At 41.2% G+C, this 144,179-nt stretch overlaps 1 gene segment (V, D, J or C); it reads right to left on the bottom strand.

Moving 5' to 3' along the window:
* Positions 1-82,101: 82,101 nt before the first annotated feature.
* On the bottom strand, positions 82,102-83,000 carry LOC143739832 (T cell receptor alpha variable 41-like). The segment is given in 2 exon segments: positions 82,102-82,778; positions 82,893-83,000. Coding segments are annotated over 2 exon segments (399 nt in total).
* Between the last annotated feature and the right edge of the window lie 61,179 nt (positions 83,001-144,179).

Raw genomic sequence — 144,179 nt, forward strand, 5'->3', positions numbered from 1 at the left:
GAGGTGTTATGGAGGCCCAGGATGCTTCGATAGCGGCCTTAAGCTCATCCAGAGTGTTGGGTCTTGCGTCTCTCAACTTTCTCTTCACAATATCCCACAGGTTCTCTATGGGGTTCAGGTCAGGAGAGTTGGCAGGCCAATTGAGCACAGTAATACCATGGTCAGTAAACCATTTACCAGTGGTTTTGGCACTGTGAGCAGGTGCCAGGTCGTGCTGAAAAATGAAATCTTCATCTCCATAAAGCTTTTCAGCAGATGGAAGCATGAAGTGCTCCAAAATCTCCTGATAGCTAGCTGCATTGACCCTGCCCTTGATAAAACACAGTGGACCAACACCAGCAGCTGACATGGCACCCCAGACCAATACTGACTGTGGGTACTTGACACTGGACTTCAGGCATTTTGGCATTTCCTTCTCCCCAGTCTACCTCCAGACTCTGGTACCTTGATTTCCGAATGACATGCAAACTTTGCTTTCATACGAAAAAAGTACTTTGGACCACTGAGCAACAGTCCAGTGCTGCTTCTCTGTAGCCCAGGTCAGGTACTTCTGCCGCTGTTTCTGGTTCAAAAGTGGCTTGACCTGGGGAATGCGGCACCTGTAGCCCATTTCCTGCACACACCTGTGCACGGTGGCTCTGGATGTTTCTACTCCAGACTCAGTCCACTGCTTCCGCAGGTCCCCCAAGGTCTGAAATCGGTCCTTCTACACAATCTTCCTCAGGGTCCGGTCACCTCTTCTCGTTGTGCAGCGTTTTTTGCCACACTTTTTCCTTCCCACAGACTTCCCACTGAGGTGCCTTGATACAGCACTCTGGGAACAGCTTATTTGTTCAGAAATTTCTTTCTGTGTCTTACCCTCTTGCTTGAGGGTGTCAATGATGGCCTTCTGGACAGCAGTCAGGTCGGCAGTCTTACCCATGATTGCGGTTTTGAGTAATTAAACAGGCTGGAAGTTTTTTAAAGCCTCAGGAATCTTTTGCAGGTGTTTAGAGTAATTAGTTGATTCAGATGATTAGGTTAATAGCTCGTTTAGAGACCCTTTCCATGATATGCTAATTTTTTGAGATAGGAATTTTGGGTTTTCATGAGCTGTATGCCAAAATCATCAGTATTAAAACAATAAAAGACCTGAAATATTTCAGTTGGTGTGCAATGAATCTAAAATATTTGAAAGTTTAATTCTTATCATTACATTATGGAAAATAATGAACTTCATCACAATATGCTAATTTTCTGAGAAGGACCTGTATTATGTTTTGGTATGGTAATGTAAGGAACTCAGCTTTTTGGAAATATTAATAATCAATAATATCTTGTTATTATTAATTATAAATATTTGGGTCAGTTAATTGGATTAACTTGATGTGGCTGAATTAATATTACAATCAATTAATCAGTTCTTCCAACGAACTCTTTTGATTATTAATTTATTCTAAGAAAAGGGTATCTTCCATGGCCACCGAAGAATAATTATTTCTTCGCCTGTACTTGTACTTTGAGCCAGTAGCAAAAACCGTGATCGTAAAGTGACTTGTATTGCAAGCAAAACAGAACCAAATACATATTATGTACAAGTTTTATTAACTAAATATAGATATTTATATGAATATAAATAAACTAAACAACATACACACATGAATACATAAATAGGTTAGTGATAGGATGAAATTGGAAACCGGAAGAGGGTCTATGAGAAGAACCATCAGAATTTCATTTTCACATTTCATTGAATTGAATACTTGCATTTGTAATGGGAACAATTCTTGAAGTTGTTGAAAATTGAAGTCGTTGATGGTTCCGGCAGTGTCAAGTGGAAGTTGGTTGAGCGTTCTCTTTCTCCAGGACCGCATGGCTGGTTTGGGCAAGGCCTGGGACTCTGTTGAGGCCACGCCGAGCACCCAGGAGAAGTGAGGAAGTCGGAAGGATGGGTGATTGGAGTCGTTGTTGGTTGGAGTCTTTGTTCCAAAACTCTTGAGATTGTCCTTGGTTCTTTGTGAGAGAGTCATCTCTCTCCTGCCTGAGCCCATATCTGGTTGGAATCGAGGCCTGCTGGGCCCTGGGCTCCCCAGTATCACCAGAACAGTGTTGCGGCTGGATGAAAGAACTAAGAGAGGGCGGTCACTGTTGCCTGCCTCTGATATACCCTGAGAAAAGAACCAACCCCTAAGGTTTGAATGGACCTATGAGTAAGGTGACATGTCCGAGAGGGGAAGCGGCTCTTAGTTGATTTATGGTCTTTGTCCCCAGCATGCTTAGACTGTTCATTCAAGCTCAAATAGACATAACAAATTCACATTGCATTCTAAGAGAAGGTGATGTACATCAAAGTGTGTGTCATTAAATGAGGATTAATTTGCTAGGAAGCATGATACAGGTGAGGTTATATTGACCGTTGGGTGGTTGTTCAACCACATACACCCCAATCAAAGATACCATGTTGTTATACCTAATAGTACACGAGACAGTAAATCATCACAGTTTCTGTGAGGCATGTTCCTTCATAGATCAGAGTAACACCGCAAAGTTTATTTAATTAAAGATGGTCTCTCTCTCTTAAGCATGTGGCGCATGTGGCCACATTCCTTTGAGGTCGTAAAGTCTGTTATCAGTCTTAAAGTGTTCTGTAACCGGACACCCGGCTGACAAAGTAACTTCATTTGTGAGGTTAGTTTTGGGGGAGAGTTTCATAGACCTTTATATTCATTAAATATAGTGAATATGAATAATTAGTGTGTGTCTGATTGGTCCAGACCCTACAGTAAGCTCTTAGTGTTCTGTGACTGTGGGCTGCATTGCACAGTAGTACACAGCTGAATCTGTCCGAACAACATTTGAGATCTTTAGATCCGCTTGTTGAAGGTCTTGATCAAATTTGCCAGAAAATCGTGATATGGTTATGGGTAAGGCTGGACCTCCCTGTGTATAGCTGTAGACAATGAACTTTAGTTTTGATCTGGCATATTGTTTGTACCACTGCACATTTAGCACACTTCCAGAGAATCCTTTGTAACTACAGGATATAGTTACATTTCCACCTACAACAGTGCTCTTTATAGGTGATAGTGGGAAGATTGCAGTTGCCTCTGTCTCACCTAACAAAATAAATCAGCATGTTTAGGGAAGCAGCTTGACAGGATTCATTAAATAAAATTACTTTAAATAAGATTCCGTTTCAATTCAACAAGAATTATATTAATTTAGAGGAAGGCAAAATGTGTGTGCATGAGTTTATCTCACCCAGATGGATCCATAAAGAAATAAGAGTATAAATAAACATAATGGTTAATATATTGGATGCCAAAGTCAAGATGTCTGTTTTATCATATAATATGTGCACATGCAATTTTGTGAGATACATTCAGGGACACAAAACTACACCCAGGATGTTTCACTTCATTACATGATGTCTTAATCATCACAACATGTTTTTCTTTTGTAGTTTTTACTAATTACTTTTCACAGAAGAAGAAGAAGAATATTAGGGCACCTTCAGTAATTGTATCTGCTCATTAATATACATCTTTTATAGGATTATAGATATACAAAAGAGATCATATACAACAGAAGATTTAATTGGAGAAACACAGGTTTGTCTTTTGCTGTACTTGTTCTTACAAAGCTCCACCTAAAAATATTGTGGGGCCTTCAATTGATTCTTAGAAATAATAGATGATACAGATGATACAAATCTGAGGAATTGTTGGTCATGTCTTTATTGCAAACTATTTTTTTTTCTATACATTGCTTGAAGTGTAGCCTATTGTAACAAAGTTAAAGCCTCAGGGACGAAGGAGGCGGGAAACGGCAAACGATCAACGTAGCTTTAATCACAAAATAAATAAACCGCAAAATGAAGGTAAAGCAGCAGACCCTCATGAACAACTGCTGAAGAAACTACAATACCACAAAGTCCGAGACCTGGACATCTCTCATCCTTTACTGTCTTCACTCCTCCTTTTATCCTTCAGGAGCTCCTCTGTGGGACTTGAGACTGTTGTGACTCGTAAGTGTCGCTCATTACCGCTCGCGCCACCGGCCTCTCGCTCCATTCCCACGGCTCTCGGCCCCGCACTGCTCATCACACCTATTATACATTTTATATTTACAGTTCATTAAAAACAACCCATTAAAAAGAACAAGTAAAGGCATCCACATATACATTAATATGTTAAAAGGGCTTCTGTAAATTGAGAGGTGTGTAGATGCACTACCTGCTTAGTTTGTAAACGATAAATGTTATTGATATCATTTAAGCACTTATTTGATTTTTTTACTTTAATTGGGCAAACTCCAAATTATAATTGATTTTGTCGTATTTTGTCATGTAAGGTTTTGGGATCAAGAGAATATTTCATCTCCAAAAGAGAAAAGGCCTTAAATCTAAAGTACATATATTATGTTTTTGTGTAGACAAATGGAAGTTTCCTGTCACTGTGGTCACCAGTGCACAGTAGTAAACAGCTGAATATTCCCAAAGAATGTCTGACAACTTTAGATCCACTTGTTGGAGATCTTGGTCAAATTTGCCAGAAAATCGTGTTGGAAGGGTTGGACTCGCCATTCCCAAAGGTCCATGTGGATAGTTTCTGATAAAGAACTCAGGTTTTGACCCGGGATATTGTCTGTACCACTGTACATTTAGCACATTTCCAGTGAATCCATTGTAACTACAGGATATAGTTACATTTCCACCAACAACAGTGCTCTTTATAGGTGATAGTGGGTAGATTGCAGTTGCCTCTGTCTCACCTAACAAAATAAAATAGCTTGGTTATAGGCAAGCAGCTTGACAGGAGTCATTAAATAAAATTACATTTAATAAGATTCCGATTCAATTCAAAATTAATACTAATTTAGAGGAAGTCAAAATGTGTGTGCATGAGTTTATCTCACCCAGATGGATCCATAAAGTCATAAGTGTGTAAATAAACATAATGGTTGATGTATTGGATGCCAAAATCAAGATGTCTGTTTTATCATATAATATGTATGCACTTTTCTGAGATCCATTCAGAGACACAAACTCCACCCTCTGAGTCAGATGAATATTTCTAGTACAGCATTGTCTTGTCCTCATTTAAAGCTGCAGTAGGGAGTTTTGAGAAAATGTTGACTTAGCCTGAAAATTTGAACAAGCACAACTTATAGGTCCAACCCCCTTGATCTCTGCTACGCTACAGCCCTCCCTCCACAGCTCCTCCCCCACAGCGGAGCCTGCCGTGAACGCGCAGGCTAGTAAGGAGGACCACCGATGACGGCGGATTATAAACAGTTATGGAACATTCACTAATAGGGACGAAACATCAACAATATGTGACCCGTCACAGAAACCAGGGACACAAGTCGGCAGCACAACTTTCGAGCAAAATGAGAAAGAAGAGTTTTTTTTCAAAATTGGTGATTTTCAATTTTTTGGAGAATCTGTTAATTGAAATCACGAAGAAGCCTCTCCATGTTTGAGATAGCAGTATTGGTATATTTAAAAGCTTACATTTTGAGGTTGAAATCGGCTTGTTTTCGGAGATTCTAGCATGCAGTAGGGGCGTGGCGTGTCATTGTCTGTGTGTATTTCCATACTGAATAACCCGGCGCTTTTGCCCCCGCCCTCCAAGTCAACCACATGGCTACTTATTATGCTGTGCTCTGGCCAGCTCTCTCTGATATCAAAATTCAATGAAGATGGATGCCGCAAAGATTGTCGCAGACGAGATGAACCGTCTGGCAGTTACACCGAAAATGTTTTCGCCGCACTTCGTGGGCTCGGGAAACTGAACCGGAGGTATGGGCGCAGCGCGCTCGCCCTCAGTGCTTCAATACGGCGGCTCGGCTCGCTGACAGCGGTGGCTGGCTGTTTCATATGTGACGGAGAATCGAAATAGAGGATGCAGTTAAGACCTTTGCTGCTGCGATGAAGGCCTGCCGTGCGTGTTTCTGAAATGTAAGTTAAGCTTCATTTGCTCTTTAGTCGTTATTTAAGATGCTGAACCTGCTGATGATATAATGTGCTTGCGGACATTTCATTTGTGTGTGTATACGCACATAAGAAAGTGGTGTAAAGAGATTTGCAACAGTAATTTGAGGAGGTGAAATGTGATTATTTGGAAAATTGCAGAAATGACTGCTTAAAGAAAAATGCCAGCAGGCATTTGCCTCCTACATAAACTTTAATATTGTTGACATTTTGGGCACACGAGCGTTGCGTACTATTTGCGCTATATGTAGGCCTATGGCTTATTGGTCTTTGTTTGTTGTTGTTGGTTTTGCGTTATATGTATATGGCATATTGGTCTTTGTGTGTTGTTGCTGGTTTTGCGTTATACTGTATGTATATGGCATATTGGCCTTTGTGTGTTGTTGCTGGTTTTGCGTTATATGCAGGCTATATGGCATATTGGTCTTTGTGTGTTGTTGCTGGTTTTGCGTTATATGTATATGGCATATTGGTCTTTATGTGTTGTTGCTGGTTTCGCGTTATATGCAGGCTATATGGCATTATTGGTCTTTGTGTGTTGTTGCTGGTACGTTGCAAATAGAGGGGCAGCACAATTGTTTTTCGCCTAGTGCGGCAGAAGTGCACTCATTCGAAGTGTAAAAAAAGCTGTAAAGCACATGGAGGAGCTTTACAGGGGGTATGGCTTATCTAAATGAGATGTAAATGAGCCCTATTGTCACCCCCAGCAGCAGAGACAGGTGAGAACTGCACAATCTTTAGCTCGTTTTCTCCTCTTTGAGCTTTTTTAAGTGCCTACTTTAAAATGGCCACAACTTCTCCAAATATTATCAGATTTCCACATGTTACACATCGTTGGAAAGCTTGGATATTACACTCTCAGAATCTATGAATAACTCAAAATGCCCCAGAACCGACTTGTGTCCCTAGTTTCCGTGACTGGTCACATATGCTTTACATTGACTATGGCCTGCCCATACTTTGACTACAAACTTGGTCCTCAAATCATTATGTATTTTGCAATACATGTAACTTTATAAGGTTGCACTCTTTCTATAAGTTATAGTTACTAAGATAACGTTAAAGGATTAGTTCACTTTAAAAAAAAAACTTTTGCTGATAATTTACTCACCCCCAAGTCATCCAAGATGTCCATGTCTTTCTTTCTTCAGTCGAAAAGAAATTAAGTTTTTTGATGAAAACATTCCAGGCTTTTTCTCCATATAATGGACTTCAATAGGACACAAACGTTTCGAGGACCAAATGACAGTTTCAGCGCAGCTTCAAAGGGTTTTAAACAATACCAGACGATGAATAAGGGTCTTATCTAGTGAAACGATCGGTCATTTCAAAAATAAATAAAAAACTTTAAGTTTTATAAGCACAAATGCTCGCCTTGCTGTGTTCTGTGATGCACGTTCGTGATCCTGTTCGAACTCGTTCATCCAAATGAACAAATCTTTTTTCGAGTCATTTCGTTCGTTGAATGAACGAAATGACTCCGAAAAAGACTCGTTCAAAATGAACAAATCTTTTTTCGAGTCATTTCGTTCGTTGAATGAACGAAATGACTCGAAAAAAGATTCGTTCATTTGGATGAACGAGTTTGAACAGGAGAGTCACGAACGACGGTACGCGCTCGCGCTGTGCAAGAGAGGGGTGATCAGCGCGTACACGAGCATGATTGACACTGCTAAGACATTCCTCCTGGCTCTGATTGGTTGTTTCTGATGGGGAGCGGTGTATTTCTGCAAATGGCAGTAGGACCACAGGGAGGAGCCAGAGGAGCTTGATTTTTTTCACAGATTATCTGTCTCATATTCTACTTTCAGGACAAAATGACAGTTTTAACAAATATTTGTTTACAAAAGCTACCTACTGGAGCTTTAATATCTTTTAGACCAGTGTCTTTCACTTCAGTAATAGATGATAAAAAGCATCTGTATTGCCACATGATTGACAAGTAACAGTTTAATCACAAGAAATACATGATATATGAAAAATTTGCATATTGTGATAAAGTTCATTTCCCTTTCAAGGGAACTCGATCTGCGTCAAGCTGTGGGAACGCCCCTGCGTTGTGCGTCATGAAGCACGTATGGAATCAGTCCAATGGAGAGACGGAACGTCATAGGCGGGTGACGTCATCGACCAGGAAACTATAAAGCACCCCCAAAACACAAGCGCGACAGCTTCTATGCCTTCAGCAGGGGCGTGGTAGCGGGGGGAAAAAGGGTACCGAGTACCCAGGGCCCGAGGCAGGGGGGGGGGCCCTTAGAAGACGGCGAGCTTAAGTCAAAAGTCCGTCCAACCCCCCCCCCCCCCCCCCCCCCCCCCCTGTTGGACAAGTCGCCGCGCTCAAATCAAAAGTCCGTCTCCGTCTCCCCCCCCCCCCCCCCCCCCCCCGTTGGAGAAGTCGCCGCGCTCAGATAAAAAGTACGTGGCGGGGGGCCCAGCTAGATGGTTTGTACCCAGGGCCCAAAATTTGGTACTACACCCCTGGCCTTCAGTAAGCGCTATATGTGGATCTGTCTCAAGTGTTTTTGTCTGTCACTAAGCAGGAGTTTCACTATTTCAAAAAACTATATATATATGTTATATTGAGAGACAATGGCGACCGAACAACAATTTAAGAAGTGTGTTCCTCCCTGCTTGCGCTATTTAACGGGCGGGGATACACACAGCTTATGTGTTGTTTGTTTGGGAGTGCAGCATGCCCAGTCAGCTCTCGAGGGGGCTGATTGTGAGCATTGCGAGCGTTTGCCTCATAGAACGCTCCGCTCCCGCCGATCACTCTTTGAGGAGAGTGGTTCGGTTCGCGATCCCCGCGGATTGGGTCACGCTTATGCCGAGGCTGAGCGGCGACGTCATTCGTGGGGATCGCAGATGGATCTAACAGCGGGGCTTGAGACGGGCTCTGCCCTATCTCAGCCCTTACCTGTTAGATCCAGTGCCTCAGTCTCAGGTTCGGAAGCACGCTCTGCGGTTTCTTCCCCCCGAACTGAGGCCCCAGTACTGCAACTATCCAGTTCTGAGGATCTGGATGTTGTTAGTCTGGATGCGGGAGATGTCGATGATTCGCCATCTCGCTCTCCCGAAAGTGAGGAGCTTATGGAGGTGCTCACTCGTGCTGTTTCTAAGTTAAGCATCGAGTGGCCAGCTGTTAGGCAGGAGTCTAGAGAAAAATCTAAATTAGATGAAAGATTTTTGCCTTCCCGTTCTCAACCTCCGCGCCGGTGCTTGCCCTTCTTCCCTGATCTCCACACAGAGGTTTCGAGATCGTGGAAAAAGCCGGTCTCTTATCGTGTTTTTAGCCCTCAAACGTCCACTTATTCAAACATTGTGGGGGCAAAATCTCATGGTTATGGGGCGATGCCCAAAGCAGAAGAGGCGCTTGCTAGTCACCTTTCTGCTGAAGCTGCATCTTCTTTTAAAGCACCACTTTTACCCTCTAAGCCTCTTAGAAGTACATCAGCTTTAGTGGGTAAGGCGTATTCGGCGGCCGATCAAGCCTCGGCGTGCCTGCACACGATGTCCATCTTGCAGGCATACCAGGCTGACTTATTAAAGGATGTGAGTGACACTCAAGAGGTCAGCACTGACGTAGTTCGCGAACTGCGTCAGGCTGCAGATTTATCTCTGCGCGCCACCAAGGAGACGGCCAAGCTAATGGGCCGTACTATGGCAGCCCTGGTTGCCGCAGAGAGGCATCTATGGTTAAATCTATCTGGCATGAAAGAAAAAGACAAAGCTTTTCTTTTGGACGCTCCGCTCTCTCCTCATGGTCTTTTTGGTGATTCTGTCAATACTGTCATAGATAGATTTCAGGAAGAGAAGAAACAGTCGGCAGCGTTTCAGAAATTTATGCCTCTTAAAATTCATGTCCTCGGTACTGCTGGGCGGGAGCAGTCCAAGCCGTCAGTCAGCTCCTCACATAGGGCGCAACAGAAGCAGAGTGTCGTGTCTCGCGCTCCCCCTTCCAAACAGTGGGACCAGACGCGGCACCCTTAGCCAAAGTCTTCTGGCAAAACTGATCTGAGGACAGTTATTATGGCCAAGAAGGCTTCGGCAAAGAAGAAGTCCTGACGCCACTGGCGTCAGGATGCTGAGGGTGGTCCCTGCCGTGGGAGAGAGGTGTTCACCGCATTACACGGTGCCCGCTCTTCTTCGGTGCCCTCAGTGGCCCGTTCTGCCAACCCAGCCTTCATGCCAGGGCACAGACGGTCCCAGCGAGCGCTTTCCCGAGGGACGCTCGCCCCCTCTGAGGAGGGTCTCAGAGCAGTTAAGCCAGTCGTTCCCTGCCGGTGCGCCGTTACAGGGCGCTGTGTTTGCTGCTCAAGCTACACCAGAGGCCAGTCTCGAGAGACTGGTACCCTTAGTAGTATTTCTGGCAGAGTGGAAAAGCCTTCCAAAAATATCTCAGTGGGTTCTGCACACAGTAAAAAAGGGTTATGCTATCCAATTCAGGTGTCGTCCCACCAAAATTCAGAGGGGTTCTGCCCACAGTCGTGGGCCCCGAGCAGGATCTGGTAATGGAACAAGAGGTGAAAGCGCTCCTTCAAAAGGAGGCTATAGAACGGGTTCCTCCTCCCAGTTTGGAGTCAGGTTTTTACAGCCGATATTTCATCGTTCCAAAGAAGGATGGGGGGTTGCGTCCAATTTTAGATCTGCGCCTGTTGAATCGCTCGGTGGGGAAGCTAAAATTCAAGATGCTCACTATCAAGCAGATCGTGTCACAAATCAGATCCGAGGACTGGTTTGTCACGATAGATCTGAAGGACGCGTACTTCCATATTTCCATCCTTCCACAACACAGGAAGTTCCTGAGGTTCGCCTTCGGGGGCGAGGCGTACCAGTACAAGGTTCTTCCATTTGGCCTAGCTTTATCTCCCCGCACTTTCACGAAATGCATGGATGCAGCTTTAGTGCCCCTGAGGTTTCAGGGCATTCGTATCCTCAATTACATCGACGATTGGTTGATTTTAGCTCAGACAGAGCAGATGGCGGTTCGGCATCGAGATGTCGTTCTCGCTCATATAAGAAAGTTGGGGTTGAGGCTGAACGCAAAGAAAAGTGTATTATCTCCTTCTCAGAAGACCACTTTTCTGGGCGTCGTTTGGGATTCGGTCTCGATGCGGGCGCGACTTTCTCCGACCCGCATCGCTTCGATTCTTTCAGCTATGAAACAAGTAAAGCTAGGCCAGCTACGCACTGTAAAACAGTTTCAGAGACTGTTGGGTCTGATGGCAGCAGCGTCCAACGTTATACCTTGCGGCCTGTTGTCCATGAGACCACTGCAGTGGTGGCTCCGGACCAAGGGATTCTCCCCGAGGCGAAATCCCCTCCGCACGATCAAAGTCACGCGGCGCTGCCTTTGTGCTCTGGTCATGTGGAAAGAAACCTGGTTCCTATCCAAAGGGCCTGTGTTGGGGGCTCTTTGTCGTCGCGTAACGCTAACGACGGATGCTTCCCTTACAGGGTGGGGGGCGGTCATGAGTGGTCGTCCAGCCCAAGGTCTGTGGCAGGACCATCATCTATCATGGCATATAAATTGTCTAGAGATGTTGGCGGTGTTCCAAGCTTTGAAACACTTCCTAGCAGACCTCAGAGGTCATCATGTGCTAGTTCAGTCAGACAACATGTCGGTGGTCTCGTATATAAATCATCAGAGGGGCCTGCGGTCGCGTCCACTTTACAAGTTGGCCCGTCAGATCTTCCTGTGGTCCCAGGGGACGTTACGGTCTCTGAGAGCTATGTATCTTCCTGGTTATTTGAATGTGATAGCAGACTCCCTGTCGAGGCAGGGACCGAGGCCGGGGGAATGGAGGCTCCACCCCGAGGTGGTGGAGCTCCTTTGGTTGAGTTTCGGTCGCGCCGAGGTGGACCTATTCACTTCCAAGGAGACAACGCACTGTCATCTGTGGTTCTCCATCAGTCAGCCAGCCCCTCTGGTGTTGGACGCTCTGGTACAGCCGTGGCCGAGGTCACGTCTGTATGCTTTTCCCCCGGTTGCTCTGCTACCAGGAGTTCTGGAGAGGGTTCGCCGGGACGGGGTCAGCCTACTTCTAGTAGCCCCGTTCTGGCCGGCCCGAGTATGGTTCGCGGACCTAATATCTCTTCTGGACGGCTCTCCCTTGGAGATTCCGATCAGGAGGGATCTACTCTCTCAGGAGGGCGGTACGATATTTCACCCCCGCCCAGAGTTGTGGAAACTGTGGGCTTGGCCTCTGAGGGGGCCCAGCTCATAGAATCTGGTCTCTCAACTGAGGTTGTTGAGACCATCCTTCACTCCAGAGCTCCGTCCACGAGGAAGTTATATGCCCTGAAGTGGAAACTTTTTACTTCTTGGTGTGCAGAACACCGGCAGGACCCAGTTAACGGCCCAGTGGGTGCAGTGCTGGAGTTTCTGCAGGATCGTTTCTCTGCAGGGTTATCCCCCTCCACACTAAAGGTGTATGTGGCGGTACTAGCTGCTTACCATGTCCCTTTCAGTGGAGTTTCTCTTGGGAGACACCCACTTATAACTCGCTTCCTTCGTGGCACTTTGAGGCTGAGGCCTGCAGTTCGTATGAGGGTGCCGACTTGGGATTTGGCCATTGTACTAGAGGACCTTTCTTTGGCCCCCTTTGAACCTATTGAGGAAGTTTCTGAGAAATTTCTCACTTATAAAACTCTTTTTCTGCTTGCAATCTCCTCACTTAAGAGAATCGGAGATTTGCAGGCTCTGTCGGTTGCACCCTCGTGCCTGGAGTTTTCGCCTGGTATGGTTAAGGCTTTTCTATACCCTAGACCAGGTTATGTCCCTAAGGTCCCTACTAATGCTGTTAGACCTACAGTGCTGCAGGCTTTCTATCCTCCTCCTTTTGTGTCATCAGATCAGGAGAAACTTAACCTTCTCTGCCCGGTTAGGGCGTTAGACGCTTACGTCCACAGAGCTGCCCTGTGGAGGAAATCAGAACAGTTATTTGTGTGTTTTGGGCCACCCAGGAAAGGATGCCCGCGTCTAAACAGAGGATGAGCAAGTGGGTGGTTGAGGCCATCTCACTTGCTTATGAGTCGGCTGGTCAGCCTTCACCTTTGGCTGTACGAGCCCACTCTACTAGGAGTATGGCTGCTTCTAAGGCATTGTTGTCAGGAGTATCGCTAAGTGATGTTTGTGATGCGGCTGGGTGGTCCTCACCACATACATTTGTTAAGTTCTATGAATTGGACTTAAGTTCCACTCCTGGGGCGCAGGTGCTCTCGTCCTCTGTGCGCTAGTTCCCACATGACGGTCATTTGCTCCTATGGCGACGTGGGTATTGGCGTTCCCACAGCTTGTCGCAGCTCAAGTTCCCTTGAAAGGGAACGTCTCGGTTACGTATGTAACCCTAGTTCCCTGATAGGGAACGAGACGCTGCGTCGTTCTGCCATACTCCCAGCATGCCCGTTAGCGCTTCCTTCAGGCCTATCAGAAGCTGTCGCGCTTGTGTTTTGGGGGTGCTTTATAGTTTCCTGGTCGATGACGTCACCCGCCTATGACGTTCCGTCTCTCCATTGGACTGATTCCATACGTGCTTCATGATGCACAACGCAGGGGCGTTCCCACAGCTTGACGCAGCGTCTCGTTCCCTATCAGGGAACTAGGGTTACATACGTAACCGAGACGTTTTTTCCATAATGTAATGATAAAAATTAAACTTTCATATATTTTAGATTCACTGCACACCAACTGAAATATTTCAGGTCTTTTATTGTTTTAATACTGATGATTTTGGCATACAGCTCATGAAAACCCAAAATTCCTATCTCAAAAAATTAGCATATCATGAAAAGGGTCTCTAAACGAGCTATTAACCTAATCATCTGAATCAACTAATTAACTCTAAACACCTGCAAAAGATTCCTAAAGCTTTTAAAAACTCCCTGCCTGTTTCATTACTCAAAACCGCAATCATGGGTAAGACTGCCGACCTGACTGCTGTCCAGAAGGCCATCATTGACACCCTCAAGCAAGAGGGTAAGACACAGAAAGAAATTTCTGAACAAATAGGCTGTTCCCAGAGTGCTGTATCAAGGCACCTCAGTGGGAAGTCTGTGGGAAGGAAAAAGTGTGGCAAAAAACGCTGCACAACGAGAAGAGGTGACCGGACCCTGAGGAAGATTGTGGAGAAGGACCGATTCCAGACCTTGGGGGACCTGCGGAAGCAGTGGACTGAGTCTGGAGTAGAGACATCCAGAGCCACCGTGCACAGGCGTGTGCAGGAAATGGGCTACAGGTGCCGCATTCCCCAGGTCAAGCCACTTTTGAACCAGAAACAGCGGCAGAACCGCCTTACCTGGGCTACAGAGAAGCAGCACTGGACTATTGCTCAGTGGTCCAAAGTACTTTTTTCGGATGAAAGCAAATTTTGCATGTCATTCGGAAATCAAGGTGCCAGAGTCTGGAGGTAGACTGGGGAGAAGGAAATGCCAAAATGCCTGAAGTCAAGTGTCAAGTACCCACAGTCAGTGATGGTCTGGGGTGCCATGTCAGCTGCTGGTGTTGGTCCACTGTGTTTTATCAAGGGCAGGGTCAATGCAGCTAGCTATCAGGAGATTTTGGAGCACTTCATGCTTCCATCTGCTGAAAAGCTTTATGGAGATGAAGATTTCATTTTTCAGCACGACCTGGCACCTGCTCACAGTGCCAAAACCACTGGTAAATGGTTTACTGACCATGGTATTACTGTGCTCAATTGGCCTGCCAACTCTCCTGACCTGAACCCCATAGAGAACCTGTGGGATATTGTGAAGAGAAAGTTGAGAGACGCAAGACCCAACACTCTGGATGAGCTTAAGGCCACTATTGAAGCATCCTGGGCCTCCATAACACCTCTGCAGTGCCACAGGCTGATTGCCTCCATGCCACGCCGCATTGAAGCAGTCATTTCTGCAAAAGGATTCCCGACCAAGTATTGAGTGCATAACTGAACATAATTATTTGAAGGTTGACATTTTTTTTTGTATTAAAAACACTTCTTTTATTGGTCGGATGAAATATGCTAATTTTTTGGGTTTTCATGAGCTGTATGCCAAAATCACCAGTATTAAAACAATAAAAGACCTGAAATATATCAGTTGGTGTGCAATGAATCTAAAATATATGAAAGTTTAATTTTTATCATTACATTATGGAAAATAATGAACTTTATCACAATATGGTAATTTTTTGAGAAGGACCTGTACTGTGTATGTGTGCCACTGTCACTTTCAGAGCATTTAAATATGATATATTTTAGATTTATTTATACCTAAAACCTTACAAATTAAAAACCCCTTGACCTTCTGCTCAGCTTTCCAGTTATGTACATGTTGCGGTTGCAGGATTATGCAAATATATTTTAGAGCATCATGCAATAAAGACACAGATTTACTATTTAGTGTAGTTTTTTGTACAGTTTAATTTTGTACAGGGGTTTTGTGTTTCCTGTGACTGTGGGCTGCAGGGTACAATAGTAGGCTACATTGCAGAGTCCATAACTGAAGCAGAGGAGATCTTGAGATCCACACGATTTTTCTCCTCATTTAATTTAGCAGACACTCCAGGTATTGGAGGGTCAGCTGGCTGCTCAAGTTTGGCTTCACTAACCAGAAACAAAAACTCTAGTTTAGAGCTGCTGTATTGACGATACCACAGGAGACTCCAGTGATGGAGTCAGCAGTGCTTACATTTCAGATGAGGAGAGAGGTGCTATTCCTTCTCCACTTACTTCTCCTGAAACTGGCAGAGCATTGCCGTTTGTTACCCATTCAACACAAATTATTAATGTCTAATGATGACATTTTTGGAAGGTTTACTTAATAATGTCACATAGCTTACCTGAAAAAAGAAGAATGAACCAGACATTGCACAGAAACATCATGAATCCTCGCAAGTAGCCCAAACGTTATAACTAAGAGATTCTTGATTCTGGGCACTGTTTCCTTTTTGAACTGTTACACCAATTGAATGTTCAAATCTTCTGTAATCTGAGTGAACACTGCCATCTGCTGGACATTTTATGCTATTACTTTACTGATTACTGATTAGTTTGTATTAATTACAGTATCTATTTAAGGACAAGTAGTTTTTATATGTACATTTTATATGAGATACTGTTAATTTTATACCAGTTTATATCAGTGCTATAGATGATACATAAGCATCACTGCTGACAAGGCTACAGTGTGATATGAGACTTATGTATGGACATAATGCCACCTTGGGAGAGAACAATGTTATCAATTTGTTGGACATCTTAAATGTTTTTATTTCCCAAAGACACTTTGATAATGTAATGTACTGTATATGCGTGCCACTAACACTTTCAGAGCATTTAAATATGATATATTTTAAAGAAAGGCTTTCTACAAAAAAAAACCTAATAAGCGGTCAAAATCATGTCTGACCCATTCCAAATGTTTTCCGATATATTGGGCATCTTATGATCATTTTAAGTTCGCACAGGGCCTTGCACCCCACTTGGTGTGGAGGGGTGTGATTTTCAAATAATAATTGAATAATACCAGGCGATCTTCGAATATTATTTTTGCTTGAAATGCCCATCCCTAATCATTACCAAATGTATTGATTGTCAGTGTAACTGAATTTTATGCACAAAAATGACAGAGAATGAATCTGTATGTAAGATAAAACTCATAGATTGCAGGATTATACTTTTGGGAAAACTCACAAAATGAAAAGACAGTTTTAAAAAAAGAAAGCTCTCACTTTAAGTCATACAGCGCCATCTTCTGACAAAACTGTTGTCTGTACAATGTCAGCCATATGGGAGATGTGAACCTTTGACAATATGAATGTTATGACTTGTTTCAGCAAAAGAAGAAACTATTATGGTGATGATGCATTGACATTTGAGACCAGATGAAGTAAGTGTTTAGAGCTTCATCTTGAATTATGGGATGGCAGGTTTTTGTATGATGCTGTTAGATTTCCTGTCACTGTGGGCCTCAGGGCACAGTAATACATGGCAGAATCTGCCTGTACAGCAGAGGAGATCTTCAGATCCACTTGTTTAATATCTTGATGAACTTCAGCAGAAAATCTGTCTGGTCTATCTTCACTCATAACTCCTTGTGGGAAGATGTAAAGGAGGAACTCCGGTTTGAATCTGGGATATTGTCTGTACCATAGTAAATTCTGTACAGTAGACCCTGTATAGTCTTTGTAACTGCAGGACCGAGTAACAGTGTCACCAACAAGTTTATTTTCATCTCCTGACAAGGGTTTGATTGTATCTGCCTCTGTGTGGCCTATAAATGAAGAATACATGCATGGTTAGATAACAGTTACTAAACCGTAGAAAGTGGTAGTAAATAGTAATATTTATCTTACCAGTAAATGTCCACAAAAAACTGAGGAGAGTGAAAATAATCATGATAGCAGATATCTGAAGAAGAATCTGAAAGACTTGAGTATCATTCAGACTGGATGCCTTTGAATTCTGACAACCTCCTTCAGATGAAAATGCTTCTACATCATGATATTAAGCTCTACCTTCTGGCAAAATGATTTACTTCTGTAATGGAGTCTTTATGCTTAAACCAGTTCATGTTCAAAGTCTCTGGCAGCGTGTATTAAAGAAAAGGCCAAAGACTGTAATACTTTCTTAAACTTCAGCTGAAAACATTAAATTGTGGAGACATTTCTCTCTCAAATATGTTTTTGAATCACGCACGCAAAATAATGACACTTACCCCCCGGTTTCACAGACATGGCTTAAGCTAGTCCCAGACTTAAATTGAGCTGTTTTAACTGAAAGCAACTGACATTAAAATATATCAGTGCCATTGTTTTGTATCAAGATGCACCAGTAATGTTTTTTGTTTGTTTGTTTATGTTTATAAAAGCTACTTAAATGTCCTAATTGAACTAAGGCCTACTCCTGGCTTAATCTGAGTGGTCGTCATATCTTTTTTCACAGTGTTTAATGAACATTTTGAACAAATATTCCTTGTAGCACCACACTAAATTTGAGGTATTAAAAAAACAGCATGTATAATAAAAATACAAATGAATAAGGATTAGTTGATTGTGTTGAAAAACATGTTGAAAAAATACTTTTAGATTGATTTTGGCATGTCACACCACAGGAGAAAAAATGTGTTTTTGTGTTGCATGCTTTTCTGTCACTGTGGGCTGCAGGGCACAATAATACTGCGCAGAATCTGTGACTTTAGCAGGGCTGATTTCCAGTTCCATGAACTTTCTGTGTTTATTCAACTTCAGCAGAAAACCAGTGGGCTGATGGATCTGCTTTAACTGGATCTCCAGATTCAGTGATGGAGAGAAGGAGTTCTGGTTTGGATCTCTGATACTGACGATACCACAGTAGATTGTAAACAGCAATACTGTAGTTACAGGAGAGAGTAACACTGTTACCATCATGAGCTTCTTCTTCAGGATCATGAGATGTTATTACATCACCAAGAGAGTTTCCTGAAGGAAAAAAACATAATAAATTCACTATTGTGATCGGATAAATGTAATATTAACATGTTTAAATGAAAAGCGGTGGTGATAAATAAAATAAATGAATCTCACCTGCTAATACTGAACATATTACAAGTGCACAGAGCAGCATGATGGAATGAAATGACAAACTCAGATGTGCCTTTGTCAATTATAATCAGTTCAATCAATTTAATCTGCTTGATCTGCAAACAAACATGGGATAAAAGACAGATATTATGTTCTTTCTCTTTCTTTTGGTTTTTGTACAGTGATGATGTGTTTCCTGTCACTGTGGGCTCCAGAGCGCAGTAATACAGAGCTGAGTCTGATACAGTAGCAGAGGAGATCTCCAGATCCACACGTTTATCACTCATACTAATTTGTCCATCCATTCCAGGGATACGGGGATCTGCATATGTTACATGTTTCTTGGCTGACTCCATGACGAGGAGCACAAATTCAGGCTTGGATCCAGGATACTGTCGATACCAATGCAGACTGTATGCACTCCCATTATATTTACATGAGAGAGTGACCGGCTTCCCCTCAGTTACATGCACATTCTTCTGCAATGGTCTTATTGACTGTGCAAATGTATCTGCATTGAATAGAAAACATTCAGTTAGGAAGAATAACAAGATGAAGACATTCAGAAAATATAAATCAAATAGCAAATTAATACTATGAACTTGCATAAAATACAATTAATTACTATTCCAGTTTTAAACAAAGCTACTTACATTGCATTACTGAAAACACAAGCAGACAGCACAGGAGCATCATCTTGAACCACAAATGAAAACTGCAGACAGAATTGTGAGATTTTTGTGAGATCCTTCAAAGCTCCACCCATAACAATCAGTGAAAGCATTCAGAGACATAGCGCTATCTATATCAGATTCAGTTTGGTCTTGAAATAAGTTTGACACAAATACTATTTCATTAACTGAAGAAGGATATTAAAAAATTAGGCTAGAATTCTATAATAAAATGAGACTTTTCTGAAAATTCCAAGCTTTGCAAGTGTAAAATCTTCCTTTTTTGTTTGAAAGCAAAACAAGTATTTTTTTTACCTTTCTTTCAAACTTTCAAAAAAAGAGAAAGTAATATATAAAGTATTATACTGTTTTAGTCAAAGATCCAAAATCTTTATTTAAGCGTATCGCAACAGTGACGTTAAACCAATACTATTAGATTATATGGAAGGTTAACAACACATGATATTGTCTTCCATTTTAATTATATTTTAGTCTTACAGGACATTTAAAGTCTCCATAAAATCAAAACTGACATTTTTGTAGTTTTTTATTGAATATTGCAGTATTTATTATATAAGGTTCAACTGTGCACATTATTTTTATTTATTTATGTGTCCTCGTAATCTTTAATCACAATAACTTCGCCTCCTTGGTAAGACATCTTTTGCCATCTCACATGAGATCACAGCACTAGCAAACCACAAATATCCATCTAGTCAATTTCCAATGGACAAAATCAAATCTCGCCCCACATTTTTTCTTGTTAAAGTAGCTATATCACTCAGATATGCCTAACAACAGGGAAGAAAAGTTTTATGCTGACTTTAACATTACTCCTCATAGAGGTTTTTGTACAGTGTGGTTGCTCTTCCTGTCACTGTGGGCTCCAGGGCGCAGTAGTACAGCGCTGAATCTGTGACTGCAGCAGAAGAGATCTGCAGATCTACCTGCTTCTCCCCCTTATTCACACTGGCATCCAGTCTTTGGAAAGGGGGTTCTGCATGTGTTACACTGCCTGATTCATAAACAGCAAGCAGAAATTGAGGTCTGGATCCAGGATATTGTCGATACCACTGTAAACTACGTGCTTGGCTATCATATTTGCATGAGAGAATGACTGGCTCTCTTTCAGTGGCATGTTTTGTGGTCTGCAATGGTGTTATTGACTGGCCAAAGGATTCTGCAAATAGAGCATGCAAAATTGTCATCAGGAAAAAAAGAAACAAAATGTTCAGCCATTATCTATAATCTTAACAGTTTTGAATTATTGTATTTTTTTCTATGTATGTACATATATAAATAGTAATGTTTTTGTAAAAATACTAGAATTAAAATAAGATCAAATATAATATTAAAATATTATTAAATAATTAAAAAGTTACTTAATCCTACTCACCCTGAATGGCTAATAGTAGAAGTAGGTAAAAAAGCGATCTCATTTTTGCACCGCTGAAGAACAGACTGAAATCATAAGAGATGAATGTCAACTCAATCTCTTGAAGCTCCACCCACTTATCTCAGTGTGATTCTCATTACACAAAACATGTCATACATGGAGGAATGTGAAATACAGTTTGCCTAAATAGTATATGATTATATAGATAGATAGTTCATAGTGACAGAAATATTCTGTGTTGAACACAAGGTCAGCTGTTGTTAAGGAGACAATAATAAGACAATTCTTCAAAACTCAGAATCTCAAGATTAATCATTAGCTTTAAAGCAGTCGATTTGATCAGTGCCACTTTTAAATAGATTTTAGCTTTTCTATAGTAAAATTACAAATTCACACTCCTTGTATCATTTAACAAGTTTCACTGATAGCTTAGCAAGCATGAGATTGTCATGGCAACCAGATACATCGCACACAAATCGACTTGCACTCTATGTCTACTGTTGCAGGGCTTGCAATAAAACTCGTAATGCTGCAGCTTTCCTGTAGCTCAAACAGTAGAGTGTTGGCACTTGCAATGCCAATGTCATGGGTTTGATTCCCAGGGAAAGCAAGAATTGATAAGAATGTAAATGTGTACCCTGAAATGCAATGTAAGTCTCTTTGGATAAAAGCGTCTGCTAAATGCATAAATGTAATGCTTCAGCATACCAAGGCATTTTGGACCATTTCATTCTCCCAACTTTTTGGGAACAGTTTGGGGATGGCCCTTTCCTTTTCCAACATGACTACACACCAGTGCACAAAGCAAGGTCCATAAAGACATGGATGAGAGAGTTTGGTGTGCAGGAACTTGACTGGCCTACACAGATTCCTGACCTCAACCTGATAGAACACCTTTGGGATGAATTAGAGCAGAGACTGTCAGCCAGGCCTTCTCGTCCAACACCAGTTCCTGACCTCACAAATGCGCTTCTAGAAGAATGGTGTAAAGTGATGCAGAGCTGTAGACAGTCAAGTCACAGAGCGCCATAAACAAACAGCAGCCGCCTTAACAGTTCCTCCTGAACCAAAACAATGAGCTTATGCAGTTCACGCCATGTGAGGATTTATGTGTCTCTATGTCAACACTATCAATGCTGAAATTAATCTGCAGTAGTCAGTTTTCCCAAAATTATAATTGCAGGATTATACTTTTGGGAAAACTCACAAAATGAAAAGATAGTTTAAAAAAAGAAAGCTCTCACTTTAAGTCATACAGCGCCATCTTCTGACAAAACTGTTGTCTGTACAATGTCAGCCATATGGGAGATGTGAACCTTTGACAATATGAATGTTATGACTTGTTTCAGCAAAAGAAGAAACTATTATGGTGATGATGCATTGGCATTTGAGACCAGATGAAGTAAGTGTTTAGAGCTTCATCTTGAATTATGGGATGGCAGGTTTTTGTATGATGCTGTTAGATTTCCTGTCACTGTGGGCCTCAGGGCACAGTAATACATGGCAGAATCTGCCTGTACAGCAGAGGAGATCTTCAGATCCACTTGTTTATCTTGATGAACTTCAGCAGAAAATCTGTCTGGTCTATCTTCACTCATAACTCCACTTGGGAAGATGTAAAGGAGGAACTCCGGTTTGGATCTGGGATATTGTCTGTACCATTGTAAATTCTGTACAGTAGACCCTGTATAGTCTTTGTAACTGCAGGACAGAGTAACAGTGTCACCAACAAGTTTATTTTCATCCCCTGACAAGGGTTTTATTGCATCTGCCTCTGTGTGGCCTATAAATGAAGAATAAATGCATGATTAGATAACAGTTATTAAACCGTAGAAAGTGGTAGTAAATAGTAATATTTATCTTACCAGTAAATGTCCACAAAAACTGAGGAGAGTGAAAATAATCATGATAGCAGATATCTGAAGAAGAATCTGAAAGACTTGAGTATCATTCAGACTGGATGCCTTTGAATTCTGACAACCTCCTTCAGATGAAAATGCTTCTACATCATGATATTAAGCTCTGCCTTCTGGCAAAATGATTTACTCCTGTAATGGAGTCTTTATGCTTAAACCAGTTCATGTTCAAAGTCTCTGGCAGCGTGTATTAAAGAAAAGGCCAAAGACTGTAATACTTTCTTAAACTTCAGCTGAAAACATTAAACGGTGGAGACATTTCTCTCTCAAATATGTTTTTGAATCGCGCACGCAAAATAATGACACTTACCCCCCGGTTTCACAGACATGGCTTAAGCTAGTCCCAGACTTAAATTGAGCTGTTTTAACTGAAAGCAACTGACATATATTAAAATATATCAGTGCCATTGTTTTGTATCAAGATGCACCAGTAATGTTTTTTGTTTGTTTGTTTATGTTTATAAAAGCTACTTAAATGTCCTAATTGAACTAAGGCCTACTCCTGGCTTAATCTGAGTGGTCGTCATATCTTTTTTCACAGTGTTTAATGAACATTTTGAACAAATATTCCTTGTAGCACCACACTAAATTTGAGGTATTAAAAAAACAGCATGTATAATAAAAATACAAATGAATAAGGATTAGACCATGTTGAAAAAATACTTTTAGATTGATTTTGGCATGTCACACCACAGGAGAAAAAATGTGTTTTTGTGTTGCATGCTTTTCTGTCACTGTGGGCTGCAGGGCACAATAATACTGCGCATAATCTGTTACTTTAGCAGGGCTGATTTCCAGTTCCATGAACTTTCTGTGTTTATTCAACTTTAGCAGAAAACCAGTGGGCTGATGGATCTGCTTTAACTGATCTCCAGATTCAATAATGGAGAGAAGAAGTTCTGATTTGGATCTCTGATACTGACGATACCACAGCAGATTGTAAACAGCAACACTGTAGTTACAGGAGAGAGTAACACTGTTACCATCATGAGCTTCTTTTTCAGGATCATGAGATGTTATTACATCACCAAGAGAGTTTCCTGAAGGAAAAAAAACATACTAAATTCACTATTGTGATCGGATAAATGTAATATTAACATGTTTAAATGAAAAGCGGTTGTGATAAATAAAATAAATGAATCTCACCTGCTAATAAAAATTATAAAAAAAATTGTTATTGGAGCTTTCTTTAAAAAAGATTGCCTATTGCAAAATAAACGTTTGCCATCTTTCTTTTCATAGAAAAATAAATTTAAAATGTTGTGGATGAGGTTAAAAATTAAAAGAGACTAAATAAAATGGTGACCAGTTACAGCACAGAACATTTTCCTTGCATTTCTTTTAACTAAAAATTTACATTTTAAATTTCAACCTAAAATCTTGCCCACAAACTCATCATTGCAATGTATAAGAGGACTAATTTGATTGTATTTATGTTAAAATATCTTTGTTAAAATATTTTTAAATTATTTCTAAAGCTATTTTTAAATAATTTCTTGCTTATGAGAATTAAAGGCTACTTTTTTTGTCAATTCTAATCAGTTCAATCAATTTAATCTGCTTGATCTGCAAACAAACATCAGATAAAAGACAGATATTATGTTCTTTCTCTTTCTTTAGGTTTTTGTACAGTGATGATGTGTTTCCTGTCACTGTGGGCTCCAGAGCGCAGTAATACAGAGCTGAGTCTGATACAGTAGCAGAGGAGATCTCCAGATCCACACGTTTATCACTCATACTCATTTGTCCATCCATTCCAGGGATACGGGGATCTGCATATGTTACATGTTTCTTGGCTGACTCCATGACGAGGAGCACAAATTCAGGCTTGGATCCAGGATACTGTCGATACCAATGCAGACTGTTTGCACTCCCATTATATTTACATGAGAGAGTGACCGGCTTCCCCTCAGTTACATGCACATTCTTCTGCAATGGTCTTATTGACTGTGCAAATGTATCTGCATTGAATAGAAAACATTCAGTTAGGAAGAATAACAAGATGAAGACATTCAGAAAATATAAATCAAATAGCAAATTAATACTATGAACTTGCATAAAATACAATTAATTACTATTCCAGTTTTAAACAAAGCTACTTACATTGCATTACTGAAAACACAAGCACACAGCACAGGAGCATCATCTTGAACCACAAATGAAAACTGCAGACAGAATTGTGAGATTTTTGTGAGATCCTTCAAAGCTCCACCCATAACAATCAGTGAAAGCATTCAGAGACATAGCGCTATCTATATCAGATTCAGTTTGGTCTTGAAATAAGTTTGACACAAATACTATTTCATTAACTGAAGAAGGATATTAAAAAATTAGGCTAGAATTCTATAATAAAATGAGACTTTTCTGAAAATTCCAAGCTTTGCAAGTGTAAAATCTTCCTCTTTTATTGTTTGAAAGCAAAACACATTTTTTTTACCTTTCTTTCAAACTTTCAAAAAAAGATAAAGTAATATATAAAGTATTATACTGTTTTAGTCAAAGATCCAAAATCTTTATTTAAGCGTATCGCAACCGGGACGTTAAACCAATACTATTAGATTATATGGAAGGTTAACAACACATGATATTCTCTTCCATTTTAATTATATTATAGTCTTACAGGACATTTAAAGTCTCCATAAAATCAAAACTGACATTTTTGTGGTTTTTTATTGAATATTGCAGTATTTATTATATAAGGTTCAACTGTGCACATTATTTTTATTTATTTATGTGTCCTCGTAATCTTTAATCACAATAACTTCGCCTCCTTGGCAAGACATCTTTTGCCATCTCACATGAGATCACAGCACTAGCAAACCACAAATATCCATCTAGTCAATTTCCAATGGACAAAATCAAATCTCGCCCCACATTTTTTCTTGTTAAAGTAGCTATATCACTCAGATATGCCTAACAACAGGGAAGAAAAGTTTTATGCTGACTTTAACATTACTCCTCATAGAGGTTTTTGTACAGTGTGGTTGCTCTTCCTGTCACTGTGGGCTCCAGGGCGCAGTAGTACAGCGCTGAATCTGTGACTGCAGCAGAAGAGATCTGCAGATCTACCTGCTTCTCCCCCTTATTCACACTGGCATCCAGTCTTTGGAAAGGGGGTTCTGCATGTGTTACACTGCCTGATTCATAAACAGCAAGCAGAAATTGAGGTCTGGATCCAGGATATTGGCGATACCACTGTAAACTAAGTGCTTGGCTATCATATTTGCATGAGAGAATGACTGGCTCTCTTTCAGTGGCATGTTTTGTGGTCTGCAATGGTGTTATTGACTGGCCAAAGGATTCTGCAAATAGAGCATGAAAAATAGTCATCAGGAAAAAAAGAAACAAAATGTTCAGCCATTATCTATAGTCTGAACAGTTATGAATTATTGTATTTTTTTTGTTGCTATGTATGTGCATAAATAAATAGTAATGTTTTTGTAAATATACTAGAATTCAAATAAGATCAAATATAATATTAAAATATTATTAAATAATGAAAAAGTTAATGAATCCTACTCACCCTCAATGGCTAATAGTACAAGTAGGTAAAAAAGCGATCTCATTTTTGCACCGCTGAAGAACAGAATGAAATCATAAGAGATGAATGTCAACTCAATCTCTTGAAGCTCCACCCACTTATCTCAGTGTGATTCTCATTACACAAAACATGTCATACATGGAGGAATGTGAAATACAGTTTGCCTAAATAGTATATGATTATATAGATAGATAGTTCATAGTGACAGAAATATTCTGTGTTGAACACAAGGTCAGCTGTTGTTAAGGAGACAATAGTAAGACAATTCCTCAAAACTCAGAATCTCAAGATTAATCATTAGCTTTAAAGCAGTCGATTTGGTCAGTCACACTTTTAAATAAATTTGAGCTTTTCTATAGTAAACTTGTATCATTTAAGTAGTTTCACTGATTGCATAGCAAGCAGAGATTGTCATGGCAACCAGATACATCACACACGAATCGACTTGCACTATGTCTATTGTTGCAGGGCTTGCAATAAACATGTTGAAAACATGTGAAAACATACACTATAAACATGTTTATTAAAAGATCTCAAAATAGCCCCCCACCCCCACAAGCTACGCCCATGAAAAAACAAAATCAGAACCAAAAAATGTCCGCCCATTCATTGAATTCGGTCCGAATGCAAAGATGTCCTACCTGTCTGTCAACATACATTATATTGCCAAAAGAGAAGATTATGTACTGAGGAAAAGGGGTTTCTGTCACTGTGGGCTGCAGGGCACAATAATACTGTGCAGAATCTGTTACTTTAGCAGGGCTGATTTCAGTTCCATGAGCTTTCTGTGTTTGTCAACTTTAGCAGAAAACCAGTGGGCTGATGGATCTGCTTTAACTGGATCTCCAGATTCAATGATGGAGAGAAGAAGTTCTGGTTTGGATCTCTGATACTGACGATACCACAGTAGATTGTAAACAGCAACACTGTAGTTACAGGAGAGAGTAACACTGTTACCATCATGAGCTTCTTCTTCAGGATCATGAGATGTTATTACATCACCAATAGAGTTTCCTGAAGGAAAAAAACATACTAAATTTCACTATTGTGATCGGATTAATGTAATATTAACATGTTTAAATGAAAAGAGGTGGTGATAAATAAAATAAATGAATCTCACCTGCTAATACTGAAAATATTACAAGTGCACAGAGCAGCATGATGGAATGAAATGACAAACTCAGATGTGCCTTTTCTTCACTGTGATTTAAGTCTGGATGAGTCTTGAGCTCTTTGTGTACATGAGGACTACAGAAATGAGAAGAACACCCTCTTCTGGGTGAAAACAAACAAATTCAGGCCTTCATGAATCACCAAAGACTTGCACTCTATCTGTATTTTTAGCCTCTAAAAAGACTTCTGTCACTATACAGGTTCTCACATGCATCCATCTTAAAGCTGTTTGCAAGATTTATAGATTTTAAGTTGTAGGTTTGTAGAAAAGTGTAATAAAATAAAAATAAAATTGTAAAAAATTAGAAAACATTTATTTTAAGTTTTTGAAGCTGTCTTTCTAAACGAGACAAACTAAAATATGTGTTTGCACATGGAAATTACTGGCACACCTCATGTGTATGGAATTATATTTGTTTCTAAAAAAATGAATGTGACTTTATAAAACGTGCCGGGTTACGTATGTAACCCTAGTTCCCCGAAGGGACGGACGCTGCGTGAAATCGCAGTGGGCACGCCCTCCAGTTTGACGGGTCTGAAGCATGAATGAAATCAGTCAATGGAGAGATGGACCGGCATAGCGAGTGACGTCATCGACCAGGAAGCTATAAATATCCCCTGAGCACACAATACGCCAGCTTAAAGTTACTGAAGCAAGCGACCCAAGGGTATGCCGGGAGAATGGCAGGACACGCAGCGTCCGTCCCTACGGGGAACTAGGGTTACATACGTAACCCGGGACGTTCCCCTTCAGGGACTTCAGGGACTACCGCTGCGTGAAATCGCAGTGGGAACGCAAGACCCACATCCCCATACGACCAAATCCCCGTCGTGTGTCATTAGGAGACACAAACCGACGAGAGAACCTGAGCCCCGGGAGTGGAGCTAAGATCAAGGGAATAAAATCTAACGAAAGTGTGAGGTGAGGACCAGCCTGCCGCATCACAAACGTCCTGAAGAGAAACTCCTGAAAGAAGAGCTGTAGAGGCAGCCATACTCCTGGTGGAATGAGCCCTTACAGCCAAAGGTGAAGGCTGATGGGCCGAACCGTAAGCAAGCGAGACGGCCTCGACCACCCACTTGCTCATCCTTTGCTTAGATGCCGCACACCCTTTTTTTAGATGACCCAAAACAGACAAACAGTTGTTCCGATCTCCTCCACAGGGCAGCTCTGTGGACATAAGCATCTAAAGCCCTAACGGGGCACAGCAAATTAAGTATCTTCTGGTCTGACGTCAGAAAAGGCGGAGGACAGAAAGCCTGCAGAACTATAGGTCTAACAAAAGTAGTTGGCACCTTAGGAACATAACCTGGTTTCAGACAGAGAAAGGCCTTAACCATACCAGGAGCAAATTCCAGGCACGAGGGAGCCACCGAAAGTGCTTGAATATCTCCAATTCTTTTTAGACATGAGATAGCGAGAAGACGGATAGTCTTTAGTGTAAGAAACTCTTCCGAAACTTCCTTGATGGGCTCGAAAGGAGCTAGGGAGAGACCTTCTAAGACGATGGCCAGATCCCAAGCTGGTACCCTCGTGCGAACTGCAGGCCTCAGCCTCAAGGCGCCACAAAGGAAGCGAGATATAAGTGGGTGTCTCCCGAGAGAACCTCCGCTCGTAGTGGGATAACCCTGTGGAGAGACGGTCCTGCAGGAAATCCAGCACTGTACCAACCGGGCAGTTAACTGGGTCCTGCTGGCGCTCTCCACACCAAGAGGTGAAAAGTTTCCACCTCGCGGCATATAACTTCCTCGTGGCGGGAGCTCTGGATTGGAGGATGGTCTCAACGACCTCAGTCGAGAGACCAGAATGGGCCCCCTCAGAGGCCAAGCCCACAGCCTCCATAGTTCTGGGCGGGGGTGAAGGATTGACCCACTCGCCTGAGAAGAGTAGATCTCTACTGATCGGTATCTCCAGGGGAGAGCCGTCGAGGAGAGACACTAGGTCCGCAAACCATACCATACCATACTCAAACCGACTCAACCCCAAGTGTCTCTCTGTGGCCACCATGGCTGCCATAGACCGGCCGATAGATTTAGCGGTATCCTTGGTGGCCCGGAGAGTGAGATCAGCAGTCTGCCTGAGCTCATTAATCATATCAACAGAAATTTCACCCCCCTCACAAGCATCTTTAAGCAGGTCACCCTGATAAGCCTGCATAATGGCCATAGTGTGTAGACATGCAGCCGCCTGACCCGCCGCCGAGTAAGCCTTCCCCACTAACACAGAAGTATTTTTTAGTGGCTTAGAGGGCAGAGCCGGTGCTTTAAGTGAAGATGACGAAGCAGGAGAGAGATAGCTAGCGAGCGTCTCCTCTGCCTTCGGCATGGTCACGTACCCTGAAGCTTTTGCACCAAAAATGTTTCCATAAGCATTAGACTGGTTAGTATAAATTCTGCTTGAAACAGGTCTAACCCAGGTCTTTGAAACTTCAGAGTGAAGATCTGGGAAGAATGATAAGCACCGGCGTGAAGAAAATGAGCTCAGAAATGAGTGAGAAGCGTGTTGTTGATTGGACTGGTCTGTAGTCGACTTAACCCTCATAAGCAGACATTTCACTGTTCATCAAGCTCTCTCTTGCTCGATCTGTGGCTCTCATTATCACACTCTCAATCTATGCCCAAAATCTGTGTCTCCTCCACCCTCTAAGCCTGGCTTTCAAACTGTTGACTCTAATGTAACACCATTTGCTACTCCATTGTGCTATAATTTTAATGAAAATGTTTGCAAATTCTATAATTGTAAATATGTTCATGCTTGTAGTTACTGCGGGAACGGCCACCCAAAGTCTGTGTGCCCAATACGAACCCGCTTTATGAAAAAGGAGAAAAATAAATAAAACCATCAACCCCAGTCAATGTTCTGGGACTGGCACTGAGAAATCACCCTAACCGCTGCTTCGTCAATTATTTAATAACGGGACTTGTCCAAGGTTTTTTGCAGGATTGTTATGGTTGCCTAATCATTCTTCTTTCTGTAATAATTTGCTTACTGCGGTAAAATAACCTGAAATTGTCGATTTTTTGTTGGAAAAGGAAGTTCAAAAAGGATTCCTGATTTGGCCTTTTGATAAGTCTCCTTTCTCAATTTGTCGGATTAATCCAATAGGGATCGCTACTCGAAACTATTCAGGGAAGAAGCGCTTAATTTTTGACTTGTCTACCCCTCATAATGACGCTGCTCAAAGTATCAACAGTCTTATTCCTCTAGCTCCGTTTTCTCTGTTTTATGCAACTGTTGACGACACAATTAAATTATTTTAAAAACGGGTAGGGGTGCATGGCTCGCAAAGGGAGATATTTCAGACGCCTTTAAAGTTATGCATTTACATCCATCACAGTGGCATTTACTTGGCATTGAAAGGAGGAATTTTTTTCGGTCAGGCTTACTTTTGGCAGTAGTCCAAAATTATTTGATACACTATCAGATAGGCGCTATGTTGGATTCTCCTTAATAACTGCAAAATACCACACGTGCTCCATCTTTTAGATGATTTTCTGCTTTTTCGGCGGCAGTGGCTCAGTGGTTCATGTAGGTTGTCTACAAACCAGAAGGTTGGTGGTTCCATCAGACCAAGTGTCGAGCTGTCTATGAGCAAGACACCTAACCCCAGCTGCTCCTGATGAGCTGGATGGCGCCTTGCATGGCTGACACCTCTGTCGGTGTATGAATGGGTGAATGTGAGGCAAAATGTAAAGCGCTTTGGTGGCAGTTGGGTCTGTGAAAGCGCTATATAAATGCAGTCCATTTACTTTAGCCGATTTAGGTGTTCCCCTTTCTGAGGAAAAAACTTTAGACCCTCTTAAAGTTTTAGAGTTTTTAGGCATTCCATTAGATTCCAATATAATTCAAGCCTCGTTGCCCCTTGAGAAATTAAATCTTATTAGAGAAATCATGAGAAATGCTCACATGTCCATATTTTTTTCAAAAAGAGATTTGCTTTCTCTACTAGGCCATCTTAATTTCGCGATGCGTATAATTCCCCAAGGAAGGGGGATTTAATGGTCAGTGGTTTGCGAGTAAATGGCCAAAGGAGTTGCTATACGTGCCTGATAATAACATGTCCACCGCTCTGTTGGAATTATATCCCATAGTGATAGCTTGTATTCTGTGGGGCGAACAGTGGTCTAGAAAACAAATTCTTTTTTTTTTGCGACAATTCACTTTCTCGATTTGAATTTCAGAAATTCCACCTTCAGTGTCCATGTTCAGCATCAGCCAGCTTGGTCTGCCCTCCCTTCAGCCAAACCAAAATAGATTAGGCTTGACCCTTCAATCTTATTTACATTCAGCAGCCAAGTACATGCGCAGTGGTCTAGCAACATCAACATTAAAAATGTACGACACTGCTTGGTCTCATTTTAGTTCTTTCTGTGCCACCTTCTCTGTAGATGTACTTCCTGTCAATGTTTCATATGTTAGTGCTTTTATAGTCCACTGTTTTGAGTCCCGTAAAATGCACCCTTCATCCATCAAAAGTATGATCGCCAGCATCCAATTCCACCTGCGCTGCTCGGATCCATCCACCATCAGCTTGCTCGAAAATTCATCAATTCGTCTCCTGCTTAATGGACTTAAAAAAGAGAAACCTAAAGGCAATGATCATCGTCTCCCTCTCACACTTCCACTTTTGAAAAAATGTATATCACGTCTGAGAGAGGGATTGAAGGGGGTGGATTGGAATCCACTGCTGCTTCAATGTATATGTAATGAATGATTATAATTAAGGTATTAATCAATATTTTTCCTTCTAAATATAAAATGGGTAGAATGACTTCTCTGGAGATTTTACTTTGTTATAAAAGTTACCAGTGTGATTACTGAAATGTTCTTTTCATGTATTCTGTAATTGCAGTATTTGCTATCTGAATGCAGTTACAGTGCTTGCTTATTCAGCCCGGATTCCAGAAATAAAATAGGGACTTGTTTTGTGTTTGAGAAAGGTCTTCAACATGTTAAAACAGGGATCTCTTTTAAGAGACCATTTCTCAGTTAAAGTCTATATTTTCCATTTAGACTGAAGTATACTTCTCCTTGAGAGAAAGAACACACTATCTTAATGTTTTGAGAATACTCTCCTGTTTATAGTTAGAGCCTGACCAAATCCAACGTTGGAAAAGCTGTTTGTCGGTGTGTGTGTGTTAGTCTTCTTGGTTACAGGATAAGGAAACACTTGCATTAATGGAGATTGACTGAGTTGTTTTTCGGGACAGGCTGGCACCCAGCAACCAAAATCTGCGACCTGGAAGGTCATGACGTGCCTGACTTCAGGGTCCGAGTGTCAGCTGCACAATCGATGGAGATATGCTTCCGTCTATCTGTATATGTGTAGAAAATTACTATGTTTATCTATTCCTTAGCCAACCAGAATCATTCAACATGTAAGCAATGACATAGCTTAGACCTTGGAAATTGTATAACTGCTGTGATCTTTGTAACTGTAAGGGGGGCGGCCTACGAACTCCTGTGTGAGTATTGAAGCTGACTTCTGCTGATGAAACTGAAAACTATCTGAAGTAAATCTTTTCTTTAATTTATTATAATTCTGACTCTGGGTCTTCATTCTTCATATCTGGTTCTGGGACTTTAACTGTAAATCCCCTTACAGGATGCTTTGGGAATTATTCTGATATGATGTTAGAATCTGTTTTGCTTACGGCTTTCTATGGCTTTCTCAGAGGTGGCGAGTTTTCAACACGCACAGATTCCTTTAATGCGTCACATGACCTCACCATATCTGATGTTTCAATTTTTTCTCACCACTTCACCATATTTCTAAAGCACTCAAAAACTGATAGGAACAGGGAAGGATCTTTTGTTTATGTTTCTGAAACCAACTCTGCTTTTTGTCCTCTGTCTTCTATGTTGGCTTATCTGAGGATGCGTCCACAAGCTCGTCTGGAGGACCCATTATTTACAACGGAGGAGGGAAAGCCCATGTCCAGAGCCTAGTTTGCATCCCGTTTCCAACAGCTTTGTCAATACTGTGGGCTTTGCCCAGAGTGTTATTCGGCTCATTCATTGCGCATAGGGGCTGCTAAAACTGCAGCTTCTTCTAATCCCGTTTCTACCCTTAAAGCTATGGGAAGATGGTCTTCGGCAGCTTATGAGTGGTACCTCCGACCAGATACTCAAGCTATTCTTGAGGCTCAGAAAGCTATGAGTGATGCTTGTGATCTGTAGTTCAAACAAATATTTCTTAAGTAAATAATGGGCTTATTTAATTACAGCTTCTTTAGCTCTAGCTTCATTTCTCTTGCTAGCTTCACGTAGAATTGGCTTATTTCTTTTAACTAAATAAGATTGACTTCTTGAAACGGTCATTTCGATCCTCTACTGGCTCTTCGATTTAGCAGGAAGAGCCAGGGATGATTGCCTGGTATGGTCTGTTTGGGGGGGATTTTTGCTGCTTTCCCAGTTTTAAATGGGAGATTGTCCCCAGAAGCTGCTGCTGTTCCCTGCCTAGCTTTCATGGAGCTCATGAAAAGGATGAGTAATTCAGAACAGAGCCATACCGTCAAATGTAACTTTAACAATCTTGCAAATAAAAATTGGAAAATTTGACTAAAGATTGTTTATGGTATTATTGACTCAAGTGGAATACAACTTAAAGAATGGGTTGGATTTATTGAGATGTCAAACTGAACAGTAAAATCAGTAACATTACAAAGGAAAATGACTGGAATCTGGGTTTTGGTACAGTGTTTCTGGGCTTTCTGTCACTGTGGGCCTCAGAGCGCAGTAGTACAGAGCAGAGTCTGACACCTCAGCAGAAGAGATTGTAAGAGTCACTTGTTTTTTGTCTTTTGAGTCTTTAGCTGACAGACGAAGAGAAGACTCGGAAGACTCTGAATTTTCATTTACAAGTATCAGGAACTCCGGTCTAGATCCCACATATTTCCGATACCATTGCAGGTTATATACAAGACCACTGTAGTTACAGGACAGAGTCACATTGTCACCTCTGAAAATATGTTTTTCAGAAGACAATGGCTGTATTGTGTCAGCAAAGGAATTTCCTGTAATGGACAAAAGGCATCAGTATTTATTAAACCGATACTAAGCACTTGTGCACACCATAATAAAATAATGCTTAAAAAAATGATTCAATTTAATAAAAAAGAATAAATAAGAAATAACCTACCTATGAATAATGAGAGTGGTATCCAACAAAAATAAAACATGATGGTTTCTGATGAAGAGTGATTGTAAAGCTAACAAAGCAAGAATATTCCAACTGAACCAGCCTGTCACACATTCAAGTCTTTGTGAATTTGCTCCACCCTCTTGCTGAGACTTTTATTTTCTCTGATAGTAGAAGTACTCAGTAGAAGAGATATCCAGATCCACTTGTGTCATTTCTTTTTTGGGTCTCGCTGTGAGACGTAAAGTGGGTTCGGATGAAACAGCAGTCTCTGTATGAAAAATAAGGAACTCTGGTCTGGATTTTGGATATTGGCGATACCACTGGAAGCTGGGCCCAAGTCCACTATATTTGTAGGAGATAATAGCACTTTCTCCAACTGAAACATGCTTTACTAATGAGAGAGATTCTATTGTATATGCATCAGCACTCCCTGTAAAAGAAGAAGAGAGAAAAACTATTAAAGTAATTACTGTTCATCAGGACTGTTAAATACTTGATACAGATTATGTAACAAACTAAGTTACTGTTACATGTTTGGTCAGCTGCTGTTGACACTGATACAACAATCAGAATTAAAGTATTACTTACCCTTAAGCAGTGCACATAAAAAAAGAATACAGTAAACCTGGCCATTGTTTAGTAGATTGAATGCTTAAGTGTCACGCTCAACCTCCAGACTCCAGTCAATGAATGCTATATGTGTTACTCTCAACCTTGAGTCTTTCACATTTAACTAAAGCTGCTTTCTAACAACAGACTGCAGAGCTCCACCCTGTGGCAAAGAAGTGGGCGACAACAGACTTATTTTGTATTGAGACTATTCATACAGAAATTGTTTTGTATGGTGAAAGTTTTACTGTATAATAATGAATACAGCTATTTTCAGTGACTAATGTCAGAAGAAAGTAGCAGGTGGATTAGTTTAGTCATACATTACTACTGTGAAGCAGGTTCTCGGCTCAGAAGAGGGTCAACGAAAGAATGCTTCAAACGTTTCAGGTTCATTATACAGTAGGCTCCAAGAATAAATACATTTCTAGGCCACTAATAAAATAAACAAATTTGTGAAACTGACTGTATTAAATTAAACAAAAATGTAAAAGATGCATTTTCACTGTCTCAGACTTTTTCACATCACTATATTGATAATACATTATGCCTCTGTGTTTTTTTGTTCACTTATATTTATTTGATCATGATTAGTTGGTGTTGCTGTTGTTTGATTGAAAGACACTGGACAAATGTTCACAACTGAAATTTTTAATTTAATATTTAACATCACGTTTTTAATGCTCAGGCTTTCAAATACATCACAGGTTTTTGTACAGTGTTCTAGTGTTTCCTGTGACTGTGGGCTGCAGGGCACAGTAATACACAGCAGAGTCTGATACTTCAGCAGAGGAGATCATAAGATCAACACGTTTGTTTTCTTTTGAAGCTTTTGCTGACAGACGGAGTGAAGGATCAGGTGGATCTGAATATTCTGTGATGAGAAAGAGGTGGTCAGGTCGAGATCCAGGATACTGGCGATACCACTGGAGATTGTTTACATCAACGCTGTAGTTACAAGAAAGAATCACATTTTCACCTCTGAAAACATGCTTTTCAGAGGATAATGGTTGTATTGTGTTTGCAGAGGAATTTCCTGTAAAAGAAAAAAAGGGACATGCATCTTTATTCATTATAAACAGAAAACTAATTCTGGCATTAAAACATTTATCAATTGCTCCACTTAAATGCTGCTACACATACTACATTTTCATTTTCTAAATCTTTATCAAGCTTTTAAAAATGAAAACACCTACCTATAAATAAAAACGATATCCAACAAAGGAGAAACATGATGGATGGTCTACAATGAGGGAGTGATGGCAAATTCGAGTGACTCCGAGACAGCCTCTTCTTGCACATTAAACACTTTGTGAGAGAGCTCCACCCTCTGTCCCATGTGTCTTTCCTCTACCTGAAAAAAACACACATTTTGATTGCTAATTTATTAGATGTAAAGTTTATTAGAATACGTTTATTAATGGGTAATTGTTATTGTGTGTTTTTTAAAAAGCAACATGGACTTCCATTTATTACAAAGGGCATCTTGCACACTATGCTTATGGTAATACAGGGCATAAGCTTGTTCCTTTGTAAAGTTTAAAAGACACATTGTGCAGTTTGTCTAAATGGAAAAGAAAATATAGGTAAAAAAAAATGGAAGAAAACAAATCCTGCAAGTTTAAGAACACTGAAAGGTCAGTTTAATGCTGCTGTTGATCACAACAGATTGAGACAGTTTTGTGATATGAACTTGCAGTATCATATTTGAATCTTTTGAACGGTTGCGGAAGAGGTGTTGTTGTTCAGATATTTTCTGAAATGAGGATCGCACTCAGGTTTTTGTACAGTGTAGAAAGCTTTCCTGTTACTGTGGGCACCAAGGCACAGTAGTATATTGCAGCATCTGCTATTTCAGTTTTGGAGATCTCCAGATTTAGTTGTTTTTCATCCTTTTGAACTTTAGCAACATAATGGTCCTTCTGCTGTTGTCCCAAACCTTGAAAAGCTTGCAAGAGAAATTCAGGGGCTGTGTTGAGATTCTGTCTGTACCACTGAAAACTCTGTATATTACTTCCATCGTAGTTGCAGGAAAGAGTTGTCGTTCCTCCTTCTAAAGCATGCTTTTCAGTAGATAGGGGTGTAATTGCATCTGCAAAAACACTCTCTGGGAAAATATAAAAAACAGAGGAATAGTATTATTGGGGCACTTTCAGTATTTTAATTCTTCTTTTTACATTTTATATACTTTTATAGAGGTAAATATGTAAATATCAAATGTAAATACCTGTAAGAAGTGCCAAAATGGTGAGGTAAAACAAAAACATTATGACTGGTGGAGAATACTGAGATCTGGGGAAACACAGGCCTGCCCTCTGCTGTACCCATTCTCACCAAGCTCCACCCAATGGATTGTGGGACCTTCTAGGCTATTGATTCTTAGAAAGTATTCTGTATTATGTTTTTGTATGGTAAGCTCTTAGTGTTCTGTGACTGTGGGCTGCATTGCGCAGTAGTACACAGCTGAATCTGTCCAAACAACATTTGAGATCTTTAGATCCGCTTGTTGAAGGTCTTGATCAAATTTGCCAGAAAATCGTGATATGGTTATGGGTAAGGCTGGACCTCCCTGTTGATAGCTGTGGACAATGAACTTTAGTTTTGTTTGTTGTTTGTACCACTGTACATTTAGCACACTTCCAGTGAATCCTTTGAAACTACAGGATATAGTTACATTTCCACCTACAACAGTGCTCTTTATAGGTGATAGTGGGAAGATTGCAGTTGCGTCTGTCTCACCTAACAAAATAAAAAAGCATGTTTAGGCAAGCAGCTTGACAGGAGTCATTAAATAAAATTACATTTAATAAGATTCCGATTCAATTCAAAATTAATACTAATTTAGAGGAAGTCAAAATGTGTGTGCATGAGTTTATCTCACCCAGATGGATCCATAAAGTCATAAGTGTGTAAATAAACATAATGGTTGATGTATTGGATGCCAAAATCAAGATGTCTGTTTTATCATATAATAATTATGTGCACCTGAGTTTTTCTGAGATCCATTCAGAGACACAAAACTCCACCCTCTGAGTCAGATGAATTTATAGTACAGCATTGTCTTGTCCTCATTTAAAATCTTTTAGACCAAGGTCTGTCACTTCAGTAATAGATGAGAAAAAGCATCTGTATTGCCACCTGATTGACAAGTGACAGTTTAATCACAAGAAATACATGATAATGTAATATACTGTATATGTGTGCCACTGCCACTTTCAGAGCATATACATATGATATATTTTAGATATATTTATACCTAAAACCTTACATATTAAAAACCCCTTGACCTTCTGCTCAGCTTTCCAGTTATGTACATGTTGTGGTTGTGTTACACTTTTAGGAATGAGGCGATGTCACTTCCCCGTGCAACACATTTATTTATCTGCATAAAACACAAGAAAAAGCATTGTTCAAGCAAGGAGCACATTTCTCTGCACTTTCGCGCTTCATCTCGTGCTGGATACTACTTCTACACTCTTATCCTGTGATACCTTCACAAATTATCCTCAACAATCACATATCTGATGTCTAGGCTGATATGTCACACTAGACACATTACTCTTTATACAATACTCAATTCTAAAGAAATACATGTTCTATACACAAACACATTAACATAGATCTAAACATGTATTGTGCCCGCTATCAGATGACATAAAAGGAAAGGTCTGACAAATAACATCATTAAAGTACCACAAACTCTATAAACAAACATGTAAATAGCATTTGGAATTAGAATAGATATTCAGATATCAGTAATAGTTTAGTCTATATTCACATTACTCTAGCATTGATAACTGCACATATATTTCTAATACTCTTTCATATCACTTTCACTTGTCTTTAATCCGTTTTTTTACTCTTCCATGAAATATGCTAATAATGAACTGACTACATTATGAACTAGGTTTCAACCGTTTAACAGTTACCGTGTTATCACTATAAACTCTCAAAATGATTAATAACCTATTTTACCTCTAAACCTGACTGGGGTTCTTATTTAACAGTATTGACTTAGTTTTTTTCATATAATAGCTGACAAAGCAACGCTAAACGAGGGTAACGTATATGCGAGGACTAACAACAGTCACGTGTGCCTTGTTAACTCAAACTGCCTAGACTCGTCACTACACACATCTTAATCAACGTCCGTACACATTTATTCGGTTAATTATGTCTCGTCCCGCACTCACATGTCGAGTATATCTCTTTTTAAGCTTTGATTCCTTCGTTTTGCTCACGTTAAAAGTTACTAATTTTCCTGTTGAGTAGTTAACACTCTCGTCCGCCATTTCACGCATGACACTCTTAATCACGGTCAAAACTTCACTTTTCTTAACGTCTCAGGCACGAACTACGGCTCTATACGAACACAACACTGTTATGCATTTACCAGTATATAGGTTATTGTCAGCTTACCTGCATAAAACACAAGAAAAAGCATTGTTCAAGCAAGGAGCACATTTCTCTGCACTTTCGCGCTTCATCTCGTGCTGGATACTACTTCTACACTGCTAGCTAGTCAGCCACCCATGCGTTGTGCAACTCACGGGTGCCCCCTGCTGACGACTCCGAGTCTCACCCAATTGAACACAATGCAATAAAGTAATACAAGTAACTAACAATAACATTACCAGTTCGAAATTTAAAGGGGGGGTGCACTGATATCGGTCCCGTTTTATATTCTAAGGGCTACACTCTCCCCCACAAAACTAAATGTCTCCTGACATTTCCCGGAACAAGTGAACATTTCTTTAGAAAACCTCAGCCATCCAAGGCCTCCAGTAACCCTTAGTCTGTGCTACCTGACTCTCTGTTATCTTACGGTCTCGTTTTACCAAGGACGGTTGACCCAATGTGTCATAACTCAGTACCACAGGCTGACGTCTCAGTCTCTGGGGTCGCGGTCCTACCGCATGTCGCTCTCCTAGCGTCCGAACCAGCGGGTCGGCCTCTGATTCAACATTCTCAGACCTGTCAGAACTCACATCAGGTCTCTGAGATTGTAGTGGCACATCCTCTTCGCTATGTAGTGGCACATCCTCTTCGCTATGTAGTGGCACATCCTCTTCGCTATGTAGTGGCACATCCTCTTCGCTAGGTAGTGGCACATCCTCTTCGCTAGGTAGTGGCACATCCTCTTCGCTAGGTAGTGGCACATCCTCTTCGCTACGTAGTGGCACATCCTCTTCGCTACGTAGTGGCACATCCTCTTCGCTACGTAGTGGCACATCCTCTTCGCTATGTAGTGGGTGAAAGGGTTCTGCCAGAGGATTCAGTGAAGTGTGACTCTGCTGTCTCCCCCTGCCAGATCTCAGATTCCACTGGTAGGTACCACTGTCTTCGTCGTCAGAGGTTTCACTTGGCTCTGGTTGCTGCTGTCGTTGTGGCTTGGTTCTTTTCTTTGAGGAGCTCAGGGAGCCTTTCCATGGCTGACGAAGCCCTGCCGGTGTCTGATCAAGGGGTAGGAAATCACAGGGCAACAGCAGATTTCTGTGAACCACTCTGTCCCTTCCTTTACCATTTTCTGGACTGATCTCATAAACGGGACTCCCATCAGCTTTCCTCTCCTTCACCCTGTACACCTGACCTTCCCAGTAAGACTGAATTTTTCCAGGCCCCCCTCTGGGAGTGAGATTTCTGAGAAGGACTCTATCACCTGGCTGGAGGTCTCTTCCCTGCACTTTCCGGTCGTAGAGGACTTTTCCACGAACTGCTCCTTTGACCGCTGTTTTAGCCGCAATCTCGTATGCCTCTTGCATTCTTGTCTTCCAGTGACTCACGTAGTCATCATAGGTGTCGTGGGCCTCATCTTTTTCAAGACTAAAGAACAGATCAATGGGCAGGCGAGGAGAACGTCCAAAGGTAAGGAAATAAGGCGCGTAACCCGTTGCCTCGTTCTTTGTGCAGTTGTACGCGTGGACAACTTTCGCGAGGGACTCCTTCCAATCCTCCTTCTCCTCTTCCTCCAAGGTACGCAGCATGGACAACAGGGTGCGGTTAAACCTTTCCACCTGCCCGTTACCCTGGGGGTGATATGGTGTTGTGTGCGAGCCCTGGATGCCAGAGAGTTTTTTTAAGCTAGCCATCAGTCTGTTCTCAAACTCTTTGCCCATGTCGTGATGTAGTCTGCTTGGAAACCCAAACTTGAGTGCAAAATCATTGAAAATCTTGTCAGCTACTGTTTTGGACGATTTATTCTTTGTTGCGTAGGCCTGCGCAAACCTCGTAAAATGGTCCATGACCACTAGTATATACTCATAGCCATGCTTGCATTTCTCCAAATGCAAGAAGTCTATCGAGACGAGCTGGAAGGGATAAGTGGTCTGGATGGGCACTAGAGGTGCGCGGCTCTGCTTACTCGGCTTCTTCTTCTTGAGACATTCGCACACATTACTGACAAAATGTTCAACATCCTTGCTCATCTGTGGCCAGTAAAATCGTTCTCGTATCAGGTCAAGTGTCCTTTCGACCCCCAAGTGACCCATGTCCTGGTGCACTTCTTTAAAGACCAGCGGATGATAAGCTTTGGGGAGCAGCAGTTGTTCTCGACGGGAAGTTCTGCGGCGCAAGACACCATCTGGACCAACTTGAACCTTGAGCCATTGTTTTAGCAGTATGGCCACTGCGGGGTTCTCTGCTTTCACTTCAGATCTACTTGGCCTCTTGTTTTGTAACTTGTACCAGAGGACTCTGGCCAGGATTTCATCCTCTTCCTGCGCTTTACGGATTTGATCTGTGGTAAGAGGTTTGCTGGTCTCACGGTCTTTCACTAAGCTCAAAGCACTGACCTGGATCAACCCAACACCCCGGCAAGGGTTCGTCTTTTCTGCTGTGACTCTCTCCATAGATGCACTGATGACATCTTGACTGGCCTCAGCCGTACAGCTACACATGTAGTCCTCAATGTCCAACGGCATCCTTGATAAACCATCTGCATCGGAGTTGTTTTTGCCTGGGCGGTACCTGATTGTGAAGTTGTAATCGGCCAGCTCCGCCACCCATCTGTGTCCTGTTGCGTTCAGCTTTGCGGTGGTGAGTACATACGTTAGTGGGTTATTATCTGTATATACCACAAATGATGGGGCGTGATAAAGATAATCCCGAAAACGTTCGCAGATGGCCCACTTCAACGCTAAAAACTCCAGTTTTCCAGAGTGCAGATGGTATCTCTTCTCTGCTGGACTCAAGGTGCGGGAGCCATAGGCGATCACTCTCATCCTCCCCTGCTGTCTCTGGTATAACACCGCACCCAGACCAACTTGGGATGCGTCACAATGCAATACAAATTGTTGGGTGAAATCCGGATATCCGAGGACAGGGGGCTTTGTGAGTGCGTCTATCAGCTGAGTCAATGCTTCCTGATGGGAGCTGGTCCACTGTATAGGCATCTGTGATGGTAAATGACCCTGCTTTTTCTTTCCAGTTTTGTTGGACTTCTTCCTGATCGGCTCTAGAGTACAACTTTCGGGGTTTGGAATGGTGAGTAGGTTATAAAGTGGGTGGGCCACGCGGGAGAAATTGGGGATAAAGGGTCGGTAGTAGGAGAGGAACCCAAGAATCTGGCGCACATCACCCACAGTGGCAGGGGTCTTTTCCTTTAGCGCCTGCACTGGAGCCATCTCTTTAGGGTCCATTGTGTATCCCTCTCCTGTCACCAACTTGCCAAGAAACCTCACACTTGATTTAAACAGCTCACATTTCTTTGGGGTCAACTTCACACCATGTTCCTTGTAACGCTGGAGAACAAGACGGATGTGCTCCAAGTGCTCTTTAAAGCTCCTACTGTGTACCAGGTTGTCATCAAGGTAGGGGAGGCAAATTGTGTCTCTCAGATCCGCCAAACAGTGCTCCATACTCCTCTGAAACTCTGCGGGTGCCGAACTCAGGCCAAAGGGTATGCGCACCCATTCATACAGCCCCCAGGGTGTGATGAAAGCTGTGAGAGGGCGGCTCTCCTCATCCAGATAGCCCTGGTGGTACGCTTTACCCTGGTCTAAGACCGAGAACCACGAGCTCCCACCCAAAGCATCCAACATATCCTGAATCCTCGGTATCGGATGGCGGTCGGGGACTGACTTATGGTTGAGTTCTCTGAAGTCAACACAGAGACGAAGACTGCCGTCCTTCTTGCGGACACACACCACCGGCGATGAATAAGGGGATCGAGAATGTGTGATCCACCCTCTTCTCAATAGATCCTGCAAGTACTCCTTAACTTCATTGTGAAGAGGCTTTGGGACGGACATGTAGGTCTTCTGGACAGGGCTGGTATCTTGGAGGGTTATATGCATCTTGAGGGATGGTATACAACCCACATCATCACTGTCAAAGGAAAAGGCTTCACATTCCTCCCTCAACACTCTCCTTACCGCCTCCTGCTGCCCTTCTGGGAGATGACAGAGATCTACAGGGGGGTCCCATGACATTGGTCTTCCTGCTTGCTTGTTATCTGGCTGTGTTTTACTTACTTCGCTAGACTTTGTCTCTTTGTTGTCCATTACGGCTATCGTCTCCTTCTCCTTCGTTTGCACAGCTGATGTGTATACGGTCTTGATGGGCTCCAGGTAACCAATCACTCTGTGACGGTCAAGATAGATGGTGCGATCCGTAGTGTTGGTCACGGAGATGGGTATGTATGGCACTCTCTTTTCTGGGATCTGCACCAGTACATCATTGTATATCACGCCTTCTGGTGGAGGATTAAGCATGTCAGGTGAAAAGAACATCTGTTTGCCTTGAGCTCGTGAACTCACATGCGCTCTTATATAGACGGTGGTAACTTGTTTTGATGGTATGGGTACTCTTTTTCCGCCAGTACAAACTACTCCAGTCTCTGAATCAGCATTCTGCATCAACTTAACCACACGATGAGCAGTTTTCACTGTTATCGCAAAAGCTTTACTCACTTTGTGTGCCAACTGCTTCCTTTCACCTTCAGTGTTTTCCTCTTTTCTGTTGAGGATGGCCTCAATGACGTTGTAACCGATAATGGGGTCACTGGCAACGGCTGGGTCGCTTGACACCAGTACTGGCACTTGTAAATCATTTGTCTTGGTGTGGTCACTGCCTAGTCTGAAACTGACTTCAATCCAGCCGATATATGGAATGGGTGTGTCATTAGCAGCATAGACTGTCAGTGTCTCACCCCCCAATAACTCTGAGATGGGTTTGACAACCGTGTGGGGTAGGTGGTTCAGTCGCCAGAGGTCATTCACAATGCTGGATTGTGCTCCCGTGTCCCACAGGGCTCTAACTGGGCAATTGTCCATAACGCAATCCACAATGCATCGGCTACCCACAAGGCTTATCAACTGTGGCTGGTGTCGAGGCGGTATGTAGTTAATCACACTTACAGCTGATGATGCTCCGGCTACTCTTTTTTCACAGGCTGTTGTTGGTTGCATGACTGGGATGGGCGGTGGCTGCTCGTTTCGGGGCAATTGGCTTTGGACTACTGCTGGCCCCACCTCAATAGTCCCTGCCCGTTTCCCGACGTGGTTCTGCACCCGCGAGAGAAGTGGCCCTCCTGCCCACATTTGAAACAGTGCGAACAGTTCTCGCCTATTCCTTCCTCCTTGCACTTTTTGCAGCCTCTCCCTCCCTGCTTCAGTCCATGAGGTCGGGGACTTGCCTCCATTACAGCCCGAAACATCTGCTGCATTTCCTTACGAAGCTCTTCCATCATCTGCTGTGCGTTTATGCTGTCAGGCTTAGTCTCATGCCGCTTTACCGTTTTAATTGAGGCTGTTGAGTCGGACTCCATGTGTTTAGAGGGGCTCTGAACAGTTGTGGATTTCACCTGAGAGTCTGCTTGAAGCTCTTGTACTTTGAGAGTTTTACTAGCAGTGGATCTTTTTCGTTTCTCCTGTCTCTCACTTTCGACTTTGGCCGCCTCATCCACTTGCTGTATCAGTTCCTCATCGGTTATGCTCACATCGCTGAGGTGGGGAAGAATTTGGAACTTCACAGAATCGCTCAACAGTCCAGTTTCAATCGAGCGGAGGAACTTGCGCTGAATTACAGCTCTGCTGTACTGCTCATCGGTGTCTTCGTTCGTGGCTTTCCATAACAGTTTCTCTTTCAGCTCGATCGCCCGGAATACAAAGTTCAGGGCAGTCTCTTTGGGCTCTTGAGAGATGTTAAGAAGCTGGTGGTAAAGCTCTGTCGAACTGTCTACTCGATAGTGGCCCTTTAGGATGGTGAGGAGTGCACTGAGGGTCAGCCCACGCTTGATCTCTAACATGTCTCTCAACGGCAATCCTGGACTGACAGCCCTGATTACAGCCTCGACTACTTCAGTCTGTGTGTGCCCCTTCTGTACTCCCAGCTCGATCTGGCGGACTAAACTGAGATATGACAATTTGTCCCTCTGACCACTCTCTCCAATTTGCCCACAAATTTTAAACTCTCTTCGCATCGTTACCTCAGGCAATGGGCTAATGGGCTCTAGCCGGCTCTTGAATGGTGAATCGGTCTTTAAAAGAGAGGTGTGTGGTGAGAAATCCTTTTTTAGTTCTTCTTTTGGAGCTGGCTTCTCTGATGGGTACCCTTTCTCCGATTGACCACGCCCCTTACTGTGTTTTTCAATGAATGATAATAACTCAACACAGTACTGTTCGCCTTCATCGCCGTCTAGTTTCTCCTCCAGCCCATCCAATTGACACTCGGCCATCCTGATGAGTGCCCTCCGTGTCCTGCTGCGGGACTCTCCACTGTCCAGGCTATCACATTTCAGGTACCTGCAGACATCCACAAGAGACTCTTCCCCTAACTGCCACAGAGCTGCACTCACTTGATCACGCACGTTCTGACTGGCGTCCATCTTGTTTCAGGTTCGACTCGTTGGGAAGGAGGGGGTTAATGGTGTTGGTCACTATCGCCTCCTCCTGGCTGGCTCGCCAAAATATGTTACACTTTTAGGAATGAGGCGATGTCACTTCCTGGTGCAACACATTTATTTATCTGCATAAAACACAAGAAAAAGCATTGTTCAAGCAAGGAGCACATTTCTCTGCACTTTCGCGCTTCATCTCGTGCTGGATACTACTTCTACACTCTTATCCTGTGATACCTTCACAAATTATCCTCAACAATCACATATCTGATGTCTAGGCTGATATGTCACACTAGACACATTACTCTTTATACAATACTCAATTCTAAAGAAATACATGTTCTATACACAAACACATTAACATAGATCTAAACATGTATTGTGCCCGCTATCAGATGACATAAAAGGAAAGGTCTGACAAATAACATCATTAAAGTACCACAAACTCTATAAACAAACATGTAAATAGCATTTGGAATTAGAATAGATATTCAGATATCAGTAATAGTTTAGTCTATATTCACATTACTCTAGCATTGATAACTGCACATATATTTCTAATACTCTTTCATATCACTTTCACTTGTCTTTAATCCGTTTTTTTACTCTTCCATGAAATATGCTAATAATGAACTGACTACATTATGAACTAGGTTTCAACCGTTTAACAGTTACCGTGTTATCACTATAAACTCTCAAAATGATTAATAACCTATTTTACCTCTAAACCTGACTGGGGTTCTTATTTAACAGTATTGACTTAGTTTTTTTCATATAATAGCTGACAAAGCAACGCTAAACGAGGGTAACATGTATATGCGAGGACTAACAACAGTCACGTGTGCCTTGTTAACTCAAACTGCCTAGACTCGTCACTACACACATCTTAATCAACGTCCGTACACATTTATTCGGTTAATTATGTCTCGTCCCGCACTCACATGTCGAGTATATCTCTTTTTAAGCTTTGATTCCTCCGTTTTGCTCACGTTAAAAGTTACTAATTTTCCTGTTGAGTAGTTAACACTCTCGTCCGCCATTTCACGCATGACACTCTTAATCACGGTCAAAACTTCACTTTTCTTAACGTCTCAGGCACGAACTACGGCTCTATACGAACACAACACTGTTATGCATTTACCAGTATATAGGTTATTGTCAGCTTACCTGCATAAAACACAAGAAAAAGCATTGTTCAAGCAAGGAGCACATTTCTCTGCACTTTCGCGCTTCATCTCGTGCTGGATACTACTTCTACACTGCTAGCTAGTCAGCCACCCATGCGTTGTGCAACTCACGGGTGCCCCCTGCTGACGACTCCGAGTCTCACCCAATTGAACACAATGCAATAAAGTAATACAAGTAACTAACAATAACATTACCAGTTCGAAATTTAAAGGGGGGGTGCACTGATATCGGTCCCGTTTTATATTCTAAGGGCTACAGTTGCAGGATTATGCAAATATATTTTAGAGCATCATGCAATAAAGACACAGATTTACTATTTAGTGTAGTTTTTTGTACAGTTTAATTTTGTACAGGCGTTTTGTGTTTACTGTGACTGTGTGCTGCAGGGCACAATAGTACATTGCAGAGTCCATGACTGAAGCAGAGGAGATCTTGAGATCAACACGATTTTTCTCCTCATTTAATTTAGCAGACACTCCAGGTATTGGAGGGTCAGCTGGCTGCTCAAGTTTGGCTTCACTAACCAGAAGCAAAAACTCTGGTTTAGAGCTGCTGTATTGACGATACCACAGGAGAGAATCACTGCTGTAAGACCCATTGTATTTGCAGGCCAAAGTGATGGAGTCAGCAGTGCTTACAAGTTCAGATGAGGAGAGAGACGCTATTCCTTCTCCACTTACATCACCTGAAACAGGCAGAGCATTGCCGTTTATTACCCATTCAACACAAATTATCAATATCTAATGATGACTTATTTTTGGAAGGTTTACTTAAAAATGTCCCATAGCTTACCTCAAAAGAGAAGAATGAACCAGACATTGAATAGAAACATCATGGATCCTCACAAGTAGCCCAAACTTTATAACTAGATTTTGGCTGATTCTGGGCACTGTTTCCTTTTTGAACTGTTAGGCTACACCAATTGAATGTTCAAATCTTCTGTAATCTGAGTGAACACTGCCATCTGCTGGACATTTTATGCTATTAGTTTACTGATTACTGATTAGTTCCCTTTCAAGGGAACTCGAGCTGCGTTTGAGACGCGGTGGGAACGCTCTGCGTGATTACGTCGTGAAGCACGTGTAAAATCAGTCCAATGGAAGCCCGCTACGACATAGGTGACGTCATAGACCAGGAAACTATAAAGCAACCCTGAAATCAGACCGCGACAGCTTCTGCACCTTCAGCAAGCGCTCTCTGTATATCTGTCCTTGTCTATTTATTGTTGTCTGTCAAGCCCAATATATCTATCATTATTATGGCGAGCAAGCAAGATTATAGACGGTGTGTTGTTCCCTGCCCTCGTTATATAGGCTACGGGTGGGGACACACACATCAGCTTTGTGTTGCTTGTTTGGGAGTGGAGCATGCTCAGTCAGTCCTCGAGGGGGCTGATTGTGAGCATTGTATGAGTCTATCTATGAAGACGCTCCGCTCTCTCCGATCGTTCTTTGATATTAAGAAAAAGGCAGATGTTTGATTTTTCAATAAATAGGCAGCTCATAACTCTGTTGAATAAAGAGGAGCTTTTAAAAGGAGGCTTTTCTAATGCTGTTGCTAGTTAAATATTTTCTGGACAGCTGAACATTATGAGAGTGAAAATAAAAAGAGTTTATTAGATGAAATATATCTAAAAAAACAGGAAAACTCTGTATCTCAGCCTCCTCGTCGGGGACTACTGGTTTTTCCCTATCTCCACACTGAGGTGTCGAGGTCGTGGAATAAACCGGTTTCTATTTTATGTGTTTAATACCCAAACGTCTAACTAGAGTAATGTTATGGGTATTAAGTATCATGGTATGACAGTGCCTTGGATAATAGAGACGCTTGCAAGCTTTCTCTCTCCCGAGTCGGCGTCATCATTTTTAACCCCGACGTTACCCACCAGCGATCTTTAATAATAAATAAATTTTATTAGGCAGTACTGGTGGGTAGAGTATTTAAGGACATAGATGAATGTGAGGATGTCAGCATTGACTCTATTCGAGAATATATATATATATATATATATATATATATTAGGGGTGTAACGGTACACAAAAATCACGGTTCGGTACGTACCTCGGTTTTAAAGTCACGGTTCGGTTATTTTTCGGTACAGTAAGGGAAAGAAATGCAAACATTAAACTGCTGGTTGTTTAGTTTACTATAAACTTTATTTTAACAATTTGTTTACACTTTTTTAACAATTTGTTTAAACTTTTTTAAACACACTCTTTAATTAAATATAATAAATAAAATATATATAAAACAAAAAAAGAATAAGAAATAAAATATTGCTGCAGAATTCTCCACTAAATAAAATCCTCTCAAACTAATATCACATAATAAAATAAAATTAAAAAAATAAATAACTATGGATAACAGTGGAGCATTACCAATCCCAGCTTTTAGGCCTGCTCATATGAAAACAAAATATATATATAAATTTTACAAAGTGTAAAGTGCAGCATCAACAGTTTCAGTTTTTAGACCTGCTCAGATTCATTCAACTTTCATGTTTTTTGTCAAAAAAATTAGCTTGTCCACATTGTCTGCAGAAAGGGAAGATCTACTGGCAGTTACAATGTCTCCAGCTGTAGAAAATACCCTCTCGCTAGGGACTGAGGTAGCAGGTACAGCAAGGTAGTGTCTTGAGCCTCTGAGTGTCCTGTCACTGGAGATGAACTAACTGCTGTGGCCTCCTCACTCTGCAAAATAAAATGACAAAACTAACTTTAATAAATTACTACTATTGGCACTGTAGCAGCAAAGTATTTCAAATTATACAATGTCAATGAAGATATTTTACACACAAGCAAATTAACACAATACCTGTTCTTCCATGGTTACAATTTCTGTGATGAGGTTGTTGTAGATTCTGTCACGACAGGCATCATCCACATGAGGAAGGGCCTTGAACCTCGGATCAAGAGCTGTGCATTTGTGGAGGAAGTCATGACAAGCAGAGTATCTGTTCTTCAGGTTTTCTGTGATGGCAGCCTTGATTTCTCTCACAGTTGGACTGTCTTCCTCATTGGGTGCCATAGAGTTGAGGACTGTGGTTTTTAGGGGGAGGATCATTGATACTGAAGGTGTGGATTCAGTGCTCATCAGTGTTGTGATGGTTTTTAGTGGTTTAAGAACCTCAAGTACCTCCTCTGCCATTTTCACATCCTGGTCAGACAACGTGCTTATTTCTTTATTCTTCTTGAGGGCCTTTTCTGTCAGTGCAGAGTACACAGCTGCTTGCTGTTCAAGGTACCTCTCAAGCATATCATAACTGGAGTTCCAGCGGGTGGTGACATCATGAATAAGGGTGTGTTTTGGAATATTAAGCATTTCCTGTTTGCTCTCCAATATATGTGCTGCTGTTGGGCTACGGTGAAAAAAAGACACAACCCTTCTGACTCTACCTAGCACTCTGGACACCTGGTTGAGACCTGTTGCTTTCTGTGATGCTAAATTAATTGTGTGTGCAAAACATCCAATTTGAGAGCCCAGTCCAGCTTCACTGACTGCATTGACAATATTCCTTGCATTGTCTGTTGTGACAGGAATTGTAGTTCCTGGCCTCTCCAACTTCCACTCAAACACTGTCTCCTTAAGTCCCTCTGCCAGATTTGTGCTTGTGTGTTGTTCATAAATGGGGTTGGTTTGCAGAACATGGCTTACCATGTTCCACTCTGGAGTAATGTGATGGGCAGTCACTGTTAAGTAGCTCTCAGTAGCTCTAGATGTCCATCCATCAGTTGTGAGTGCTACAGCAGATGCCTTGGACAGCTCGTGGACAACAGCAGTTTTAACCTGTTCATAAAGGGCGGGTATAACTTTTTGGCTGAAATGTGGACGAGATGGAATTTCATACCTGGGCTCAGTCACCTTCATCATGTGCTTAAAACCAGTGTTCTCCACAACCGAGTATGGGCGTAGATCAGCTGAAAACACCAATTGCATTTGTTATTGCTTTGGCCCGATCGGAATTACCAGCAAAGGTCTGTTTAAATGCCAACGGGAGCTGCGTTTGAACTATGCTCGTTTTTTTCCTCGTAGTAGTGATGTTCACATTCGCGTGATGCCTTTTCAAGTGCGTTAACAAGTTTGATGTGTTTCCAGCTACATACCCGATCGTTACTGAGCAATGTCGGCACACTGCTTTCGTCTTATCGACTAGTCTTTGTCCGTCTACGTATTTCACTGGGAAACCGAAGTGTTCCCAGGCAGGAGACCTTAATGATATGGGTGGTTCTTCAAGCTCTGGCTTGTCTGCATTGGCCATGACGCTAGCGAGAGGCTGGGCTAAAGCGCGCCGTGTATGTACCGCAAGTGCAGAGCGGAGACATCCGACACTTAATATGTCCGTGTGGAAACTCAGATTTGACGGAAGTTCCGCATTGCATTCGGTGCGCATGCGCATCGAACCGAAAGTCCTGTACCGAAACGGTCCGGTACGAATACACGTACCGTTACACCAATAATATATATACATATATATGTTTATATGTATACGTTTTTCTGATATAAAAATAAAGAAAAAGAAAGATGAAAATGTCTGTTCTTCTGGACGCTCCGCTTTCAAGAAAACTATACCTTTCAGCGGCGTTCCAGAGGTTTCTTCCTCACCAATCTATGTTCCTGAAACTGGCATAGAGTTCAAAGAAGAAGACCTGATGCCGAGGCTATCAGGCTTCTAAGGGTGGTCCCCTCCGGGGTAGGGACGGTTTTGAGAAATCGTTTCTCCTCGGCGCCCTCTGGGGTGCGACTCTCTGAGGAGGGTCGCAGCGCTGCCAGTTCGGTTGTTCCCTGCCGGTTCGCCGTTCAGGGCACCGAGGTGTCAGCGTCCCCATACGATCCTCCGAGGAGGGTCGTAGAGCAGTCAGTTCGGTCTCCCTGCCGGTTCGCCGTTTCAGGGTGCCGAGGTGCCTGCTTTTTCCTAGGATCCTCCGAGGAGGGTCGTAGGAACTAAGCTAGTTAGAGGTAGGCAAGATCTGAGGACTGTCGTCATCTCTAATAAAGCTTAGACAAGAAGTCCTGTCGAAGGAAAAAAAAAAAAGAAAAAGAGGGACGGTTTTGAGAAATCGTTTCTCCTAACGGCACCCTCTGGGGTGCGACTCTCTGAGGAGGGTCGCAGCGCTGCCAGTTCGGTTGTTCCCTGCCGGTTCGCCGCTTCAGGGCGCCGAGGTGTCAGCGTCCCCGTGCAATCCTCTGAGGAGGGTTGTAGAATGGTCAGTTCGGTTGTTCCCTGCCGGTTCGCCGCTTCAGGGCACCGAAATGGTTGTTCAATCAAATCCAGTGGCCAGTCTCGAGAGACTGGTTCCCTTATTGGAATTTCTGGCAGCGTGGAAACTTCTGCCAAATATTTCTCTATGGGTCCTGCACATAATAGAAAAGGGTTACAGAATTCAGCTCGGTTCTCGTCCGCCCAGATTTCAAGGAGTCCTCCCCACGGTTGTGGACTCGCAGCAGGCTCTGGTAATGGAGCAAGAAGTACTGACACTTCTTCGAAAGGGAGCTATAGAAAGGGTTTCTCCTCCCAGCAGAGAGTCAGGGTTTTACAGCCGTTACTTCATTGTTCCAAAGAAGGATGGAGGGCTGCGTCCTATTCTAGACCTGCGCCAGTTAAACAGCAGGGTTCAGAAACTCAAGTTCAGAATGCTTACACTCAAACAGATTGTATCACAGATTCAGTCCGAGGACTGGTTTGTCACAATAGACTTGAAGGACGCGTACTTCCATGTATCTATCCATCCTCATCACAGGAGGTTCCTGAGGTTCGCTTTCGGGGGCGAAGCATACCAATATCGGGTTCTTCCATTTGGCCTAGGTTTATCTCCCCGCACTTTTACAAAATGCATGGATGCAGCTCTGGCTCCGTTGAGACTCCAGGGCATCCGCGTATTAAATTACATCGACGATTGGTTGATTTTAGCTCAGTCAGAGCAGGTGGCAGTTCAGCATCGAGATGCTGTTCTGTCCCACATAAAGAGTATGGGGTTGCGGCTAAACCCCAAAAAGAGTGTGCTCCTCCCTGCTCAGAGGACCACTTTTCTAGGTGTAATTTGGGATTCGACCACAATGCAGGCACGCCTGTCTCCTGCTCGTATTTCTGCGATTCTCACAGCCGCAAAGAATGTGAAACTAGGCCAGTCACTCACTGTGAAACCGTTTCAGAGACTGTTGGGTCTCATGGCAGCTGCGTCCAACGTTATTACTTTTGGCCTTCTGTACATGAGACCCCTGCAGTGGTGGCTCAGGACCAAGGGGTTTTCTCCGAGGGGAAATCCGTTCCGCAAGATCAAGGTCACGCGGCTATGCCTTCGTGCCTTGGCCTTGTGGAATAAACCTTGGTTCCTCGCCCAGGGCCCAGTGTTGGGGGCTCCTTGTTGACGCGTCACGCTTTCGACGGATGCTTCCCTCACGGGATGGGGGGCGGTCATGAGTGGCCGCTCGCCGCAAGGTCTGTGGCAGGACCATCAATGTTCCTGGCACATAAATTGTTTAGAGTTGATGGCGGTATTTCTAGCACTCAAATATTTCCTGCCAGACCTGAGAGGCCATCACGTGTTGGTCCGCACAGACAACACTTCGGTGGTCTCCTATATCAACCATCAGGGGGGTCTGAGGTCACGTCACCTTTGCAAATTGGCCCATCAGATCCTCCTATGGGCCCAGGGGAAGTTACTGTCGCTCAAGGCGGTATATATTCCGGGGCGTCAGAATGTGGGAGCAGATATTCTGTCGAGACAGGGGCTGAGGCCCGGGGAGTGGAGACTTCACCCAGAAGTGGTGGAGTTCCTGTGGGAAAAGTTCGGTAGTGCTCAGGTAGACCTTTTCGCATCATCAGATTCAACCCATTGTCCCATGTGGTTCTCTCTAACGCATCCAGCTCCTCTCGGTCTGGATGCTATGGTGCAGGTGTGGCCGAGGCTGCACCTGTACCTCTTTCCCCCGATATCTTTGCTTCCGGGGGTTCTGGAGAGGGTTCGCCGAGAAGGGGCTCGTCTGCTTCTAGTAGCCCCTTATTGGCCGACCCGAGTTTGGTTCTCGGACTTGGTGTCTCTTCTGGACGGCTCCCCCTTGGAGATCCCAATCAGGGTGGACCTCCTGTCTCAGGCCGGGGGCACGATATTTCACCCTCGGCCGGAGTTGTGGAAACTATGGGCCTGGCCTCTGAGGGGGCCAGGCTCAGGGAGACCGGTCTTTTGACCGATGTTGTAGAAACCATTCTTCAATCCAGAGCTCCTTCCACGAGAAGGCTGTATGCGCTAAAATGGAAACTTTTCACCACGTGGTGTGTTGAACGTCAGTTAGATCCTGTTAACTGCCCTGTTGGTTCAGTTCTTGATTTTCTGCAAGACCGTTTCTCGGCCAGGTTATCTCCTTCCACCCTAAAGGTTTACGTGGCGGCTATATCTGCCTACCACACCCCTCTGGGGGGTACTTCTATTGGGAGAAACCCTGTAATTACTCGCTTTCTCCGTGGTACATTGAGGTTGAGACCTGCACTGCACGCTAGAGCACCGGCTTGGGACTTGGCCATTGTACTCGAGGGTCTGGCTTTAGCTCCCTTCGAGCCCATCGAGGAGGTTTCTGAAAAGTTCCTCACTCTGAAGACTTTATTTCTCCTTGCTATCTCATCTATCAAGAGAATTGGTGATTTACATGCTTTGTCGGTTGCTCCTTCATGTCTGGAATTTGCACTTGGTATGGTGAAGGCATTTCTCTACCACAGGCCGGGTTATATTCCTAAGGTCCCACTGAATGTTGGGGGCCCAATAGTGCTGCAGGCCTTCTATCCTCCACCCTTTAATACCCCTTACCAGGAACAGCTTAACCTGTTATGTCCAGTCCGGGCTTTAGATGCCTACGTTCACAGAGCTGCCCTGTGGCGTAAATCTGAGCAACTATTTCTTTGTTTTGGGTCACTCAAGAGAGGATGCCCTGCATCTAAGCAGGTTATGAGTAAATGGATAGTCGAGGCTATTTCATTGGCTTATGAAGCGGCCGGACAGCCTTCACCTATGGCTGTGCGGGCCCATTCTACTCGGAGTATGGCGGTCTCTATTGCCTTAATTTCGGGAGTTTCCCTTCTTGACGTGTGTAATGCGGCAGGATGGTCCTCTCCGCATACATTTGTCAGGTTTTATGACCTTGACCTCTCCACTCCTGGGGCGAGGTTGCTTGCTTCTTAGTGTGCGCAGGACCTCACACAGAACGGGCATTTGTCACAATGGCGTAGTGGGTATAGGGTTCCCACCGCGTCTCAAACGCAACTCGAGTTCCCTTGAAAGGGAACGAGTTTCCTGATAGGGAACGAGACGCTGCGTTTGCCTGCCATACTTCCTGCATGCCCTGATCGACTTGCTTCAGGTTTTTCAGAAGCTGTCGCGGTCTGATTTCAGGGTTGCTTTATAGTTTCCTGGTCTATGACGTCACTGTAGCGACTGACCGAATCCTGTTTTCCTTTCACTACTGAACAAATATGAACACATATATGTTTAATTCACAAAACCTTGAATCATGTGAAATGGTGCCCCAATGTCTGCCAGCAGGTCATTGATTAACTCCATTTATGACGCATTGCGCAATCAAGAAACAGGTCCCCGTTGTTCTCGAAACCCTCACGTGGTGCACACCACGGATGGACAATATGCCCTAAGGATACACACACACACACCACACATACTCGCACACAAACGTCCTTTGTGTGCAACTTAGGATAGGAATGTCCTTAATGTATATAACACAGAATTGTATCTAACCTTCCTGTATGCATGCATATCTAATTAGTTTTGTCTTATTCTATAGATGTAATTGGAGACTGGTCTGTAACTTCAAATCTTAAGTGTATTTCTAAAGAAAGATTACCTAACAGTATCATCTTCTGTAACTCGCCCTCTTGCTAGGTCATAAAACTTTATGACCCCCAAAAGGAATTCCAAGGGAATCACAGCTCCCACTTGAATTCTGATAAAGAAAGAGGAATAGACTCTGCAATTATATATTTTCTATAAGTATAACCACTTAAGAAATGTATAAACATGAATTTGATCTTTCCTAGGTCATGGTAGCCGGTATTATGGCTTTATAGTCGTGTGAGTGAACATTAAATGTGTGTAATTCTGCATATGAATGTAACTTTATGTTTCTTCTACTCTTTCCGGCCATTCTTGGTACCTGTTTGACCGTCTTGTTTTGACTAAACCAGTCATACATAGGATATTACAGTAAAATGTATTGTTCTGTGTGTACAATCTTTCTGGCTAGAAATGACAAAATTTTATAGCATCATCAATTATCCTGACAAGACAAAGAAGAACTTTTCCCGCTCGAGATGCTCTAAGATGATTGGTTCACATACGCGAAGCAGGCGTGAACCCCTCCTCTCTATAAGAAACTGACACAGGAGTTTCTAAAGAAGAGAGCACTTTCCCTGTGAGAGGTGTCCGGTCCCATGGCTCCTTAGGGAGCATTACACCGCGTTTCTTTTCTTTTCCTTTCTTTACTAAGTTTTATTTTCATTCTTCGCCTCTCCCTCCCGAGGGAGATGAACTCTGAACTATTTCCTTGGTAACTTCACGTTCGGTGAACCTTTAAAACTTCCCGCGAGTCTGCTCGCCCCGGAAGACACGAGAGAACAAGCCTATAGCGCCGAAGGACAAACACGCATACGGCTCTGCGTTCTTCAGCTCACACAAAGAGAACCATATACGCAAGTATAGGTTATTGATTTGATTTGATTGATGTGACCTCTAAGGGTTATTGTCTGTGATTTTTGCCATGCTGCGATCACCCCGGTGATCTCTCTCATCCTGACCGTTAGTTTCACTTTCTCATCCTCTATCTCTCTCTCTCTCGCTCTCTCTCTCTCTCTCTCTATATATATATATATCTCACTCAATCTCTCTCTCTCTCACTCCCGTTGTTATTCGTTTGTCTCGTTAGTTTTACTGTTTATTGTACATACATGTATCCCGGGTTTAAATGTAGAATTCTGTATCCGTAGTTTCATTTTATTAAAACCATTATATTCTTGATTGCTAATTGTCTAAAGTTCTCATTTTTACAAAGTCAATGAAGTGTTCGACCCTTTTGCTACAAAGCTTTACAATTCGTTACTATTTCAGTAACCTAAATTTTATAATAACAAGAAGGTGATTTTTCATGGCCAGAAAATAGCTTTTTTTGGAATTATAAGAAAGAGATAATTTTTGTTGAAAATTGATAAGTTAATATTACGTCCGTTTGCTGGACAAACAGATTGTTCGATAACTAAATTAATTCCATTTAAGGTTATCTCATATAATCGATCTGTAATAAGACTATTGATATATTAATGACGAACCATAACCCATTATGGTGATCATTCATATATACAATCGATCTATTTTCAGCTTCGATAATTTAACTGTAATATGCAATATATTAATCATTCATGATTAATTATTAAATTCCCTATATATAATTTGAGCTAATTTAATGTAAGACTCATTGTCGCTACAGTTTGGTGGAGATCGCGAGGCATTTCAAACTTTGTTTTATGAGCAAATTCAGTTTCAATCTATGAGTATATTGTGTATTAATTTTTTTTATGCGCGCTCCAGTGAAAGTCGCGCAACGCGAACGCACTGAAGAACTGATCGGCACGAAGCCGATCTCAGTTAAGCAAATCGACTCTGTGAAATATGTCTAACATGTGAACACTGTTAATTGCTAAATTAAACTGCAGTTCATAATACCTGTCCCTGTAAAGACGAAGCAAACTCTTTGCAGCTGGTACATGTTAATATTATTTAAACGCCTGATTAAGACGAGAATCTCTTTCTCAGAGCAAGACGTAAATCTGATCGAGAGCGAGTTTCCTCTCTTCAGTGGTAAAAGGCCTTCCATAATGTCGTTATTGAATTCGTGGTTAACCCAGTGATATTCAACAAAAACGGTAAACTCCTGGTCAAAATTGGTTTAGCTACCCAATTAAAGATCTGATACATTTAAATATAAATCTAGTACATAAAAATGTTTATGTGAGTAACAACAGACGGAAATTCCTGTTGTTTCACATCTGCGTGTTTTCACAGCGAAAAAATCCTGTTTCACGCTCTTGTGCAGTACAGCACCGAAAGATCCACAGAGATCTGCTTGTTTATTTGTGATTTATTGCAGGAATTCAGCGCACGACGCGAGCTGAAAGCTCTTAGTTTGAATCACATTAAAGTCGGTTGTAATTCCGCTTGCTAAACACCAGAGGGGGGCCTTTAAGTGTTTAGGAGTCTCGAATTACGCCCCGCCTTCTGACTTCAGCCTGCATGAGCGCAATTACGCCATCTTGTGGCCGTTTCAGATAATGCTCTCTTTACTGCTGAATTCATTTCCCTGTGAATTAAGGGAATTCATTTCCCTGTCTAAATTCTCAAGAATTATTTGCATTTAGACCTTTGCTCGTGCGATTATTATTTTGTGTTAGACAAATTTTTCTGCTTTTGACTGGTACATTTGCTTTGAGTTTGGTTCAAGACAAGATTTGAATTAAAACTTAAACTAAATCCCAGCACAGCCAGAGAGAGCCCAAGTCGGCTCACTCAACTCTCCTTGTCTCTCTGTCCAATTCTGTTTGAATTGCCTATTTCTACTTTTCTCTTTTTATAGTTATTGACGACACTTTACTGTTGTTGTTAATTATTATAAAATTTTATCCTGATTTCTCAATCTCCTTTCACGCTTATTTTAATTTGGTTTTAAACCAGTTTAAATTTACATCGTGTTTGCCTGTCAGTCACTGATATCCATGTGGAGGGAACAGCGCCACCCTGTGGCCTTTCCCCCTAAGTCGGTATCACGTTTTTCCTCCTTTCACTCTGTTTTGAATTGTGCATCTATCTCATCTTCCCCTTTTTGATTATTTTATAGTTATTAATGATACTTTACGGTGTTATTAGCTATTATAGGATATCATTCTGATTTCCCTTTTAATTCTTTCCTGCTTGTTTTAAGTTTTAAATTTAAACAAGTTTTGAATTTTGAATTTGAATCAAGTGTTCTGTTTACCCAGGCAAAGCACAGAGAAGGAATACGCCCCCTCGTGGTGAAAACCCACTACTGCGGCCTGCTTCTTCTATCTACAGTGTTTCAATCCTGTCTCTTTATATTTTGATTTTAATTATTTTTCCTCTCTTTTGGGTTAGGTTATTTTGATAATTACCAACATTATCATAATTCCCTCTTTTTATTATTATTTAGTAAAACCTTTGACTCTTATTGCTACATAAATAATTACTCAATTTGGTTTAAACAAATAAGCCTTAATTCACTTTAAGCTTCCCTTGTTCATCCTTTTGTGTATCTATTGTAGTACTCCCTTGGTGATTTGAAGTCATCTCTGGTGGTGTTCCGGCCAGCAGGGTTGTCCGACCAGCGTTACCAACACCCTACTGTGCGTGAATCTCGGTTTCTTTTATCTCTGTCCGTCGTTGCGGCCCGCAGTGCTGACATCAGCAATTTGGCACTCCAAAGGTAGTTAACCAGTCCAGCCGACACAAAAAGGCAATTTCTGGGACCAGTACCTAAACCGGGGCCTAAAAAGAGGCCACTCCTCCGGGAGGGTTCTGGGGAACAGCCCAATTTTGTAGTGTTGTCTGGCGGTTGACATCTTGGCTTTGCCGAGTTGTGTTTAAAGTCACAAAGGCTGTTTGGGAGGGCGCAACGCGACACAGAGTAACGGAGGGCCGAGGACACCGCGGTTGAGTGTTTGGGAAGCGCCAGGGAGGTTGACCATGCCACTGGTTCTCACCGGAGTGGATTCAATTCACCGCAGGTAAACTAAATTTAATAAAAACCCATTCCACCTCCTATGAGCCACAAAATACTAGATATCTCCCGGATATTTTAAGTGTTTGGCCCATCTCTTCTCCAAGCCACACTTTCTTAGGTTGCTATCTCGACAACCCCACTCACCCGTAGGCCCTATCTTAAACCCTATCAGCGGTAGTCGGCTTAGGCCTCCTTATTCTCCCTAACACTTCCGGTGTTAGTATTTATTCCAGTTAATTTCAGACCTCTTCATTTTCATTGTTTCCTTTCACTCTGATCTCTTCTATCTCTGTGTTCTGTTGTGATTTGTTTCTTTCATTTCACTTAGAGACAGTAACCTGTGAGAGCCACCAAGGAAGCTAAATAATAGAATAGAGTGACAATTACGCAGCCGGTGTCATCACGTGACCCGCTAGGCTACTTCCTGTCAAATCTCTAGTTCGGGTCCTTCGTCGACCCAAATCAATTGGCTTTGCTAACTGTTTACATCAGTTAGCCCCAAAATTCTCATGAACGGCATAGCCCGTATGAGAATAGCTTGTTAAGCTTAGAAGGGACTTGCATTGGTCTCTTTGTTTGTGTATGTTGTGTTCCTCTCGCCCACAGTGAGCCAGTATGTTCCTGTCCTACAGTCATGGTCGAGAGCCATGACGACCCCCTTCCTGCCCAAGGACGCCAGTGACCTGCAGCATCTGAGCCAAACGCAGCTGGACACCGCGCTGGACAAGCTGATAGCCCTGGATCCAACCCTGAGCTACAACTACAAAGACTGGGCCAGATTAGTCGGAGGCATCGCACACAACCTCGTCCCCCATGCAAGGCTCAGCGAACGGAGTAACATCGACCTGGAGCAACAAGCAGCAGCGCTTCTGCTTCAAGCGGAGGAGGCACGGAAGGACCAGGCCCGAACCCAGAGTCGCCTTGATCAGCTCCTCCTCGAGACCCAGAACCAGCGCGAGAAAGAGGACGACACAGATCCAGAGCTACAGAAAGAAGTAGAAAGACTTCAATATGCCCTGCAAGATCTTCGCCTCGACACAGACTACCGAGAACAGTTGGAAAGAGAAGCCAGAGTGGAACTCGAGGCAAAACTCCAACAAAATGACGCCCTCCTAGAGAGAGCAGAGACTGAACTCAAAGAAAGTGGCATTAAAGCCAGTGCCTGCGAAAAACACTTGCAAGCGGCCCGAGCTAAAATCCATGAGCTTACTCAGCAGAGACACGATCTAAAAAAACGAACTTGACATCGTTCACAGAGAACTGAAACACTCTTATAGACTGCAGAATGACCGGGAAGGGGAAACGCACACCACAAAGTTTCCCCTAACCAGCCGGTCCGTACCTTTCAGCCACAAACTCAAAGCTGAAAGGGGGGTTAAAAGCCCATTGCTCAAGATGTCACCAGCCAGCTTCCAGACAACCCCTGCCGCTAACCACGGCATGGCCCCCAAAGAACTCACAAGCTGGCCAGAAACATCCCTACGTTCAATCCAGACCCTGCAGGAGGTGATGACATTCACTCTTATCTACAGGACATTGACTTTCACTTGCAAACTGACGCCAACTTGACAGCTTTGGACAATTTGTATCTGTTAAGAATCACATCCAGCGGTGATGTGCGCAGCTTCCTAGACCGTCAAACAAAGACTGTCAAAACTGACTACCAGCAGCTGCGACAAGCTTTGATCCGAGCATTCTCTGATCCAGAATCAGACCAAGCCATCGCCATGGACCTCAAGCAGACAAGACTTGAAACACCACAGACCTACTACGGCCGATTCCGACAAGCCTACTTCGGAGCACGGAACGAGCCAGGTATGGAAGAGGATTTCAACTGCAGAACTCTGTTTCTCCGAAATCTGCATCCCACAGTGAGTCATCACCTAGCCTGTTCACGGACCATGTCTGCCCAACAGCTACGAGACTTGGCCCACAAAGCTTATGTCAAGCAAAAGACTGTCCAAAAAGACTGTAAAAAAAACCCACACCATCTTCCCTGTCTCCGAACACTATTCAGAGCTGACTCTAGAGGGCGCCCCGCAACACCACAGACCTTTGTACAGAGAGTCAAGACAGTTCCAAGCCAGCAGAGGGCAGCACAACCACAATGGTGCTCATCCGAAGCACCAGGGCGGGCGCTCTGAAAGGTTCTGGGACCGGCAACACCCATCCAACAACCCAAGGGGTGGAGCCACCTGGGAAGCCAGCCGGCGACCCAGAAAAACCGATCCCCATTGTCCGGAAAGCCAGCATCGGAACCCCTCTCAACGTGCCACGGGTAAGCCCAAGTCTGAGCCCACACCAGATCAAAACAGTGCAGCCACGTCAGAGAGGGCAGAGATCCTGAAGGTGCTAAAAGAGCTTCTTTACAGAAAACTCGCAAGAAAGACAAACCACAAATCTTGTTTCTAAGCATAAGAACCGAAACCAACGCCCGGTCTGACTACCAACTGACTGAGCCAAGCACCCCGAACACTGCTCGTCAGCCAAAGACCACAGAGCTAACTGTCACATCACAAGGTGACAGCATCACCCAAGCTCCACAGCTGACAGCTGCACACCCTGAATGAGACAGCACACTTCCTCATATCAGGTACCACTATCCCAAGGTACCAGAAAATGCTGTTTTGGCTATCTGCACCCGCAGACAGCCACACAAAACCGGTCCTAACCACCCATTGATCGTCAGACCTGCCCCAATGACAACATTCCTGGGCAACCTGGTCGAAAAGGGGGTGGGCCGGTAACTCCTCCTGAACATCACGTTGGAAAAGGAAGTGAGCAGGGAACACACAGCATCACATCTTACGGTGATCTCATCTCACCTTTTCAAAAAGACTCAAATTTCAAGCTAAGAGACAAGTTCGAACTCTTACACCTCAAACTTGTGAACTGAACGTGCAATCCCACATCCAGAACGACATCCGGCTCAAACAGGTAGCTCCCATCCACCTGACAATTGATTCTATGAGTCTGATCCACCCAGTGCACACCTAAAAAATGAACACTTACCCACTTCTAATTGGCAAAGACGTGCTAGATCGCTTTGAACCGTTACTGGACTTGAAACAGCTCAAAGTCTGGGCTCAAGTACGAGAACTTGACCCCCTCCAGACACAGCCAGACGGTCGATCACAAAGGTCACGGGAACTCCAGCAAAACCAGACTTTCAAGTCACAGAGTTCACGGAAACTCCCACAGCCAGCCATGAAGACACAGACTCAACACCAACTGTAGGTTCGAATCCGCTACCATGCACCTTACAGCTCACCAAAGACTCTGATTCCTTCTGCCCCAAGGTCACAACTGACCTGCAGTTGAATGATGTAACCACTACTGACTTTGTACTTGCACTATGGGCAGACAACTCCGCCATCAGTGTCTCACTATTCAATGCTCTCATTAAGACACACCAGACCTTCCTTCTGCCAGCAAGCGCACCCATTTTCCTTTAAACACGTACCCATCAACCATGATGACGGCCAAAGGTGTCTTCGCTTTGAACCTGAACTGGAACCACCGGTGTCTGACCCATTACTTCCTGGTCCTTCCGGACCCGCCCCATGATTTCTACATTGAGGTAGACATCCTGACTCACCTCAAGGCTCATGTTGACATCATTAATGAGGTAGTGTGGGCCCCATTGACTTTACAGCCCCCTGTTGTTCCAACCAACACTGAGAACCTCCTGTCAGGTCAAACCATTCCTGAGGTTGGCACCCTAATCAATGAATAGGACACTGAATACCAGCTTACACCAAAGGGGTCGCCGTCCGGCTCAACATGCGTTGTGGTCAAACCCTAAAACCACACGCTGGGCTTCTTTCAACCTTCACCCGAATGTGTTGAACTTGGACTCACGCTGGAAGCCACACCCCTTACTGAAGTGTCATCGCGTGTAGTCTACATCCTTTTCAACAACTGTGTGGCGATGGACACCACCATTCCAAAAGTCTATCGGATGGGATGGCTAGTGAGCCACGACTTCCATGACTTTGAACTCACACTACCAATCATTGGGCCCATCCCATCTTCAATGATACCCGAAGGGAGCACAAACCACACAGTGTTCACAGCACCCTTCAAACTCATCTCCATCACTTCGGTCATGCCAATGGACAAAGACCAGGTATGCAGAACAGCACTGACAGAGGACCAATACCTTGTAGTATACAAAGTCTCCAGACAGCTTGCTTGTGAGACTGACGACACTGCTGCACCTCTGCCTGCCAACACGACAGACGACACACCAACAGAGGAGCCGTACCCAGGATTTGAGTCTCAAGTTCAGCAAATTCTAAAAGATGCTGACGCAATTAAAAATGATGCAGATCTACAAAGACTCAGACAAGTTCTTTACAAGTTCAAAGCATCCTTTGCCAAAGACTCTTTAGATTGTGGTCTCACTGAACCCCACACTGTGCGCATCCCAACGCACCCTAATGCTCCTCCCACTTTTGTCAGGCAGTCAGGCAAGATCCCCATCGCTTCACACGAACCGGTGCGAGAGATCATCGAATCCAGGCTTGAAAAAGGTGTCATCCGTCCATGCAACAGCACCCATTCTGCCCCCATCTGGCCCGTCCTCAAACCAAACGGCAAGTGGCGACCCACCATTGACTGCAGGAAACTGAATCAACAAGTGCCACTGTCCCGATGGCCCATGACCGAGCTGGAGCAAGAAATACCCAGAATCAGAAAAGCCACAATCTTCTCAACACTTGATGTGGCCTCTGGATTCTGGACCATACCTGTGCATCCAGAAGACCAGCACAAGCTAGCATTCACGTTCGGCAACAGACAATTCACTTTCACCAGGTACCCATTGGGCTATGCCAACGCACCTGCTGAGTTCAACATCTTCCTGAACAAGGCATGCCCAGATGCCAGAATGAGAGGTAACCTTATGTGCGTTGATGATGTTCTCATGAAAAGCACAACAGTGGCTGACCACCTGAAAGAGCTAGACTATGTTTTCAACCAATTATCCACTGCCGGTGCCAAGAACGCCCTCCACAAAGGACAGTGGTCGAACCAAAGTCAACTATGTGGCCCCACTCATCGGATCACAAGGCATCAAACCGCAGTCCAGCCGTATTCAAGCTGTTCAAAACATCAAGCCACCCACCAACATCTCAAGCTACAAGCTTTCTATGGGTGCGCAATTACTCACGGCAGTTCAGCGAAAGCTACTCAGACATTGCGAAACCTCTAACTGCCCTTCTGAAAACAGACTGCCCATTTGTATGGACAGAAGTTAAAGACAATGCCTTGAATGAGCTAAAACGACACTTATGCACAGCTCCATGTCTGGCTTACTCTGACCAACAAAAAGAGTTCTATCTAGAAGCTGGGTTCTCCAACCACTGTCTCAGTGCTGGCCTGTACCAAAGGCATGATCAAGACAAAGGAGTCGTTACATATGTCAGCAGGACACTTCTCCCACCAGAGACTAAATTCTCAGACTGTGAAAAAGCCCTGCTCTGCACTGTATGGGCCATCCAGAGATTCTCCAACTACATTGGAGCCAGTGCATCCGAGATGGCGTGGTCACCAATTCACGCATAGCCACATGGTTAATGGCCCTCCAGGGGCGCAATGTTGAGGCACTTTATGCTCAAAATCACAAGTGTGCGCTAGGCCACGGCCTGGCAGCCTGCCAAAACTGCTCTGCTAACACACCAGCTGCGACGGTGAATGTAGAAGAACCCCAACAACAACAACTGACCTGTCACAGGTACTTAAAAGAGAATGCGTGTCAAGGTATGCCCACACCCTACATCGATGGATATTCCTACCACCATGAGGGCACCCGTCAATCAGGTGCGGGCATGCTGTAGGTAAATGACATACCGTGCCCACCACAATACTTCAAATTGGGCCCGCAGTCATCACAATATGCTGAGGTAGCAGCCATCCTCATAACGCTGCACATCGCGTTGACGCATAACATCAAAGAACTCCTTATGGGCACAGACTTTAACTATGCCAGACTCAGTTTCCCATACCAACTTCCAGGCTGGAAACAAAATGGCTGTAAGACTTCAAACCACATGCCTGTCACACACCAACACCGGTTCCAGGCATGCGATGACATCACAAGAACAAACAACATGATTGTCTACTGGAAAAAGGTGAAAGGACACTCAAGGCAACCGGGCCTTGACAAAGACTTGAATGACCAAACCCATACCCTCACCAAGCCTGGCGCACTTAACGACTAGCTGTGGTCACTTCAAACCCACCCACCCACCCTGAAGTTTGAAGTGATTACACACAGCATAAGAACTTTACAACCTAAACTGTCTACCTCACTGCAGTTTACGCTAGCTCCGCTGTTTACAAACACAAACATAACGAACATGCAGGCTTCTCACACGATAAAGACTTTGCTTCACCACCTCTCAGACCCCTCCAACCAACCCTTGACTGCCGTCTACACTCACTGACAACCAGTTACTCAGAACACGACATGACACCTAGCACATGCTGCGTGCACAGAGCTACATTCTATGTGTGCACCGTCTGACACCACAACGCAAAGACGTGTAATGCAACGGCGCAAAGGGGGGATAAGGCCAATGTACGTCCATGACGCATCATGCGCTGCAAACCACAGCACCAGAGCCACTGACAATACACTGAAGCAAGCGACATGCCAGCAGCAAGATGTGGCAAAACATGGGCCAAGGCAAGCTAAACCTAGTTGCCACCCATGAAATAAAAAGACTGCCCAGTCCAACCAAAGACAACCCTCGCTGTTTTTTTTTCCTCCCCTTTCTTTCTCTCTCTCCCTGTTGTCTGTACCAGGTTGCTGCTGTGGTTTGCCATGCCGTGCTGTCAGCCATCCAGAGGACAGCTGCCACCGAGATAACGACTGAGACTCCTGATCACCGACTGCAGGACCTACACCCATCAAGCGCATGTTCGACTCATCCAGCCCCACAAGGCCTACAGAGCACACTACCCCAGCACCGTAGCCAAATACAGCTGGGCAAGTGCCCGATGGACAGAGGACTCCCTCTCTCACGCCAAGGCCAAGGTCGAACACATGTCCAACCAACTTGGGAAAATGACTGTTACACAATCAGGACTCTAAAGCACCAACTAACACTCAAAACGGTTCCTGGGAGCGTTGCTCGGAGCCGTAGCTGCCGCCAGAACTCTGTTCGACACTGGTATGCCAAGTGTCCAGACAGCAAACATAGCCACTGTGAAACAGCATGTGGTTGAAATCCAGACTGAACTTTCACAGCTAAAAGAGCAACTCACCACGCAGAGTGCATCTTTCCAAACCATCGGCAAGACATTGAGAAGAACATGGTCATTCTCAACATTCACAGCGTCCTGCTGAATCAGACCATGAACTGCATGAAACCGCTGTTTACTGTCTTCCAGAATGACTTTGCCCAAACTCAGCTGGTTACAGCCCTGATAACAGACATGCTTGGGAGGTTAACTCCTCAAATGACAGCCCAACCACGGGTAGAATCCCACCGTACTTGAAACCCTTAAGCCTTGTGTTAACTATGCTGGTTTCCGCCATCACCAGGCCAACTGATCCTCTACAAATACACCTGGCCTACTCTCTGGGTAGCGCCATCCTACTCTACGTCGATCACGAGCAGAGGGAAGTGGATGTGCTCTTGAACCAATCCATCAGCGAGTCAAACCAAGTCTACAGACTTAAAGACATTGCCAATGTCAGGTTTTTGAAAAGCAACACCCACAACAAGGCACACATTCCAGATGTGGTGGCCTACCACGACAGCTGCACCTGGCCCCAAACCTGCACATGTGTACCTCACCAAATTCATTCACTATCTCTGCCCTAGCAAACCCTTCCTCAGAGACAACACTTAAGGGACCTGCGGGTTGCAACCCCTGGTCAGCGACACACGCTGCCCAGCCAAAGCTAAGCCTCGAGCAAAAGTCACAGAGATGCAAGCAGAGATTGTAGGTGACAGGTGGCTCGTTAACACACCTGTGCGTACAGCTACTCTCACTTACGACCAGCATGACACAACCAGCCGTGTCAACATGCTCAACCACAGTACGTGGATTCAAGCCCCGAAAGGTGCCATATTCCACCTGAATGATCTGGCATTGTACCATCTTCCGAGCAAAGAGTACCAGACAGCACTGGAACTCCCATCCTTCAAGAACTACAACTTCACCTTAGATCCAGAACTGGAACTCTGTATCGAGGAAAGGGGGTCCCAATTCGTTGACATTTCTCCGGTCAACACAGCCATCCAAGCACTGTCTCGACTGCCCGTTCTGAACACTTCATCTGCGGTCCTAGGCTGGACCTCAGCCGACATTGTGCTGTGCATCTCTACAGGTAATCAGCCACACTCTGACACTATGCGTGGCATTCATTCTGTACAGAAGACTCCACCAGATGCGACACAGCCGAGCTCACGAAAGCCGTGCCTGAAGGTCTCAGACGGAATCCCCGGAAAGGGGGTGCCAAGTCAGAGACCACTCCAAACCTCATCGAGCTGAATCCTCAGCTTTAAAATCCACCTGCCATCCTACCGTCAGGTTCCACCTGCCATCCTAACATCAGGTTCCACCTGCAACCCTACTACCATGGTCCACCTGCTACATGACCATCAGGATTCACCTGCCAGTCGGCCATTGTGATGATTGTCGTCCGATGATGTTCACACAGGGACTTCATCCGACGAAAAGGGGGAATATGTAGCGACTGACCGAATCCTGTTTTCCTTTCACTACTGAACAAATATGAACACATATATGTTTAATTCACAAAACCTTGAATCATGTGAAATGGTGCCCCAATGTCTGCCAGCAGGTCATTGATTAACTCCATTTATGACGCATTGCGCAATCAAGAAACAGGTCCCCGTTGTTCTCGAAACCCTCACGTGGTGCACACCACGGATGGACAATATGCCCTAAGGATACACACACACACACACACCACACATACCCGCACACAAACGTCCTTTGTGTGCAACTTAGGATAGGAATGTCCTTAATGTATATAACACAGAATTGTATCTAACCTTCCTGTATGCATGCATATCTAATTAGTTTTGTCTTATTCTATAGATGTAATTAGAGACTGGTCTGTAACTTCAAATCTTAAGTGTATTTCTAAAGAAAGATTACCTAACAGTATCATCTTCTGTAACTCGCCCTCTTGCTAGGTCATAAAACTTTATGACCCCCAAAAGGAATTCCAAGGGAATCACAGCTCCCACTTGAATTCTGATAAAGAAAGAGGAATAGACTCTGCAATTATATATTTTCTATAAGTATAACCACTTAAGAAATGTATAAACATGAATTTGATCTTTCCTAGTTCATGGTAGCCGGTATTATGGCTTTATAGTCGTGTGAGTGAACATTAAATGTGTGTAATTCTGCATATGAATGTAACTTTATGTTTCTTCTACTCTTTCCGGCCATTCTTGGTACCTGTTTGACCGTCTTGTTTTGACTAAACCAGTCATACATAGGATATTACAATAAAATGTATTGTTCTGTGTGTACAATCTTTCTGGCTAGAAATGACAAAATTTTATAGCATCATCAATTATCCTGACAAGACAAAGAAGAACTTTTCCCACTCGAGATGCTCTAAAATGATTGGTTCACATACGCGAAGCAGGCGTGAACCCCTCCTCTCTATAAGAAACTGACACAGGAGTTTCTAAAGAAGAGAGCACTTTCCCTGTGAGAGGTGTCCGGTCCCATGGCTCCTTAGAATCAGAATCAGAATCAGAAAGAGCTTTATTGCCAAGTGTGCTTGCACACACAAGGAATTTGTTTTGGTACTGAGGCTTCCAGTGGACATATACAAATACAACATGAAACATAATACTACAAATTATAAGAATAAAAAATAAAAATGTAAATATATGAGAATAAAACTATCACAGTTGGGTTTAGTCAGAATAGACATTTTCAGATTTACAGATTATGAACCTATTTACAGTGTTTTGAATATTATAAATAAATAAATCTACATATAAGTATCACCTGAGTTGTGGGATATTGCACTAAACAGTGGGAGTATTGCACTTACAGGCATATGCCTTGGGAGGAGTGTTAACTGTTCAGGAGGGAAATGGCCTGTGGGAAGAAACTGTTCCTGTGCCGAGATGTTCTTGTGGCCAGTGATCTGAGTCTCCGTCTTGACGGTAACAGTTCAAACAGGTGGTGTCCAGGGTGAGTGGAGTCTGTGACGATTTTACCTGCTCTCGTCCTCACTCTGGAAGAGTACAGGTCTTGGAGGTTTGGCAGGGGGGCACCAATAATCCTCTCCGCAGTCCGGACTGTCCGTTGTAGTCTCCTGATGTCTGATTTGGTAGCTGAACCAAACCAGACAGTGATGGAAGCGCACAAGACAGACTCAATGACGGCTGAGTAGAACTGAATCAGCAGATCCTGTGGCAGGTTGAACTTCCTCAGCTGCCGAAGGAAGTACAGTCTCTGCTGGGCCTTTTTCACAGTGGAGTCAATGTGATTGTCCCACTTCAGGTCCTGAGAGATGATAGTGCCCAGGAACCTTAGGGAGCATTACACCGCGTTTCTTTTCTTTTCCTTTCTTTACTAAGTTTTATTTTCATTCTTCGCCTCTCCCTCCCGAGGGAGATGAACTCTGAACTATTTCCTTGGTAACTTCACGTTCGGTGAACCTTTAAAACTTCCCGCGAGTCTGCTCGCCCCAGAAGACACGAGAGAACAAGCCTATAGCGCCGAAGGACAAACACGCATACGACTCTGCGTTCTTCAGCTCACACAAAGAGAACAATATACGCAAGTATAGGTTATTGATTTGATTTGATTGATGTGATTTCTTGTTGCCTCTCTAAGGGTTATTGTCTGTGATTTTTGCCATGCTGCGATCACCCCGGTGATCTCTCTCATCCTGACCGTTAGTTTCACTTTCTCATCCTCTATCTCTCTCTCTCTCTCGCTCTCTCTCTCTCTCTCTATATATATATATATATCTCACTCAATCTCTCTCTCTCTCACTCCCGTTGTTATTCGTTTGTCACGTTAGTTTTACTGTTTATTGTACATACATGTATCCCGGGTTTAAATGTAGAATTCTGTATCCGTAGTTTCATTTTATTAAAACCATTATATTCTTGATTGCTAATTGTCTAAAGTTCTCATTTTTACAAAGTCAATGAAGTGTTCGACCCTTTTGCTACAAAGCTTTACAATTCGTTACTATTTCAGTAACCTAAATTTTATAATAACAAGAAGGTGATTTTTCATGGCCAGAAAATGGCTTTTTTTGGAATTATAAGAAAGAGATAATTTTTGTTGAAAATTGATAAGTTAATCTTACGGCCGTTTGCTGGACAAACAGATTGTTCGATAACTAAATTAATTCCATTTAAGGTTATCTCATATAATCGATCTGTAATAAGACTATTGATATATTAATGACGAACCATAACCCATTATGGTGATCATTCATATATACAATCGATCTATTTTCAGCTTCGATAATTTAACTGTAATATACAATATATTAATCATTCATGATTAATTATTAAATTCCCTATATATAATTTGAGCTAATTTAATGTAAGACTCATTGTCGCTACATCACCTATGTCGTAGCGGGCTTCCATTGGACTGATTTTACACGTGCTTCACGACGTAATCACGCAGAGCGTTCCCACCGCGTCTCAAACGCAGCGTCTCGTTCCCTATCAGGGAACCAGGGTTACATACGTAACCTCAGACGTTTGTATTAATTACAGTATCTATTTAAGGACAAGTAGTTTGCCTGATGTAAAAAGTATATTTTATATGAGATATTGTTAATTTTATACCAGTTTATATCAGTGCTATAGATTAAACATAAGCATCACTGCTGACAAGGATACAGTGTGATATGAGACTTATGTATGGACATAATGCCACCTTGGGAGAGAACAATGTATTCAATTTCCCAAAGACATTTTGATAATGTAATGTACTGTATATGCGTGCCACTACCACTTTCAGAGCATTTAAATATGATATACTTTAAAGAAAGGCTTTCTACAAAACAAAACTTAATAAGAGGTCAAAATCATGTCTGACCCATTCCAAATGTTTTCAGATATATTGGGCATCTTATGATCATTTTAAGTTTGCGCAGGGCCTTGCACCCCACTTGGTGTGGAGGGGTGTGATTTTCAAATAATAATTGAATAATACCAGGCGATCTTCGAATATTATTTTTGCTTGAAATGCCCATCCCTAATCATTACCAAATGTATTGATTGTCAGTGTAACTGAATTTTATGCACAAGAATGACAGAGAATGAATCTGTATGTAAGATAAAACTCATAGATTGCAGGATTATACTTTTGGGAAAACTCACAAAATGAAAAGACAGTTTTAAAAAAAGAAAGCTCTCACTTTAAGTCATACAGCGCCATCTTCTGACAAAACTGTTGTCTGTACAATGTCAGCCATATGGGAGATGTGAACCTTTGACAATATGAATGTTATGACTTGTTTCAGCAAAATAAGAAACTATTATGTTGATGATGCATTGGCATTTGAGACCAGATGAAGTAAGTGTTTAGAGCTTCATCTTGAATGATGGGATGGCAGGTTTTTGTATGATGCTGTTAGATTTCCTGTCACTGTGGGCCTCAGGGCACAGTAATACATGGCAGAATCTGCCTGTACAGCAGAGGAGATCTTCAGATCCACTTGTTTATCTTGATGAACTTCAGCAGAAAATCTGTCTGGTCTATCTTCACTCATAACTCCACTTGGGAAGATGTAAAGGAGGAACTCCGGTTTGGATCTGGGATAGTGTCTGTACCATGTAAACTCTCTACAGTAGATGTATAGTCTTTGTAACTGCAGGACAGAGTAACAGTGTCACCAACAAGTTTATTTTCATCCCCTGACAAGGGTTTTATTGTATCTGCCTCTGTGTGGCCTATAAATGAAGAATAAATGCATGATTAGATAACAGTTACTAAACCGTAGAAAGTGGTAAATACGTAATATTTATCGTACCAGTAAATGTCCACAAAAAACTGAGGAGGGTGAAAATAATCATGATAGCAGATATCTGAAGAAGAATCTGAAAGACTTGAGTATCATTCAGACTGGATGCCTTTGAATTCTGACAACCTCCTTCAGATGAAAATGCTTCTACATCATGATATTAAGCTCTGCCTTCTGGCAGAATGATTATGTAATGGAGTCTTTATGCTTAAACTAGTTCATGTTCAAAGTCTCTGGCAGCGTGTATTAAAGAAAAGTGTGTGGTGTATAGTGAAGCCAAAGACAAATTTCCACTTGTGGACAATAAAGGAACTAAACTAAACTAAACTAAACTAAACTAAAAAAGGCCAAAGACTGTAATACTTCCTTAAACTTCAGCTGAAAACATTAAAGGGTGGAGACATTTCTCTCTCAAATATGTTTTTGAATCGCACACGCAAAATAATGACACTTACCCCCGGTTTCACAGACATGGCTTAAGCTAGTCCCAGACTAAAATTGAGCTGTTTTAACCGAAAGCAACTGACATATATTAAAATATGTCAGTGTCATTGTTTTGTATCAAGATGCACCAGTAATGTCATTAATTTTTTTTTTTATGTTTATAAAAGCTACTTAAATGTCCTAATTGAATTAAGGTCTACTCCTGGCTTAATCTGAGTGGTCATCTTATCTTTTTTAACAGTGTTTAATGAACATTTTGAACAAATATTCCTTGTAGCACCACACTAAGTTTGAGGTAAAAACAGCATGTACATTATAATAAAAATACAAATGAATAAGGATTAGACCATGTTGAAAAAATACTTTTAGATTGATTTAGGCATTTCACACCACAGGAGAAAAAATTTGTTTCTGTGTTGCATGCTTTTCTGTCACTGTGGGCTGCAGGGCACAATAATACTGTGCAGAATCTGTTACTTTAGCAGGGCTGATTTCCAGTTCCATGAGCTTTCTGTGTTTGTCAACTTTAGCAGAAAACCAGTGGGCTGATGGATCTGCTTTAACTGGATCTCCAGATTCAGTGATGGAGAGAAGGAGTTCTGGTTTGGATCTCTGATACTGACGATACCACAGTAGATTGTAAACAGCAATACTGTAGTTACAGGAGAGAGTAACACTGTTACCATCATGAGCTTCTTCTTCAGGATCATGAGATGTTATTACATCACCAAGAGAGTTTCCTGAAGGAAAAAAAACATACTAAATTCACTATTGTGATCGGATAAATGTAATATTAACATGTTTAAATGAAAAGAGGTGGTGATAAATAAAATAAATGAATCTCACCTGCTGATACTGAACATATTACAAGTGCACAGAGCAGCATGATCGAATGAAATGACAAACTCAGATGTGCCTTTTCTTCACTGTGATTTAAGTCTGGAGCTCCACCCTGTGGCAAGATTTGATCTTCCATGATGAGTCTTGAGCTGTTTGAGGACTACAGAAATGAGAAGAACACCCTCTTCTGGGTGAAAACAAAAACATTCATGAATCACAGAGGACTTGCAGTATCAGTATTTGTACCCTCTAAAAAGACTACTGTCACACAATAAAGGTTCTTACATGCCTCAATCTTAAAGCTGTTCTCAAGATTGATAGATTTTTAGTTGTTAAAGGGTAAGATCAGCGTTTTACAAGTAAAGCCCTGTTTTAAGATCGTTTCTGATTAAATCGAACGGTTAAGATTAAAATTTGGACACAAAATTTGCTGTCCCGAGAAATTTAGGTTTTAAAGATCCCCCACCCCCCGGTTACGTATGTAACCCTCGTTCCCTGAGTAGGGAACGGAGACGTTACGTCGGATGACGACGAATGGGGTTTCGCTTAGAAAGCCTATCAACTTCGAGTATTACAAAACGAGCCAATGGCAAAGAAATGCCATGGGTCTGCGGAATTTGCATGACGTAACTCCGCCCCACCTCGTGGGTATAAAAGGAGGACGCCGGCAACAGGCAGATATGTTTCTTCGCTGAGGAGCCAAGACTGAGCCCAGGCGATCCCCGCGGTACAGCGGAAAGTGGCAGGCAGACGTAACGTCTCCGTTCCCTACTCAGGGAACGAGGGTTACATACGTAACCGAGACGTTCCCTTTCGTTGTCACTCCGAGTTACGTCGGATGACGACGAATGGGGTTACCAGTCTAATCACGCCACCTTCTCAGCTGTCTTCCAGTGCTCTGCGTAAATCTGAGATCCCTGTCGTGAGACTGGCACGGACGAAGGACTCCTATTTAGCACAGGAATACCAAGGTACACTGGGGAGCATATCCCAAAGTTTAGGGGAAATATGCAATTACTGCCAACCCAGAGGGGGGGACTTAGAGAATACACATATGACCCAAAGGAGACATATGGAGAACACTGGGGTGTCCAGCCGCAGGTGGAATATTTCAACCCCAGGGGTGGCAAGGTGGCTTGCCAAGGGAAAGACACATGCTCAAAGAGGCTTACAGTGGAAATACACATGTGGGGCACCTAGCCGACGCGCAGGCAATAGACACTGGCGTCGACGTCAGGAGTGCTGGAGGAGCTCAGGGCTTTCGGGGAAGCTCAACTGAGGAGAATATCGCACGTGTCCAGTCCGTGGAGTGGAATGGCGAGCAAGCGAAGACACCTGAGCGGGTCCGGTACTAGCTGGTTGAAGCGAGTACACGAGAGGACACTTGTCCACTATCCAGTGAGACAACCTTTGCTTTGAGAGAGCCTTTCCCTTCAGCTTCCCACCATAACAGACAAAGAGCTGGTCTGAGGTCCTGAAACACTGCGTTCTGTCTACATAGGCGCGGAGAGCGCGTACTGGACAGAGCAGTGCCAAGGCTGGGTCTGCCTCCTCCAGGGGCAGCGCTTGCAGGTTCACCACCTGGTCCCGGAAGGGAGTGGTAGGAACCTTGGGCACGTATCCAGGCCGGGGTCTCAGGATCACGTGAGAGTAAGCCGGCCCGAACTCCAGGCACGCTTCGTCAACGGAGAATGCGTGCAGGTCCCCTACCCTCCTGATGGAGGCCAGTGCAACCAGGAGCGCTGTCTTCATTGACAGGAACTTAAGCTCAACTGATTGTAGAGGCTCAAAGGGAGCACTCTGCAGGGCAGTTAGAACCACTGGGAGGTCCCAAGAGGGAACGAGAGGAGGGCGAGGAGGATTTAGTCTCTTCGCTCCTCTCAGGAACCTGACGATCAGGTCGTGCTTCCCCAACGACTTACCTTCAACAAAGTCATGCTGTGCGGCAATGGCGGCGACATAGACTTTTAGGGTGGAGGGAGACAGCCTTCGCTCCAACCCATCTTGTAGGAAGGAAAGCACGACACTGATCGAACATCTCCGGGGGTCTTCTCGGTGAGAAGAGAACCAGTTGACGAAGAGGTTCCACTTCAACGCATAGAGATATCTCGTGGAGGAAGCTCTAGCGGAAGTGATGGTAGCCACCACCGGTGGTGGTATGGTACTCAAACCTACCTCGTCCCATCCAGGAGCCACACATGGAGGTTCCAAAGATCGGGACGAGGGTGCCACAGGGTGCCCCGTCCCTAAGAAAGGAGGTCCTTCCTCAGAGGAATGGGCCAAGGGGGTGCTGTCGCGAGGAGTACAAGTTCGGAGAACCAGGTCCGGGTGGGCCAGTACGGCGCAACCAGAATGACCTGCTCCTCGTCCTCCCTGACCTTGCGCAGGGTCTGCGCAAGAAGGCTCACTGGGGGAAACGCATATTTGCGGCCCCGCGGCCAGCTGTGTGCCAGTGCATCCGTGCCGAGCGTGCCCTCGGTCAGGGAATAGAACAGGGCGCAATGGGTTGAGTCGTGAAAGGCAAACAGATCTATCTGAGCGTCCCCGAACTGGTCCCAAATCAGCTGAACCGACTGGGGATGGAGTCGCCAATCTCCCGGGAGGGGCTGAAGCCGTGAGAGCTCGTCGGCTGCACAGTTCAGGGCTTGGGGATATAAATGGCATGAAGCGACCTCAGATGCTTCTGACTCCAAATCGAAGCCCTAGCCCGAAGGGGAGAACCGCGTACTGATATGCCTGCCCCTCGAAAGCAAACCGTAGGAACGGTCTGTGTCGAGGAAGAATGGAGACATGAAAGTAGGCGTCCTTCAGGTCGATTGTTGCAAACCAATCCTGGGGCCGCACACATTCGAAAATGGGTTTGGCCGTGAGCATCTTGAACGGCAGCCTGTGAAGGGAGCGATTCAGAACGCGCAGGTCCAGGATTGGCCGTAACCCACCGGTTTTCTTCGGGACAATGAAGTACGGGCTGTAGAAGCCGGACCTCATTTCGGCTGGAGGGACAGTCTCGATCGCACCCTTCGCCAGCAGGGTGGCAACCTCCGCTCTCATGATAGGGGCATTGCCACCGACCATAGTGGAGCGGACTCCCCTGAAGCGGGGAGGAGACCGCGCGAACTGAATCGCGTAGCCGAGCTTGATCATTGGCGCGACCCAGCGGGACAGGTTGGGAAGCTCTAGCCAGGCTCCCAAGAACTGTACCAGCGGGGTCATACGAACCACAGACTTCCCACCGGTGGTGCAGCAAGGCGGAATGACTGGCCCAGACGTGGACGGCATAGCGGCCCGGTGTCGGGGCACAGTCATTGACCGCGCCCTGACAGAGGAGACCAGGGAAGGACGAAAGTTCCACGGGGGTCTGCTCTGCCAGGGGGCTGGCGACAGAGGAGGATGAGAGCGGCACGGTCGGGGGCGGCGCGCACTGTCATCCGGCTCTGGAACAGAGGAGGACGAGGGGTGCACGGCCCGGGGGCGGCGCACCGTGTCGTCCGAGAACTCTGTGTGCTCAGGGATGGAAATGTCACTTCTTTCTTTAACCACATTAGGGTGCTGCCCACCCGTGGGTGAGCAGCGGGGAGATGGTGCCCATCAGAATCAGACACAAGCCGACCGCAACCAGAAGTGCACGGGCGAGGCATCTTTAAAAAGACGTGCACGCGGCAAGCTCTTTTTGTGAGAGAAACTCAGTGCTGAAGCGCCTGCGGAGAACACACTCACTGGCAAACCACGCTCAGATAGGCAGGAAGTGTGCACTCGCCGGGAGATCGCCGTCACACCAACACTGGAGAGTTGCTCGTCTCGTAAGAAGCTGACAATTAGATAGCTTAGGGATTGAAGAATACACTTGGCTCCTCAGCGAAAACATATCTGCCTGTTGCCGGCGTCCTCCTTTTATACCCACGAGGTGGGGCGGAGTTACGTCATGCAAATTCCACAGACCCATGGCATTTGTTTGCCATTGGCTCGTTTTGTAATACTCGAAGTTGATAGGCTTTCTAAGCGAAACCCCATTCGTCGTCATCCAACGTAACTCGGAGTGACAACGAAAGGGAACAGGGCTTTACTTGTAAAACGCCGAACTTACCCTTTAAATAGTGTGAAAAATTTTATAAAAAAATTGTTATTGGAGCTTTCTTTAAAAAAGATTGCCCATTGCAAAATAAACTTTTGCCATCTTTCTAGAAAAATAAATTTAAAATGTTGTGGAAGATGTTACAAATGAAGAGAGACTAAATAAAATGGTGACCAGTTTCAGCACAGAATATTTTCCTTGCATTTGTTTTAACAAAAAATTTAAATTTTAAATTTCAACCTAAAATCTTGTCCACAAACTCATCATTGCAATGTATAAGAGCACTAATGTGATTGTATTTATGTTAAAATATTTTTGTTAAAATATTTTTACATTATTTCTAAAGCTATTTTTAAATAATTTCTTGCTTATGAGAAGTAAAGGCTACTTTTTTTGTCAATTCTAATCAGTTCAATCAATTTAATCTGCTTGATCTGCAAACAAAGATGAGATAAAAGACATTTATAATGTTCTTTCTCTTTCTTTAGGTTTTTGTACAGTGATGATGTGTTTCCTGTCACTGTGGGCTGCAGGGCGCAGTAATACAGAGCAGAGTCTGATACAGTAGCAGAGGAGATCTCCAGATCCACACGTTTATCACTCATACTCATTTGTCCATCCATTCCAGGGATACGGGGATCTGCATATGTTACATGTTCCTTGGCTGACTCCAGGACGAGGAGCACAAATTCAGGCTTGGATCCAGGATACTGTCGATACCAATGCAGACTGTATGCACTCCCATTATATTTACATGAGAGAGTGACTGTGCATCCCCTCAGTTACATGCACATTCTTCTGCAATGGTCTTATTGACTGTGCAAATGTATCTGCATAGAATAGAAAACATTCAGTTAGGAAGAATAACAAGATGAAGACGTTCAGAAAATATAAATCAAATAGCAAATTAATACTATGAACTTGCATAAAATAAAATTAATTACTATTCCAGTTTTAAACAAAGCTACTTACATTGCATTACTGAAAACACAAGCAGACAGCACAGGAGCATCATCTTGAACCACAAATGAAAACTGCAACAGAATTGTGAGATTTTTGTGAGATCCTTCAAAGCTCCACCCATAACAATCAGTGAAAGCATTCAGAGACATAGCGCTATCTATATCAGATTCAGTTTGGTCTTGAAATAAGTTTTACACAAATACTATTTCATTAACTGAAGAAGGATATTAAAAAATTAGGCTAGAATTCTATAATAAAATGAGACTTTTCTGAAAATTCCAAGCTTTGCAAGTGTAAAATCTTTCTCTTTTTTTGTTTGAAAGCAAAAAAAGATTTTTTTTTTACCTTTCCTTCAAACTTTAAAAAAAAGAGAAAGTAATATATAAAGTATTACACTGTTTAAGTCAAAGATCCTAAATCTTTATTTAAGCGTATCGCAACAGTGACGTTAAACCAATACTATTAGATTATATGGAAGGTTAACAACACATGATATTGTCTTCCATTTTAATTATATTATAGTCTTACAGGACATTTAAAGTCTCCATAAAATCAAAACTGACATTTTTGTGTTTTTTTTTTGTTGAATATTGCAGTATTTATTATAAATGGTTCAACTGTGCACATTATTTTTTTTAATTTATGTGTCCTCGTAATCTTTAATCACAATAACTTCGCCTCCTTGGCAAGACATCTTTTGCCATCTCTGATGAGGTGTTTTTCGACGTGAGTGCGGGACAACCTGTCACTCACATGAGATCACAGCAATACCAAACCACAAATATCCATCCAGTCAATTTCCAATGGACAAAATCAAATCTCGCCCTACATTTTTTCTTGTTAAAGTAGCTATATCACTCTGATATGCGTCACAACAGGGAAGAAAAGTTTTATGCTGACTTTAACATTACTCCTCATAGAGGTTTTTGTACAGTGTGGTTGCTCTTCCTGTCACTGTGGGCTCCAGGGCGCAGTAGTACAGCGCTGAATCTGTGACTGCAGCAGAAGAGATCTGCAGATCTACCTGCTTCTCCCCCTTATTCACACTGGCATCCAGTCTTTGGAAAGGGGGTTCTGCATGTGTTACACTGCCTGATTCATAAACAGCAAGCAGAAATTGAGGTCTGGATCCAGGATATTGTCGATACCACTGTAAACTAAGTGCTTGGCTATCATATTTGCATGAGAGAATGACTGGCTCTCTTTCAGTGGCATGTTTTGTGGTCTGCAATGGTGTTATTGACTGGCCAAAGGATTCTGCAAATAGAGCGTGAAAAATAGTCATCAGGAAAAAAAGAAACAAAATGTTCAGCCATTATCTATAATCTGAACAGTTTTGAATTATTTTATTTATTTTTTGATATGTATGTACATAAATAAATAGTATTGTTTTTGTAAATATACTAGAATTCAAATAAGATCAAATATAATATTAAAATATTATTAAATAATGAAAAAGTTACTTAATCCTACTCACCCTGTATGGCTAATAGTACAAGTAGGTAAAAAAGCGATCTCATTTTTGCACCGCTGAAGAACAGACTGAAATCATAAGAGATGAATGTCAACTCAATCTCTTGAAGCTCCACCCACTTATCTCAGTGTGATTATCATTACACAAAACATGTCATACATGGAGGAATGTGAAATACAGTTTGCCTAAATAGTAGATGATTATATAGATAGATAGTTCATAGTGACAGAAATATTCTGTGTTGAACACAAGGTCAGCTGTTGTTAAGGAGACAATAATAAGACAATTCTTCAAAACTCAGAATCTCAAGATTAATCATTAGCTTTAAAGCAGTCGATTTGGTCAGTCACACTTTTAAATAAATGTTAGCTTTTCTATAGTAAACTTGTATCATTTAAGTAGTTTCACTGATTCATTGATTAGTAGTTTTCGCAGAGATTGTCATGGCAACCAGATACATCACACATGAATCGACTTGCACTATGTCTATTGTTGCAGGGCTTGCAATAAACATATTGAAAACATGAGAAAACATACACTATAAACATGTTTATTAACAGATCTCAAAATAGCCCCCCACCCCCACAAGCTACACCCATGAAAAAACTAAATAGGACCAAAAAATGTCCGCCCATTCATTGAATTCGGTCCGAATGCAAAGATGTCCTACCTGTCTGTCAACATACATTATATTGCCAAAAGTCTTGGGACATTCCTCCAAATCATTGAATTCAGGTGTTCCAATCACTTCCACAGCCACAGTTGTATAAAATCAAAAATAGCTCAAACAGTAGAACGTTGGCACTTGCAATGCCAATGTCATGGGTTTGATTCCCAGGGAAAGCAAGAACTGATAAGAATGTAAATGTGTACCCTGAAATGCAATCTAAGTCTCTTTGGATAAAAGCGTCTGCTAAATGCATAAATGTAATGCTTCAGCATACCAAGGCATTTTGGACAATTTCATGCTCCCAACTTTTTGGGAACAGTTTGGGGATGGCCCGTTCCTGTTCCAGCATGACTACACACCAGTGCACAAAGCAAGGTCCATAAAGACATGGATGAGAGAGTTTGGTGTGCAGGAACTTGACTGGCCTACACAGATTCCTGACCTCAACCTGATAGAACACCTTTGGGATGAATTAGAGCAGAGACTGTCAGCCAGGCCTTCTCGTCCAACACCAGTTCCTGACCTCACAAATGCGCTTCTAGAAGAATGGTGTAAGTGATGCAGCGTTGTAGACAGTCAAGTCACAGAGCGCCATAAACAAACAGTAGCCGCCTCCTAGAGTTCCCAGTTCTTCCTGCACCAAAACAATGAGTTTATGCAGTTCACACCATGTCATAACCATAATTACAAGATGGCAACCACAGTGACATTCTATCCGAAGCGCATACTCGGATTTATCTGCCCTGTAAAGCGACTTTGAGTTCGAGAAAAGCGCTATACAAATTCAATTTATTATTATTATTATTATGTGTCTCTATGTCAACACTATCAATGTTGAAATTAATCTGCAGCAGTCAGGTGTTACAAGTAAGAGCTCTGTAAGTTGCTTACGTAATGTTATGTGCTTTGAGACATGAGGTAATTTAACGCCGTCTCTTGTGACACTTTGCTGAATCTGCTATGTGTTCATGTCTTTTGGAGACGTGGCTTTGGAGATGCTCTGAGGTGAGGGTTGGATCTCATGCTTTCAAAGCTAGTTTGCTATTGCTAGCCACTCCGAAAACTGCAGACCCTACCTTTGAAGTTACTAGATCAAAATGCTTGAATGGATAATCATCCAATAGTTCCTGGCAATTGAGCAGAGACAATGAACACAGATTCCAGCCTCTATATTCAATGTGTCTCATTTTTGTACAGTGCATGTATGTTTCCTGTCACTGTGGGCTGCAGGGCGCAGTAATACAGAGCAGAATCAGTTAATGCAGTGCCGGTGATCTCCAGATCCACACGATTGTTCTCGTTATTTAATCTAGCCAATATTCCTGGAATTGGAGGGTCAGCTGATTGCTTAAATTTAGCTTCATTAACCAGAAACAGGAAATCTGGCCTGGATCTCGGGTATTGACGATACCAATGGAGAGCATCTGTAGCAGCTGATCCAGTGTAATTGCAGGACAGGGTGATTGTTTTACCTTCCGAGACAAATTCATTAGGGGAGACTGGTGCTATTCCCTCACTAGAAGCATCCCCTAAGAGACAGAGAGGAAGAAAGATAGGAATAATGAATGGATATCAAGTAAAGTATACTTTGAATTGTTTTCCCTTTTCAGTTATGCTTATTTGATTGATTGCATTTATCTTACCTGTTAAGATTGAGATAAGCCATAGACAAAAAAGGGATATCATTTCTGACGAGGAACAAATGAGCCACTATGTTGAACTATCTCTGAAACCTCTGCATGCCTGAAGTAATTATCTTGTATCTCCTCCTCTCATGTGCCCTTTAAAGATTTGGTTCAAAATGGTTCATTTTATTTTCTTTTTTGGTTGAAGAGCGCCCACTTGTGGATAATTTCTGACATCACATCACAGTTTTCTATGATGCCAACTGTAGAAATTTCACATTGGCCTGTTTAAAAAACATTTCAGTAAGATATTTGTGAATATTTGAACTCTCATTTTGATACTTTTAAAGAACCAGAAAACTAGCTGACTCCAGTTAGTGCCACATATTACATCACATTACAGTGCATACTGTGTGGTGGTCATTGGTTTATTTTAAGCAAGTTTATTAAGTTTATTTATTGTTTTGTTTATTTGATATATTATTAATTGCACATAACAGTTCATATACTTATAAAAAAAATCGACTGCATGCAACTGTTAAATGCTTTAATCTCATTTAGTTAGCAAGCATTTATATTTTAGAGAAGGCAAACTATTGTATAATATATTTTGTATTATATAAGGAAATAATAAATAGTCCCTGTACTAAAACAATAATCTGTCTGTGGTGGAGTAGTGAGTTTGATGTGTAATTAAACTCGAGGTTATGTGGGGTGCAGACTGGATTGATTACATTCATAGAGCTTCCGAACAAATGGGTTTTTGGGGTGCGGACTGATGGGGCAGTGAACCCGAGGTTACCCCTTGAGTCAGTCCTAGATTTTGAAAAAACTGGGAGTTGTGAAGAATATGATACACTGGTGTTTTGCCAGATGAGAAGAGTATCATCTTTTTACACTTATAATTAATTTTATAACTATCATATATCTCTTTTAATTTATTTTATAACTGTTTTAATTTTCCTTACTTTCATTTTGTGATTATTTTCTTTTCTTTCTGTAAAGCAGGGCCATGGAGTTTAATTAGAAGAAGATATATTTTTTTGAAAGTGATTTAATTTCAACACCATTCATTTATTGCATATGGTGTGTGGTTGGAGGTTTTTGTACAGTGTTGTCATGTTTTCTGTCACTGTGGGCCTCAGAGCACAGTAATACAGAGCAGAGTCTGTCACTTCAGCAGAGGAGATCTCCAGATACACTTTCTTTTCTCCCATGCTCATGTTTCCATCCAGACTAGGAATTGGGGGATCTGCATATATTACATTCTTCTTGGATGACTCAACGACAAGGAGCAGAAATTCCAGACCTGATCCAGGATATTGTCGATACCAAAGTAAATTCTGTACACTGACATCATATTTGCATGAGAGAATGACTGGCTCCCCTTCAGTAACTTGTGTTCTGCCCTGCAGTGGTGTTATTGTCTGTGCAAAACATTCATCTGCAAAATGTTATGTAAAAATAATGATAATTGTCAAAATTCATGGAAAATTGGTGAATCACAAAATTAGACATATGACATTAACAGGTGCATTATAGTTATATAGCTCTAAATATATTTATATTTAAACTGGTCTCTTACTGTACATACCCTGTATTACTGTCAGCAGAAGCAGAAGCAGAGAGCACAGGAACATCATGACTACACTGTAAAACACAAATTATGCTTGTGATTGAGATATGACAATGTCTATGAAAGCTCCACCCACACATCTCATTATCTGATTTAAATGAAATTGGCCAGGGGAAATGAATGTCAGAGAAACTATGAGAAAAGAATGCATGATTTTATTTGGGTGTGATCACACTTTGTGAAACCAATGCTGAATATTTTGAAGTATACAGGTTTTTATTTTATTTTATTTCAACATTCAGTTGAACTCGTAGAGAGTTGAACAATGTACATTTAGCACTGTTGCAATAAAATAGACAAACAGAAAACTTGTTTTGGGTTTTCATTTATTTTGTTCTGAGATCAAAGTAAAACTTGAAGAGGATATTTATAGAGCTATTTTTTTCAAAGAAATTAGACACCATCACTGTTTTTTAACTGACATTTATAAATAATTTCCTTATTGTAGTAATAACTATATGCTTTAGATCCATACTATTATTAGCCGATTATTAGCTAATTCCTTTCTTAATTACTTTTAAACAGGTTAATGAAGAATTGTTAATCAACAAAAATTTGACAAAACAAATTTTTTACAGTAGTGATTCTTTTTCTTTAAAAAAAAATTTAAGTACATCAGGTTATCTCAAGTGCACCCCCCCCCCCCCCCCCCATTTTGAAATATAGTGGATTCAACGTATACATGTCTATTTTAGTTTCAGACACCTGCAGGTGTTACCAAAAACTCATCCTAATTTATCTGTAACCCAAATTAGGTTTGGTGATTCCTCTGCACTTCAAAGACAGCACTAGACAGAGATGGATATCAGTTCAAACTAGAACTGTGCTAAAAATAAGTTATTCTTGAACAAGAAGCAGCTGAGTGACAACCTAATAGGATTAGGAGGTGCAGCTTTAAAACATTTTACATTGTACAATAAAATCAATCAATAAAAAATAAATAAAAGCACAGCCATGCACAAATTCAACTGAATTGATTTAACAGTGGTTAGTGGATATATGAAAAACACAAACTTGTGTTATATAAAATAATGAGAGTTGTTTTCAGAGAAACACATGTTCATCTATTTTGTTTAAAAATATGGAGTACAGTGCTCCACTTGTTAAATAGATTTCTCTCTGTTTGAAGTTTTTGTACAGTGTTCTTGTGTTTCCTGTCACTGTGGGCTTCAGGGCGCAGTAATACACAGCAGAGTCTGATACTTCAGCAGAGGAGATCTCCAGATCCACACGTTTTGTATTTTTATTAATTCTTGGCGTTAAACGCTCTGGTATGTTTTCACTTATCAACCCACTTTCATAGATGTAGAGGAGGAACTTTGGTGTAGATCCGGGATTTTCAGTGTACCACTGGAGAGTATCAGGTACTCCGCTGTAGTTACATGTGAGTTTTACGCTTTCACCTTCTAAAACTTGTTTTTGTGAGTCATGAGACGTTATCATGTTTGCCAGGATGTTACCTGTGAGAACCAATAAAATAAAATGAAACAAAAAAGATGTAGAATTGCATAATAAAAATAATAACTATATTTATTCATTAAAATATCTGTTAAAAACAATTCTGATCAAAGCAATTATTATATAATTGAAGTAATTAATTCTGAGAAATGAATCAATACTCACCTATATGAAGAACCAAAATTAAAAAGACAGCGAAGCACATGTTGGTTGATGCTCTTACAAAGAGTTACAATGATGTGATTACATTCCACAACAGAAAACAAGCCATGCAAAGTCAAGTCAAACTAATCAGAGAGCTCCACCTCTTGACACAATGATGTAAACAAACAAGAATTGGGGTATGGAGGACCAAACCTGCAGAAATTAAAAATGAATAAATGAATAAATAAATATGCGAATAAATGTAAAAATAAATAAATAAATGACTATTTATACTTTTATTTCCCTATTTATGTATAATTATATTTTGTTTCCACATTTATTTTTTCATTTATTTATTTATGCATTTATTAATTTTCAATTTTATTTATTTTCACATTTATTTATGTATATATGTATTTATGTCTACATTTATTTATCTATACATTTATTTATTTATACTTTTATTTATTTATGCATTTATATATTTATACATTTATTTATTTATACATTTATTGCTCTAGTATGCTAATGAGGGGGGCGTGTTTTACCTAAGGCATAGCAATCGATCTCAGAGTGGCAGTACTGAAGCATTGAGGCCACAGTGACACCTTGTGGTGTGACCAAACAATACGCAAGAGGTTTGTGGACGTGACTTTACAGGTCACGCAGGAAATAAATGACTTAGAGATGGGCAATATGGCCAAAATCTTATAACACGGTTTATGTCCTTTAATATGCCCTAACTGTATATAGCTATATATGTTTACGATACATAGGCCTACTCTTTATTCCGGACAAGGCCGTAAAACATCAGCAGGTCGGGATTTCTAAAATATCTGGGCACACATGAACAGAATCCGTAGATAACAGACACGGAAGCGCATCAAATTATCCACTATTAACCAAATTTTATGACATGCATTGTAGATCCGTACACAGAAGCTAACTGCATTTTTAATGTAGCCTATCTTCCAAAAACAATGTTGACAGCAACAAACTTTTCCATAAAGAGGTGATATTTCCGCTATAAATTGATTTCCTGGAGCATTTTTTAAAAACCTTATTATAGGCTATATGCATCATCATGTAGCCTATAAGTCCTTAAGTTTAACTGATCAATTCAGTTAATAAGGCACTACTATAGGGCTGTCACCTATGGAAGCTTGTTTCCGCCACAGAATGAAAAATAAATAAATAAGTCAGAATTGCGTGATATAGCCTAAAGTCGCAATTGCGTGTTATAAAGTCAGAATTGTGAGATATAAAGTCAGAATTGTGAGATATAAAGTCAGAATTGCGTGATATAAAGTCGCAATTGCGTGTTATAAAGTCAGAATTGCGAGATATAAAGTCAGAATTGCGTGATATAAAGTCGCAATTGCGTGTTATAAAGTCAGAATTGTGAGATATAAACTATTCTGAGAGGAAAAAAGTTAGTCTTTTTTTCCCCATAGAATTGGACTTTATAACTCGCAATTGCGAGTTTATATCTTACAATTCTGAGAAAATATGTCAGAATTGCGAGATATAAACTCGCAATTATGTGTTATAAAGCCAGAATTGCGTGATATAAAGTCGGAATTGCGGGAAAAAAAGTCAGAATTCTTAGTTTTCTCTCTCGCAATTCTGACTTTATAACACGCAATTGCGACTTTATATCTCGCAATTCTGAGAAATAAAGTCAGAATTGCGAGATATAAACTCGCAATTGTGAGAAAAAAAGTCAGAATTGTGAGATAAAAAGTCGCAATTATTATTATTATTTATTTATTTAGTGGCGGAAACAAGCTTCCATAGTCACCAGTAAAATCAGTTTCAACAAAATCCATCTTCACACTGCAGATGTGGGACTGACGCTGACTCTGAATGGCATTAGATATTATTTACACAGACTGTTAATGCAGAGGAGCCATGGATGCATTTACACTGCAATTACAGTTGCGTAAATGTTATGAGATTCACTTTTTTAATATAATATTTTGAATATTAAAATATTTAATGATAGAATCGATGAAATTATACTTTTAAGTATGAAACTAAAACAGCCAGTATACTCAGTGGCGGTTCTAGACCATTTCAACTGGGGGGGCCAAGCTGGGGCCAGTTGTGCTGTTAGAGGGGCCAGTTGCATTTAGACCTTATTGTTGTCATATCATTTTCTGCACTGCAGGCATTAACAGGCAAAATACCATGTTTATAATCATTCAACAATGTATTTGCATTTCCATTATATTTTTACATTTGCATTACATATTCAGTATTAGTCACAGTAACTGTAATTGACATGATGTCATTCTTTCTCTCCATTTTGGTGAGAACTATAGAGCAAAAGCAATGGGGACCAAGAAGCGTATTAATTAATTTACTTGCTTGGTTACTATGTCTAACCATTTACAGGGCTCCTGCACACTTTTTAAAATCGAATTTAAGGCTTTTTAAAACCTGAAGAAATCAAAATTCATACCGTACATTAGGGGTGTGCGATATTGACAAAAATATATCTCAATATTTTCAATGTTTTGTTGATGATTAGATTAGATATTTTACTGATTGTGTTTTTGTGCTGGTGACATGGCTGGTTTAGGCCTGTTTTTGACAGCAGACTCACAAAGATATTCATATTTTTTAATATTCTATGCAGTGGTCAGTTAACAGCAGGGACCGAAATTCATTTTTTAATTAATTTAATTTGCCACCTTAAATTGATTTCCAGAGGCATTTTCACCTATATATGGACATTCTTTCTAAACTTATTTAGAGTTATGAATCACCTTTTATGTCAAATACTAACATTCAAATTATACAGTAATTATACTTATTTATACAATAATACTTAATTATACAATAATTATACAGTACCACTGTTACCAGTCAAATTAAATCATTTAATCAAAATCCATCTTTGCAGTCTAGAGGAGACACAGAAGTGGCATTAATATATTTAAACTCCATTCACAATTGCATAAAGCTATGAGATTTTTTTAAAATCAATATTTAAACATTAAATTATTTCTAATTTTAACGTTTTAATTAAAGGGTACTTTAAATATGAAACTAAAACCGCCAGTAGGCGGCGGCAAGTCACTGTCTTAATAAGTGAGTTGAAGGATTCATTCATTCAACGAATTCGTTCAAACGGCTGATTCATTCGGGAAAGAAGCAAGTGATTCCTTCAAAACGCGGATTTCAGTCAAGAAATCATCGCTGTTTGTTTTCCCTTTATTTCGCCGACTAGAATTTCAAAATGAAACCGTAGCAGAGTCTCAATGCAACAGACAGCGATATAAATATGATATAAATATAAGACATAAACTAATTTGGGGACATAGCCTACCTATGAACCGCACACAGCAGTGAAAGGACGAGAGACATATGCGATGTCAGCTCACAGTGCATCGTATACAGTTAAAACATTGATTACAATATCATAATAGACAATACACATCGCACACCCGATACGCACATAAAGAATGAACTTGCAACTGAACTGACATTTACCAGCTTTCTCCTTCTCTCCTCTCTCGCGTGCAGGAGACAGACGTTATTCTGCCGCGATTCCCGCGAATGTGACGCGAATTGTCACGTGAACAAGCAAATCCACAAAGATAGAATAATAAAAAAGTAATACGCATACAACGATAACAACGATAGCAAAAAAAAAAAACAGTTTTGTAAAAATTATTTCACACTCCACATTTAGGGGGGCCACAAGGGGGGGCCAAGATTGTTGTCACAGGGGCACGGGCCCCCCTGGCCCCCCCTCTAGAACCGCCACTGAGTATACTGTATATAGGCCTATGCCCCCGTCTTAACGAGTGAGTTAAATCATTAATTCAGACGATTCGTTCAAATAGGCTACTGATTCGTTCAGTGAGAAAACACCACGTGTTGCTTAGAGTCGCAGCGGTTCTGTGGAGTTTGGAACTTTTTTTCTTTTTCTGAAGAAACAGCAAAAAATAAAGAAAAAGTAGCCTATTTTTCAACACTCTTCCCGTGTGCTAGTGTATCATATTATGTTATATAATAAAATTATCACATACATAGGCTTTTTTACACCATTTTTTATTGGGGCATTTATTTATTAATTTTGTTGTTTGCGAGGTGGCGGAAGTTTTTTTTGAGAAATAAACCAATTTACATACAAAATAGGCATTGAACAAACAATAGGCTATTAACAAAATTGTAATTTTTTACAATTCTCAAATTACAATAAATAACAGCAATGAAGTCTCAAATCATATTTACAACCATGAAAGGCAAGGAAGAGAAAATAAATAAATGAATTAAAATATTATAATTGTAATGTTGTAATACTATAATGTTGTTCTTTCAATTATTTAAATTATAATATTTTTAATTCATTTATTTATTTTCTCTTTATTTACGTTTATTTTAACTCTTTATGGAAAAGTTTGTTGCTGTCAACATTGTTTTTGGAAGATAGGCTACATTAAAAATGCAGTTAGCTTCTGTGTACGGATCTACAATGCATGTCATAAAATTTGGTTAATAGTGGATCATTTTGACGCGCTTCCATGTCTGTTATCTATGGATTCTGTTCATGTGTGCCCAGACATTTTAGAAATCCCGACCTGCTGGTGTTTTACGGCCATGATTTCCTGCGTGACCTGTAAAGTCACGTCCACAAACCTCTTGCGTATTGTTTGGTCACACCACAAGGTGTCACTGTGGCCTCAATGCTTCAGTACTGCCACTCTGAGATCGATTGCTATGCCTTAGGTAAAACACCCCCCCCCCCCCTCATTAGCATACTAGAGCAATAAATGTATAAATAAATAAATGTATAAATAAATAAAAGTATAAATAAATAAATGTAGACATAAATACATATATACATAAATAAATGTGAAAATAAATAAAATTGAAAATAAATAAATGCATAAATAAATAAATGAAAAAATAAATAAATGTGGAAAAAATATAATTATACATAAATAAGGAAATAAAAGTATAAATAGTCATTTATTTATTTATTTTTACATGTATTCGCATATGTATTTGTTTATTTATTCATTTATTTATTCATTTATTAATTTTTAATTTCTGCAGGTTTGGTCCTCCATATTGGGGCAGGTCAATGTTAAAAAAGTAGAAAGGAAAAAAACAACAATGACAATGCACATGCATAAAATTAGTCTTCACCCATTCAGACGGATTTTTGAGAGCTATGCCCAAAAAACACATTTGTAAATATAAATCCTGCATTGAGGGCATACCGTAGATATTATTGTCCTTCATCAGATATTTTAAAAGGTGTGCTGAGCTGTGTGAAATTAAAATCTCTGCTTATGTATCTGAATATCATTGTCAGATGTATTACTTAGCTGTGCACAAGGAGAGAAATAAACAGTGAAACAATTAGTTTTAAGTAGGAGTGTAACAATATATCGTGTCAAAATGTATCGCAATACAAAAATGCAACAATATGTATCATGGATAATGACAACATGTATCATGGATAGTGACACTATGTATCGTGCATAGTTCACCCAAAATAAAAATTACTTTGTGATAAAAAAAATCTAAATGTAGTGTCAGTACTGTATAATGTTGAATATAATATAAAATAATGCAAAGGGGGAATATTTGTGGGTCCTGAGAATATGAAATGTCTATTTTACCAGTAAAAAGTGGCCTACATTATTTTAAATATATCTAATCAGTGACAGTGCAAAAGCACATTTGTCTAAAATAATGTATTTTCAGCTTCAGAATCATGAATATTTTTTATTTTGGTGTCACTATTATCCGGTGCATTGGGATTACAAGCATCAAGTCCAATCCTATTCATTTACACCCAAAATGTAATATAAAATTTAGCATTTTAATCAACAGGGTGTAATTATTACATTTGAAATATTTTGTTTAGCTTTTATTATATGTCTTGGAGTATCACAAAAATATCGTATAGTGAGTTCAGTATTGTGATATGTATCAAATCGTGACATGAGGGTATTGTTGCATCCCTAGTTTAAAGTCAATACATTTTGACAACTCTTAAAAAATACACAAACAATAGTCTTTGTTAATGATTCTCTATACATCATTTTAATCTAATACAATACTGCCAATTAATTCACTACGGTCTGCCTAATTTCACCACTACATATCAATAGATAAAAAGAAATGGTAACACTTTACATAAGCTCTCATTAGTTAACATTAGTTAATGCATTAACTAATATTAATATAAAAAAGAAAGAAAAAAATAACAGAAATTAGCAATACATTTGTTAATTTATTATTATTTTTAACGTAAATACAAATGTTCATTGTTAGTTCATGTCAGCTCAGGTCAATTAAATAATATTAACAGATTCAACTTTTGATTTTAATAATGTATTGGTAAATGCTGAAACATTAACTAAGATTAATAAATGCTTTAGAAGTACTTTATAGTTTGTTAAAAAAATGTAGTTAACTAAAGTTAACAAATGGACCCTTATTGTAAAATGTTCCCCAAATAGTACTAGTGTGATTCAGATCAGATGTGGTAAAAATGTATATTCAAGAGGATGCAGTGTTTGTGTAGTATTAGTATTTTTTTTCAGTACTTAAAAACGCTTTGTCAAGCCAGATTCAGGTTTTTGTACGGCGCTGACGGGTTTCCTCTCACTGTGGGCTTCAACGCACAGTAGTACACTGCAGAGTCGGATACTTTCACAGAGGAGATCTCCAGATCCATAGAGGTTTTCTTTTCATTTAATTTCACTGACATGCCAGGCTGCATGATTTCAGACTCCCTGCTGTTTTGCAGTATCAGAAGAAGGAAACGTGGACTTGACCTTGGATATTGACGATACCAGTACAAAGAAAGGGCTGAAGAGTAGTTGCAAAACAACGTGACTTTATCCCCACTCTTCCAATAAACCTCAGTTTGGACAGGAGTGATGACATCTTCACAACTGCCACCTGAAAAAGAGAAATGAGTATTTGTAAATGGAGGTTCATTATGGTCTTGTACAGTATTTTGGCTGATCTCAGTGAACCTGACCCCTGGAGGATTTATTGTACATGCAGGGATTATAAAGATCTCATAATGAAAAATCTGTTTGAGGTTACAAGATGGAAGTTATTAAATATAATCAAACATTGAGCTACTCACCTCCGAATGTAGATAGAAAGCTAAGTAAACAGAGTAACATTGTTCAGGCCGATGCTCTGACTGACAGCTCAGTTTGTAGATAATCTATTTCAAAACCACATCCTCAGGATGGCCTAGATAGTGTCAAAACACTAAAGCCCCTCCTACTGACCCCAAACTCACGTTTTAGGTTTAGAGTCGGGGGTCCACTTTTCAGAGACAGCCCATAAATTAACAGAACAAACTTAAGAAATTGAAGGTGAATATTCTTATTTTATTTTAATATTATACAAACTAACAGCAAACAAACTCAAGTCAAAGCCCAAACTTATATGGAAAGTGGGGTATCTAGACTTAACATTTGAAACATGACAAGCCGCAGGAAACACACTAAAACAAATGTTTTAGTGACATATGTTTCATACCTGTAGCTTATTGTGGGTTCAAACTCTAATACTAACAAGGATTGTATTTTCCTGATGAAATTTTCAGATGGATGTTTAAAGGGATAGTTCACCCAAAAATGAAAATGATGTCATTAATTAGGCCTACTAACCCTTGTGTCATTCCACATCTGTAATTTCATCTTCGGAACACACTTGAAGACATTTTTAATGAAATCCAAAAGGTTTCTGTCACTCCATAGAAATCCAACGCAACTACTACTTTCAAGGTCCAGAAAGGTAGAAAAGACATAATTTAAGTAATCCATGTGACTCCAGTGGTCTAACCTCAATTTTATGAAGCGAAGTGAGTGCTTTGTTTGTACAAAAAATATAATTTACCACTTTATTTACATTATACAAAGCATGTTCACGCAACAATGTCAGCTATCATGTGAACAAAAAACGCATGCGTCGTGATGCTCTTGTGAACGTGCATTGCAGATCAATATTTTCGTAAATGAAGTGGTAAATTATGTTTTTTGCGCAAACAAAGCACTCGCGTCACTTCATACAATTGAGGTTTAACCACTGGAGTCACATGGATTACTTTAACGATGTCTGACTTTCTGGACCTTGAATGTGTAAGTTGCGTTGGATCTCTATGGAGGGACAGAAAGCTCTCGGATTTCATTAAAAAAATCTTCGTTTGTGTTCCAAAGATGAACGAAGGAATGACACGATGGTGAGTAATTAATGACATAATTTTCATTTTTTTGGGAGAACTAATTTAAGATTTTGGTCAATATTAAGATATTATAGAAATAGCACTGGATATGACCTGCTTTTCAACACATTGTTGTGTTCACAGTACACGTGCTGCTTCATTAAATCTATTAAAAAAAAATTTGGTTTTGGCTATTGTATCAGTCGCAGGTGTTACCACATACAGTAATGGTTACGTCTTGGTTTGGCTAATACTTTGATATTTTGGAGTTCAAAGTATGTGTGTTTTTGTACAGCTTCTCTTAAACTTTGTATCACTGGGTCTTTCCAAAGAGCACAGTAATAGAGAGCTGAATCTTTCAGAGCAACTGCTTTGATAATCAGTTCAGTGGATGATCTGGTTGTAGATGATTCAAAATGAGGATCTGGTATATCACTGCTGCCGTCTCTTGATCGCGCACCTTTCCACAGTAAATACTGTGGCTCACTGTTAGGAAACTGTCTATACCAATAAAGATCAACATATTCACTGCTTGTTTCATATGAGCAACTTAATGTCACCCGTTCCATTTCATTTCTAATAATAACAGCTTCATCTGGTCCAATGCGATCACCAAGAGCAACTGTAAAGGAAATAAAAATTGTTATTTGAAAGGTTTGTGATAAATTCAGATTTATTAAGCTTTGAAATGATACATTCATGTTAAAAATTCAAATACATTTTATAGGCTATATCAAATACCTGATGTAGCAATGAGAATTAGTACTAGCGATCTCCTCATCCTGAATTTACTGATCAGTTGTGTGCTTCTGTTTACAATCCCTTTAGGTGTTAGTCTTAAGTGGTTGATAGTACAACATTTCAACTTTATGCACATGCTTATGTTGTTGAGAGTCATGAAAAGTGCTGCCCTCTTGTGGCGTGTGTGCAGACTCTCTGGTCTCATGTTTCTAAACCTTTTAGCTTTGAGCAGGTTTTTGTATGGTGTTCATGGTGTTTCCTGCCACTGTGGGCTGCAGTGCACAGTAATACATTGCAGAATCCGCCACATCTACAGGGAAGATTTCCAGATTCACCATCTTGTTTGCTTTATCAACTGAGGCTGTCAGCCGAGGATGAGGAGGTGTAGCGGTCTGCATTTGTCCCGACTCCATGATTAGAATCAGGAATTCTGGTGGGGTATTGTTGAGGTGTTGTCGATACCACTGTAGATTATTCATTGATACGGTGTACTGGTATTTAAAAGAAATAGTCACTTTTTCATTGTCCTTTGTATGGACAGCAGGAGATGTTGGATTAATGCTGTCTTGTATACTGGCACCTGAGAAGAATGTTGAATTAGCATTTGAAAGCAAATCAAGTCACATTTATTTGTAAAAATCTTTAGATAGTTTCAAAGCAGCTTTACATAAATATACAGGAAAATAACAGCATTGCAAAATAAAAAAAAAAAAATACTAGCAGCTCTACAGAAGGCAACAGTATCATTATTCAGCTCAATTTAATACATTGTTGATTTAATTCAGTTCATTCATGTCAATGTTGCAAAGCCACTAAAGTTAGCATCAAATATGCACTGCTAATGTGGAAAGAAAGCAAATTCATGTAGATATAGAACAGAAACTTACCAATAAATGCCATTAAAACTATTAACAAACAGAAAGACATTGTTTTAAACGATGGTTTCCTCACTGAGCTTTGCAGAACTACCATAACAGAATCCTTCAGACAACTGAAGCTCATAGTCAGTGCTTTCAAACCCCAATCACAGTGCAGTGATGTCAAAGGTAGGTGTTATGCTAGCACTCTAGATAGGGCAGTTACAAACTCTTAAATTGATGTTCTTGTCATCTCCAGTAGTCTGAAGTAAATGTTCAATTCAATTCACATTCATTTTGTATAGCGCTTTTCCATAGCGCTTTTCACAATACATATCGTTTCAAAGCAGCTTTACAGAAAATGCATGTGTCATTACAATTACATTATAATTTAGATTGATCTGTTATCAGAGGTGACTGTGTCCAAGTACATACAAATCACGCTAACAATGTATAATGTAAGGCAGGAACAATGAGCTCATTTAAATCATTATTACAAGTTGTGAAAATAATGATTACAATATAGAGAAATTTAGCATTGGTGCATGTTGATTCAGAGTTTGTGTCGCAGGAGTTGAAGTCATCTCTTAACAGGTGTTGGTGCAATTAATTTAAATTAGGGCATTATGTAAATTAATGTAGCCGATGTATGTTTACCAGCTCAATAACTTTTTATGGGGCAGTTTAAAGTGCTGTCCATAGCAAAAAAATAATAATAATTAAAAAAAAAAAAAATATATATATATATACTGTTTATGTTTTTTCATATCAGCAGTGTTTTATCATACACTCTTAAAAATAAAGGTTCATTATAGGCATTGCTGGTCTCATTAAGAACTTATTATTGCACAAAAGGTTCTTTACAGTAAAAAAAAAGTTCTTCAGATTATTAAAAATGTCTTCGCACAAAGGAAAACATGCTTCTTTTAAGAACTGTTCAGTGAAAGGTTCTCCGAGGAGCCAAAAATGGTTCTTCAATGCCATCACATGCGAAGAACAAAAAAACCTTTTGGAACCTTTATTATTAAGAGTGTATGCAGACAGTGAGAGTGGCAACAAACTGTAATATGTGGGCTGTGAAAGTTCAGGTTTTTGTTAGAAAACTCAACATCCTGTTTTCACAGTGGGCCTCAAAGAACAGAAGTATACAGAAGAGTCTGACAGATGAAGGTTCTGGACAGTCAGTGTAATTCTTCTTGCTGCAGAATCCAGCAGGGACTGAAATCGCTTGTTGGGGAAGTCTTTGGAATTACTTCCATTTCCAAGATTGTGTCTTACTAATATATATTCTGGAGGTAAATGCTTAGTTTGCCTGTACCACAGCAGAGCAGGCAAATTGTCTGTTGTATGATATTCACACTTCATGGTTACAGTCTCTCCAATGCAAGCTGAAATTGTTGTTGTTGGCTGACGTACAGTATGTTGTCCTCTGCATTCTGTGGAGAGAACATACTGTAACATTATTTAACTCGTTCTGCCTCTCACAACACATTCTCAAATAGCATTTTCCTAAAAGAATGAAATGAAAAAAAAAAAAAAAGTGCTACATCACCTAGACAGAATATAACAATAAGGATATCCCTCAGCCAAGTTCTCATGATTGACCAAAAACAATCTGCTATAGAACTAAAACAATATATAAACGTAGACCTGACACACGCTCTCACAGAGTTCAGCCTCTGAACTCTCAGGGTTGTGTATCCTTTCACACAACAAAACCGACTTTCATTGTATATCAAAACTCTGGGTGCTCCCTGCTGGTAAAATATCAAAATGCAGCATCATTCTCATGATCATTTCATGAACTTCTCTTTAAATCAGACTCAGGACCAAAGAGAAAGCTTAGAAAGACAAGAAAGTTAAACATATTTAAACAAAAGTTAAAACATTCATTTCAGAAACCAAAAAAATATGTCCACAGTGACAATCACAGTGACAATTCAGTACTCTGATCAAATATGGTCAAAGTATTTGGCCATATATTGGTTAACCTTTAAGTGCTGAAATGTGTTGAAAGTTGGAAGTTTTTTTGTGCATATCGAACTGGTTCTTGCTTTTGTTTTCTTTCATTCAATGTTTAGTGTTTTCATATAAAACATGTAGTCTTTAAAATAATAAATATCATCACAAATAATATTTGGTGACCTTCCACCAAAATAGAGAACAGAAATGCATACATGCAATAATAAAAGACAGAATAAAACTGATTTACTAATATTTCCATGTCTATTTTTATAAATAATTTTTTTTTGCCACTTAGATGACAGTGATATTTTACATTTTCACTGTTTGATATGATATCATAAAGCCTCAAAAACATATTTCACAAGTTTTTCCGGCCAGTGTCATGAGCCTAATGGACCACTGGATGACAGATTCATCTTAAATTTATGAACTTTATGATATTGTCTCTTTTTCATAATGATAGTCTTTATATTTTCTACTGTACATATTGTTAGGGATATTACACTGTTATAATGTTTGAGTGTTACAATATCTTAAGTGGTTGAAGGAGGATTACATGGTTGGAGTTCAGGAGATCATGTTTGTTTTTCAGAGCCTTGAAAACATTTGTTTTCGTGAAATAAATGAGACAATGATAAACATTATTAGCAATTATTTGGCTTGGAGAAACTGAAATCAGAATATTAACTACAGATGAGCATGAAATCTTTGCCTTTTTGTAATGTCCTCAAATTAGAATGAATGGAAAGGAACTGTTTGTTATGGGTCTATATCTTTTCTACTATGTTTAGGCAGGTTTTTGTGCTGTGTTCTTGTGTTTCCTGTCACTGTGGGCTCCAGGGCACAGTAATACAGAGCAGAGTCTGATACTTTAGCAGAGGAGATGATCAGATCCACACAGGTTTTCTTTTCATTTAGTCTCACATAAAACCGAGAATCCAGATTCTCTGCACTCTGGACTCGTCCAGAGGTTTGCAGAATTAATAAAATATATTTAGGAGCAGATTTGGGATACTGCCGGTACCAATGCAAACTAATTGCTGTTGAGTAGCTACAGGACAAAGCAATAATGTCACCCTCCTCATGAAAGACCTCAGTTTCGTCTGATGTAATGAGACTCTCAAACCTTCCACCTGAAAATGATGATACAAAATTTAGAAAAATATACTTTAAAGCAGCTTGAAGCTCCTCCCCCTTACTAAGAGTGAATAATGAGCATGATAAACTCTCATGCTGTTGGGTTTTGGAACAGAAATGTTTGATTTCCTGTCACTGTGGTCTGCAGAGCGCAGAAATACAGTGCTGAGTCTTGTACTGTGGAAAAGGGGATTTCCAAATCTATACGATTTTTCTCCACGTTTAGTCTTCCTGACAGGCGCTCGTCTGAACTCTGTATTACTTTTCCAGAGCTTTGTAGGATTAGCATGAGGAAATGAGGAGCGGAACTGTGATGCTGTCGATACCAAAGGAGACTGTATGCCGAGGAATACCTGCAGGATAGTGTTATGTTCTCGTTCTCATTTGCAATCACTTCTGTGTTCTGAGGTAATGTCATCTGCAAGAGTGACATCTTAACAATAAAAATAAAAAATAGGAGAAATATGTTTATTTCCAAGGCTCAATTGGTATTGGTATTAAAAGCATAATTCCAATAATACAGTCACACACACTGGGTAAAGAAAAAAGTATTTACCTGCAACGGTTAAGATCCAAATGACTATGAACATCAACATTGTGAGCCTAAGCAGAGCAAAATAAAGTAACAAGACAAGTGACAAATCTGAAGTCTGCTCTGGAAGCTCCGCCTCCTTCTTTAGTATGACATTTGTACAATCTTATGTTGTTTGAAGTATTTCTCTACTTTTTATATTTATAAGCCAGCCAAAGACCTGTAGCGATTATTTATTAATTGAATAATGGCAGTTATTCAATCTAATAGCAATTATTTTAGATAAATGCAATAATTGTGCAGTTAAAATTTCAATAACATTTTTTTTATTCCCTTTATTTTCATTTTTATGAAGACAACTCACATGCACAATGTCACCAAATCAGTAACTATACAAGAGTACGACTAAATAAACTTTCTAAGCAGTACCATTGTACATGTTACATTGAGCTAGGTATACTTACAGCTTTTAAATTAAAGCATCCCTCCCCCCTCCCCCCACAATATTGCAATGATTGTAGAAGGTGTCTTCAAGTGCTCTACAAACAAAAACATTTTGTAAATGGGCAAAGAATAAACATATTCAGTCTTTTATCCTAGTGAATGGCTATAACAGAAATTAAAATAACATACAAAGCTTGTTCAGTCCATCTGTAAGAATTTTCTTATTGGTTCCCAAATCTTAATGAAAATGGATCTTTTGTCTTTTAATATAAATCTCAGTTCTTCCAAGTACAACATATTTCCCAGTTCCCAAGCCCACATCTCAAAAGTTGGGACAGACTCTGCTTTCCACATTTGTAAAATCAGTCTTTTTGCCAACATCATACACAGCGAAATGGCCTGTGCCTGATATTTATTACATAAAGCATTCTCTGCTCCTAAAAGTCCAGTTCATGGCCCAGGCTCCAACTCAATAGAATGTGCTTCAGAAATAAATTTAAATATACATTCCCAAAATGGCTGAATTTTACTACATGACCATAAAGAATGAAACAGTGTGCCTTCTGACAATTTACACTTATTACATAGTGGAGAAATCGTGGGATATATTTTATGAAGTTTTGACTTAGAATAATGAAGCCTATGAATTACCTTGAACTGAATCAAATTGTGTCTAGCATTCACAAGACATGTATGTATGTTTCTCAAGCATGCATCCCACACGTTTTCATGAATGTTAAAACCAATTTCCTCCTCCCAGTCATGTTTTATTTTCTCTGTGTTACTGTCCACATTTTCTAGCAGTAATTTGTAAAAGTTAGACACACTACCATTCATACCAGGATGTACATTAACGATTCTCTCTAAGGTGGGATTCAAATTCAAAACTCATTCAAAGTTTGGAATGTGCTTTCTAACAAAGTCTCTAACTTGGAAGTAACGGAAGAAATGTGCAGAAACAAGAGCATAGTTTTGTTTTAGCTGTTCAAAAGAGCTAAATGTACCTTCTCTATAGAGATCCTGAATTGTTACTATACCCATGTGTTTCCATTGTAAGAAGAGCTTATCATGTAACCCCGGAGGAAAAGCATGATTATTACAAATTGGAGTGTCCAGATATATATCTGGAAATTTCAAATATACCTTAATTTGTTTCCACACTTTAATTAAATTAGAGATAACTATGTTTCCGTTGATACTCTTGACGTCAAGTTTAATGGGACTATTAAGCAGAGCCGTTAATGAAGTCTTATTACAACAAGCTTCTTCAATTGCTAACCATTCTGGCTTGTCACCTAACTCCACCAATCCGGATTTCCTCCACCATGCTAAAGTACATATATTAGCTGCCCAATAATAATATTTAAAATTGGGAAGCCCGAACCCTCCTTGATCCTTAAGTTTATTTAGATGTTTCTTGTTAATCCTAGCAGTCTTGTTGGCCCATATGAAGCTGGTAATAATAGATTCTAGCTGTTTAAAATAAAAAAGGGGTATAAAGAAAGGAATACATTGAAATACATACAAAAATCTTGGAAGTACGACCATTTTTATCGCGTTTATCCTGCCTACCATGGACATAGGGAGTGTCTTCCAAAAAATTATATTATCTTTAAGCTGATCAATTTTCTTTTTCCAATTCAATTTCAATAACGTTTCAGGGTTTTTAGTGATCAACATACCCAAATATTTAAAGGAGTTGTTTGCAATTTTAAATTTGGTACTAGCTAAAAATGTTTTATCTAGATCGTCAGATACTGGCATTAATTCACTTTTTTCCCAATTTATCGTGAATCTGGAAAGACTGCCAAATTTTTCAATAAGCTCAAGTAATGGTGGAATAGACATTTCAGGGTTAGAAATGTACAATATAATATCGTCCGCATACAGCGAAAGATGTTGGGGTCTGCCCTTGATCATTATAGGCGCTATGTTAAGATGTTGCCTGATCCTTGCTGCCAATGGTTCCATCGATATGGCAAACCAAAAAGGAGATAGTGGGCATCCCTGTCGTGTGCCACGAGATAACTGAAATGGATTTGAAACGTCTTGGTTAGTAATAACAGAAGCTACTGGATGCGCATAAATCATCTCAATCCATTTAACAAATTCTGAACCGAATCCGAATTTCTTTAGTACAGCAATCATATATATCCACTCTAACTGGTCAAAGGCTCGTTGAGCGTCTAGTGAAATTACACATGTCTTTACGTTTTTTTTTGTTATAAATTATGTTAAACAGCCGCCTCAAATTAAAATATATATGCCTATTGGGCATAAAACCAGTCTGGTCCTGATGAATTATTGAACAAATGTATTTTTTCAGCCTATTCGCAAGAATTTTGCTTATAATCTTAGATTCAATGGGAATAAGAGAAATCGGTCGATAGGAAGACATCTGCTGTTTATCCCGTCCTGGTTTTGGAATTAATACTATACTCGCTTGGTACATTGTTGGCGGAAATTTACATTGTGTTGTTGCATTTTTAATCAATCTTTGGATTATAGGTACAAGATTATTCCTGAATTTTTTAAAGAATTCAGCACTAAAGCCATCAGGTCCGGCCGATTTATTATTAGGTAACTGTGATATTACTTCATTTATTTCTTCCAGTGTGATTTCTTTGTCTAAAAATTGTTTTGCTTCAGTGCTAAGAATGGGAAGGTCCAAATCAGAAAAAAAATCTTCTATTACTTCCGAGCTATAGACTTCTCTATAGAAATCAGCAAAGCAACTATTAATTTCCTTAGGATCAACAATTATCTTCCCATTATCCGACTTTATTTTATGTATTGCACGAGTTGCCTGAGAATGCTTTAATTGGCGTGCAAGTAGTTCTTGGGGTTTATCACCTATTTCAAACTGCCTTTGCCTAATATACATGAGTTGTCTTGAAATATTCTTAGAAAGAATCGAGTTATATTCGTTTCGCAGCGCAACTATTTTCTTAAGTATAGTCTCACAACTGGTTGATCTGTATTCCATCTCAAAATGTGTTATTTGTGTGTCTATATTATTCAATTTGGCTCTATTCTCTCTATTCTTTGCAGTTTGATATGCTATAATATCACCTCTGATAACTGCCTTCATTGCCTCCCACAGGACCGAGTCAGATACATCTCCTTTATCATTGTTTTCTAAAAATAATGTAAACTTGTTAGAAATATATTCACAAAATTTGACATCATTTAATAACATATTATCAAATTTACAGGCATAGTTTCCTCTACTAAATTGCATTCTTAAATGCAGAGAAACAGGGGCATGGTCTGATAATAATCTATTATGATATTGAGTTGAAACTACACATTGCAATAATCTTGAATCTATTAGAAAAAAGTCAATTCTTGAGTATGTTTTATGGACTGAGGAGTAGAATGAAAAGTCATGATCCGTGGGATGCAATGCTCTCCAGCAATCGATTAGATTTAACTTTTGCATGTAATTGCTTAGTACACCAGCCGATTTATTTGTTGTGGTTCGGCGGGGATGCGTGTCTAACCTAGCATTTATCACGCAATTGTAATCCCCTGCTATGATGACTCGTGAATGCATAAAGTCCGGAATGATTTTAAAAACATTTTCAAAAAATGAAGGATCATCGAAGTTAGGACCATACACATTCACTAAGGTGATGGCTACTGAATTTATCTCCCCACACACAACTAAGTACCTGCCATTCCTATCCCTAATTGTTTGCTTATGTATAAAGGGGACCGATTTCTTAATGATAACTGCTACTCCTCTAGTTTTAGTAGAGAAATTAGACTGGTAGACCTGAGACATCCATGGAGCCTTAATGCTAAACTTCGCTGTGCTTTTGATATGCGTTTCTTGAAGAAAAACTATCTCCGCATCCAATTTCTTAAGATGCGCATAAACCTTTCCTCTTTTAACTGGACTATTAATTCCACGCACATTCCAACTTAATAAATTCAGTGTCCCGCCACCGCGAGTTCTCTCTCCGTTACTCAATATATAAAATAAAACTTGTTTTTACCTGAACACCTTAAATAAAAACTGTGCATTAAAACTTCCAACTTAAAACATGTAACCTTCCCATGAAATTGAACATTACGAACCTTGTGAATTAAAGCAGATCCCCCCTCGCAACCCACCCCCCACCCACTGCTGCATCCCATTCCTACACGAACATTATGGATGCCCACCCCTGAGAAAATAACATTTGCATCTGTCAACTCACCCTCGATGCCACCTGGCATTCTTCCGTTAATATAGCCCACCACTCATCTTACCAAATACAACAAAAACGATACCTTGTAGTCTTTTCAATATATCAAATGGCATTATTTAAGCACAAGTCTCTTCTGACTTCGCTGTCCAACGTAGCAATTTCACCAGTTTTCCACCGCGCCCTGTAGATATATTTCGGCCGACTCGGATGAATCAAACATTTTCGTTTCTTTATCCCTCACGGTCACGATGAACTTAGACGGGAAACGAAATCCGCATCTCACTTCATGCTGCCTGCATTTCTTTCGTATGTTTTCAAACTTCTGTCTCTGTTTCAAGATCTCAGCGGCGAGATCTGGAAAGATATGCATCGCTTTTCCATCGTATTGCAGAGGTTTCGATCTTGCCAGGCGCAGAATGCATTCTTTCACTTGATAATGATGAAGTCGTACAATGAATGCCCGGGAGCGGCCTTCTCTTATGTGTTGTGGCGAGCGGTGTGCCCTGTCAATCTGAATTGGTCGGTCAAAGTTCTCCTCACCCAACACCTGAGCCAGAAGATTCCTTGTTTTAGCGCCTTCCTTTATGCCGATAATTCTAACGTTTTGTCGTCGAGATCTTGATTCTAAGTCACAGGACTTTTCCTTAAGCTTTTCACATTCGGTCTCCAGGTGTGCACATAATTTCTCCAGTGATTCGATGCGGGCCTCGTGAACTTTTGCTGCCTCTTCAGTTGTTGCTACTCTGGTGGAAATACTAGCAAGTGATACTTTCACCTCGGATAAAGTAGATGAAAGGACATCGAACTTCATGTCAAAGGTGCTGCTCAGTTTCGCTATTGCTTCCATAATGTCTGTGTTCGTCGGCACTGTTGCTTCAACGCTAACGTTAGCTTGATTAGCCTTTGCCGGCGACGACTCGTGAACTTTATCTGTGCCTCCTGGCTCCTCAGTATTCGATTTTTCAGTTTTCTTATGCTTTGTCGGCATTGTTCGGGATGTTCGGAATTAATAACTTGTGATATTTAAGCGGCTACAAGATATTTTATCTGACAATACGACTGACTTATGGAGAGCTATAAAAAAAACACGTTCACTCCATTCGGTGCCGGAAGTGCCCCCTAATTTCAATAACATTTTGCCAAAGAATATAAAACACTGCTGTAAAGTATATTAAGTTAATCAAAGGTATCCATTTCCTACTAAATAAATTGTTGTGGGTTTAATCATCTGCATTATTATATTATATTATATTATATTATACATTTTCACAGTATTGCACACGCATCAGAACTGGCCAAAATTTACATCTGATATGCGTTTCAGAATTAGGTGGGGCAAAATGGCTCGATAGCGCCACCTATAAAGGTTCAACGGAGTGCGCCTCCCGCTACGTTTCACGTACGTGTACGAAATTCGGTATATGCATGTAATGACCCAATACCTACAAAAAAGTCTCTTGGAGCGTATCCCAAAACACAACAGGAAGTCAGCCATTTTGATCTTCCTCTCCGATTTTTGTGCAGTTTTTGCCATTTTCAGGCCTCGTACTTTAACGAACTCCTCCTACAGTTTTAATCTGATCATCTTCAAATTTGGTGAGTGTAATCTTTGTAATCTAAGGCCTTTGCGACGTTAAATTGTGAAGATCTTGTTTTTTCGTCAAAGGGCGTCTCCTCGGCGGCCTGACAAGTTCCGATGTTTTGCCATGAAACAGGAAGTTGCTGTAACTCAGGCAAACAATGTCCAATCTGCCCCAAACTTCACACGTTTGATAAGAGTTCTGTCCTGAACACATGTCCATGCTCACATTCAGTTACAGTCATAGCGCCACCTGCTGGCAACAGGAAGTGACATGTTTAACACTGTTGTGGACTCCTAATAATATATAAAAAAGTGCCAGCAAGTGTTAAACATGCTAGCAACATACTAGAAACATGCTAGCAAACACTTAGCTAAGGTCTAAAGCATGCTATTACTGCAATTAAAGAGGAATTTGGTGTAACTCAAGAATGGAATGTCAAATCTGCCCCAAACTTCACACATTTGATAAGAGTCATGCCCTGAACACATCTACATGAGAATATTCAGTTATAGTAATTGCGCCACCTACTGGCAACAGGAAGTGACATGTTTAACACTGTAATGCAGTACTAGCAACATATTAAATATGCCATTGAGTTATAAACATGTTAGAAACATGTTAAAACATGCTAGCAATTTTTAGCTAAGGGCTAAAGCATGCTAATGCAATGAAACAGGAATTTGTTGTTACTCAAGAAGGCAATGTCCAATCCGTCCCAAACTTCACACGTTTGATAAGAGTCCTGCCCTGAACAAATCTACATGACAATTTTCAGTTAAACTAATAGCGACACCTACTGGCAAAAGGAAGTGACATGTTTTACAGTGTGATGCAGTACTAGCAACATAGTAAATATGCCATTGAGTTATAAACATGTTAGAAACATCTTAAAACATGCTAGCAATTCTTAGCTAAGTGCTAACGCATACTAATGCAATGAAACAGGAAGTTGTTTTTACTGAAGAAGGCAATGTCCAATCTGCCCTAAACTTCACACGTTTGATAAGAGTCCTGCCCTGAACATATCTACATGACAATTTTAAGTTAAAGTAATAGCGCCACCTACTGTCAAAAGGAAGTGACATATTTTACACTGTGATGCAGTACTAGCAACATATTAAATATGCCATTGAGTTCTAAACAAGCTAGAAACATGCTAAAGCATGCTAGCAACACTTATCTGAGTGATAACGCATGCTATTATCCCCATAATAAATGACATTTTTGTAACTGACTTTGACATACTCCTCCTATATTTACCTACTTAAATGCACATTGCCCACCGTGCTCTGTCTTCCTAAAGCCACCGGGCGGCGGTGGCACGGGTGCGAGGGCCCTTTCAATGCTGCTTGCAGCTTTAATTTATCATAATTTTTGTATTATATACGAAAATATCATATATTATATTATATATATCATAACATGACTTATTTTACACTGTAAGTGACATTAAAAAACAGAATTAACTCACAACTATTTGTATAACAATTAATCATCAACCCAAAATTCAGGCCTTTAGGTTTACACAATAACTTTGTAACCTTCCATTTTCCGGGTGTGACCACATCTCAGACTATTATTTACTCTATGGAAGATAACTATTTTGTGGTTTGGAAGACCACAGGTTTGTACATGAGTTTTTGTTCAGCCTGATAAATACATTTCACCACAGTGTTGTTCTAGCACACAGTAGTAGGAAGCAGTGTCCTCCAGCTTTAGATTGTTAATGATGAGTAAAGTGGATGTCTTTGTAGTTGCAGAATCATAGTGAGGATCTATGCTTTAAAAGGCCGTCTCTGATTGCGCACCCTTCTACAGTAAAAACTCACGTGCCTGTCTTGGGATCAGCCTTCCCCAAAAGAGCAAAACATGAGAGCTGCTTGATTCATACAAGCATGTGAGAGTCGCAGATTTGCCCTCTCTACCAGTGACAGTTTTGGTCTTTGGTGCAATATGAGCACAAAAAGTGATTTCTGCAAAAAAACATCAATGGACATTTAAGAAAGAAAATGCTGAACTGTTTGTTAGATGTTGAAGTAATAGTGTTTTTGTACCTGCCAGCAATGTGATACAGATGAGAAGTGATGTAGACATCTCCAAATTGTACAGTAATTATACCCTTGAGCAGCGAATCCTTTGATTGTTCTGTCAGCTTCTTATAAATGCAAGGGCATTATTGTTAGTGTTTGATTGGCTCATCCCATCATGAAGTAGGCTATGTTACCACATCACAATGCAGAATTGATGCAGCCCCATTATCCAAACACAAAAACAGTAGGTGGCGACAAGTGACTGGAATTTCTTTGAGTGAGTCAAGTCAAGTCACCTTTATTTATATAGTGCTTTTTACAAAAAAAGATTGTTTCAAAGCAGCTTTACAGAGATAACAAGAAAATAATGCAAAAAAAAAAATTCCAGAAGAAAATAGCGTCACAGTCCAGCTTAAAGCTACAATATGTAAGATTTTTGTAATAAAATATCCCAAAATCACTTGCACAGTGTGATATATTTCCTGCAGTTGTGTACTTACAATATACCAAAAGTTCCCAAAGATTTTTAATTTCAGAGAAATTCCAATTGTAAATAATGGCTCCTCCCTGTTCACTTGTTTGCCTGTCAATGACGTAAATATCCGCATCCCAGATAGCAAAATTGTTTCGGGCATTTTATGGCCCAAACACTGGCAATCATATCGCCAGGAATGCAGGGCCAAAACCAGCCAAAACAGTTTTGCCAAAAGCTTGCCAGAAAGCTGCCAGAAAAATGGCAATGCCTTACCAGACGAGAGCCAGAAGACCCTAAACTGGCCCATATGCATGCCATAACCCTCCACCACCTCCAGCTGCGCCACCACCGCTTCCGGAACTCTTCAGGGTTGCCATCCATTTGCCAACATCGTACACAAACCAAACAAATGCCAGAAGAATCCAGAAAAGGTCCGGAAGATTTTGCTATCTGGGATTATCCCTGGTTTCTGCTCGTAACCATGGCGTCAGACATGCATGGACAACTGCGTTACGTCTAGCGGCACGCTCACACTGTTTTTGTTTCGTTCAAATATTATGGACCATGGGAAACAGACTTTGGGACAAAAGGAGAACTAAAACAAGGACCAATATCAGCGTGTATCAGCAATATCAGAGATGCCGAGAGCTCCATGTCCACGACTAACTTCGACTTGACAGAGACGTCACTCTTGCATGTACTTTATTAGACAGGTGAGCAAATGTACATAAAACTAATCAATGTTATATAGCTTAACATGATGAAATGTTAGATTATGATCAGTATGTTATTATAATGTTTATCTAGCTTAACTAACACATAGAATAGCATTATAACTTTCAACACCAAAGTTCAATGACTTCGTCGATCAAGATGGCGCCGCGCATGGCTGCCTCGGTGTGTTGCTCTCCAGCTATTGTGTTGTTTTTGTTCGTTTGTTCTGCGTTAAGTCATTCTTTTCCTATCAGTTTCACCAGAGACGAACTACTGGACATTAGGAAACACACACCAGATAACTTTTCTACAGTTTTTGATTATTCGGACGTCTTGCTGGACATTCTCGTCCGAGGGGCAGCGTTGTTGTTCAAACGCGCGGTCAGACGCAAACGCGGGAAGCGAGCCGGCGCGCTGGTTAAACTCCGCGAGCGCGACCTGCGCACTGCACTTCCCAGTATTCATCTTGCAAATCTCCGATCCCTTCCTAACAAAACGGACGAACTTCTTCTCCTCACACGCACTAACAAGGATTTTTTAAACTCTGCAGCTCTGTGCTTCACTGAAACCTGGCTGAGTGAAGCCATACCGGACAACGCAATACATCTGCCGTGCTTCCAGCTGTTCCGAGCGGATCGCATCGCGGAGCTAACGGGGAAAACGAGAGGTGGTGAATTGTGTTTCTACATTAACGAAAGTTGGTGTTCAGATGTAAAACACTGAAGAAGATGTGCTCTCCTAATTTAGAGGCACATTTCATAAACTGTAAACCCTTCTACTCGCCTCGGGAGTTTTCCTCTTTCATTCTCGTGAATGTATACATCCCTCCAGACGCGTGCGTGAGCGCGGTGCTACAACAGCTGGCTGAACAAATAGCTGAAACAGAACAAAGGTATCCTGACTCTCTTTTAATCATTCTTGGGGATTTTAACAAAGCAAATCTTTCCCGTGAACTACCAAAATACAGACAGCACGTTACATGTCCCACCAGAGACAGTAATATACTGGACCACTGTTACACCACAATAAGAAATGCGTATCACTCTGTCCCACGGGCAGCTTTGGGGCTCTCTGATCACTGTTTGGTTCATCTCATACCGACCTACAGGCAGAAACTGAAATCAGCTAAACCTGTAATAAGGACTGTAAAAAGATGGACCAATGAAGCAGAGCAGGATCTTCAGGCCTCCTTTGATTGCACTGATTGGACTGTTTTTTAAGCTGCTACCAACTGTCACGGTTGGTAAATCCTACGTTTTCTTCTTGTCTCGTGTTTCTGTTGTTATATGTCAGTGCGCTGATTAGATGGGCGCTCCGCTCATCAGCGCTCATCACCCATCCACTCATTATCCCTTCACCAGCTGCAGCTTGTCTGATCATGTGTATTTATACTCACCATTTTCTCATCTTCCCTGTCAGATCGTTGTATGTGGTTTCCCGGTGTGTCTGTGTTCCTGTCGCGTTCCAGTCTCTTGCCTTCCTTGTTCCGGTTTTCGTTCTGTGGATTTTATGGACATTATCGCACTATTGGACACTCATCACCGCATCTCTGCTTCTTCACCCATCATCTGACCATCGGAGTTCCTGCGTCACTTACCTGTTTGCCTGTGTTGGATTCTTATTTGTTCTACCTAAAATAAAGAGTTATACTGCACTTGCTTCCTTCAGTCTATCATGACAAAACTATCTGACCAACAAAGCATGGGAGCAGCAGGAGACTCATCCACATCGTTAGAGGCGTTTCTGAGTAACAGCAGTCAAAGAATGGATATCCAAGAAAAGAATCTCAACGATACGGCTCGTGCTGTTCAGGCTTTAGTGGCGCAGGTGTCCGGGCTCACCCAGCAGATTCAACAGCTTCGCATGCCCGCTGCGCCACCCGCACCGCCAATTCCCCCACCACCACCAGCGGACCCATCCCCGTCAGAGCCTCATCTACCAGTCCCTGAGCCATATGCAGGTGAACCCAATTACTGTCGTGCGTTCTTAACCAGATGTGATATGCACTTTTCTCTGCAACCTAGAACCTTTCAAGAGGAACAGACCAAGGTCGCATTCGTTCTGACGCTTCTGACGGGGAAAGCGGCGCTATGGGGAACGGCGGTGTGGGCTAACCAAGACGACTGCTGTTCCTCGTTCCAGCGGCTCTCCGACGAGATGCGGCGGGTATTCGACCGGGCCGCAACGGGAAGAGAAGCTGCCAGGGTGCTGGCCGAATTACGACAAGGAGAAAGATCCGTATCAGAATTTTCTATCGAATTTCGCACCCTGGCGGCTGAGAGCCAATGGAACGAGGAGGCGCAGTGGGACATGTTCCTGCATGGGCTGGCTGACCGCGTCCAAAGAGAGATTTACGCCATGGACCTGCCTACCGGACTTAATGATCTGATCGCGCTGGCACTAAGAGTTGACACACGTCTATCACGAGGCATCAGACGTTTCCAACCGGACCGTCCCTCTGGAGGTGCCGAGGGAATGCGTTCGGGAGGCGGGGGCGCGGTCAGCCCCGTCTACGAGCACGAGCCCATGCAGGTGGGTCGAGCCCGGCTTTCCCGGGAGGAGAAGGAGAGGCGGAGATCCCTGGGCCTTTGCCTTTACTGCGGTGGAGCTGGACATTTCGCGTACAATTGTCCGTTAAAAGGCCCAGCCCGACAGTAAGTATGAGGCTACTGTCGGGTGGGATCTCTGCCGAGAAGCCCTCATCTACATCTACCTTCCTCCCGGTAAGACTCCGATGGTCAACTCACCTCCACGACTGTCGGGCACTACTGGACTCTGGGGCGGAAGGTAATTTCATGGATCACTCATTTGCACTTAGATATCAAATTCCCCTCAAACCCCTTTCACACCAGATCAACGTTCACGCCCTCAATGGACAAAGACTCCCCACGATTTCACTGATCACCGAAGACATCACACTCATCACATCCGGCAATCATTCTGAGACTATTTCCTTTTACATTCTGGACACTCCACTAGCACCCATCGTTCTTGGTCACCCATGGCTCACCCGTCACAACCCCAAAATAGACTGGCAGATCAAATCGGTGGCATCATGGAGCAGTTCTTGTCATAAGTCTTGTCTTGTGTCTGCCTGTCCGTCTGTTCCTGTTCATGTGTTACAGGAGGAGACTGTGGATTTATCAAACGTGCCCACGGAGTATCGGGATCTGAAGGAGGTGTTCAGTAAGTCTCGGGCTGATTCTCTTCCTCCGCATCGTCCCTATGACTGTGCTATAGACTTACTGCCAGGTACGTCTCCGCCTAAGGGCAAGTTATATTCACTCTCCGTCCCAGAGAGAGAGGTCATGGAGAAATACATTTCTGATTCTCTAGCAACGGGATTCATCCGCCCTTCCTCTTCTCCAGCGGGGGCGGGGTTCTTTTTTGTGGGGAAGAAAGATGGATCATTGCGACCTTGTATTGATTACCGGGGGTTGAACAACATCACGGTAAAGAATACTTATCCTTTGCCGTTGATGTCTTCAGCTTTCGAGAGGTTGCAAGGAGCATCTATCTTCACAAAACTGGATTTAAGGAATGCTTATCATTTGGTCCGCATCAGGGAGGGGGATGAATGGAAGACCGCTTTTAACACCCCTAGGGGGCACTTTGAATATTTGGTTATGCCGTTCGGTCTTTCCAACTCCCCAGCGGTCTTCCAACCACTTGTCAATGACGTGTTGCGAGACATGATCGATCAGTTCATATATGTCTACCTGGATGATATATTGATTTTTTCTTCGTCTCTCCAGGAACACGTGCAACACGTTCGACAAGTGCTTCAGAGGTTGTTAGAGAATGGGCTTTTTGTCAAGGCGGAGAAATGCGTTTTTCATGCACAGTCTGTTCCTTTTCTAGGTCACATCATCTCGGTTGAGGGAATGCGCATGGATCCTGACAAGGTTAAGGCTGTGGTGAATTGGCCAAGTCCAGATTCCCGTAAGGCCCTACTGAGGTTTCTGGGGTTCGCCAATTTTTACCGGCGTTTTATTCGCAATTTCAGCCGACTAGCCGCGCCTCTGACCGCCTTGACCTCCCCCAGAACGACGTTCGGGTGGTCAGACGCAGCAGAAGCTGCGTTTGCCAAACTGAAGGGTTGCTTCGTTTCAGCCCCTATCCTGATAACCCCTGATCCATCACGTCAGTTCGTGGTGGAGGTCGATGCGTCAGAGGTGGGGGTAGGTGCAGTGTTATCCCAGCGCTCTCCTTCAGACGACAAGATGCACCCTTGTGTGTTTTTTCACATCGTTTATCCCCTGCCGAAAGCAATTATGACATTGGCAACAGAGAGTTGTTGGCAGTCAAGTTAGCTTTGGAGGAGTGGCGCCACTGGCTAGAAGGGTCAGGGGTACCTTTTATCGTCTGGACCGACCACAAGAATCTGGAATACATTCGTACTGCTAAAAGACTTAATTCCAGGCAGGCTCGGTGGGCTCTTTTTTTCGGACGTTTTGACTTTACTCTTTCGTACCGCCCGGGTTCCAAAAACATCAAACCTGATTCTTTATCGCGCATTTTTGACCGTTCCGATCGCCCGTCTACTCCCGAGTGCATTTTACCAGAGAATCTATTCATCTCTACACTCACATGGGAGGTCGAATCGAAGGTCAAGAAGGCCTTAGAAGGGGTAACGCCTCCGACTCGTTGCCCACCGAACCGTTTGTTTGTGCCGGAGAGTTTACGGTCCAGCGTCATTCAGTGGGGTCATTGTTCCAATGTGGCTTGTCATCCAGGAGTCAATCGTACCATGTTTTTGGTTAAGCAACGATTCTGGTGGCCTCTCATGGCTCGTGACGTTCGCAGTTTTGTAATGGCTTGCTCAGTTTGTGCCACGGGTAAGACTTCCAATCAACCTCCAGATGGGTTACTCCAACCGCTGCCGGTGCCTTCGAGACCCTGGTCCCATATCGCGCTAGATTTTATCACCGCCCTCCCACCCTCCCAGGGTCACACGGTAGTTTTGACCGTGGTGGACCGGTTCTCGAAGGCGGCCCATTTCATTCCCTTGCCCAAATTACCTTCAGCCAAGGAGACAGCGTTGGTTGTCGTTGACCACGTCTTTCGGCTTCATGGCCTCCCGATAGACGTGGTTTCTGACAGAGGACCCCAATTTGTGTCCAAATTTTGGCGAGAGTTTTGTAGACTTCTGGGGGCGACTGTCAGTCTGTCCTCTGGGTTCCATCCCCAGAGCAATGGTCAAACTGAGCGAGCCAGCCAAGATTTGGAGAGAACGTTGCGATGTTTAGTGTCCAAGAATCCTTCCTCCTGGAGTCAGCAATTGTCTATGGTGGAGTACGCCCACAACACGTTGCCAGTGTCATCCACGGGCCTATCACCATTTGAGTGTAGTGTAGGTTACCAGCCACCAATTTTTCCTAGTCTGGAATCCGAAGTCGCGGTCCCCTCCGCCCACGCCTTCGTCCAGAGGTGTCACCGCACTTGGACTAGAGCCCGTGAGACTATACTCCAAGTGGGGGCACGCACCAAGGCCAAAGCCGATCGCCACCGGCGGAGGCCTCCCGTATACGTCGTCGGTTCCAAAGTGTGGCTTTCTACCAAGGACATTCCTCTCCGCTCCGTTTCGAATAAGCTCGCACCGAAATTCATTGGCCCGTTCCCTGTCACTAAAATCATTAGTCCAGTGACAGTCCGTCTCAATCTTCCTCCAGTGTACAGGAGGATTCATCCCGTATTTCATGTTTCCAAAATTAAGCCCGTATTTTTTGCTCGCATTAATCCGCCAGTCCCGGGACTTATGCAAGGATCTTATTTGTGGACTTCAGTTCGGCCTTCAATACCATCATGCCTGATCTTCTCACAGCGAAACTGACCCAGCTCTCCATACCATCCTCGATCTGTCAGTGGATCTCCAGCTTCCTGACGGACCGGCAGCAGCGAGTGAGACTGGGACTCATCCAGGACTCTCACCACCAGCACTGGTGCCCCCCAAGGGTGCGTTCACTGCTCTTCTCCCTGTACACTAATGACTGCACTTCTAAAGACCCCTCTGTCAAGCTCCTGAAATTTGCAGACGACACCACTGTCATCGGTCTCATCTGAAACGGTGACGAGTCTGCTTACAGACTGGAGGTTGAACAGCTGGCTGTCTGGTGCAGTTATAACAACCTTGAGCTGAACACACTCAAAACAGTGGAGATGATCGTAGACTTCAGGAGGAACAGCCCAGCACTCCCCCCACTCACCATCATGAACAGCACTGTGGAAGCAGTGGATATAAAGCTCACTAAGTAATCACTAATATTAGGCTACCTGATGTAAACATTTCAGCCTACTGTATTACATGCAACTCTTTGTTTATTTCCAGCAGGTGTTACCATATCCTGCAATTTGGCTCTGTGGTTTTTAAAGAAAAAAATGTGTTTTGATGTTCATTTGATAACTTACTGTTCAAAGCAAGTTTTCTGAGTACGTTTTTGTAAAGCCCAGGCATTTTGTGACTTAGAGCACAGTAATACAGAGCTGAATCTGACAAAGTAAAGTTACAGTTGTAATGGTCAGTGAGGTGGATGTCTGGGATGTAGTTGATCCAAATCGACGGTCTGTTATATTCTCATATGTCTCTGATCGTCCACCTTTCTGCAGTACATATTGTGGCTGTTTGTTAGAAAACTGTTTGTACCAATAAAGGAGAACATTGCTACTGCTTGAATCGTATGTACACTCCAGTGTCACTGAATCTCCTTCTGTACTGACGCTGGTCCTCTGGCCACTGGGTCCAATCCGATCCTGACAGATAACACCAGGAAGGAAATTGTTTTAATAAGATACATTTGTTAAAATTAATATGTGTATAGATCTTTAAAGATCTGAATAAGCATACAAATGATCTATTGGAACTGTGGATTGTACCTGATACTATAAGGAGAATCACCAGATATTTTTCTATTTGTTGACTGGCCATTTTGACACTTTCCATGATCACATCAGATGAGTCTTAATGTTTCTTGAGTGGTTGATCTTTAAATGTCTTGGGGTGAATGCAAAAGCAGGAAGTTCAAATTATGTCAACTGTTTGTCATACATGATTCATCTGCATTTCTCTACGACTTGTAGGTTCCACAAAGAACAAAAATATCAAATATTTAAATGTTAACTGTTCCCATGATTTCCAGCAGATGGCGATCTAATATCATAAAAGTACTATACTTCTGAGCATAATTTGTACTCTTGTATATAAAAGCCTATTATTACTAAAAGTAGTAGTAGGCTAGTTGTTGAGTTATGTATTTGAGTAGTATTCATGTGATTCAGTTTTCCCCATGAAAAATATTTTTATACAATGATAATACAATTTTATTGAATCATTGATTACTTCTAAACATGTAATTAATATATGGATAAGGTTTTTTTATTTTTATATTTTTTGCAGACATTTTATAAATACATGCAATGCATTGTACTGTAGATTCACCTACACAGTGTTGCTGTTGAGAGGGTTTTTGTACAGTGTTCTTGTGTTTCCTGTCACTGTGGGCACCAGAGCACAGTAGTACATTGCAGAGTCTGATACTTTAGCAGAGGAGATCTCCAGATCCACATGGGTTTTCTTTCCATTCACTTTTCCAGAGAATCGAGGATCTCGATCCACAATTTCTGACTTTTGTGAAACTTTTCCTGTGGACTGTATAATGTCCAGAAGAAATTCTGGAGCTGATCCGGGATATTGTCTATACCACTGTAGTGTTGATGCTGAGGAGTAGCTACAGGACACGGTAACATTTTCTCCCTCTTTCTCATAAACTTTAGTCTGGACTGGCGTGATATTTGCAAAACTGCCACCTTTTGAATCAATTTAGAATCAAAATTCATGAAAATTTAATGTAGGCTACTTTAAAACGAAAGAACTAACTAAGACAAACAACACACTTTTTAATAACAAGACAAAGTAATAAAAGAGACAAACTAATATTCTGTCTGTAATGGAATACTTACATATAAGAGAACAAATCAGACCAGTTAAGAAGAGCAACATGTTGATAAGCATGATGTTGTAGTTCTGTTGTTCAGCTGAACTTTGCATTCTTTCCTTGTCAAACAGAAGATGTCTCAAGCAAGCTCCTCCCCTTAAAGCTGCAATTGAAACGGCATTGAAAAACAGACTGAGCGACAGTATTATGAATGGAAAATAGTAAAACTCAAGAGCATGTAGAATATGAATGCAATTTGTTTAATTGTGTTACGCGGTCTTTAGACCTTCTTTCTCCCCTTCAACATTTTTGGTGCTCTTTTAATTTACAGTTTGAATTGTTTTGTACTTTAATTACAACGTTATGTTACATTAGTTTACTTTTATTCAAGATTAATAAACGAGCTGTGATTAACTTCATTTTCCTGGACTTTATGGATATCAAGAAATCAACAAAGAGGTGTCTAAAATTTCTCCAGTTAACCCAAGAAGTGACTTTATATGGAGTAAAGGTCACTACACTCAGACTTATTGTCATAAACACAAAGGGAGAACTAATCCAACTATTCCATCTATTCCATCTCTCGCAACCTTAATTAATTGACACCCTGAACACAAATTAGCTTTCTTTCGTCATATTCTGGGCTCATCTGATTTTCTGTACATAGTATGGTGTTTACTTAGTTTGGTCTTTTAATGCATTAAGCCACGTAAAGCGTTTTCTCTGGGAGGAAAACGCTTATCATGTAATTAAATGTGTTGCATTCATATTCTGGGCTCATCTGCTTTTCTGTACATAGTATGGTGTTTACTGAGTTTGATAATATCATGTTTTTTACATTTTTTATATATCACTGTCTAATGCATTAAGCCACGTTCAGAACGTCCCCGGGGATGCTGGTTTCATGACATCATCGCATACAAAAGAAGTCCCATTTAATTGACTAGGCGCCAACCAATAAAAGACTCCTTTGCGCCCTGCCCATCCTTTCTCTCTCCGCCACTGAGTTTGCAAGTGCACAAGTTAGTTTTGTATGCTGCATCTTATACAGTATATTGCGAAAAATGGTTGCAAAAGTCAAAGCATGAAATTTGAAATTCTAGTGACAGATTTGAGAAGTTGCAAGTGCCTAATGGTGATTGTACTGCGAACGTGAATGAAAGAATAAGTGCATTTGTGTCTCATTGTATTTTTGTGAATGGCATTTTACACATTTGTGACTACTTGTCTGCAACTTTTAATTCAGAATACCGGTTTGTGAGTGACTAATGTCTGCAGATGCAAATCTCAACTTTCAACATCAGATTTTTATTTTACAGGTTTTCACATTGGAGCTGTGAAACTCACCCTGAACACAAATTAGCTTTCTTTCGTCATATTCTGGGCTCACCAGGACACCCTAGGTCGCAGGTCGATGATCGACTTTGTGGTCGTTTCATCTGACCTGCGGCCGGATGTCTTGGACACTCAGGTGAAGAGAGGGGCGGAGCTGTCAACTGATCACCACCTGGTGGTGAGTTGGATCCGATGGCGGGGGAGGAGGCTGGACAGACTCGGCAGACCCAAGCGTACTGTAAGGGTTTGCTGGGAACGTTTGGCCGAGTCTCCTGTCAGAGAGATCTTCAACTCCCACCTCCGGCGGAGCCACGACCGGATTCCGAGGGAGGCTGGAGATATTGAGTCTGAGTGGACCATGTTCTCCACCTCCATTGTCGAAGCGGCTGCTCGAAGCTGTGGCCGTAAGGTCTCCGGTGCCTGTCGAGGCGGCAATCCCCGAACCCGGTGGTGGACATCGGAAGTAAAGGATGCCGTCAAGGTGAAGAAGGAGTTCTATCGGGCCTGGTTGGATTGTGGGACTCCTGAGGCAGCTGACAGGTACCGGCAGGCCAAGCGGAATGCAGCCCGGGTGGTTGTGGAGGCAAAAACTCGGGCCTGGGAGGAGTTCGGTGAGGCCATGGACAAGGACTATCGGCTGGCCTCGAAGAGATTCTGGCAAACTGTCCGGCACCTCAGGAGAGGGAAACAATGCCCTACCAACGCTGTTTACAGTGGAGGTGGGCGGCTGTTGACCTCAACTGGGGATGTCGTCGGACGGTGGAAGGAATACTTCGAGGATCTCCTCAATCCCGCCGTCACGTCTTCTATTGAGGAAGCAGAGGCTGAGGGCTCAGAGGTGGACTCGTCCATCACCCTAGCTGAGGTCACCGAGGTAGTCAAGAAACTCCGCGGTGGCAAGGCACCGGGGGTGGATGAGATCCTCCCTGAGTACCTCAAATCTCTGGATGTTGTGGGGCTGTCTTGGCTGACACGCCTCTGCAGCATTGTGTGGCGGTCGGGGACAGTGCCTCTGGGATGGCAGACCGGGGTGGTAGTTCCTCTTTTTAAGAAGGGGGACCGGAGGGTGTGTTCTAACTACAGGGGGATCACACTTCTCAGCCTCCCTGGATTCAGAAGGAACAGTGCGGTTTTCGTCCGGGCCGTGGAACACTGGACCACCTCTATACTCTCTTACAGGGTGCTGGGGGGTTCATGGGAGTTTGCCCAACCAGTCCACATGTGCTTTGTGGATTTGGAGAAGGCATTCGACTGTGTCCCTCGCGGCGGCCTGTGGAGGGTGCTCTGGGAGTATGGGGTCCGGGGTCCTTTGCTAAGGGCTGTCCGGTCCCTGTATGACCGAAGAAGGAGCTTGGTTCGCATTGCCGGTAGTAAGTCAGACTTTTTCCCGGTGCATGTTGGACTCCGGCAGGGCTGCCCTTTGTTGCCAGTTCTGTTCATAGTTTTTATGGACAGAATTTCTAGGCGCAGCCAGGGGCCGGATGGTGTCAGGTTTGGGGACCACGCGATTTCGTCTCTGCTTTTTGCGGATGATGTTGTCATGTTGGCCCCTTCACACCAGGACCTTCAGCATGCACTGGGACGGTTTGCAGCCGAGTGTGAAGCGGCTGGGATGAAAATCAGCACCTCCAAATCCGAGGCCATGGTCCTCAGTCGGAAAAGGGTGGCTTGCTCACTTCAGGTTGGTGGAGAGATCCTTCCTCAAGTGGAGGAGTTTAAGTATCTTGGGGTTTTGTTCACGAGTGAGGGAAGGATGGAACGGGAGATTGACAGACGGATCGGTGCAGCTTCAGCAGTAATGCGGTCGATGTACCGGTCTGTTGTGGTGAAGAAGGAGCTGAGCCGTAAGGCAAAGCTCTCGATTTACTGGTCAATCTACGTTCCTACTCTCACCTATGGTCATGAGCTTTGGGTCATGACCGAAAGGACAAGATCCCGGATACAGGCGGCCGAAATTAGCTTTCTCCGCAGGGTGGCTGGGCGATCCCTTAGGGATAGGGTGAGAAGCTCGGTCACTCGGGAGGAGCTCAGAGTAGAGCCGCTGCTCCTCCACATCGAGAGGGGTCAGCTGAGGTGGCTCGGGCATCTGTTCCGGATGCCTCCTGTACGCCTTCCCGGGGGGTGTTCTGGGCACGTCCCACTGGGAGGAGACCCCGGGGAAGACCTAGGACACGCTGGAGAGACTATGTCTCCCGGCTGGCCTGGGAACGCCTCGGTGTCCCCCCGGAAGAGCTGGAGGAAGTGTCTAGGGAGAGGGAAGTCTGGGCATCTCTGCTTAGACTGCTGCCCCCGCGACCCGGCCCCGGATAAGCGGAAGAAGATGGATGGATGGACATTGGAGCTGTGAGTTTAAATTTTAGCATACAAGTACGAATATTTATTGTGCCAGTTCTCAAATTCACATCTACATGCTCTCGAGTATTACTCTTTTACCTAAATAATGTAGGCTATAGAGTGGAGTCAACATGAACACACAGGTCAGAAGTTTTGTTGTGGTACTGATCAGAATGGATTTCTGAAGTAAAACATAAGTTAAAGTTTATGACACTCACTCCTTAAGAGACTATTTAATGTCCAGTTAGCTGCGTTTACATGGACACTTATAATCGGATTGACGGCTCAATCGGACTAAAAAAACCTTCATGTAAACACCTTAATCGATCCGATTGAGCTCGATCCGATTGAAATTTAGATCCGATTGAAAGGGGTGGTTTACTCCTTTTGTAATCCGATCGACGGAACATGTAAACACTTGATCGGATTGAAAACCGAAACTAAAAGGACTGCGCATGTGCGAAGACGTTGAAATAGCGTAATGACGTATGACGCACGGAACGAGCTGTTCTTCCTGTTGAATAAAGTGAATATAAAATGAGTGTTCCGTAATTAAAAAATTCTCATTTCACTCAGCGTCTGTGAAGTGAAGCAGGACAACGTCCCACCAGTGCTTGTTTAAGATTATCATCCATAGACGACTAGTTTGGGGCGCGGGGTTTTACTGCGTGATCAATATAAGCAGCACGGCAAAGCGGTTCATGCTCATCGTCTCCAAATCATGACCAGAGATGGATAAATATTAAGTCTGCTGTTTAAAAAAAACAAAGAACCAATAGAGGAGAATAGTTATGAGCGAACAGCGGCATATTCGTGCAGTGTGCGCATGTCAAAAAATCAATTCCGATTTGAATCTTGTGACATATAAACGCGCACATCAACCCGATTACTTTTATTTATCGTTCATGTAAACACCGTGTTCGGATTCATTAATCGGATTGATTTCATTCCGATTGAACCATGTAAACGCAGCTACTGTTTCAGATGCAGTTGTCTGATATTTGATAGTGATGTGATTTGTGACCTTGTTGGAGATTTTGTACAGTGTAGTTTGTTTTCCTGCTAGCTACGTTTACATGCACAACTTTTGTTTCAATGAATTCATTCCGATTGAGGAATCTGAATATAGTGTTTACATGAATGCAAAACATGTGATCGGGTCCGCGTCACAAGCTTCAAATCGGGATAGAATTTTTTAACATGCGCACACTGCACGAATATACAGTTTCCCGCTGTTTGCGCGTAACCATACATTGGTTCTTTATTTGTTTAATAATTTGAAGTAAATGAGCATATGAACCGCAATATTTATCACACAGTAAAAATGTCCCTCCCCACGCCCAAAACCAGCCGTCTGTGGATGAGAATCCGAAACAAGGATTGGTGGGACGTTGTCCTGCTCCACTGCACAGACGCTGAGTGAAAGAAGAATTTTAGAATGACGGGACGGGACACTAATTTAAATGACACTTTATTCAGCAGGAAGAACAGCTCGTTTTGTTCATCAATCGTCATTACTATTACAAAATGCTATTTAACTTACCTGATAAATTTGTCAATAACACAATCCTATTTTCCCTCATCCTGGAAGGCTGCAGTAGTGACCCCTATCTTAAAATCCGGTGATAGAACAAACAAATCCAACTATAGGCCCATTAGTATACTCCCAATAGTTTCTAAAATTACAGAAAGGGTCGTTTGTGACCAGCTAGTCTCTCATCTAAATGAAGGTGAATTTACTTTGCACCCGATGCAGTTTGGCTTCCGAAAGCATCACTCGACAGAAACAGCAAATTGTTTTTTTGTGGAACAAATCAAAAGTCAACTTGATAAAGGCGGTGTCGTCGGAGCTGTGTTTTTAGATTTTAAGAAGGCATTTGATACCGTTAATCATAACGTTTTACTTTTGAAACTTTCTAAATTTAATTTATCTGCTAATACCATGACCTGGATGGAATCCTATTTGAATAACAGAAAACAATGCACAAGAGTGGGTGATAAGTATTCCTCATTTGCTAACTGTATTTCAGGGGTCCCTCAAGGGTCTATTTTAGGACCGCTTTTATTTAGTATATATATAAATGACTTCCCTCAAGCATGTCCGGATGTTAACATCCAAATGTATGCTGATGACATTGTGATTTTTACCCATGCAAGATCTAAAGAATACGTTGCAGCCAAACTGACAGCCTCGATGAATAAGGTATCGGATTGGCTGGCAAATTCATGTTTGACCCTTCATTTAAGTAAAACAGTTTGTATGTATTTTACAGCCAGGATCAATAATTCAGTTAATCCTGATATTTTAATTAACGATGAAGTTATTACATCCGTGACACATGTTAAATATTTGGGCATTATAATTGATGCAAATCTGACTTTCAAAAAACAAGTTAGTAAGATAATCAAGACTGTTAAATTTAATCTGAACAACTTTAAGAGTATCAGACATCATTTGTCACTGTCTGCAGCAAAACTTTTTGTACACACAATGATTTTTCCCCATTTGTCTTACTGCATAACAACCTGGTCACAGGCAGGTGTGACTACGCTCAAGCCCATGTATTCACTTTACAAACAAATTTTAAAAGTATTAGACAAAAAACATAAGGATTATCATCATTGTAATATTTTGAAAAAATATAATCTTCTCAATTTTGAATTTTTTTTATTTTATTCAGACACATGTCTAATGTTTAAAGTTGTTCATGAACTTGCACCCCCTCCTCTTAGAGGATGCATAGTTTTTTCAGGCAGTGGCAGAGCCGTTAGAACTAGAGCATCAACTAGGGGTGATTTGGTGCCGCATTTTAGAAAGTCAACCTTTGGTCAATCCGCCTACTCCGTTAAAGTAGTGGGGAAGTGGAATTCAATACCCACCAACATTAGAAACTCAGGAAGTTTTGCAGTATTTAAAGCTAGCCTCAAAATTTATCTAAAATCAGCACAAGAGTGTCGCCATTAATTGTTGCATTGCATTTTCTATATTCTGTATCTGGTGTATTTATCAAATTGTTTTTTTATCAATTTTAAATTGATGGATAAAATGTCATTTGTAAATTGATGTAGTGCATTTGTTGTTTAGTGGTTGCTTTGTGTCTTTTGTTATGTTTTGTCTACCTGCCTAGGGACAACAGATGCAAATTAGCTGTTAGCTAACTCTGGTGCAATTGTTTTAAATTGTGCGCCGTCCCTGTCAAATAAAAACAGAAATAAATAAAATAAAATTTTATTTATTTGCATTGCACATGCTCAGTCCTTTCAGTTTCGGTTTTCAATCCGATCAAGTGTTTACATGTTCTCTTGATCGGATTAGAAAAGGAATAAACCACCCCTTTTACGCTAGGTACTAGTCCCAATCAATATTTTGAGATGACAAATTTGCCCCCACCAATATTTAGCAAGCTCATTTGAAATGCTATTTTGATATTTGCGCTCATTTGGATCTTTGCACTGCTATTTGGATCGATTCCAACGGCCAGGAAGACGACAGTACAAGATACGCCATAATTTGATTGGCGGCGGGGTATCTGACAGGCAGGCTACACGCCCGGGCCGGGACTACTTTTTGTGCTTGCACTCACTGGCAGCGAGCGGGTGGTGTGTGCGTGTGTGTGCGCGTGACTACGCCGACTATAATCAGAATCAGAATCAGAATCAGAAAGAGCTTTATTGCCAAGAGGCTTCCAGTGCACATATACAAATACAACAAGTAATAGTAATACAAATAGTAATACAAATTCTACAAATAAAATTAAAATTATAAAAAATATGAAAATACTATAAAAATATATGGTCACAGTTGGGTTTTGTCAGAATAAACATTTACAGATAATGAACATATTTACAGTAATTTGTACAGTATGAATAAATATAAATATCACCTGAATTTTTAAGATATTGCACTAAACAGTGGGAGTATTGCACTTACAGGCATATGCCTTGGGAGATATGTTAACTGTTCAGAAGGGAGATGGCCTGTGGGAAGAAACTGTTCCTGTGCCGAGATGTTCTAGTGGCCAGTGATCTGAGTCGCCGTCTTGACGGTAACAGTTCAAACAGGAGGTGTCCAGGGTGAGTGGAGTCTGTGATGATTTTACCTGCTCTCTTCCTCACTCTGGAAGAGTACAGGTCCTGGAGGTTTGGCAGGGGGGCACCAATAATCCTCTCCGCAGTCCGGACTGTCCGTTGTAGTCTCCTGATGTCTGATTTGGTAGCTGAACCAAACCAGACAGTGATGGAAGTGCATAAAACAGACTCAATAACGGCTGAGTAGAACTGAATCAGCAGCTCCTGTGGCAAGTTGAACTTCCTCAGCTGGCGAAGGAAGTACAGTCTCTGCTGGGCCTTTTTCACAGTGGAGTCAATGTGATTGTCCCACTTCAGGTCCTGAGAGATGATAGTGCCCAGGAACCTGAATGACTCCACTGCTTCCACAGTGCTGTTCATGATGGTGAGTGGGGGGAGTGCTGGGCTGTTCCTCCTGAAGTCCACGATCATCTCCACTGTTTTGAGCGTGTTCAGCTCAAGTTTGTTATGACTGCACCAGACAGCCAGCTTTTCAACCTCCAGTTTGTAAGCAGACTCATCACCGTTTTGGATGAGACCGATGACAGTGGTGTCGTCTGCAAATTTCAGGAACTTGACAGTGGGATCTTTAGAAGTGCAGTCATTAGTGTACAGGGAGAAGAGCAGTGAGGAGAGAACGCACCCTTGGGGGGCACCAGTTCTGATTGTGAGTGTCTTGGATGTGTGTTTCCCCAGTCTCACTCGCTGCTGCCGGTCCGTCAGGAAGCTGGTGATCCACTGATAGATCGAGGATGGCATGGAGAGCTGGGTCAGTTTGGCTGTGAGAAGACCAGGCATGATGGTATTGGAGGCGGAACTGAAGTCCACAAAGAGGATCCTTGCATAAGTCCCTGGTCTGTCGAGTTGTTGCAGGATATAATGCAGTCCCATGTTGACTGCATCATCCACAGACTTGTTTGCTCTGTAAGCAAACTGAAAGAGATCCAGCAGGGGTCTGGTGATGTCCTTCAGGTGGGCCAGCACCAGTCTTTCAAACGACTTCATGACCACAGACGTGAGAGCGACAGGTCTGTAGTCATTAAGTCCAGTGATTTGGGTTTTTTTGGGGACAGGAATGATAGTGGAGCGTTTGAAGCAGCAGGGAACTTCACACTGCTCCAATGATCTATTGAAGATCCGCGTGAAGACCGGGGCCAGTTGGTCAGCGCAGGCTTTTAAACAAGCAGATGAGATGCCGTCTGGGCCTGAGGCTTTCCTAGTCTTCTGTTTTTTGAAGACTCTGCTCACGTCCTCCACACAGACCTTAAGCTCAGGTTGGATGGCAGGAGGGGGGAGTAATGGGAGTGCAGGAGGTGATGGTGAATGTGTGAAGTGCAGATCAGACCGGGTGTGTTTAGTGAATGAGGGCTTTTCAAACCGGCAGTAAAATGAATTTAAATCGTCAGCCAGGTGTTGATTGTCCACAGATCGAGGGGATGGTGACTTGTAGTTGGTGATGTTCCTCAGGCCATTCTAGACTGATGATGGGTCGTTGGATGAAAACTGGTTTTTCAGTTTATCAGAGTAGTTCCTTTTAGCAAGTCTGATCTCCTTTGTCAGTCTGTTTCTAGCCTGGTTATACAAGATTTTATCCCCACTTCTGTAAGCATCCTCTTTGGCATGACGAAGGTGTTTGAGTTTCCCAGTAAACCATGGTTTATCATTAGTGAATGATAAGAATGTCTTGGTAGGAATGCATGTATCCTCACAGAAACTTATATATGATGTTACAGTATCTGTGAGCTCATCCAGATAGTTGGTAGCAGCTTAAAAAACAGTCCAATCAGTGCAATCAAAGCAGGCCTGAAGATCCTGCTCTGCTTCATTGGTCCATCTTTTTACAGTCCTTATTACAGGTTTGGCTGATTTCAGTTTCTGGCTGTAGGTCGGTATGAGATGAACCAAACAGTGATCAGAGAGCCCCAAAGCTGCCCGTGGGACCGAGTGATACGCATTTCTTATTGTGGTGTAACAGTGGTCCAGTATATTACTGTCTCTGGTGGGACATGTAACGTGCTGTCTGTATTTTGGTAGTTCACGGGAAAAATTTGCTTTGTTAAAATCCCCAAGAATGATTAAAAGAGAGTCTGGGTACCTTTGTTCCGTTTCAGCTATTTGTTCAGCCAGCTGTTGTAGCGCCGCGCTCACACACGCGTCTGGAGGGATGTAAACATTCACGAGAATGAAAGAGGAAAACTCCCGAGGCGAGTAGAAAGGTTTACAGTTTATGAAATGTGCCTCTAAATTAGGAGAGCACATCTTCTTCAGTGTTGTTACATCTGAACACCAACTTTCGTTAATGTAGAAACACAATCCACCACCTCTCGTTTTCCCCGTTTGCTCCGCGATGCGATCCGCTGGGAACAGCTGGAAGCCCGGCAGATGTATTGCGTTGTCCGGTATGGCTTCACTCAGCCAGGTTTCAGTGAAGCACAAAGCAGCAGAGTTTAAAAAATCCTTGTTAGTGTGGGTGAGGAGAAGAAGTTCATCCGTTTTGTTAGGAAGGGATCGGAGATTCGCGAGATGAATACTGAGGAGTCCAGTGCGGAGGCCGCGCTCGCGGAGTTTAACCAGCGCGCCGGTACGCTTCCCGCGTTTGTTTCTGAACGCGTGTTTGAACAACACCGCTGCCCCTCCGACAAGAATGTCCAGCAAAACGTCCGAATAATCAAAAACTGTAGAAAAGGTTTCTGGTGTGTGTTTCCTAATGTCCAGTAGTTCGTCTTTGGTGAAACTGATAGGAAAAGAATGACTAAACGCAGAACAAACGAACAAAAACAACACAATAGCTGGAGAGCTCCACAACGAGGCAGCCATCCGCGGTGCCATCTTAAATCATGTTAAGTTACCAGGGCTGTCTCTCTGCCTGCCATATACAAAGGCCAGAGTAAAACATTTTAATATTCCATTTTTTTGCCCCTTTTTGTACTTTGTAGATCAGCTATGTCACCCAAGAAGAAGAAAGGGGACATACGAAGCTTTTTCATAAAGCAGAGTGTAAGTAGGCAAAAATAACTAGCCACAGAAATAGCAGTAGTAGTGACTGACCAGGCTAACAAGACCTCTGGATTTACTGAAGCATTCACTCAATTGATTTGTTCAAACACAGTTTGTTTGCTGGAAGATTCCGCGTTTCTTCTGTTGCTTTGTTTCAAAGTATTTGCGCTGACGGAGCAAAAACAACTGCAATATTGTTTCTAAAATGTAAGTGTAACGTGGTTCAAATGTTATGGGAAGGAGGCGGGAACCGGCGAACATTCCAAACTTTAATAAATAAACAAATACAAAACGAAAGTAAAAGACAGCAGCTCCTCACGGACGACTGCTGTCATATATAACAAAACAAACACAACACAGGCATAGCTCTCTCAATCTCCACTGTCGTCGCTCCTCATTTTATGCTTCCGCTTCTCCATGACAGATACGAGACCGGTGCGTCGCGCAGGTGGCGCTCGTCATCAGTAATCACGTCACCAGCCTCCTGCCGCTCTCTCACGGCCCTCGGCCTCGACCTGGTCCTGCTTGCCACAGTAAGTTACTCAGAACCATGCTTGGAATATATAAAGCATACAAATGAATCACTAAAATTACCTGACTTAAACATTTCAGCTCGTGTTTACTGTAGGCCACATGCAACTCTTTGTTTATTTCCAGCAGGTGTTCCCAAATCATGCAGTTTGGCTCTGTGGTTAATAAAGAAAAAAATGTGGTTTGATATTCATTTGATAACTTGCTGTTCAAAGCAAGTTTTCTGAGTAAGTTTTTGTAAAGCCACCCAGGCATTTTGTAACACTGGGACTCTTAGAGCACAATAATAAAGAGCTGAATCTGACAAAGTTACAGTTGTAATGGTCAGTGAGGTGGATGTCTGGGATGTAGTTGATCCAAATCGACGGTCTGGTATATTCTCATATGTCTCTGATCGTCCGCCTTTCTGCAGTACATATTGTGGCTGTGTGTTAGAAAACTGTCTGTACCAATAAAGGAGAACATAGCTACTGCTTGAATCGTATGTACACTCCAGTGTCACTGAATCTCTTTCTGTACTAACGCTGGTCCTCTGGCCACTGGGTCCAATCCGATCCTGACAGATAACACCTGGAAGGAAATTGTTTTAATAAGATACATTTGTTAAAATTAATATGTGTATAGATCTTTAAAGATCGGAATAAGCATGCAAATTATGTATTGGAACTGTGGATTACCTGATACTATAAGGAGAATCACCAGATATTTTTCTATTTGTTGACTGGCCATTTGGACTCTTTCCATGATCACATCAGATGAGTCTTTGTGTTTCTTGAGAGGTTGATCTTTAAATGTCTTGGGGTGAATGCCAAAGCAGGAAGTTCAAATGATGTCAACTGTTTGTCATACATGATTCATCTGCATTTCTCTAAGATTTTCTACGATTTCCAGCAGGTGGCGAGCTAATATCATACAAGTACTAGCCTATACTTCTGAGCATAATTTGTACTCTTGTACGTAAAAGACTAATATTAAAAGTGTTAGTAGTTGTTGAGTGATGTATTTGAGTAGTGTTCTTGTGATTCATTTTTTTTGCATGAAAACTATTTCATTATGATAAAACTATTTTATTGATTGCTTCTAAAAACATCACATTTTATGAAGACGTGCAATGCATTGAGAGGGTTTTTGTACAGTGTTCTTGTGTTTCCTGTCACTGTGGGCACCAGAGCACAGTAGTACATTGCAGGGTCTGTCACTTTAGCAGAGGAGATCTCCAGATCCACATGGGTTTTCTTTTCATTCACTTTTCCAGAGAATCGAGGATCTCGATCCACAATTTCTGACTTTTGTGAAACTTTTCCTGTGGACTCTATAATTACCAGAAGAAATTCTGGAGCTGATCCGGGATATTGTCGATACCACTGTAGTGTTAATGCTGAGGAGTAGCTACAGGAAAGAGTAACATTTTCTCCCTCTTTCTCATAATCTTCGGTCTGGACTGGCGTGATATTTGCAAAACTGCCACCTTCAAAATCAAGAATCAAAATTCATGGATTATATAATGTAGCCTACATAAAAACAAACAATATAATCATTAATATATTGTTGCAAAGGAATACTTACATATAAGAGAACAAATCAGACCAGTTAAGGTCAGTTAACCTTGAAAGCTGCAATTGAAACGGCATTGAAAAACAGACTGAGCGAATGTATAGAGTGGAGTCAACATGAACACATAGGTCAGAAGTTTTGTTGTGGTACTGATCAGAATGGCTGTTTAGAGAAAAACATGAGTTAAAGCCTATGACGCTCACTCCTTAAGAGACTCTTTAATGTCCAGTTGTCTGATAGTGTTTCAGATGCAGTAATATTCTGATACAGTCTTGATGTGATGTGTGACCTTGTTGGAGATTTTGTACTGTGTAGTTTGTTTTCCTATCACTGTGGGTTTCATGACACAGTAGTACAACGCTGAATCCGTCACTTTAGTTGAGGAGATCTTCAGATCCTCATGAGTTTTTTTTAATTCAGTTTTCCAGGAAATTGAGGATCTACACTAACAAATTTTGATGTTTGTGTAACTTTCCTAGTAGCATGCAGAATGAAAAAAAAAATATTTTGGAGCTTGTCTGGGATAATGGCAATACCACTATAGAGTGAAGAGTGGTTACAAGACCAGACCTCTAGACGGAACATCTCATTTTGGATTGGAGTGATAATGACATTCCCAAAAGTGTCACCACAATCATTTATTGAAACATAACACTTATGATGTTAGTTTAAAGTTGTAATGACAATAATTCAGTATATTTAATCCATAAAATGTACACACAAAGCAAAGGAAAATGTGCAAGCAGACAATCATTTTGCACAATAAAACATTCAGCACAAACTGCTGTTCATCTAATCATTCTTTCCTTGTCAAGTAAAGGAGATGGTCTCAAAATGAACTCCTCTTCTTAAAGCTGCAGTCCATACAGCTTTGAGTCCATAATAATAATAATCAAATAGCATTTGATACCTAGATGTGTCAGATATGAACAAATAGGTCAGGAGTTTTACTGTAGTACCACTAATAGCCTGTGTTTGCTGCAGAAGGTATTAGAGAAACATGGAAACATTTGTTGTTCTCTATTTTGGTCTCTTTATTTTAGTCAGTGTATGCCTACTGATGATGATAGCATTAAAAAACTGAAATACACAGTTTAATTGTAATATATCTATATGCTTGGGCAAAAAGGGTTTATTGGGATCTTAGCAAGGAAAATTTATTATCAGTCTCTGTGGAAAGGATTACCATGGAATGACAAAAACAATTAATTAAATCTTCCTTTATAGTTTCCTCCTAGAACACAAGTTTTTTCTTCAAACAGGTGTCACAATATTGTGTTGTGGTTTACAGAAGATAAAGTTGTGGTTCAAATTCTTATTTGAATCAAGGCAAAAACTGCATGTGAGTTTTTGTAAAGGATCTCAGGCATTTTGTATCACTGGGCTGCTACTCTAAGAGCACAGTAATAGAGAGCTGAATCTGACAGAGTTACACTGTTAATAAAGAGTTCAGTGGATGATTGTGATGTAGTCGACTGAAACCGTTGACGGTCTGGTATATACTCTCTACTGCTCCTTGACTGGGCACCTTTCCACAGTAAAAATTCAGGATTTCTATTAGGATACTGTCTATACCAGTAGAGATAGATGTAAGTGCTGCTTGCATCATACGAGCAGCTCAGTGTCACAGACTCTCCTTCATTTCTGTTTATATTAGTTTCCTTGTCTTTTGGTTCAATGCTGTCAGACAAAAACCCTGCAAGAGAATTAGACAGATTTCATGACAGGTCAAAAGGCTTGTCTTCTTATCCAAACATTAACATTTACAAATGAAAATTACAATACCAAAAATGGTTTCTTCAACAAAATATATGGAATTATTTTTTTCTTTTAAATGTACATTATATTTGAGTCTGTTTAGATTAAAAGTTTTATACCTGGCACAGATATCATCAAAAGAATCATCAAAAAGCATCTCTCCATGTTGAGAAGATTTACTAACTAGCTTTATAAACTGAAGCTAAACAGTAGATGTATGATTGTAGTAGTGTATTGTGAAGCTTTCATGTGGTTGTGGTTTAGTTAGACCTCCTTCTCTGTCTTTCCTTATGTCTTTCCCTCAGTGTATGAATGGCTCAAAAACTAACTATGCTTTTTGTATTTTTCTCCACTAATTTAGTTTAATCAGCAAGTGTGACTTGATTATGTTCATTATCTTACTACGAGGAAAATTCTAAGCTAAACACAACAGAGGCTATTTAGTGGAGTTAGAATAGTTATTAAAGTGGGGTTTGTGCTTGTAGCATTTTTGCAGTCTAGTGTCACATTTTGTAATGGTATATTGATTGATATCTTTATAAATGATTGATCAAGTGCAATGAGTGAGGAAAAACTAAATCTTTAGGCCTAGGCCTAAACCCATACCTTTAAATCGATCACATAATGATTCATTTCAGTAAATTTCACAATCCTATATGAAACATGTTAATATTTATTCACTCATTGACAACGTCCCCAAGTCTAACAATTTGTGAATCTGAAAAAGATGATGGATGATAAATGTGATGGATTATTATTTATTTAGACATTTTTTATACATCTGAAAATATAGTTTGTTATTCCATCAATGTTCATTAAAAAAATGCTCTAATGCAATAATTTGAATATATCAATGCATGTACATAAAGTTACAGAAATACTAACCAGCCAGATAATGTAAATATTTATATGAATTTGAATGTAACATGGGAATCAAACTGTTACTTTCATCTGTATGAAATTTGTTGTTTTTGATATCTTACTGTAAGACTAACATAATCAGGTTTTTGTATGTGTGGCGAAGGACGGCCGAGGGACGTGAGAGAACGGCGCGAGGCCGGTGGTGCGATTGCTATGAGCAACACCTGTGAAGCACACCGGTCTCGCATCTCTGGAGTGAAAGACAGACCAGCCAAGATCCTACGAGCTTTGGCCTCCGCTGCCGCTGCCCCGATCACCCTCAACTCCTCATACACCTTGTCGAGCCTCTCGGCCCACGCTGTCGTCTCCTTTCTCCAGTCGACTCTGTAGCTGCCGGTCATCCTCCAGGAGCTTCAGTCTGCGTGTGTCTGCCTTCAGCACCGCCTGTACTGCAGGAGTGTCGTCCGCTACCACCTCTTGCTCACAAAGCAGGACATCAATATTGGGAGCCAAGCTGGGGCCAAGCTGGGGCCAGTTGTGCTGTTAGAGGGGCCAGTTGTATTTAGACCTTATTGTTGTCATATCATTTTCTGCACTGCACTGCAGGCATTAACAGGCAAAATACCATGTTTATAATCATTCAACAATGTATTTGCATTTCCATTATATTTTACATTTGCATTACATATTCAGTATTAGTCACAGTAACTGTAATTGACATGATGTCCTTCTTTCTCTTCATTTTGGTGAGAACTATAGAGCAAAAGCAATGGGGATCAAGAAGCGTATTAATTCATTTACTGAAAATAACTGACTTGCTAGGTAACTATGTCTAACCATTTACAGGGTTCCTGCACACTTTTTAAAATCGAATTTAAGGCTTTTTAAAACCTGAAGAAATCAAAATTCATACCTTACATTAGGGGTGTGCAATATTGACAAAAATATATCTCAATATTTTCAATGTTTTGTTGATGATTAGATGATATTTTACTGATTGTGTTTTTGTGCTGGTGACATGGCTGGTTTAGGCCTGTTGTTGACAGCTGACAGCTGACTCACAAAGATATTCATATTTTTTAATATTCTATGCAGTGGTCAGTTAACAGCAGGGACCGAAATAATTTTTTTTATTAATTTTTAATTAATTTAATTTGCCACCTTAAATTGATTTCCAGGGGCATTTTCACCTATATATGGACATTCTTTCCAAACTTATTTAGAGTTATGAATCACCTTTTAAGTCAAATACTAACATTCAAATTATACAGTAATTATACTTATTTATACAATAATACTTAATTATACAATAATTATACAGTACCACTGTTACCAGTCAAATTAAATCATTTAATCAAAATCCATCTTTGCAGTCTAGAGGAGACACAGAAGTGGCATTAATATATTTACACTCCATTCACAATTGCATAAATAAAGCTATGAGATTTTTTTTTAAATCAATATTTAAACATGAAATTATTTTAAATTTTAACGTTTTAATTAAAGGGTACTTTAAATATGAAACTAAAACCGCCAGTAGCCGGCGGCAAGTCACTGTCTTAAAGGTTGTATCAGTGATTTCTGGCCCAAAAAGAAATGTCTAATCTTTCCTAACGATCCGCTAGCTGCCCGCCCCATAAGCATGCTGTCCAAAAACCGCGTCTCTGTAGGCAGCGTAGGCTCTGAGATCTGCACACAAAAACAAATGGGTACAACCACCACTCAAAACCAAAATAAACAGTGTTCCAACCAATCACTGACAGGGGCGGGTGTTGCTCCGATTTCGCGTCCAGCCGTGCACGAGCGCAAAACCTCACAACACCCGCCCCTGTCAGTGATTGGTTGGAACACTTTATTTTGGTTTTGAGTGGTGGTTGTACCCATTTGTTTTTGTGTGCAGATCTCAGAGCCTAGCCTGACTACAGAGACGCAGTTTTTGGACGGCATGCTTATGGGGCGAGCAGCTAGCGGATCGTTAGGAAAGATTAGACATTTCTTTTTGGGCCTGAAATCACTGATACAACCTTTAATAAGTGAGTTGAAGGATTCATTCATTCAACCGATTCGTTCAAACGGCTGATTCATTCGGGAAAGGAGCAAGTGATTCCTTCAAAACGCAGATTTCAGTCAAGAAATCATCGCTGTCTGTTGCATTGAGACTCTGCTACGCTTTCATTTTGAAATTCTAGTCGGCGAAATAAAGGGAAAACAAACAATATTGACAATATTGTGTCTAAAAAGTAACGCCCAATGTTAACTTATTGTTAATTTAACTGTTGTATAAGATCAATATCACAGTTGCAATTGTGCACGGGAAAACAGCACTCTTGCTGATGTGATATTCTAATATAAGAACATAATATGATATAAATATAAGACATAAACTAATTTGGGGACATAGCCTATGAACCGCACACAGCAGTGAAAGGACGAGAGACAAATGCGATGTCAGCTCACAGTGCATCGTATAGAGTTAAAACATTGATTACAATATCATAATAGACAATACACATCGCACACCCGAAACGCACATAAAGAATGAACTTGCAACTGAACTGACATTTACCAGCTTTCTCCTTCTCTCCTCTCTCGCGTGCAGGAGACAGACGTTATTCTGTCGCGATTCCCGCGAATGTAATGCGAATTGTCACGTGAACAAGCAAATCCACAAAGATAGAATAATAATAAAAATAATACGCATACAACGATAGCAAAAAAAAAACAGTTTTGTAAAAATTATTTCACACTCCACATTTAGGGGGGCCACAAGGGGGGCCAAGCTTGTTGTCACAGGGGCACGGGCCCCCCTGGCCCCCCCCTCTAGAACCGCCACTGCAAATGTTGCATCACTGTATGGAGTGATGGCATCTTTAGCGCTGTTAGTGTGAAACTAACATGTTTCAGGATGAAACATGTTTATATTTAACCCAAGTAATTATATTTTGCATTGAGGTCATGAAGCTTGTCTAGACAATTAGGATTTTTAGCATTGTGGCATTATTTATTTGCATAGCAGTTAAGCGCAGTTTCATCAATTTCAAGATGTATTCAGAGGGCAAAGGCACCGTCTTCTGTTGTTCCTTGCACATGTGAATTCATTACAGAGACAGTTGGGTATCCTCTCTGAAATGTTTTAATGTGCACAGCACCCCCCAGTGGTGATGTAACAAATATTTATTCACTCATTGACAACGTCCCCAAGTCTAACAATTAGTGAATCTGAAAGATGATGGATGATAAATGTGATGGATGATTATTTATTTATATATTTTTTAAACATGATGACACATCTGAGAATATAGTTTGTTATTCCATCAATGTTCATCGAAATGCTCTAATACAATAATTTGAATCTATCAATGCATGTACATAAAGTTACAGAAATACTAACCAGCCAGACTATTTAAATATTTATATGAATTTGAATATAACATCAGAATCAAACTGTTACTTCCACCTGTATGAAATTTCTTGTTTTTGATATCTTACTGTAAGACTAACATCATCAGGTTTTTGTATGGTGTGCTGAGTGTTTCCTGTGACTGTGGGCTGCAGGGCACAGTAATACAGAGCAGAGTCTGTCACTTTAGCAGAGGAGATCTCCAGATCCACACTGCTGGCATCTTTTCTGTGACTAATGGATATTCCAGAAACTGGAGGATCAGCTTCAGTCTTTGTTCCATAGGAGTCCAGTATGAGGAATTGTGGTGGTGAACCTGCATATTCTCGATACCAGTGAAGACTATCAACAGAACCAGTATAGTTACAAGACAGTTTCACACTCTCAGTCTCAGTGGCAAATGTTGCACCACTGTATGGAGTGATGGCATCTTTAGCGCTGTTACCTGCAACAAAACCCTAATTCAGCATGTTTAAAATGAGATATTGTAATGATATAATACATGTGAGATTTTACCTTGAGTTAAAGTCAGCAATATAAGTACACAAGTGAACATGATGAACGGGTTCCTGCTTCCCTCCGTGATCTGTGATGATCACTGAACTAGTCTGTTTTTTACAGGCCTGTGTTAAGCTCCGCCTTCTGCCATAACCCTCTTATAAAGCACAGAAATTAACATATATTATAAAGGATAAATACTGAAATTATCTTGCACTTGTTATTTTCTCAAGTTGATCTGTTGAAGAAATTTTTCAAATGTTTAATGTAACTGGGATATGATGTGTTTTATGCTGTTTGCTACAGTTTTTGCACAGTAATATTCAGTTTCCTGTCACTGTGGGCTCCAGGGCACAATAGTACATCGCAGAGGCGGTCAGTTTAGCAGAGGAGATCTCCAGATCCACATGGGTTTTCTTGTCATTCAGTTTTCCAGAGAATCTGGGATCTAGAACTACAATTTCTGACTTTTGAGAAACCTTCCCTGTAGCATGAAATATGACTAAAAGGTATTCAGGAGCTGAGTTGGGATATTGGCGATACCACTGTAGACTAACTGCTGATGAGTAGCTAGGCCTACAGGACAGAGTTATATTGTCCCCCTCTGTCCCAGACATCTCAGTTTGGACGGGTGTGATGAGATTCCCAAAACTCACACCTGCAGGAAGATAGTTTAGAAATGTAATTTAACATTTCCCATGCCACAACAGAACAGCAAACAAGAAATATGATAAAAGCCTGACACTTTGGAATAGACTAAAACTTACATGCTAGAGAACAAAGCAAAACCAAAACAAAACGCATCATGTATGATGTTTTAGTTCAGTTCATCTTCAGGACAGTGTTACTGAGGTAAATATTCATTCATTGTCTAGCAGAGGATGTCTTCAGCGGTAGCACCTCCTCTTAAAGCTACAGTCTTCTTATTCAAATAATCTGCTGCAAGATGATATTTTATTATTATTCTTTAAGTTATCAGTGACAATAGAAACATGTTTAAATTGCTTATTGACTCACTTTGACAGGGAAAGTCAAATGAAGGAGCATTTTATAATTTATAATTTAACACCAGAAAGAACACTAAATAACAGTCACTTTTTATATCAATAATTACCCAATGAAACTATTATACATTTATCTCAGTTAAATTTGAACAGGTGTTGCCATATCCTGCTATTCACAGAGCCTTTGTGGCTTATGTAAAGAATCACATTGGCCAATCTGATTGTGATGTACAAACGTTATTCAGGAAGGTTCTAGAATATGTATTATGTTTCTTTTATTTTGATCTCTTTTCATTTTTTATCTAATTTGCCTTTATAACTTGAACTAAATTTTCTTCAGTAACCACACACAGGTGTTTTCAAAAGTGTAATTATATTGTGTGAATTATAGATTGTGGGTTTGATGTGGCTTGAGATCAATTGAAAAATGATTATCAGTTTTTGTACAGGTTCACACAGACTTTGTATCACTGGGCTCCAACTCTTAGAGCACAATAATAGAGAGCAGAATCTGACAGAGTTACACTGTTAATAATGAGTTCAGTGGATGATGGTGATGTAGTCGACCTAAAGTGAGGATCTGGTATATTCTCACTATTGCTCCATGCTCCAGCACCTTTCCGCAGTAAATACTGAGGTTCTCTATTTGGATACTGTCTGTACCAGTAAAGCATAACATAACTGCTGCTTGCATCATACGAGCAGCTCAGTGTCACAGACTCTCCTTCTCTTCTGATCATATTATCATTGTCTTTTGGTTCAATGCTGTCAGCAAAAACACCTGCAAGAGAATTAATTATATTGAACTATCCCGTCCTTTCTGTTGTTAAAGTAACAGTGCTATAAATGAACAACATTAAATTGAACAATGATGTCAGCATTATATATTAAATAATGTGCATAATTAACACTTTGAATCCTCAATATATTTTAGTCTAGTGCTGATATAAGAAGTGCACTTTACCTGGTACTGTTATAAGAATCAGTAGGATACGTCCTTCCATGGCCATATCAGTAAATGCTTTATGATTTTAAATTGAAAGGTAAATGTATGAATGTAACGGAGAGTCATTTGTGCCGCTATATTGTCTGTAAATGTGGGTGTGGTTTGGGTTTCTGATATTCAAACCACCTTCTATCTTGCCACATTAAAACTATAAGATTGTCATTGTCAGTTAATAGGATTTTTTCTTGATCTATTGTACTTGATCTATTATATATAGCTCAGAGTTAATGTTTTGTTGTGTGTTTGATATCTTTGATTATTTTGTCCTCAATATTCTGTGTGAATGTAAAAATCATTAGCATTTTGATAGGAAATAGTCATTCCCTCAGTTGCATCTATCGTTTTTGTTCCAACTTCACCCTCTAGTGGCAGATGACACACATTTACATGTATTACAAAACTGATGCATTCATAATGGAGACAAAACAGTGGACAGGTATTTGTGATAACCTTTGTTGTCACAAAACAGAAATGTTTTCCCAGATTTACACTATATTGCCTTTCATAGGAATGCAGTTAATTTCAAGAAGACAGTGAAAGAAAAGTGTGACAGTTTGTTTCAGAATAAAGTGTGACTGACTAACAATTTTAAATTCATATTGTCTTTCATTTTAAAATTCATAAAAATTACCAATGGGTTTAATCAACATTGTACATCTGTATTTTTGACAAAGCTCACAGTAAATTAATAATCAAATAGTTATTCAATAGCTCAATTATATATTCTAAATGCCTTCACATATATGATGACATCACTGCAAATTTGTGCTTTAAGTTTTTCAGGTTTTTGTATGGTGTGCTGAGTGTTTCCTGTGACTGTGGGCCTCAGAGCACAGTAATACACAGCAGAGTCTGACACTTTAGCAGAGGAGATCTCCAGATCCACACTGCTGGCTTCTTTTCTGTGACTAATGGATATTCCAGAAACTGGAGGATCAGCTTCAATCTTTGTTCCATAGGAGTCCAGTATGAGGAATTGTGGTGGTGAACCTGCGTATTGTCGATACCAGTGAAGACTATCAACAGAACCAGTATAGTTACAAGACAGTTTCACACTCTCAGTCTCAGTGGCAAATGTTGCATCACTGTATGGAGTGATGGCATCTTTAGCGCTGTTACCTGCAACAAAACCCTATTTCAGCATGTTTAAAATGAGATATTGTGATGATATAATACATATGAGATTTTACCTTGAGTTAAAGTCAGCAATATAAGTACACAAGTGAACATGATGAACGGGTTCCTGCTTCCCTCCGTGATCCGGGATGATCACTGAACTAGTCTGTGTTTTACAGGCCTGTGTTAAGCTCCGCCTCTTGACATAATTACATTTTTAAACCCCAAAACACATTTTGTGTTTAATATGTTCTTTCTATGTTTTTTTCTCTTGTAGTTGCACCAGAACAACTCTTCGACAGAAATTGGCATATTTGGTTTAATTAGATGGCCAAAGACTATTGATGAATCAATAGTCTGTACCTCTATAACTAAAACAGCAAAATATACACTTTTTAGCTTATAGCTATAATAACATTTGATTTCTTGAAAAAGCAAAATTCACCAGCTGGGAATCAATCTGACTAATTTTGAAATTAGAACTTGAAATCTGGTAGCCCACCAGATGGCAATCTAGAAGGAAGACTACTGCTACTGTTACCATTCTCACTATTTTTTTTTTTTCTTAATTAGATTAAATTAGGATTTTGTAGTTACAGTATGGTAGCCCATATATGGCTTAATATATTTTAAACATTTTATTTGAAAATATCACCTAACCCCAGTATATGTTGATTTAGTAGTCTCGTGGTGCTGATTCTTTTTGACACAAGCAGCCTCAGTTTTGAAACCCATCCACAAATACGCCATGTGATAGCAAAATTGGTGTATATCAGACACTTGATTGAATTTATTTTTATTTTTCACCTGAAGCGGAAAACAGTGGAGAAAGTGTCTGACCCCCAGCTGGTCTGACCACTTACAGACTAGGGAGGAAAGCATAATAAATAGGTGTTTTGAACTACATTCACAAGAGACTGAAAATGTGTATTGGATCAAACCAAACTGGACTGGAGCACACATGGATGAATTGAATCGACAAATATATTAAAGATGAAATGTTGTTCCTCTCTAGTTTAATGGTTGCTCTATAAGCTTCAGTATAAATATGTTTCTATGGTTGACTTACTTTTTCCCAATATTTCTGCCAGTTGACTGTAATGCATTGACAGTGGTTTACACTCTATATGGAGGGTTTTTGTTTAGTGTAGTTTGTTTTCCTGTAACTGTGGGCTCCATGGCACAGTAGTACATCGCAGAGTCTGTTACTTTGGCAGAAGAGATTTCGAGATACGTATGGGGTTTCTCCTTATTCAGTTTTCCAGAGAATCGAGTATCTAGATCAACAACTTTAGACTTCTGTAAAACTTTCCCAGTAGCATGTAGAATGACGAAAAGAAATTCAGGAGCTGATCTGGGATATTGGCGATACCAATATAGACTCACTGCAGAGGAGTAGTTGCACGACAGGGATATCATTTCATTTTCTGTTATATATACTTTAGTTTGAACCGGCGTGATGACATCCCCAAAAATATCACCTGCAGAAATAAAAAATAAAAATTAGCTTGTTAAATTTAAAAAAAAAACATGTTAATCTTAAAAGTGAAAAAAAGGACAAACAAGCAATAAAGAAAAATCATGACATACTAGAACAGAATACATACTTGCAAAAGAGAGGACAATAAAAACAACGAGTATAATTTTTCAGGACGATATAAGAGTTAATCTGAAACATCTGTTACTGAAGAAAGCATTTCATTTTTTCATCTCTAGTTAGTCCCTCCCCTTAAACCTGTAGCTCACAAACTGCAAAATATGGAAACCAAGGGCGTAGGTTTAGGGGGGACGCTAGGTACTAGTCCCAATCAATATTTTGAGATGACAAATTTGTCCCCACCAATATTTAGCAAGCTCCTTTGAACTGGTAGTTTGATATTTGCGCTGCTATTTGGATCGATTCCAACGGCCAGGACGACGACAGTACAAGATACGCCGTAATTTGATTGGCGACGGGTTATCTGACGGGCAGGCTACACGCGCGGGCCGGGACTACTTTTTGTGCTTGCACTCACTGGCAGCGAGCGGGTGGTGTGTGCGTGTGTGCGCGCGTGACGACGCCGATGGTAAGTTACCAGGGTTGTCTCTCTGCCTGCCATATACAAAGGCCAGAGTAAAACATTTTAATATTCCGTTTTTTGCCCCTTTTTGTACTTTGTAGATCAGCTATGTCACCCAAGAAGAAGAAAGGGGACATACGAAGCTTTTTCATAAAGCAGAGTGTAAGTAGGCAAAAATAATTAGCCACACAAATAACTAGCAGTAGCAGTGACTGACCAGGCTTTCAAATGCAGATTCTACTGTGGAAAATAGTATTAACTGGTGATCCTGGTTACCCATGATATTGTTACAGTTAAACCTAGCTTCTGCAATCTTTCAAGGTTAGGAGCATTAATTAGGGGTGTGCAGCACGGATAGACTCATAGAAGTTGCGCTATCATGATAGAATGCTACGAAGTCACTGAATGTTAATTAGCCTACCTCAACTTAGAATCTTGCAGTCATAAACAATGGATCATCTGAGACATTTTTCGTTTCTACATTCTGTTTATGTAATGTATTTGTGAGTGTAGCCTCCTTGCTAGACACGTGCTGGAAAAACATGTTGGCAATGTTAAAAAGGCGAAAGTTAACACTGTTGGTTATTCAAATATAATGAATCATTACTTGATTGATAATATCCAAATAACAATATCTGGTAGGAGGGTTAAACTTGCTAGCCATAGGATAGACTACAAAATTAATTAACCATTTTGTATGCAGGAAAGACCGCATCAAACCACAACAGATTTACATTTATTCATTTAGCAGACACTTTTTATCCAAAGCGACTTACAATTGAGAACAATAGAAGCAGTAAACCTAGGATAACAATATGCAAGTTTTATGACCCTTCCCAGTTTAATCTAATGGACTTTTTTTTTTAAGAATAGAATGGGGGGAAGGGGGGGGGGGGGGATGGATGTCCCCACCAAAGCTGAGACCAAACCAACGCCCATGATGGAAACCCATTTTTAAATATAAACAGTTTATTTTCTTACTTTAAACTCCCTGAGAAATAAACTCTCACAGTTGTACAGTAGATGCCACTAAATAAATACTTTAATTGCCACCATATAGTTTTGTTATTGCTTTAAGTTCACAACACCTAAGTTGAGGAAGCCTAAAGAGGTGGACTTATCCAATAAAAGAGGGGAAGTGGGTGCATTTGACAGTTTTTTTTCCTTCTTCTTCTTCTACTTCTATAGCAGGTGTGACCACATCCTGTTGTCTTGTGGTTTAAAACAGAGATGTGGTGGATAACTGACACACTAATTGTGTGTGTTTTTGTAAAGCGTCTGTGGACTTTGTATCACTGGGCTCCTTCTCGTAAGAGCACAGTAATAGAGAGCTGAATCTGACAGATTCACATTGTTAATAGTGAGGGAAGTGGATGTTCGGGATATAGTTAACTTATAACGACTGTCCGATACATTCCCTTCATCGGACGAACGAACACTTTTAAACAGCAAATACTGAGGTTCTCCATTAGGATACTGTCTGTACCAGTACAGGTAAACATTATTTCTGCTTATATATATGCAGCTCAGTGTCACAGACTCTCCTTCTCTCCTGGTTTTATTTGTACCTCCTCCTTTTGGCACAATGCTGTCAGCAAATACACCTACAAGAACATGAATGTTTTAGAACGATAATAAAAGTAACCCTGAAAAATACTTAAATCCTAAAAAATACTAATTCAATAATTTATATACACTATCATTCAAAAGTCTGGGGTCAGCATTCATTTTTAATGTTTTTGAAAGAAGTCTCTTATGCTTACTAAGGGTTCATTTATTTAATCAATAATACAGTAAAACAGTAATATTGTGAAATATAATAATAGTTTAAAATAGATTAAAATTACTATTTATTTTAACAGCCATTATTCCAGTCTTCAGTGATCCTTCAGAAATCATTCTAAAATGCTGATGTTTGTGCTCAAGAATCTATTTGAAATAGAAATATTTTGTAACATCAATGTCTTTAATCTCACTTATGATCAATTTCATGTATCTAAGTATTATTTTCTTTTAAAAAAAAACTTACTGATTCCAAACTTTTGAGCAATTACACTTTAAAAAAGTACCTGTCATGAGAATCAGCAATTTGCATCTGTCCATGTTAATATTCCGAGTGATTTAATTTTGTTTTAAGCCAAATTATGTTTGCAGGGATAAGAGACACTACAATGAAGGACTTCAGGGAATCCTTGTATTTCATGTTATGAAGAAGAAGATACTTTTCACTGACACTGCAGTTTGAATGCATGTAGAAGTTCTAATGTGTATTTGCAAAAGTGGGTGTGGTTAGTGACATCACTCACCAGATACACAGGTTTGTTTTTCTATCTTGCTACTATGATGACACATGGAATTTAATTAATCCATTCATCCAATTTAGGGAAAAGTAGACATTCAGCTGGTCATCGAATAGTACTCCTACATTCCTGGATGGTGTTATCATTTGCAGGCTATTTAAAAAGTGATGCTCTGATGAAGGCTTTTTTGTTCTATGTTACTGTGTTTTCATGTCACTGTGGGCTCCAGAGCACAGTAATACAGAGCAGAGTCTAATACTTCAGCAGAGGAGATCTCCAGATACACATGACTTTGCTCTTTTCTATGATTGATACTTATTCTTAGAACGGGTGGATCAGCTTCAGTAGTTACCCCTGAATCTTCCAGTATAAGGAACTGTGTTGGTGAGCCTGTGTTTTGGCGATAGTGAACTCCACGGACAGAA

This window comes from Siphateles boraxobius, unplaced genomic scaffold, assembly GCF_051911475.1.
Source record: "Siphateles boraxobius isolate OS27281-9 unplaced genomic scaffold, OSU_SipBor_1 1, whole genome shotgun sequence".
NCBI classification, from domain to species: Eukaryota; Metazoa; Chordata; class Actinopteri; order Cypriniformes; family Leuciscidae; genus Siphateles; species Siphateles boraxobius.